At 35.5% G+C, this 144,179-nt stretch overlaps 4 protein-coding genes across 6 annotated transcripts; 2 read left to right on the top strand and 2 right to left on the bottom strand.

The window, feature by feature from the left end:
* Window positions 1-31,177: 31,177 nt before the first annotated feature.
* Window positions 31,178-123,212, top strand: LOC128229271 (uncharacterized). Of its 3 annotated transcripts, none has more exons than XM_052941101.1 (13): window positions 31,178-31,283; window positions 49,639-49,719; window positions 51,276-51,396; window positions 67,400-67,478; window positions 70,123-70,559; window positions 85,287-85,364; window positions 85,939-86,098; window positions 90,732-90,853; window positions 91,725-91,799; window positions 111,069-111,215; window positions 112,949-113,059; window positions 114,223-114,324; window positions 115,374-123,212. In XM_052941101.1, exons 3-13 carry the CDS (start codon window positions 51,277-51,279, stop codon window positions 117,750-117,752), a joined length of 3,810 nt encoding a protein of 1,269 aa, XP_052797061.1. In that variant the 5' UTR covers window positions 31,178-31,283; window positions 49,639-49,719; window position 51,276; the 3' UTR covers window positions 117,753-123,212. The 3 variants fall into 3 exon arrangements, with proteins under 3 accessions (XP_052797061.1, XP_052797078.1, XP_052797069.1); XM_052941109.1 differs by lacking the exon at window positions 31,178-31,283 and adding an exon at window positions 36,857-37,412; XM_052941118.1 differs by lacking the exon at window positions 85,287-85,364.
* LOC128229292 (piggyBac transposable element-derived protein 4-like) lies at window positions 40,613-43,426 on the bottom strand. Its single transcript, XM_052941128.1, has 2 exons — window positions 42,764-43,426; window positions 40,613-42,423 (listed from the first exon to the last, which is right to left on the bottom strand). Exons 1-2 carry the CDS (start codon window positions 43,318-43,320, stop codon window positions 41,214-41,216), a joined length of 1,767 nt encoding a protein of 588 aa, XP_052797088.1. The 5' UTR covers window positions 43,321-43,426; the 3' UTR covers window positions 40,613-41,213.
* A 5,611-nt stretch (window positions 123,213-128,823) lies between the features above and the next one.
* On the top strand, window positions 128,824-135,358 carry LOC128233388 (uncharacterized). Its single transcript, XM_052947044.1, has 3 exons — window positions 128,824-129,092; window positions 130,691-130,840; window positions 133,585-135,358. Exons 1-3 carry the CDS (start codon window positions 129,026-129,028, stop codon window positions 133,779-133,781), a joined length of 414 nt encoding a protein of 137 aa, XP_052803004.1. The 5' UTR covers window positions 128,824-129,025; the 3' UTR covers window positions 133,782-135,358.
* A 790-nt stretch (window positions 135,359-136,148) lies between these two features.
* Window positions 136,149-142,598, bottom strand: LOC128240876 (uncharacterized). The gene is made up of 3 exons (XM_052957851.1): window positions 142,472-142,598; window positions 137,930-138,085; window positions 136,149-136,670 (listed from the first exon to the last, which is right to left on the bottom strand). The coding sequence occupies exons 1-3, from the start codon at window positions 142,530-142,532 to the stop codon at window positions 136,471-136,473; spliced, it is 417 nt and encodes a 138-aa protein (XP_052813811.1). The 5' UTR covers window positions 142,533-142,598; the 3' UTR covers window positions 136,149-136,470.
* Window positions 142,599-144,179: the final 1,581 nt, after the last annotated feature.

The following is a 144,179-nucleotide window of genomic DNA, read 5'->3' as shown; positions in this document are numbered from 1 at the left end:
TCCCTTGTATACGGATATTCGACAAACCTTAATTCGTGATATGTCTAGAATCACACGTGTTGACATTGATATCATTCTCAACGGTGATCCCACCCTTAACAACGAGAGCAACTCAAAAATCTTCAGTAATTTTTTTCATAACTTCTTACAAAACTCGAAACGCTTCTGATTATGCTATATTCCCAGACTTGACCCTTTCTACCAAACGGTACAGGTACCCAACTATCATCAATCTAACTATCATCAAACTTACAGATATTCTCGCTCTGTCTGCATTTGTTTTCATACATGCTCTCTTTTCTTCTTTTTGATACCGAAATCATCATTTTTATACACTATTTCAAACGCTTTCTTTCGTTCTCTTAAGATAATATTCTTCATGTTTTCATTAACAACATATATACATGTAATTAAAATTGTCTAACCTTCTCATTACTCTGCATAACGTGCAACTTAATTCTCACGGAGAGAAACTTTATAAGCTATGCTTTCGTTTCAATCCGATTCAATATATTAATGCAAATACTTAAATTATATTTAACGTGTATTATATGTATATGTAGATGTATAGATATGTTGAATAAAATATGTTTAAACCAAATGTTCTTAGTCCAGTCTCTATTTGAACAAGGGAAGCTAGTTTACTAATGCTCTCAGTCCAGTCTCTATTTGAACAAAAGAAGTTAATTTACAAATGTTCTTAGTCCAGTCTCTATTGGAACAAAAGGAGTTAGTTTACAAATGCTCTTAGTCCAGTCTCTATTGTAACAAGAGAAGCTAGTTTACAAATGCTCTTAGTCCAGTCTCAATTGGAACAAGAGAAGTTAGTTTACTAATGTTTTAAATCCAGTCTCTATTCGAACAAGAGAAGTTAGTTAACTAATGCTCTCAGTCCAGTCTCTATTTGAACAAGAGAAGTTAGTTTACAAATGCTCTTAGTCCAGTCTCTATTTGAACAATTGAAGTTTGTTTACTAATTCTTTAAATCCAGTCTCTATTGGAACAAAAGAAGTTAGTTAACTAATGCTCTCAGTCCAGTATCTATTTGAACAAAAGAAGTTAGTTTACAAATGCTCTTAGTCCAGTCTTTATTTGAACAATTGAAGTTGGTTTACTAATGCTCTAAGTCAAGTCTCTATTGGAAAAAGAGAAGTTAATTTACAAATGTTCTTAGTCCAGTCTCTATTTGAACAAGAGAAGTTAGTTTAATAATGCTCTCAGTCCAGTCTCTATTTGAACAAGAGAAGTTAATTTACAAATGCTCTCAGTCCAGTCTCTATTTGAACAAGAGAAGTTAGTTTACAAATGCTCTTAGTCCAGTCTCAATTTGAACAAGAGAAGTTAGTTTACAAATGATCTCAGTCCAGTCTCAATTGGAACAAGAGAAGTTAGTTTATAAATGCTCTCAGTCCAGTCTCTATTGGAACAAGAGAAGTTAGTTTACAAATGCTCTCAGTCCAGTCTCTATTGGAACAAGAGAAGTTAGTTTACAAATGCTCTCAGTCCAGTCTCTATTTGAACAAGAGAAGTTAGTTTACAAATGCTCTCAGTCCAGTCTCAATTGGAACAAGAGAAGTTAGTTTATAAATGCTCTCAGTCCAGTCTCAATTGGAACAAGAGAAGTTAGTTTACAAATGCTCTTAGTCCAGTCTCTATTGGAACAAGAGAAGTTAGTTTACAAATGCTCTCAGTCCAGTCTCAATTGGAACAAGAGAAGTTAGTTTACAAATGCTCTCAGTCCAGTCTCAATTGGAACAAGAGAAGTTAGTTTACAAATGCTCTCAGTCCAGTCTCTATTGGAACAAGAGAAGTTAATTTACAAATGCTCTCAGTCCAGTCTCTATTTGAACAAGAGAAGTTAGTTTACAAATGCTCTCAGTCAAGTCCCTATTGGAACAAGAGAAGTTAGTTTATAAATGCTCTTAGTCCAGTCTCAATTGGAACAAGAGAAGTTAGTTTATAAATGCTCTCAGTCCAGTCTCAATTGGAACAAGAGAAGTTAGTTTACAAATGCTCTCAGTCCAGTCTCAATTGGAACAAGAGAAGTTAGTTTACTAATGCTCTCAGTCCAGTCTCTATTGGAACAAGAGAAGTTAGTTTATAAATGCTCTTAGTCCAGTCTCAATTGGAACAAGAGAAGTTAGTTTACAAATGCTCTCAGTCCAGTCTCAATTGGAACAAGAGAAGTTAGTTTACAAATGCTCTCAGTCCAGTCTCAATTGGAACAAGAGAAGTTAGTTTATAAATGCTCTCAGTCCAGTCTCAATTGGAACAAGAGAAGTTAGTTTACAAATGCTCTCAGTCCAGTCTCAATTGGAACAAGAGAAGTTAGTTTACTAATGCTCTCAGTCCAGTCTCTATTGGAACAAGAGAAGTTAGTTTATAAATGCTCTTAGTCCAGTCTCGATTGGAACAAGAGAAGTTAGTTTACAAATGCTCTCAGTCCAGTCTCAATTGGAACAAGAGAAGTTAGTTTATAAATGCTCTCAGTCCAGTCTCAATTGGAACAAGAGAAGTTAGTTTATAAATGCTCTCAGTCCAGTCTCAATTGGAACAAGAGAAGTTAGTTTACAAATGCTCTTAGTCCAGTCTCAATTGGAACAAGAGAAGTTAGTTTATAAATGCTCTTAGTCCAGTCCCTATTGTAACAAGAGAAGTTAGTTTACAAATGCTCTTAGTCCAGTCTCTATTCGAACAAGAGAAGTTAGTTAACTAATGCTCTTAGTCCAGTCTCAATTGGAACAAGAGAAGTTAGTTTACTAATGCTCTCAGTCCAGTCTCTATGGTAACAAGAGAAGTTAGTTTACTAATGCTCTCAGTCCAGTCTCTATGGTAACAAGAGAAGTTAGTTTACTAATGCTCTCAGTCCAGTCCCTATTGTAACAAGAGAAGTTAGTTTACAAATGCTCTCAGTCCAGTCTCTATTGCAACAAGAGGAGTTAGTTTACAAATGCTCTTAGTCCAGTCTCTATTGTAACAAGAGGAGTTAGTTTACAAATGTTTTAAATCCAGCCTCTATTCGAACAAATGTCGTAAGTTTACTAATGCTTCAAATCCAGTATCGAATTTAGCAATTATAGCTATATCGAAATGATTAAGAAAGGCTACGCTGCGCAATCCTCGGCACCCCAGCGTATAACCTATATGATACGCTGGGGCGCCGAGGATGCACAGCGCACACTCCACCCAATCTTGATAAATAGAATGGTACGTCATGTCATCTATTACTCGTATCCAATGGTTCAAAATTCATAAAATACAAGTTTGGTTTACTTACATTTAACTCGGTGTCATTTAAGTTGACTGGTCTGTATCCCTGTTTCTGAGACATGTTTTAAAAAATGCTCGAAATAATTTCACAATATAAACAGTCTTAAATTGCGTTACAATATTTCTGCAGTGCACTCATGCAGTTTAACTCTTCTCTTTAAAATCATATCCTAACGTTCAATTCATTTCATTACGTCATTTACGTAACGTAACATAGCGTAACGTCGTGAAGCGTATATTGGGGATCTGATTTTAATGAGATTGCACTTAAACCGACGTTAGACTATACAAGTTTTGATATAACGAATGTGCCCATGAACTTTGTCAATTAATTGTTACATACAATACTATTTTCATGAAATTGTCAGTGTTTGTAGCGGATACTATCCGCGTCTTGTTAATGTATATTTTCATGCATAAATATTAAACCATATTGGTTATGTGAGAACAATCCTGTTTATTTTGGATCATTCCTGCAGCATAATTCAGAACTGGAAATGCTTAAACACTGATAAAACATGCAAAACTTAAACTATCTGAAGCGGTATTATGGTTTAAGATTAGGACTTACTCAAATTAATCTGACTCATCTGACAGGGTATACAGAATATAGGTTTTTCCTAGAGTACAGTTAAGGCCCTAAATCCCCCACCTTTCCCCCAAAGAACTGTTAGTACAAAAGGCTGAGAAAGAGTCACAGTGGCTTGAAGGAAATTAACTTCTGCAATTTCCTCTTGTTTCATATGACCTGTAATATTTAGTGATATGCGACCTTTTATTTGAAATCCAAAGAAAACATGCATACTTTACGGTCACGTCTCACTAAACGGTTCGCGTCAGTAGACACTAAATGTACGTAATAGCAATTTCATAACACGCTTCCGTGATCAGCGGCTGTAATATGTATGTACCATTACGATAAATAATCTATAGCACGTGAGTCATGTATTTTTTTTTTTCTTTAGGTAAGCCATCAATATATATGTGATTGTGAAACTTAGATATTAACGTTGATATTTTTCTATGCTTAATTTTAATTCATTAAAGATGCACTCTTACTCCCAAGTAAGATTTACAACAATCAATAATATTGTTTGAAACTTCCAAAAAGGATGAATACATGTCGACAACAATGGTTCTTATGAGGGATACCGAGTTTAATTTGAAAGAAAAGAGCATAAAACATGGTATTTCTACCTTATCAGACTAAAGTAGACCACAGTAAATCTTTTAGCATACACCAATCATTTAATATGTTTGTGCTTTCTGCTATTAAATACACGGTTACGCTCTTGATATCAGTAATTACTATTTTCCATAAATGCATTATTTAGTAATAAGTTGAAGGTTCATCACTCAAAATTCATGTTTGTTATAAATGTGTATGTATTGATTTTGAATGATAGTGTCACTCTAATCATTACATTATTTCTGCACGGAACACATTTTTGACCAAAACTATTATGATCTGATATATTAAATGGAGGATATACAAAAAAACATGTTAAACACTACAATTCAATAATGCTTTTATTTAAAATTTTACAAACCACTTCTACCGATGTACCGGCAAACATCCGGGGTTGTTCTAGCACACTGGATAGGTATTTCCGGTGAATTCCCGGCCCCAAGCTAGACGAGTCACGTGCTTTGACACAATATTTTTTATTATTTTTTTCAAACACCATATGTAAGCATAATAAAGAGATTGAAATAGATGATTTCCATAAATATTAACTTTACAAATAGGACAAAACAATATAACTGAATAAAAATCCTGCGAGTCATAAAGTCAGTAAAGAACACGCGCTTGGTAAAATGTACTATCATGCGTTTTCTTAATCTTATTTTTGTTGCTACTATATGCTAGAAAAAATATCCAGTATGTGTGTCTAGTTCGGATAGAAAAATCCGAACCTCGGATACGCCGTGTAGCCGGTCTGGAGGCTTGCCGAGCAACTCAAGTGCCCTCTGGTCGGGTTTTCTATCCAGACCGGAAACACATGACCGATAGTTTTAGTTCGTACAACATCGAGGCTCCGACGTATGGTCTAAGTTTGATAACGGGAGGCGACGATGATCAAAGTCCAACGTTTTCTGGACGTCAAGTGTTCGCTAGGAACCTGCAGGAAAGTGTATAAATCTGTTCATATCTTTTGGCAAAATTTTCAAAATTTTCAAATTTAAATAATCATTATAATCATGATTAATAGTAATTATTGGGTAATTATTTTGACCGTAGTTTGAGGAAAATCCTTTAAATGGTTTTGGAGGTGTTGGCCGCAGAATAACGGTGACAAAGACGTTCAGTCGGCGAGGCTGAAAATGAGACTTTCATATTGCCCGGATGAGGTAAACACTTACCCAGTAGGGAACTTAAACCCGGTTATCATCTTAGAAGTTATGAGTCAACACAAACGGAACCATCACTACACGTTACATAAAGAATGTCCAAAAGTGCATTGTGATCTTGCTGTTGAGCATTGGTATGTTCGTGCACGCCACACGGTGTATTGATGTGGTTAACTCTTACTGTAGGTGTTGTTGTTGTTTTAAATTGTCAAAGCACCATGTAGTATTTGACTGGACAAGAACTGTGACGGACAGACAATTGAGCATTAATAAAGTTACAATAGAATAACTGATTGTAAATGTACAAAGAACAATCATGATTTTCGTCATTCAGATTTTAAGATAAGAAATGTTTAAGGATAACATGTTTCTGATCCCATATGACCTTGACCTTTGACCAAGTGACCCAAACCAACATGGGACTTCTACTATACATTTAAAATATCTGTGTCGAAAGGTTATCAAAATATTGAATGCTCAAGAACATGTTTAGTTTAAACATATTTATTTTACAACGATTGTGAAACAAGTTATTACAACATTATATTAATCACTCTCGTTGGCACGATTTTACGCGAGAGTGTGGTCTTGTGTTGTAGGGGAAACCGGAGAACCCGGAGGAAACCCACTTGTCCGGCTTGGTGACCACAAACCAAACTCACATGCACCCAGGCCGGGAATCGAACCCGTGTCGCCTAGGTGAGAAGCTAGTGCGCTAACCACTGCGCTAACAAGAACATGTTTCCCCCTGTGACTTTGGTCCAATGACCCGAAATTGTACCTGCGTCCTATACTCAAGATGTTCTAGCATCCTGTAAAATATGAGGGCTATAGCAGACATGAAAAAACACAATATGACCCCTAATTTATCTAGGTGGTAATAGACTGTGTTTTGGGATGCGTGACGTAATCGTATTTGTCATACATGTTTTTGCTTTAAATGGGGGGGGGGGTACAGGGCTGGAGAAGGGATGGGAGGGGCAATACATTGTCACAGGGGGGAGAGCGGGGGTTCTTTGGGTCTCGTTGCTGCCTGGTAGGGCGGTTCTCTGTTTAATCAATACATTTTCACTGGTTTGTTCGATCATTGACCTTCAAAGCACAGAAGAAATGAAGTTTGGCCACAATTGTTCTTTTCAAGTAAGAAGTTTTCTATCAAGTATGAGAGAAATCAAGTTCTCAGAATGTCGTCTGATCACATTTTGTTACGAAATTACAAGGTTATTTTAATAGTACAATAAAATAATAATAATAATAATAATAATAATAATAATAATAATAATAATAATAATAATAATAATACATGTAATAATAATTCGTATCATTTATTAATAAGGGTTGTGTACATGCATGATTTATTTCTTCAAAACAGTTTAAAACTTTTGTGGGTGGAAAGCATTTCATAAAATCACTGGTCCGAAAACATTTATGATTAGGTAGAAGGGCTCATATGTATAAATTATAGTCGTATCTCATGCGATTCAAAGTCTATACGTATATCTAAATTACTTCAGCATTCACAGCTTTAAAGATGTCGAAATTATTTGTATTCTTGGTGTGTTCTTGTTTTTGGATTGTTTATGCAAACTTTGAAGAAACAATTACAACAGGACAATGCAAGTATTCAGTTTCAATGGAAACAGACGATATAGTAACAACGCAGGTTTTGGCGATAAATCTTATTCTGGAACCTTCAGGAATACTGAACTTCAATGATACTTTACTCTGTGCTATAGATATCGGCAAACTTGAAAACGATATACGGAATGTTTCACAATCCTTACAAATAAAGGGATTTTTAATAATAATGTTATACATTAAGGTTAATTTCGGCAAGTACGACATACTTTTTGAGCGCAAACAAGACAGTGTCAAACTAAACGTGTTTTGGGGTTTATCACTTTCAACAGATCCTTATTCTAAAGCAGTTCTGCAGTTGGAAAATATACGTGATAAACTTGTTGGTAATATGAATCCTATAATCTTCATTGACATAGAAGGTCGCATACATTTTAAAAAAGAAGAAAACGACTATGAAAGTTGCTCTGTTATCGGATCTTTATGTGTGTGGAGAACCTTGACCACAGAAGACATCTGTAACGTCGTCGTCCCTAACCTGCTGTCGTTGGCTTATCGCGGGCTCCTGTATACAACAAAAGAAGTCGCTGCTTCTTCACTAGTCAAACGATTTCCAAAAGTACGCATGGTGCTTTTATCGGGCGTTTCGCTGACAGGAAAACTTATGTTCCCTTGGGCACAGGACGTCCTATTGACACCATTCCTTCAAAAGATATGCCTTGAGTATGATTGCCTCAAATTTACTTTTGGTTTGTTTAGGGGCAACTTTGAGTCACTTACTGTACACGGACACTTGGCTGCTGTTTCTCTAACTGATATTAGTCCAAAGAGTTTTTATGAACTTAGATATGTTAACGCAACTATAGAACGTCTGTTTATATCTGGAGTAGGGAATGTAAAACTTGATGAAAACACATTTGCAAATTTGTTTCACGTCGGGCAATTGATCTTACCTAACAATGGTATTCAGGAAATACCTTTAAATGTATTTATTTGGAAAGAGTTGAAAACCTTAGATCTTTCGAAAAATAAATTGCGATATCTGACTGCGGATGTGTTTAGGAATCTTTCAAATTTACAAGTGCTTGATTTGAGTGATAACTTGTTGCAGTATGTAGATGATGAAGTATTTCACCCTTTACAGAATATTCAACGCCTTTATTTGAGAAACAACACAGCAATTCGAGATATTCCACTACAACCCCTTTACAGTGAACATCTTAGATATTTTGATCTCAGCTACACTTCACTGACATATGTATCAATCATGATTTTTGTTTATAAACTTGATTGGATACAGTTCGACCTAGGACGAAGCAAATTTATCTTTGACAATTTGAGCAATGGTCCATATTCTAAATTAATTTTAAATGCATCCAACTGTAACATTACTTCATTCATGCAAGTGAACATGGTGAGGATAGCCAGGTTTGTACGGTACTGTGATATTGATTTCAGAGGTAATCCCATTACATGCAATTGCTTTCCTATGGAACTAAAATACACATTTGAGTGTTCTTCAAATCAACAATTTGACTATGAAAGGAATTGTAACTTTAGGCCAGTGTGCAAATATCCACTTAGTATGCGAGGAATACCAATGTTCAACATTTCTGACAACGAAATGTATTGCGAGAGTGCCATGAAATGTCCGATGTCATGTACCTGCTTCGAACGACGGACGATTGATTCAAACATAATTGATTGTTCAAATTCACGAATCCTTGCATTACCCAAACAAGTAAATACAACAGTTCCTTCCGCAACTTTAGAATTGTGGATGAAGAACTCATCTTTACAACGTCTCGATAAGCGTGACTATTTCAAAAAAGTAATAACCATGGATGTTTCTGATAACAATTTATCCGCTATTCACCCTGAAGTGATAGCTGACTTGGGTAACCTAAAAATTCTCAAACTTCATTCAAATTTTCTTAAGTATCTGCCATACAATATTCAATCTATGAACGTAACTGAAATTACGCTACGAAACAACAGTTTTAAATGTGACTGTACATCCAAATGGATGAAAGACTGGCTTATGGGTAATGAAGGAATCGTCAGTGACTGGACAGATGTGACATGCGTAGACAACCAAGGTGTCATTCGGCAACTAATCTCTGTACACGACAATGATTTCGTATGCATCAGCAGTAATTGGAGTGTTTGGCATCATGTGTATTTTCCGGCCATCGTTATTGGGTCGATCTGCGTTTTTATTGTCACAATTTGCTTGTTGATATTTTTTGGTAGAATGCATTTGAAGGTTCTACTATACATTTACTGTGGTGTTCACCCTTTTGATACCGAAAACAAAAGAGACGCAAAATATGACGCTGTTGTCCTGTGCAGTCCGGAAAATAAAAATGAAATGGAATTTAATGTCGCGGAAGTGCTGATTGCAAAAGGTTACAAAATAGCTGATTTGTTCAACAATGCAACTTTAGGTGTAACCTTCTGCAAAAACGTAACTGCATTACTGAGGCAATCAAAAAGGGCTGTTGTTTATATCAACGGTTCTGAACGCGTGGAAAATGCGTCAATACTTCAATACGCTCTGCAAGAAAGTTATGCCCAAGCAAAGAGAACAAACATGAATTTCCTTGTTTTAACTTCTTCAGAGCCAATGTCACCTCACATTCTAAGCCAATTTGATTTTATAAGAAAATTCAAAAAGACCGGACGCTTACTTTCCATTAAATCACGGATGTTCAAAGGACGTCTCGATTATGTTATGCCAAAATTGACTCCCGTCCACGATGACCACAACGGTTTAAGTTTGAGAAATAACGTCGACCAATTCAGGTTAGATGCAAAATTGACTACATCTTTCTGTCATTCTGACGAAATTTTTATCCATGAACATGTTATAGATGAACTAAAAGCAAGAGGGCATGAAATATCTGTATGTTTATTAGACGACCAAATCCCAGCTGGGGCGGATATACGCGATGAAATCGACGATGTTTTGCGCAGGTCAACACAATTACTGGCTTTTCTGTCAAATAATTCGTTAACTGACGAGAAAGAAATGTATGTTTTAACACAGGCAGTTACCCATGCCATGACAAGAAGAGACAATTTTCTTTTGTTGTGTACGCTCGGTAATCCCGACTTAGATGATATATTTACATGTCGATATCTATCTGACGATGTCCGAAACTTCATAAGAGACTATGCCACTGTCGACAGCAATGATCCAAACTTGGTAGAAAAGCTGTGTACCGCCATAGCGTACGGTAAATCTATTCGGGAAGAGGATGACATTAACATTGATTGTAATGACACAGGAATCACACACACAGACCAGGAAGTGATGATGGAAGACACAAATTCAGTACTTGGTGAAACCGGTACACTGATTTAAGTTTATATACTCTCGGCTTTGACACTCAATTAAGCGTGTCCACGTTTAACACTACCATAAACAAGTGTCGATAGCGAAAATGTCTGATTCTGTAACTTTTGTCAAGAAAAACCATGTGAAAAATAAAAAAATAAAACTTTGATAAAATCATAGACATTCGCAAAGCGAATTATTTAATTAAGTTTGAAGTTACTGTCATATTTACTTTATTTTATTTGTTCACTTATGTTTTTAAGATTCTCTGTGCTATTTTGTATGTTGAACTGCGGCATTTGTTAAATGTGTGAAAACGTTTATGTATATGTCTCAAACAATTGAAACTAATTATGAGTAATGTCAATGTAAGCTACTAATTTAACTATTTAAAGTCAGTTTTATAAAAATGAATGACATTTTCTTAGTTCCTGTAGTGACTATTTCATTTGTTATTGAGGTTTTTGTGATTTATTTATGTGTGTTTTATCATTTTTTGTTGCAATTTATTTTTGACCTTGTTAGACATATGTTTTGCCCGAAATTGAAGATTGTTTTGTTTTCTTTGTTGTCATATACGTATATGTATTTGTTGTATATTAAAATCAACATATTAATTAAGATACGTTTCCAGTTTCGGTGCTTTAGGCTAAATGAGTTTTTAAAATGACTACACTTTAATAATGATTGATAATAGCTAATCAGTCTATAAGTTTGTGATATAAAACATACATTTCATATTTACTTGTACATCTGTTTATATTGTTACTATATCCTTGTTATATCCTATGTGTATATATCTTCTTCTCTCCATTTATGAAGGATAATAAAGCATATATATAAGCATAGGCATAATAAGCATCTACATATTCCTTGTAAAACAAACAATCGTTGTAATCTTCCAGCGCACAAAGTGCACCCTATAATGTTGTGTTTAATTGGGTTAAAGTTAAGGACAATGAGAGGACTGCATTTTCTGATATGATTGAGCAGGATCGTGACTTAAACAGGCTTATTTTACAAGAGATGGATAAAGGCAGCATTGACCAAGCCTATGAACTGATAAAAATGGAATTGAATAAAATGTTGCAGTTCATGAAACTATTCACCGCATGTAGTGTGGCCGTTTTACCCGAAATTTGCCATGAAATGTTTCCCTACAGGGTGAGGGCAACCTTCAATATGAACACTTAAATTTGGTATAGACTCTTTATCTTTCATATTAGCCATATGTGTAAATATATGCTCCGGACAGGATACATCCCGGGGCCGCTAAGGCGCTGGGTCATAGAAACGCTTCATAAAGGCGGTAAAAAAAACGCACCGATAACCCAGAAAATTACCTGTAGTTCTATGATCTTCAAATTGTATGACAAAATTGTGCTACGGTTCTCTAAAGATAAAATTATTAAGAATATCAGCCCGCTGCAAGGTGGATTTCAAGAATGTCTGGGATGTTTGATGACGTCATTTGTATTACTTTAATGTTATTTTCTTTGCACGTTAGCAGGGGCCTTATATTTTTGTTGTGTTCATTTACAATTCGGTCACATCTCACTAAACGGTACGCATCACTAGACACTAAGAGAAATAGCAATTTGATTTCACGCTACTGTGAGCAGTGACTGTAATATTTCTGCACCATTACGGTTAATACTCCATTGCATTTAATTGTTTTTACTTAAGATATGCCATCAATCATAAGGATGCAAATATGTGTTTGTGCGATTTATATGTTCATATTAAGAGAATATCTATGATTTATTTATATTTATTAACCATTATATTATTTCTACACGGAATACATTTTTGAATAACACCATAATAACGCTACTATTATGATATGCTATATCACACGGAGGTAATTGAACATCATTTTACTCTTATAATATAGCAATTAGTATTAATTTGTTTCCAAAATATAATGCCTAAAAATGATCTCCTTAAAAACATATGAAATTATCAAACTAAACAAGTTTCAAAATGAAACTTAACCAATAGCATCTATTGTACAGTCGAACCGCGTTGGCTCGAATTTCGAGGGACCAGCGAAAATACCTCGAGCCTCGAAAAATTTGAGCCAAGCGGGAATGCTTTCTTCAGTATAAAAAACTCGGTTCTTTACATCCAGTTGTAGACAACGAGGAATTCGAGCCAACCGATTTCGAGCCAACGGGGTCGGACTTAATTATTGATGGGTGGATTACCTTAATTGGAATCAGGTTTCATGTAGTGTGATATTAAAACAAATGATTTCGTGTGATATGTGAAAACAAAATTCTCAAAAAAATTCTGAAAATAAAATGCTCTATTTTACCGACAAACGTTCATTCTCACGTCACGTCACATTCACTTGCTAAATATACACACTATAAACTGGGAAACCATTATGTGCTTTTTTTAAATGGATAAACTCAGCTGAGACAGCGAAATGATATTGTTTTAATCATGTGAAATGATGTATTAGTTGCCTCATACTAGCTCGTGTTGACAATTTTAGGGTTTTTTTGTGGATATAATGTATTTGCCGATTTGGGGACCATCCGGTGTCTTGCCCTTTTAATCGTGTTAGTCAAAACATTTCCCACAATCATTGGAGTAAGAAAAATTTGGCGCCGTGGTTGCTCAAAAGCTACCAACCAAATAAAGAGGGAAATGAATAGAAATACAATTGTGGGGTAACTGATACAAGGTATCTGGGCCTCTCTAAGTCGTAGACCTAGTGTTGGTTCAGAGTGCTTAGGGACACCCGTAAAGTTAAAGATGCACTCTTACTCCCAAGTAAGATTTACAACAATCAATAACAGTGTTTGAAACATTCCAAAAAGGATGAATACATGTCGACAACAATGGTTCTTATGAAGGATATCGAGGTACTTCTACCTCATGAGACTAAAGTAGACCACAGTAAATAGTTTAGCATTCACCAATCATTTAATATCTTTGCCCTTTCTGCTATTAAATACACGATTACGATCTTGTTATCAGTAATTAATATTTTCCATAAATGCATTATTCAGTAAGTAGTGAGTGGTTTATCACTCAGAAGATGATGTTTGTTATACATGTGTATGTATTCATTTTAAATAAGAGTGTCACTTAAGGGTTATTCCCCATTTGCTTTACTTTTCTTGTGGAGGTAAGGCGTAAGTGACAATGCGAGGCCTGACAGGAACATGCTGTGGAGACGAGGGAAGACCAGGGGACGAGAGAGGTCACAGCCAAAGGACTTGAGGGAACTCGAGGTCAGGAGAAGACGCAGGACCGTGGAACAAAGCTGACAGCGTGAGGAGGAGAATGAGGTGATGAAAATTGAGGCGCGGGGGAGAAGCGGTCTGTCTCTGATGAGCGGTAGTCCGGTTGGAATCCGGCTCCCTATCAGAGACGGAAGTACAGGAGCTTGGGCTTGGCCGGGTCTGGTGGCCCAACGGTGGACAGTCATTTTCTTATTGAGAATCCGCTGACCCCCACGGAGCTCACGGCCAGGGATTCGATCATGCAAGAGCCCCTGGCTTTACAGAGCTCTACTACAGAGCTAATTTTGATTTATTAACCCATCATACTCATACTGATTTAGATTATGAATTGTACAATGTTAATATGGAGAATGATTTGGATCGTAAAATGGACTTTTATTTTGAATTGTGATTCAATAATACGGTTTTGCCGGGTTTATTTATACTTAATTAGAGATAATAATTAATTAATTTCAATAAAATGTTTCCTTATTCTATAAGAAATACAATACATCGATCCGAGATGCCAAGATAAGCTCCGCCCCCTTAGATATTGTTACTACGCACTCCAAGCGTAAATTCAAAATGGCGGCTCTCGCAGCCACGAAAGTATCAGAATCCGATTCACTCGCTCAAATTCCGGACAATATATCTGTTAAATATTTACCAGATCAAGCCAAATTATCGGGAAAGATGTAGGAAAAGGATTAAATTACTTTCTACAAGGTTATATTCATGACATTAAAGTTTTGGAAGAGGCAAGTATCTGCCATGCAAACCGCGAGATGCTGGCCTTTAATGTGAAAAAACGACAAGCCTCATATGTTAAGTGTCGATGTGGAGTGCGATTCTATACGATATGCGTATTGCTCATGCGAATTACCTATCCCTTTTTCTGAAAATGTACTTTTCCTCTAGTCAAGTGATGTTTTATCATTACAATCGACTCGTATGTGGCATATAAGTGTCGTAAGATAACCTGTTAACGTTCGCGAATGGTTTCGTGTTAACCAATTAATTTTCGCGATAATTTTCTAGCTATCTAGTTAATATTTGCGTTATTTTTTTGGTTAGATACATTTCATAAGACTAAAACCAGGCTTGAAAGTGCCAAGAACTGCCATCTTTTACCTTTTTAGCTGTACAATACTAACAGGTTAACTACTTATGGTTTGCGAATTCCACTTAATAAGTAACATACTAACTAGTTAACGTAATACAATTCGTGTTACCACTTAGCTATAAATGTATTCCAGATTCAGGTGCTAGCAGGTTGTGGCAGATCCGTGGTCTAGTGGTAACACATTTTTGACTATCAATCCAGGGGTTGCAGGTTCGATTCCCCATCGCATCACTAAAATACTAATCGTCTTCCGTGTGACAGTGCTATACACTGGTGCACGTTAAAGAACCAGGGTAGCTCTAACCAGGGTTACATTCTGTATGTGCACTATGCTCCATAAAACCTAAAATGACTAACAATCTTAACGGAGCACTCGCTTTATGGGCAAGGCCCGAGTGCGAGTATAAATAAGTTTACATACGCGCTAGCAGGTTATCTAGTTATGGTTTGCGAATTCCACTTAATAAGTAACATATTAACTGGTGAACGTATTAAGAAACGTGGAATTTACTCGCCGGGCAATTTCAACTATAAATAAATGTCTGTCAACGTATTTGCATGTAGTTTAAATATAAACGGACTTCGGTCAAAATTATAACAAGCCTTTTTGAAGAGTTACATACATGATAATGATATTGATATACTTTTTATTCGGGAAACACACATTGCCAGTTTCTTTTTGGTAAGGAATATTGAACAATTGATATCCAAATCGAATACGCTTTCAAACAAATGGATTACAACAAAACATCAGGTTTAACGTCTTTATTTTATTCCAAATTTATAGAAAAACGTTTTACCATACGAAATTGGTTCTATGTGAGAATTTCAAAAGCTGTCGTATATAACATTATTATGTAAAGATAAAAATAAGGCATCAGCAATGAAATATTATAGGCCCATTTCTTTATTGAATAAAGATAGGAAACAATTGTCAAAAATATTACAAACAGATTAGGTAATGTATTGTCTAGTATAATTGAAATAAGCCAGAAATGTTCGATTATGTGCGTTTAATGAGAAATTTGGTTGATTATATGGAACAAAAAGACACTACTGCTTGTTTTATAAATATAGATCAAGAAAAGGCTTTTGATAGAATATCATGAGGATATATGTATTCAGTTCGTCAAGGATGTTCACTTTTCCGTTGCTTTATATTATTTAGGTAAAAAAGTACAAAACGACAATGATATATATCTTAGTGTAGCCACAGTCGGTAAATCTCATGTTAAAATGTCACTGTATGCTGATGATAATACTTCTGTTTTGTTTTCCTTCGTTTTGTATGCGTGTGTTCAATGTTCACTAATGTGAAATAATAAATAAGAAACTTAAGTGTGCTCGAACTATGTATTATGAACTACGCTAAGCAATGTACACCAAGAGACTGACCAAGAATACCAAGCATGCAACAAGATAAAGATATAATGTATAGTCTGTTTCCAGAATCTGCAACAGATGATAGATCTGTTAGCTTATTTTTGAACATGTTTATAACTTACAAAGACTATCGGGACCCAAACTTAATTACAATAACTCTTCAGGAATGTTTTTTGAAAAATGGAAACATAGAAGTGATCATCCCGTTGGAATTTCATGGGTAGAGAATAGTAAATTACTTTGGTATAAGTTTGGATACTTATGATGACATCTGGAGTAAATTATTTAATAATTTTAGAAATTCTTTGAACTTGTGGTCTTCTCGTCGTATGACTTTCAAAGGAAAAAGCACCATTTTAAATAGTTATGTAGTTTCTAAAATACTTTACAGTATTTTTGCTTAAGATATGCCTCTATATTATCGAAATATGTTTCAAAGATCGGCTTTTAGATATAAATGGAATTGTTATTTCGAACTCATTTCAAGGAAACCCCTATATTTACCCATGAGTAAGGGTGGTTTAAACGTTCCTTGTATTTCGTCAAAAAATAAATAACTTTATTTGTCCCATATTTGCAGATATTTAGATGATGACGATATTCCTTGAAAGCATTTTACAGCGTATTGGATTGATATACAGATGCGTAACTATGAACTTTCTCTTGCTTCAAATTTACTCCCACATAGAGATTTTGTGCCGTCCTTTTATATTAATTGTCTTACATATTTAAAATAGTTCAAAGAATTATCTTCTTTTGTGCCTAATATCTTAACTGCAAAAAAGTTATACATTTCGATTGTTCCTAGAAAAATTGAACCAAAATGTGTTAAGGAAAGTCCATAAAACCTCATTCCATAACATTTTTATAGGGCAATTGATTCGAAATGCAGAATTACTTGTTTTAAACTAGTTCACAAGGTCATATATGTTAACTAATTCTTATCAAGGTTCAATCGTTCCCTTCCAACTAAGTGTACTTTCTTTAATAAACCTGAAACTAATGATCATGTTTATAGAATTTTGTTTTGTTCTACCAATGAATAAAACATGTCTGTATTTATTTAATTTAGTCACGAATGGAAATTATTCCTTAAAGTTTAGTAAACACTGGTTTCACTATTTTGACATTAAATGTGATGAACATGTGAAATATTTGAAATATGTTCTTCTAATTATTTTATCTGAATCAAGACATATTATTTGGTGTTTCAGAAACGAGGTAAAAAAGAAAGTAAAAGTGTTGTTTCAAAAAGTTCATAGATTTTTTAATAGAATAAAACATAGAATAATGATAGATGAAGTCATATTGGTCGAATTTCTGTTTAGTGAAAAGCGATAAAGTTCATTATTTTTATTATTTTAGATGCAAATCAGTATATTTGATAGTTTACCTAAAATATATTATAATATTCGAAACGGTGGTTGTTTGTGTGCTGTTGTGTGTGTTCTTTTCTGCTTTCAGGTTGATGGTTGTAAGAGAAAGGCCTGACAGCTTGGACTGTCAGCCATCTTCCTGCGAGCTGATGTATTCATCGCTTTTTGTACATACTTGCAAATTACTGTTTGTTTTGTAACTATCTTCATTAATCATTTCAAACAAATCCTAATTTCAATCATCTTTCATATGAAATGGTGTACATTTCGTATATTTGCTCAATCCCCCCTTCATAATACCGTGTTTGATTTGGTTAAGTGAAAACAATTCAATTACTTTAAAAAATGTGACTAATTGTGAACTTTAAGTGACTTTTATCTTTCCTAAAACATAGTTTTACCTGTATTATATCTTTCAGTTTGTTCTGTTAATATATTTTCTTGATGCATGATCTACACCCTACCATCATGTTTGTTTTATATGGATATATTTTATGAAAAAAACCCAGCTTTGTTAAGTAAGTGCGTCACAGTTCCCTTTATACCATCCACATTGGTTTACAATAGGTTTTCAGTTTAAAAGTCTTTATTGTTCCTGAGATGTGAATTTTCTATGTTGATCACTTGTATAGAGTTAGAAATCAGTTACTTTAGTGTTTTGTTTTATTTTATGATACTGTACTGTTGATTGTCAATTTGTGACACTCAGCGAGATTATTTCAAACTGACAATCTAAAGTTTACGTTATAGCTTGCCTGAGCGGCTAGGGGTGGCTAAGACACTTAAAGTTTCCTATTTATATAGTAAATTGTGATACATTATTATTGCCATTTGAATTACTTAAATTTTGAATAGATTGTAATATAATGAACACATCTCAGTCTTTGTTCACTCCCAACCTCCCTGCATTTGCCCTGTGTGGAATCTGGGGGTTCATGTGGGGTTAACCCCACTCGTTAAACACGATTTCGGTTACAAGTTAACAACGATTTGTTAGTCAAGATTGTCAAGTTTATGAACGTTTTGAACAATCAGCCCATTAACAAATACATTCATAGTTGGCCAATTAAACCAAAGACTCAGCCAGCCTTAAAGTATTTCAAATTAATTATAAATGTATTGAATTACAAAGCGTAAATGCATACCAATAACGTCGAAAGCAGAAAGTTATGAACCAGAGCGTCTAGCTTTTGCCTCAATGCAATATTTTTGTCACTATTGTTAATATGTTCAAAAGAAATTTGCAAAGGTGAAGTCCCGGATATTTCCTTTGTTCACTGATTTGTGAAGTGATATTTAAAACCGACGTGTACACCGATATTGCTTTTCTATGCAAACAAAATATAATTCTCACTTGAAGAAAAAATAACTATTTTAAGAGATCACCTCAATGAAAACACCGGATGTACATACAAAATAAAATTGCATGTAGGCGCAAATATGATTAATAAAATAACTACTCTATCGTGCCTTTAAACATTGTCAGCCACTTAAATAAACAGTTTTAAGGCCACACCAAATCATTCAACTGGATTGTTGTATACATAAAACTGAACTTAACTAAATATTTTAAGTAACGTAAGCGATATACAACGCAGATAAACTTAAATCAATTTAGACATATTTGATAATACATAAGTGAACTTACTTGCTCCAAACGGTAAAAACAGAAATGACTTTTATACCAAATTATCAAATATCATATATGAAAATAGTTAAGGAGTAAAAATCATAGGAGGGGATTATACTGACACGTTAACAATTTAACGAATAAGTCACAAATTCAATACTGTTAAAAACTTATTAAAATGCATAATTATATATGTTATATTTGGAAATTACAAATCCCGAGAAACAACAATTTACTTGGAAGCGTAAAAACGATATTGAGAAAAGTAGAATAGATTTCTTGCTTATTGAGCATAACTTTGTACTTCGAATATATACCACATATATAAGACCTGCCATCACACAAACAACGGATCATATAGCTATCTCAACTAAAATTAGTCCTGGGTTTTGGAACTTTTATAACTCTCTCCTTGAAAATAATGAGTACAAAACTATTATCAGCATTGTTCTAGATACATAATGCAGAGATATTGGTCGTCATTTGTCAAGATTATCTGGACCCCCCCTTTTTATATAATAAGGAAAATAAAAGCTTTGTTTGTGGGTTAAGGATAGTTCACCTTTTACATAGCCGGTTAGTGTGTCATTAGTCACCTCCTACGATCTTAACTCCTGAACTATTTTCATGTACTTATTTGATATTTTGCAATAAAAGTTATTCCTTTGGTTTTATTATTTGAAGCATATAAATTAACTTCAGTGTATGTATTATCAAATACTTAGTCTAAAATATTAGATTGAAGCGCAATAGTTATCAATATTGAACAGCCCTTACTATTCGATTCACCACATCTATTTATTAATACCCATTTACTGAATTCATCTTTAATTTTTTGTTCAATATTGTTCGTAAAATGTGTTCCTTTTAGAAAGGCAATATCAGCTTTTTGATTTTTCAGCCATTGGATTGGTCGAGCGCGCTTACAACTATCTCTTAAACCTTGGACGTTAAGCGATATTAGTTGAATAAGGTTTTGGGATTGTTGCATTGTAATAGGCGAATTGAAATAGTTTAAATAGTTTGAGTCATCAATCAAACCATTAATGAAAAATAGCATGAGTTTGAAGAGACAATCTTTATCAAAGTGATTTTTAGTGCAGACATAATTGTTATCTGTTAACATTAATGTATGTGGAAAAAGATATGTCGCAATAGAACATAAAGACAATGAAGAAATGAAGAACAATGAAGTAAATGAAGTAAATCAATTACGTATAGAAAAGCTTTATCTAGATATCTACTAACATACAAATGAAATATTATACAGTACTTATTGTAAAAGTTTGCGCAACAAAAAAACCAATCAAATGAAGATATAACTATCTGATTGACAGTAAACCAAACAATGTATGTAGAGCATAAATGCTTTATGTCTCCTTAAAATCGATATCAAATAGTACTGCTTTTTATACTTTGTAGTAGATATTGGACGTAAATAGTCTACAACTAATTGAACAATCGGTACTTTTATTGGACACAGGTAAGGCGCATAGCATAATATATGTAAATAAAACTTGTTACCCCGTGCAACTTTTACCAAGTAGTTTACATTGTGTGATATTTCCTTAGTAGTGTTTACATTATTTATATTTTTATCAAATTGACTAGGTGTAATTAAAACAATGTTATATTTATGTAATGTGTTTAGATATGAATGCCAACAATTTGATAGTTTAATATATAACTCTGTTTCGACACCCACATGCTATAGTACAAACAAAAAGAAGATAAACATAGTATCTCGTAGATAAAGAATTCTTACAGTGTAAATGAACATGATAGTATGTAATATATACCACTGTGCAATAATTGTCTCATTTCATTTTACGAATGCATATATGTACTTATATTTATAAGCATATAAATGTCACTCAATTTATATTTTGATTTATTTTTATCTCACAAATATGACATGTTTATATGCTCGATTGAATCAAAGAGTTACCAAAAGACATAGTTCATATCCAAATATCAGTTCAGAAACCATTCAACAATCGCAGTATATTGTCTACTTCTTTTTTGTCTTTCTTTTTCTTTTTGGATGTGGCCTTTTCATGGATCACATCCACTGGGGTCGGTGGAGATCACTCAGATGCACAACCTTCTTTTTCCTTTATTTGGGGGCCTCACAATTGTTTCCCGCGGAAACCATTGACACGAATGTACTCATTGTCTGTTGGCCTCGGCTAGTGAGTAATAATTATTTTTTTTCGCTTTCCGAATTCAATGAAAATAACCATTTTTACATGTTATCTCCAAACTGCATTTCTAACTTTAATTCATCACATTAAATAGTTATTTGTATCATTTAATGTGTTGTTTTTTATTGTTCTATTGATGTTTCAATGAGTATTACTGTACGATTGTTGCTTCATAAAGACTATATTCAAAGTGTGGTACAAGTTTCAAAGTTTATTAGCGGATCGTTTTACAAACATGTCATGTCTGTGTTTTCTTAATCCCTTGATTGCCCTTGTTGTTTCTTTAATCCTCAATTATACATATCGCACTTCCTTTTCAACAGGCAATAAATCGTTTAGGATGGGTAGTAACTAATTAACTTGTCACAGTGATGTATACGGTTAGGTAATCTAGCCAGGCAAATACATTCTAAGGATAAAGATCAATAATCTTTGTCTGTGAGACTTAGTAACTGTAAAAGTCATAATCGATGTCCTTTGGGTGTCAGAAAATTAGGTAGTCACTACGCAAAATAAATTATTTTTAAAATTAATAATGGGTGTCAGAATTTTTAGAGTGTCCAAGGTGAATTACGGGTAGTTTTGTGCTTGTGTGACAGGTATATTTCAATTCTTGAACATTATTTTCTTGTCAGATACGAATGTGTCAGATACTGACTTTCGGATTGATATGTCAGACTTCAGTGTGCAATTTTGGCAATAAAACCTGCATGTTACTTGTTCTTCAAACCTGAACCCCCAGGTCCTCTTGACAGCATTGAGGTTTCCTTGGCTGATGGCTTATAAGGTAAATTTGCTGTTCCACTCTCCATGTAATTATGTAACAGGCAGGTTAGCATACTACAGCGGGTGATTGAAAGCAAAAGGTTGCATAAAGAAAAGTAAAACCGTTTCTGGAAAGTCTTTAATAATAAAAGAGTGGTGTACCATAACTTAGTTGAAATCCAACCATCATTGTCAAGGTATTTAACCAGATGTTTCCTTTGAAGCATGGAACATGTTTAAAAACTGCTGATAAACCTGAAAATCTTTGTTTTATAAACATTAATTTTAATCCCCATTTATGTGCTTACTTGTTTAAACAATTAAGTTGTAATTGTTGGCTATGAGGATCGGTAGTAAATAAGGCAATATCGTTATCAAATAATAACATATATACTCACCCAAATAAGAAACGATACCATATTAGTATTTCAAATATTTCTAAAAAAATAAGTAACTATTCTTAAAAAATAATTAAAAATTAGGTGTTTAAAAATCGTACATGTAAATCATAGGGATAAGCTAAATTCATTGAAGCATTTAAGTAAACGACATAGCTTGAGATTTTCGCGTGCTGCACGGGGTACGAGGTACATGGTACATGTTGAGTTTACGTGAATATTCATTTGTGTAAGAGTTGAAGTACAGTTGAAGAAAAACGCATTAATTATCCAGTTTCTTTCGTAACCACGTTTGTCTACTGATGAACGTAATCAGGCTATTGGTATGCTTCAGTCAGGTGCATGTCACGGTGACGTCGCTACACGTTTTGGTGTGTCGCGTGTGACAATATCTCGTCTGGCAGGTCGTTATCGAACACTTGGCACAGTTAATGATCGCCATAGATCTGGCAGGCCGCGAGTAACGACCCCTGCGCAAGACCACTATATGAGGACGTCACATCTACGTAACATAGTTTTGCCGGCAACGACCACGCAGCTAAAACACCTGGACGTACCTATGCCAGGATATGTGCTCAAATGGTGAGAAATAGCCCGTGCCTTACAGCCGAACGTCGACGTAAACGTCAGGATTGGGTACACCAACAGCACTGTCAGACTAAACAACAGTGGGGCACCGTGTTATTTAGCGACAAATCACGGTTTTGCTTAGATCACGCTGATGGACGCATGTTTTTTATACGTTGCTATAGACGACGCAACGAACGTTTTTCGGACGCATGTGTACATCGAAGAGATCGATTTGGGGGACCTAACGTTATTGTGTTGGGTGGAATATCCTTTCATTCCCAAACCAATTTATTGGAAGTGCAAGATAGGCTACCGGGACGGCGATATCAGAATGAGATATTGGAGCCAGTTGTTGCACCATTCATCAACGCCAATCCGAACGTCACTATGTTTCAACAGTACAACACTAGGTGCCACACCGCTCGAGAGTTTCAACCACCTACCTTCAGGAGAGAAATATCCAAGTTCTTCCATGGCCTCCATTTTCATCTGACCTGTCTCCAATCGAGCATTTATGAGACGTCTTGAAACGCCGTGTTCGACGGCGTAATCCTCAAAACGCTAACGAGCTTACACGTTTGGTGCACGAAGAGTGGGCAGCGATACCACGGGAGACGATTAAGACCCTGATTCGCTCAATGCGATGTCGCTGTATTGCAGTTAGAGACTCACATGGTTGACATACCAGATACTGATTTCTTGTGAATTGAGTTTTCGCATGATTGTTGTTACAGCAGCAAATAATCTGCCAGTATTGATAGTTTTCTACTCGTGTTATGAAATTTCATTTGATTGGTTGTTAAACATTAAATTTAAAAAAAAAATCAGAAAAATGTCATAGAGAGAAGAAATAAAGTGTAAACGTTTCTAGGTATCGTTTCTTTTTTGACTGAGTAACCTATCAATTCCGTAACGAGTGAGGTTGTCTAAGTCTAAACTTTCTCGAATATCATCGATAATAATAATAACTAACAGTGGGGAAGTGGTTCTCTTTGTCTCGCCCTTTATGATACATAAAGGAAAGTTGAATATGACAAGTTGTCAATAAGTTTCACACAATATTTCACATTTCGGTATATTGGTTTTAGCATATTTGACCTTGTTGCAGCTTATTCCGGACTGGACTATTTTATCCATAGAGCATTGAATGACAGTGTCAAATGCTTTTTCGTAGTCAATTAAGGCACATTAGGAGTTTTTTTGTTTACTAATACAAGGTACATTTTGTATAACAGTGTAAGGCTCCGCTGTAGGCGGATATACGTTCATAGTACGTTGATGCACTTAGTTGGTTATTCTAGTATACAAATTAGCAGAGCCCGGTCTCTGTGTGGATGGTGAATGTACTACTAGTATATATAAAATCCCTTCAGGGTTGAGCATGCTTTTCCCTGAAGGGATCTTTTGGCCTTGTTGGTCTCGAACGTTACAAATGGTGGCAGCGGTGGGGTGAAGACAACTGTCGATCCGGAGTTGCCTTTTCCACGTGCTTCCAAGGCCAAAACTCGGGCCGAGTCTTCTCGTAGGGGAAAGAAATGTGACGATCCGCTGTAGGCGGAGGTACGTTCATAGTACATTAATGTACTTGGTTGGTAATATACAAATTAGCATAACCCAGTCTCCGTGTGTATGGAGAATGTAATATATATATACGAGACCTGTCGACCCCTTCAGGGTTGAGAATGCTTTTCCCAGAAGGAATCTGTTGGCCTTCTTAGGCTCGCACGTTACAGTATGCAGAATAAATACTACAATTGTCTCTTAACCTATATTAAGAATCATCCAATTTATTTTCAATTTCGCACCACTTATTTATACGATTGCGTAACTTAAACCAGAATATTTACCATAATATTTACAATTACCAAGATAGTCAAAGGGATTATTTTATCACCTTTTTTGACGTCTCGTGGAAAAGCGACGTCAGTTTGGGATAGGTCTCAATGTTGTGCCATTGAGGATCACGTGATCAAAATGGACCAGCCAAACTATTATTGTAAAATAAAACTATACAATGTTTATGATAAAAAAATCAACGTTTACAAACAAACAATTGTATAAACTGATTAAAGAAAAAGGAAACACCAAGATACAAAAAACATATGTCTTATACCGTTATAACAAACCTTTGGGCACATTAATGTGTGTTTTAGTAACTCGCCCCCAAACTCGTAGGCTACGGTTTTTTAAAGCTTGATTCACGAACCTTGAGACCCGATTCATCAAGGCTTAGAAAAGAGTTTCGGAGGATGTTTTGCTTATTTAAAATAAACTGATTTTTTTAATAAATTGGTAAACTTGAAAAGTCAAGGACAATTCATTACATATAATAGTATCACTGATAAAATGTAGGAACTGCACGTAACCGAACAATTACATAAGCTCACACGCATTCGGAGCTCCTTGGCAATTTTTATCGAAAACAACCTGGGATGTATTTGGACGGTTTACATACTCAAAAACCGGTACGTTTAAGTCCACAATAAGTAGATCGAGCAGTAATTTTATTTAGCAGTTAAACTTTTTGACTTAACTCTTGGGGATGTTAATTATGTTTGCAATAATACACTTCACTGGCAATCAATTTAAACTTCAATAACTACAACTCTTAAACACTATATTTTATTAATGACATTATTCAAAAACGAACTACTTCAACTGATGTACCGGAATACATCCGAGGTTGTTTTCGTTAAAATGACAGAGGAGTTCAAAATGGCTCACACGATAACCAGCCAATCAAATTGCAGGAATTTAAGATACTTCCGGGGGAGTGTTAAAACCTTGGATCGATATTAGGGAAAGCCGGTATCACATTTTATGATACCGGATTATGTCGTGATGACCTTTGATCTGAAAATCCGATTTTTTTCAGTAACTAAATAATGCTTTTATCCAGTGACCTCAAACTTTGTTTGCTAGTAAACTGCATCTGCTTCCTTTTAGTCATTTTCAACAACATTCGCAACGTCTTTGATGCTTTGCGTCTTGTTATAAATTGAACAATAACACCTTTAGTCCATGCATCGTCCAACTTGAGAACGCGGAAATAGCTTGGGGACAGGGACACATCCTGGGGACAGAGACGCATCCTGGGACGCATCTTGGGGACAGGGACACATCCTGGGGACAGAGACGCATCCTGGGACGCAACATGGGTGCGGGAACGCATCTAATGAACGCAACATGGGTGCGGGAATGCAATTTATGGACGTAACATGGGTGCGGGAACGCATCTAATGGACGCAACATGGGTGCGGGAACGCATCTTATGGACGTAACATGGGTGCGGGAACGCATCTTATGGACGCAACATGTTTACGGAGACGCATCTTATGGACGCTATATTTGTACGGGGACGTATCTTATGGACGCAACATTGGTACGGGGACGCATCTTATGGACGCAACATGGGTGCGGGAACGCTTCTTTGGGACGCAACATGGGTACGGGGACGCATCTTATGGACGCAACATGGGTACGAGGACGCATCTTGGGGGCGCAACATTGGTGTGGGAACGCATCTTATGGACGTAACATGGGTGCGGTAACGCATCTAATGGACGCAACATGGGTGTGGGGACGCATCTTATGGACGCAATATGTGTACGGGGATGCATCTTATGGACGCAACATTGGTACGGGGACGCATCTTATGGACGCAACATGGGTGCGGGAACGCTTCTTTGGGACACAACATGGGTACGGGGACGCATCTTGGGGACGCAACATGGGTGCGGGAACGCATCTGATGGATGCAACATGTTTACGGGGACGCATCTTATGGACGCAACATGGGTACGGGGACGTATCTTATGGACGCAACATGGGTGCGGGAACGCTTCTTTGGGACACAACATGGGTACGGGGACCCATCTTATGGACGTAACATCGGTGCGGGAACGCATCTAATGGATGCAACATGTTTACGGGGACGCATCTTATGGACGCAATATGGGTACGGGGCCGTATCTTATGGACGCAACATTGGTACGGGGACGCATCTTATGGACGCAACATGGGTGCGGAAACGCTTCTTTGGGACACAACATGGGCACGGGGACGCATCTTGGGGACGCAACATGGGTACGAGGACGCATCTTGGGGACGCAACATGGGTACGAGGACGCATTTTGGGGACGCAACATGTTTACGAGGACGCATCTTGGGGACGCAACATGGGTGCGGGAACGCTTCATGGGGACACAACATGGGTACGGGGACGCATCTTGGGGTCAAAACATGGGTTCGAGGACGCATCTTACGCAACATGGGTACGAGGACGCTTCTTCGGGACACAACATGGGTACGGGGACGCATCTTGGGGACGCAACTTGGGTTCGGGGACGCATCTTGGGGACGCAATATGGGAACGATGGCGCATCCTTGGGTCGAAACATGGTTACGGGGGCGCAGCTTGGGAACGCAACATGGGTACGGGGTGGCAGCTTGGGGACACAACATGGGTACGGGGACGCATCTTGGGGACACAACATGGGTACGGGGGCGCAGCGCGCGGGGTCAAAACATGGATACGGGGACGCATCTTGGGGACACCACATGGATACGGGGACGCATCTTGGGGATGCAACATAGGTACAGGAACGCAACTTGGGGAGACAACATGGGAACGGGGGCGGAGCTTGGGGACACAGGATCGGTACGGGTACCCAGCTTGGGGACACAACAAGGGTACGGGCGCAGTTTGGTGACGCAAGATGGGTACGGGGACGCAACTTGTGGACACAGTTTTGGTACGGGAATGCAGCTTGGGAATGCAACGGTGACGCAGTTTCGGGACGCAACATGGGTATGTTGGCACAGCTTAAGAACGCAACATAGGTACAGGGACGCATCTTTGGGACACAACATGGGTACGGGGACGCATCTTGGGGTTGAAACATGGGTACGAAGACGCAACATGGGTACGAGGACGCTTCTTTGGGACACAATATGGGTACGGGGACGCATCTTGGAGACGCAACTTGGGTAAGGGGTCGCAGCGCGGGGTCAAAACATGGATAAGGGAACGCATCTTGGGGACGCAACATCGGTACGGGTACCCAGCTTGGGGACACAACAAGGGTACGGGCCCAGTTTGGTGACGCAACAGGGGTACGGGGACGCAACTTGTTGACACAGCTTTGGTACGGGGACGCAGCTTGGGAATGCAACATTAGAACGGGGACGCAGCTGGGGGACGCAACATGGGTACGATGGCACAGCTTAAGAACGCAACATGGGTACGGGGACGCTTCTTGGGGACGCAACTTGGGTAAGCATCTTGGGGACGCAACATGGGTAAGCATCTTGGGGATGCAACTTGGGTAAGCATCTTGGGGACGCAACTTGGGTAAGCATCTTGGGGACGCAACTAGGGTAAGCATCTTGGGGACGCAACTTGGGTAAGCATCTTGGGGACGCAACTTGGGGACGCATCTTTGGGACGCAACTTGGGTAAGCATCTTGGGGACGCAACTTGGGGACGCATCTTGGGGACGCAACATGGGTAAGCATCTTGGGGACGCAACTTGGGTAAGCATCTTGGGGACGCAACATGGGTAAGCATCTTGGGGACGCAACTTGGGTAAGCATCTTGGGGACGCAACTTGGGTAAGCATCTTGGGGACGCAACTTGGGTAAGCATCTTGGGGATGCAACTTGGGTAAGCATCTTGGGGACGCAACTTGGGTAAGCATCTTGGGGATGCAACTTGGGGACGCATCTTGGGGACGCAACTTGGGTAAGCATCTTGGGGACGCAACATGGGTAAGCATCTTGGGGATGCAACTTGGGTAAGCATCTTGGGGACGCAACTTGGGTAAGCATCTTGGGGACGCAACTAGGGTAAGCATCTTGGGGACGCAACTTGGGTAAGCATCTTGGGAACGCAACTTGGGGACGCATCTTTGGGACGCAACTTGGGTAAGCATCTTGGGGACGCAACTTGGGTAAGCATCTTGGGGACGCAACATGGGTAAGCATCTTGGGGACGCAACTTGGGTAAGCATCTTGGGGACGCAACTTGGGTAAGCATCTTGGGGACGCAACTTGGGTAAGCATCTTGGGGACGCAACTTGGGTAAGCATCTTGGGGACGCAACTTGGGTAAGCATCTTGGGGACGCAACTTGGGTAAGCATCTTGGGGATGCAACTTGGGGACGCATCTTGGGGACGCAACTCGGGTAAGCATCTTCGGGACGCAGCTTGGGGACGCATCTTGGGGACGCATCTTGGGTAAGCATCTTGGGGACGCAGCTTGGGTAAGCATCTTGGGGATGCAAATTGGGGAAGCATCTTGGGGATGCAACTTCAGACGTCCGTAAGTTCCTGAAACCGAAAAGGAACCATATTTTGCGGATTAACAATAACATGTTATTTAACTTAAAGTAACCTAAAATGGGTCATTCCACTTCATAGTATATTGATAGAAAACGCACCTGGCATGTGATACGCCCTTTCTCTGACTTAGCTAGGGAATATTGTCAAATTGCCTCAATATCATTTTGAAAATTGAAATCATATTAATCATATATGTAAGAGCAAATGTTATAGCAAGTGTTAACATAGTGGTTAGCATAGTGTTAGCATAGTGTTAGCATAGTGAGCTTGTGTACTCGAAATTAGTTTAGATCCCAGGGAAAATATATGGTCTTGACATTTAAAGGCGCCACTTACCCAAGTCTAATCATACTCACAGCCCAGACAAGTTATTCATACGAACGACTAATATTAATGTTAAACATGTGTTTCTTTGTATCGTTGTCTTTGTTTGCATGTTGGATTATTTTCTTTTTTTCCAACGCAAGTTATGATTGTAAATGGGAAAGGGACGTAGACTATCACAATAAACGACGAGGCTTCACCACTGATTATCTGCCCGCATTTTTCTTTTCTGACTTATCTCAACCTCTGGTGGGGGGCGGGTGAGGTTAAGCTTATTTACCCTCGCCATCAGGTAATACTCATTCGGCGAGTACGCCACAGTGTAAATAATTCTACTTCACAATTCAAAAAAAATATACATGTATAAACAAAAAGTATAGTATATAGGTTTGACAACAATGATCATAGCGCGGATGCTTTGGCCTAAAACATACATCAAAAGCTACACAGTAAATCTTAAGTAAAGTAGTCAATGTTTAAAAATGTCATAATTATTCAGATTATATCAGATACATAATGAAAAAACGAACATAAATATATAAGTACAAATGGATCTAAATCGTATAATAATCTATAAATTAAAAAAAAATATCTAACATTTTAGGCTCAGCCTATATGTAAAAATTCTTTAGCAATCTGGGAAATAGCTAGTTTGAAATTTATTTAAAAAGAAAAGAAAAGTAGAAAGATTCCTTACTAGCAAGTTTCCTACAGGGCCGATATGTGGCACCTGTATATAATAGTTCCCGTGTAAAACCACCTAGGTTAATTGAAGCATTATAATATATTAAAGGGTCACTCTTATTCAAAAGCAATACATACACATAAAAAACATCAATTTTGACTGATACACCTTTAACTTCTTACAAAATAATGCATTTATGAAAAATATTAATTACTAATAACAAGATTGTAAACGTGTATTTAATAGCTGAAAACGCAAATGATTGATGGATACTAAAAGATTTACTCAGTGGTCTACTATAGGCTCATAAAGTAGAAATACCGTGTTTTTTGCTCAGTTCTTTCAAATTAAACTCGGTATCCTTCATAAGAACCATTTTTTTTTTCGACAATTATTCACCCTTCTTGGTATTTACGAAATAATAGTAATATAGATATCGGCCGAAAGACACCTAAGAGACACATATAAAGGGAGATCACTACGTGGTAAAGTTAAATATAGTCTAGGGGAAGTAATCCAGACTAAGTTTTATATATCGAGTTTAAGGTGTTCTGTAACCTAAACTCAGCATCCAGCATCCGGGCACTTTTGTAAATTGGACCAGAAAGCACCTTGCGCTGTCAACCGAGGTGGAATTTGTTGGTTGGTGAATTTAAACAATAGGACGCTGTTTAAGGCTGTTAAATTAAAAAAATATATATCAAAAGGTGAGATTTAATCGATAATTAATGATGAAGTTGAAAATACTATCTGCAGTATTTCGGTCTAGGGGGCCATGAACAGGATTGGTTTCACTTTGTATTTAACTTTAAGTTTGACATTTTGGATTTTATTATGATTGTATATTATTTCTTTTAACTTTTAAAAATTCGACAATTTTTTTATCAATCGTGGATTATGCTTATATGGCTCTCTTTCTCATTAATGTGTTATGAATACAATGAGTTTTGAATCTAGTCCACCTTAAAGCTGCACTCGCACAGATTTTGACAACTTTTTTTATTTTTGGTCTTGGAACGAGCCTATTCTTGTGAAAATCCAAGGAAACCAGTTATATAAAACAGATTTAGAAAAAATTAGATCACAGATTTTTAATAAAAGTTAAAAAATTGATGCATTTTTATTAAACCTTAAGTAACGGTTTAAGCCATAAAACATTCATTTTCTAACGGAAATATGAAAATCTACGATCTGTCCTTTCCAATATAAAAGATTATCAAAATAACTAAATGGCCAATCTGTGAGAATGCAGCTTTAAAGTCTTATCCAATACCTGTGTCTTTTGACATACCAGAAAGGGCAGATACATCCCCCATGATAAATAACTCTCTTTAACTTTTTTCTAGTAATTTCCGTAGTTTTTAATCACTTCAAGATCCGTTTCTGACCTAGAACCATATAGACATTGGCCATTGGGAAATTCTCATGCAAGCAATGCCCAACATGATACAAGTATCAAAAGAGGCCCTTCTTTATTTTTCTGTGGGTGATCGAGAGCCAGAAGGGTCCAAGCAACATTTAAATATAGAATGACCTTTGGCAATGGCGGCATCAGTATTCTTTTACTGGCATTGTGTATTAAGTAGTGTTTGAAAATCGGAATTCATTTGCTATCGATAATCAAATCAAATCGGACCCAGTATTTCAATTTACTTTCGGCCAATAATCGAAACTTCATAATATCATTTAGGAATACATTCTTTATACATATATAATTATTATACATTATAGTATCATCATTATCATTTGAATGTTTTAACCTGGAATCAGTACATGTGATGCTCTAGTTATGCTTTTTGCAACATTAAGTTAATATCCATAACCTTTTTCTGTCTTTAATAACTTAACCAAAACAAATACTTAATAATCACACCGCATCAATTAAGTTATCTTAGCATTTTATCCATGTAAAAGCATATTAAATATTTGTGAACCAGTTTAACATTCAATAATCTGTAATATTGAAGATTCATAAAAATATCTTTCACAAAAAAATAAATTAGTCAATAACAAACAATACCAAAAAAGAAAAATAGACATTTACTCTACTTTTACTGCATAACAAAAAAAACATAGTTACCGGAAGTAACATTAGCGACATCGATTTTGGACAACCACTATCGATTGTCGCTGACATAGCATTGTCAGCGATGATTTATCCATTTTACTAAGCACTGATAAATGGGAGACTTTTCCCTAACTTGCATGGTGTAAAGCAACGATTCACTGGAGTCTGTTCTGTTCTTTAGTGGTGTATAGCAATGATACACAGGAGACTGTTCTATAACTTACTATGTGTAAAGCATCAATAAATGGGAGACTGTTCTTTTACTTTTGTGGTGTAAGGCACTGATACACCGGAGACAGTTCTTTAACTAACATGGTGTAAAGCACTGATACACCAGAGACAGTTCTTTAACTTACAAGGTGTTAAGCACCGATAAATGGGAGACAGTTCTTTAAACTTACATGGTATAAAGCACTGATACAGAGGTGACACATACTCGGTGTAAAGCACCAATACACAGGTGAGTTCTTTAATGTGCCAGGTGTAAATAACAGGCAATTCTTAACTGGTATTCAGTTATGTTCCCAATGGAAAAAAGTATCTTTTTTTTCCCAATTTCCCAATAAAAATTCCCAATCAGAAGTTTCGAAAATGATGATGAAAATATAAACAAAACAGTTATTTCCCTTACATGCATGCGTCTATTGAGGCAGACATACAATGCTGGTGTCATATCCAGGTCTGGGTACCATGGTAGTATAATACGTGTATCCTGATACTTTGTAGGCTGTCTTTGGCCGTTTTCTTGCCTATGTTATTGTAGCATTTTTATGTATATTTTTTATAAATAACAAACAATAATGTATTACAATGTTATTGTAGCATTTTTATGTATATTTTTTATAAATAACAAACAATAATGTATTACAATATCTGCTCTGTTCTTTAATAAAGTTTTAACCCCTAGAGTTCTCCACCAGCAAGACAGGGTGTGTTTTTTTTTTTTCGATTTAAAAAACCATTAGCCCCAAAATAAACTTTACTTTACCGCAAGATAGGGTTTATTGAATTATTGAATTAGATAACTTCCCAAAATGTCACACAATGCAAAATACTATCAGAAAAAACAGACAATACTAAGCCAATCAATATTTTCTTCAAGCAATCAGCAATTTGGATGTATTGATGAGAATTTGTATGCATAATCAAGCGCACCATTCTCTGAGCCCAGAACTTTAAGACGGCGTTACACCATCGAGATGAAAAATAATAACTCGTGAAATGATGCTTAAAGCTGAACTCTCACAGATTCAAAGTTTTGACATTTTTAAAATTGTCTCGGACCCAGCTTATTTTGGCATCAATGCCTCAATTTAGTCATGTTAGATAACTCAAGATAGAACAGATCTCAGTTGATCGGAAAACTGCTAAATAAATACTTTCTTTAAGCTGCACTCTCATAGATTGAACGTTTGACAACTTTTTTTATTTTTTGTCTTTACATGAGCAATCTTTTGCGAAAATCCATGGAAACCAGTTATATAAGACTGCTGACAAAAAATTATATCGAAGATTTTTATATTAAAGTTAAAAAAAATGATGTTTAATGCATTTTTCTTAAACCGTTAGTAACCCTTTAAGCCATAGAACATTAATTTTGGAGCGGAAATATGAAAATGTACCATGTGATTTTTTGTCAGCAATCTTATATCATTGGTTTGCAGATATTTACGCAAAAATTTGCTCTTTCCAAGATTAAATATAAAAAAGTTGTAAGAATGGTATATCTGTGAGAGTGCAGCTTTAAAGCCTTAGTAACGAATGGTTTTAGCCATAAAACATCAATTTTCAACGTAAATATGACAGTGATCTATCATTTTCTCGGCCGTCTCATCTTATTTGTTTTCTCACATTTCACTAAACATGGCTCATCCAAAGACAAATAAAAAAGGTTCAATCTGTTTGAATGCATCTTTAAATTTTGCTCTTGTCAGAAGCTTGATTGGAAGATATTTTAGAATGTATTATTTTGAGTACAAGGAAGCCAAGACACTTATAATAGGAATGCAATTTGATAATCATTTGATGTTTACTTGTGAACTGTTCATGCATTCTGATGATGTAATTCATTGATTTTAAACATAGAACTTACTATGGAAAAAGTTACATTGAGTTTATTCAAAATTCCCTTTTCCTGGCAAAATTCCCCTCAGACTTAAATTAGTCCCTGATAACAGAAATACAGCCATGCTGCTATTCAAATTTTCTTGAAAAGTTCTGTAACAAGTACATTGCAGGAGTCAAAAACAAATATGTTATATATAATTTTACCTAGATCTAATAAATTAGTGTTGCACCAACAGGGTAACGCTTGCTACTGAAATTCATAATGGCACTCAACAAGTGCAAAATGTTATGTGAATTTTTAATAATGTGACTATAAATTAATTGCTCGATTTTCATACCCACCAGCTCCCGCTTTTTTCCACCACTCGTTGTTTTTTACTTAAAGCAAAATGTGATCTATGGTCTGTATTTAGGTATCTGTCTGGTACTGCCCAGAAATTACGTTTATGACTATACCAGACTTTACCAGTTGTGTTGATGTAAAAATTGACATGAAAAAAAGGAGAAATGTCACGATCTTGTTTGAATTCTAATTCATCTAGAAAAAACATGTATTTGGTCCTTAATATGCAATGAGAAAGAGCATGAACACATATTCAATGGTATATATGTGTTACTAGACAAACCACGCACACAATCATAACATTTCTTCTTTGTTACATGTGAATGTTTTACATTGACACCTTAGGTATGAATAAAAATTAAATACTGTTTTCGGAAACACAAACGCAGACCCTAGTTTTACATTTTTATACGAGTTTAAGTGGCGGAGGCAAAAGACTCAGGAGGTGGACGGTGATGAACATAACAATTATTTTATAGTCTTCCTAAACAAAAAGAAGAAAACACTCTTCAACAGGTTACAAATACGATGAGAAGGACGACTGAAAATGACCAAGGTACTTACAATGCTAATTAAGATGTCATTAAAACACCATATGTTTCTTTCATTATTAAACTCTTTTTTTTCCGATCATCACTGATATATAGATTTATGAGAAACCCAGCTGGAGATTAATCAAAGGAAATATCTGCACAATTTCTCTGTTTGTATTGGTTAAAATAATATCAACAAACAAGATTGAGTCAATGGAGGCTTTTAAGAGCACAGAGCTAATGCAAAAGAATTGATCTGGTATTGGTAAATGTTCCATAACAGTATGAGAAATAAGCCAGTGAGTCAGCTTGATTTGTAGTTGATGGAGCTAGTGAGAGTCTGAGTTACAGATCCCTGTGGCACACTAAAACATAAGAAAAGAGTTGGAGCTGAGACTGCTAGAGATTCCTTTGACACTTGTGATTATTGTGTGAATTTGGATTTTTTGGAGTTTAGATGGACATAGAGCTACAAGTCCTGTGGAACATTTTTGAGATATCATAAATGATAAAAAAAAAAATTTGGAGTTTAGATAGACATAGAACTAGAGGTCCCTGTGGAACACTTTGAAGACCATAAATGCACATTTTGATTTTTTTTTAGTTTTGATGTACATAGAGCTAAAGGTCTCTGTGGAACATTTTGGAGATACAGTTTGTGGCTCATTATAAATGCAGATTTGGATTTTGGAGGTAATACAATTTATGTAGATGGGAGGAGAGCTAGGAATTCATGTCGCACAGTTTGGTGAAAGAACTTGTGGCTGATCATATGTTCACATTTTAAAATTCTTGTTACAAATCTTGGAGTGGCTATTTATGCAAATTTGGATTTTTGTTTAGCTTACAGATGGTTGAGCAATAAATTTTGGACTTAATACTACTTGTAGCTTGACCAAGTGTTTTCAAATTTGGATTTGAGTAAAACTGAAGTTTGACAGTGTCCAAATATCTGGAATATTGGATGAGGAACTGTTTTTAGGATGTTTGAGTGAGTGATTCTCTCAGACTGTAACAGCTGCTTCATGTTGATTGCTGTGACATATCTTGTTGCTGGAGTGTTGGCTGGAAATCTGGATTTGTTATGTTAAAGGTCGAGAATTACTAATTGGCCTGGAAAGTGTAAAATACTGCCGACCAGGAGACTTTTGTTTATTTTTTGCATGTGTTAATTACAGTTGTAATGAAACTAATGACATTAAGTGTTATGATTGGAATTACATGTAACTGGCCCTTAGATCTGGTATCAGGTTTCGGAGCCTGATGGAAACGTGTTATTGTATTAATTAAGTGCTAGGATGTTTGGTTATTTTATTATTTAAGTGCAATAATTGTTTACAGAACTTGAAACAATTACAGCAATAATTGAAATAGCAGTTTCAGCTCTCTAAGAGTTAAGACTCTTAAGTTATTCTTTATTAGATAATTTAAACAATCACTCAGTATATTTTGCCGATAAAAGCTGCGTTTTCGATGCGAATTACACCAGAGCATTTGCAAGGTTGTGTTTCAGTGTTAATATTGAAAAGGGATAAAATTGTGCAGTATGTGTGATATTGAGACTCTGTTTTCCTGTGAAAAAGTGCTTAACGGTGCTGATATTTAAGATACAGTTCTTGAAAAGTCTTGGATATAGAGTTGCAAAAAAAGTGTAGTGACATACAAATTTGGCCATAGCTTTTCATGTAAGGAAACTCCAGTGTTTGGTGGTCAGAATCTGAAAGGATTAATTAATGTTATGACAGATTTATTGTTCATTAATTATACTTGCTATAGTATTATTGAAAGAATGACTTAAGAAAACTGATCAAGTACTCTTTTGCATGTAAGTATTAATTGGTACAAGTTTCCAATTTTGTTTGTTGTTTTTTGCTTTACAAAAAATGAAGTCTCAGTACAAATATTGTCTGCATTGGATTTTTGAGTGTGTTTTTCTTTGTTTATTTGTTTATGCAATAATTCTCTTATGAAAATGGGTAACCATTTAAGCAATGTTCTTTATTACTCTGCAGTAATTAAGTGCGGATGAATCATAAATGATCATAAAATGTATGCACGCTTCATATTGCTCAGAAAGTGGCAATATGGTGCAAAATGTTGCTACACCGAATTCCACTTTGTAACTCATTCTTGTGCGTTATTTCAATAAGTGGTACTGGTATATACTGGTACAATCTGTAACTAATTTAGTATTATTATTTAACATATATTCTCAATGTTACAGTTACAAATTCGTAACTAATCGATAAATCGGCAATTATCACTAAAGGAAACCATGTCATAATGATTGTTGGAATCTGATACTATATTGGGATGGTGCTTGGCATTTCTGATGTCATTACAAAGTGCCAACTCTTGGCCATGAATCATAAACACTATATCAACATATTGCTTAATTTCGTGAGGACATTTTTTTTTCGGGAATTTTTGTTTCAGCAAATTTGGCAAGATTTTCAATTTGCGACACATTTATTTTCATCATTCTTAAGATTTGTTTAATAGTTTTTTTTCAAAATTTGAATAAATAAGTTATTTTTTTGTGAAAAGAAAATCACAAAAATTAAACCCTCACAAAGGTCAAGCCATCTACAGCAACTGACCAGTATGACAAATGGTCAGCTGAGGTTGGTCTGGGGTCAAGACTGACCACAACATAGTGTATTGGAACAGCATGACTGGACAGAGTGACTGGACTGATTGATTTCTTCCTGTAATGTCTGAGACTGCAGGCTTGGACAGTGGTCATCTTGTACTGTTGTTAATGGATATTTGTGTAGGCTAATCTTGCATTATGTGGCTGAATTAGCATTATGAATTTCTTAAGTGGGTAGTTCTCGGCTGTATTATATTCAGGATTCCATAATTCCATGACACATCAGCTAAGAAGTGTCATTCTGTCATTGTTTTTAGATTATGCTTTTGTAAGTATCTAAGGTTTGTGACATATATATATATATATTGGTGATTTTTCTATTTTTGAAACCTGCAGTTTGCTCGAAGTGCTATGACTCCAGAGAGGCAATGGTCAAATTTAGCACTTAAAGGGACTTTAAGCAGAAAATTGTCAAAAACTTACATAAAATTGACAACATTATGTGTACAATGCAATGAATCTTCCTAAGTGATATATCACTTCGCTTACAACATATGCATTTTACATAGTTTTTGCGCATTTTCAGTGTTCTCAATAAGAACCGGCTGCCGGCCAAAATGGATGGTTCAAATGGCAATTGGGCCGGTTAAAATTTTGAAAAATAAATTAATTTTAAATAGAATAAGTAGAAGCAGGTCGGTTACTTTACTCTTTGAGACGGTTCAACTGAAACTTATTGAGAACCCTGATTTTTCCAATTTGATATCTACTGGGGTTGTCTACCATGTCAATCCCAGTAAGTTTAAAAGTAGCATTGGTATATTTATCTGTACTCATAAACAGAAATTATTAAAACTTAAAAACCATTATGAGCTATTTCAAACAGAGAAATTAGGCCTCCTACTAGCTGACATTGACACTTGGCTAAAATGTTATGAGGACATAATGTATTTGCTGAATTTTGGACCATCTGGTGTCTCGTCCCTTTCAAGGCCTTCAAAGCCTGCACTGGTAAAAATATTCCAGGTTTGCTCAAATTTTGGATTTTATGTTGTAAAATTAAGGCTTATTAAATATTGCGATGCCAAACAGTTTTGGAATTGCACATGTACATTATTAGGGTTTGTTAATCCAAATGTAGGGATCAAATTGTCAATGACTGCATGGTGAGATTGCTTTACAGTTTGGTATGGTACACTGGAGGTTACTTGAGGACAAGTTGAGTGTTTGCATCTGGTTGAGACTATGTTGGAGAGGGTTAAGCTTAAGGGCAGATAACTCTCAAATAGGAAGTGACTGCTTGGGGCTACGTGCTGTAAGTAAGATAATAAAACACCAATGTTTCTCTTTAATGCCTAGCAGTTATATTATTGGTGTGAAATGACATATTTTTTTAAGTAGCAGTTGAACTTCTTAAGTGTCAAATAATCTGAGAATGGACAGTTTTTTGGACTACATTGTGTCGTTCTAGAATATTAACTTTAATGGCCTAGTTGCATGCCTGTCACCAAATGTTAGGTATTTTTTAGTCCGAAATGGTGCATTTTGGGCGTAGTTTATTACGGTTATATTTTCTCCTTTATTAAAATAAAAAAATAACTTTGATGATTTTAGAGGGGTCGTGCTGAGTGTGCCCCCCCCCCACCCTACTGGATCCGCTAGTGGATATAGTAAATCCACAATTTTAGGCATTTTGTCATTATTTTCACAAATTTATTGGCTAGGAGGCCATTATTCACAATTCACATATCGGTGGAAAAAAACATTGACAAAATATTTTTTGGTTTTCACAGTCAATCATTGCGCCGTCATGCTGAAACTTGGAAACCAAACGTGACAATGACATCATTACTATATAACTGCACAGAGTAAAGATTTTTTTAGGTCTTTGACCTTTAGCTTACATAAGCTTACATTAGCTTACATTATATGTGCGGTCTATAAGTAAGATGACATTTTAAGATGTATGTAATCACATTACGTCTATCTCCTTTCGACCATGGTAGACTGATGTATGTATTTTGGTTTGTTTGAAGAATTATATCTGTCTCTGAGTATGGCATGGCGATTCTATTCAGACACACATATTGATCAAGTAATATTATGGTTTGGATGATTTCTTCTTAGCATCTTTGGAAGGCAGACAATACCTCTGAGCAAAGTGCACATTTATGACCAAGTTCCTGGACTATTTACACAATTATAGGAGATATGTATAATGGGTTAAGAATATAAAAACAGAATATTCAGTGATTTGGGTAATAATAGAAGGTGTTTTATGGAAGCACCCTTTTTCATTTCATTTTGATGGAAAAAGTATTATCCTATCTCTCGAGTTTGCCTGAAGTAAGATGGTTTTTCGTGATGCAATTAATTATTGAATCATTGTTTTTCTGTTAACCCTTAAGCCGCTATGTAATTAATGCCTAATATGGCTTATCAGTGCTGATTAAATAACCAGGAATTCTGAGTAATTGACCATACTTGGTAATGAAGGCATAACTATTGAAGTAATAGAGACACAGTCATAAGACTTATATGTGTGTAATCACGAAAGATCACTCTTTCAAACAATGACGTTTTCGACGACACACTATGACAATTTTTACCTGTTCAGGTGAGTTAATTGGCAAGAAAGTAAGATTTTTCAAATGTTCTACAATTTTATTGAGCAATTTCTTAGATTTCATTTATTTATTTGTACATTTAAAGAAAAAAACAAAACAACATAATAATTTACACAAATAACACATAAAAAGACATAGAAATGGACATTTTACAGCACAGGTAAATGTCAGGTGTGACATTTTTTTTGAAGAAATCTAAAAGCTTATTTTTGCTGACAATTTTTGGTTTAGCTGTTTATTGTCATCACATTATGATTTGAAATAAAGAATCTTGTTAAACTAAACACTTTTATATACATTTCAAAGTTTTGAATGCTTTTATCAACACATTTTCTCTGCAATTAGATCCATCGACTCCAGCGGGAGGCATTGAAATGTACCTTACACATTTTCAGTTATTATTATTCTACTTGAAGTTCTTCTTGGTATGAAAGTCCTTGAAGCACTGGTTCACACAAAGTGCAACCTGGCACTCTGGACACCAAAATGATGTCATGACACGCTTATGTCCATCCCGATCCTTCTTCTTCGGGTTACAAACCACACAGTCGCGTAGTGGCCTTGCTCGTTTCGCACCTTCCTTGGCTGGAATATACTCCGGAAAGCACCTCGACACCATACGTGTTGGGATCTCCCCAAGGACTGGTCGCCCTCTTTTCACCTGCCTACATGCTACATCTCCAGCATCTTCCAACAAGGAACAGACTAAGGCAGATCTGAACTTGTCATGGTCCAGTTTCTTTTCGCCGACAGCAAACTTCTTGTACAATATGTAGCTGTTGACAAAAGTCATGTTGACAAGGTAGAAAAATAATTTTCTCCACCATTTCTTTGACTTTCTAGTCAGACAGTTGTAGTGTCCAAACTGATCCAAAAGATCCACACCACCCATGTGTTTGCAGTAGTCCACAATGCACCTAGGTTTCCTGACATTATCACCAGTCCGATAATCACGCTTTTCTAACACTGCCATGTTAGCCTCATGGAAACTCGTCAACATAGTGACATCCCGCTTGTCTTTGTAGCGCATGGCCAGCAGATTATCCTTTCGACGAAACACAACTTCACCTTCATTCAATTTACGCTTGCACTTGATGGCCAAGGGTGTCCCAACTCGGTTCACTCGTAATGTTCCACACGCGTATGTTTCGGAACTTTCAAGTTCCTGAAAGAGTTCAGGGGATGTGTAATAGTTGTCCATGTATACTTTATGGCCTTTATGCAGCAAACCACACCTGGACATCAAGTTCATAACAATGCATGTAGTTTTGGTCAGGTGCTGAGTCTCTCCTGTCAAGGCTTCATAGTAGGCCGGGGCATGTTGATTTTCTTGGCGTCCTGCGTAGATGTCGTAACCCAAGCAGTATCCACTACCTGCTTCACAAACAGTGTACAGCTTTACACCAAACTTGGCAGGCTTGTTCTTGTTGTACACCTTTATATTCAATCTACCCTTCCAAGGACAAGTTGCCTCATCAAAGCTGAGGTTTTCGTCAGGGGTGTACACTTCAGAGAAGCGCTGCATCGTCCGGATGATCATGGGGCGGATCCGTCTGAGCTTATCAGTCCGATCTTCATCAGTTGAAATATGGAAGTTGGACAGTATATTCAGGAATCTGTAAACAGAAAATAACATTCATTGATTGTAAGGTAATAAAATATTCTGTTATTTCATAGGTATCTTTACACTTTCTTTCAGACAGATGGATATTGCGGATGGCAGACATTCATTGCAGCTGGTGGTATCTGTGCATTTATTTGTACATTTCTTTTACAGAAATATAGTTTGTCATGTGTGTTTGTCTGATTACTTGACCCTTTGAATAATTGTTGAAACTATTTTCAATGATAAACCAACAAAAAGACTTTGATAAAACATATGACTTGTGTTTTTTCTAGCTCATCATTGTATTATCTGGAATCAAAAAGACATGTACAAAATTTTATGGCACAAACCTGTCCCTTGCCATAGATCTGGAGAAGAATGGAGTTTCTGTAACATAATCTGTAGTCCAATAATCATCTAGGTCCGACTTGTAGACTAGTCCCATGGCGATGACCAGGGCGAAGAAGACCTTCATTTCGCTAGGGGTGACGTCCTCCCATTTCCTCATTCGACTGTGGGTTGCCAGTTCCTGGTTTGCCATCCGATTTGTTGCATACGCATTGGTCTCATTACACATTACTTCGAAAAAATCGTTGTCAATGAACAATTTCATATAGTCAATGGGATTATGCGAGTCCATGTCAACGTTTATCGTCCCTCCACCATTGAATGGCATCACGGTTGGAAAGGTTTCATTTCCAGTCCACCCTTCTTCCCGGTCAGCCTCAATCTCCACGTTGTTTTCTGGTCCAAAGACCGACAATGGCGTCTCTAGAAGAATGTTGTAGTTTCTTCGTGGTCGAACAGGGTCAAATCCATCGAAAGAATCATCTGAGTCATCGTCACTATCTAATAAATTGCGAACAAATCGGTCATTGTACATGTCGTCTTCGGAGTCGGAAGCCATTTTTACGGATATAATTCACTGCGCATGTCGTTCTATTTATATCGCGGAAACTCGCGCATAACTACAATAAATGCAAATAATTATTGAATAAAGTTTTACATAAGCATACACCAAGGCCGCAACAACTTTAATATTGGGAAAATAGGTCGATTGAGTTAAAAATAGCGCATGACATAGGATGTAAACAGAGTCACTATCGAGAACGACATATGATGCGCTTAGCACTGTGAATGGGATTATCGGAGAACGACTTATGACGCGCTTAGCGGCTAAAGGGTTAACAGATTTAGATTTACAAAATAATGATGCATAATATAAAGTCCTTTTACTTGTATATTATGCAGTAGCAAAGACCACTGATGACAACTGAATTTATCAATGCAACCAACCCTGTAGATGAATACCATAAATTAATTTTACGGCAGTTGATGAGTTGGTGGCCATCATCCCTCTCAGATGTTCCTTGCAATGTGTAGTGTGTTAAACTTATCACCCAACAAAGAACTATGATGTCATTTGTGAAGTATGTTATGTTTGTTTAATAGGAGACTGATATGTTATTTGTGTAGCTAGACAGTAGCTGTTACGTACATTTGTTGCCCAACATGAGACTATCGTGTTATGACTGTGTAGTCGCTGTTACATTTGTTGCCCAACATGAGACTATCTTGTTATGACTGTGTAGTCGCTGTTACATTTGTTGCCCAACATGAGACTATCGTGTTATGACTGTGTAGTCGCTGTTACGTACATTTGTTGCCCAACATGAAACTATTGTGTTATGACTGTGTAGTTGCTGTTACATTTGTTGCCCAACATGAGACTATCGTGTTATGACTGTGTAGTCGCTGTTACATTTGTTGCCCAACATGAGACTATCGTGTTATGACTGTGTAGTCGCTGTTACGTACATTTGTTGCCCAACATGAAACTATTGTGTTATGACTGTGTAGTCGCTGTTACATTTGTTGCCCAACATGAGACTATCGTGTTATGACTGTGTAGTTGCTGTTACATTTGTTGCCCAACATGAGACTATCGTGTTATGACTGTGTAGTCGCTGTTACGTACATTTGTTGCCCAACATGAAACTATTGTGTTATGACTGTGTAGTTGCTGTTACATTTGTTGCCCAACATGAGACTATCGTGTTATGACTGTGTAGTCGCTGTTACATTTGTTGCCCAACATGAGACTATCGTGTTATGACTGTGTAGTCGCTGTTACGTACATTTGTTGCCCAACATGAAACTATTGTGTTATGACTGTGTAGTCGCTGTTACATTTGTTGCCCAACATGAGACTATCGTGTTATGACTGTGTAGTTGCTGTTACATTTGTTGCCCAACATGAGACTATCGTGTTATGACTGTGTAGTCGCTGTTACATTTGTTGCCCAACATGAGACTATTATGTTATGACTGTGTAGTCGCTGTTACATTTGTTGCCCAACATGAGACTATTGTGTTATGACTGTGTAGTCGCTGTTACATTTGTTGCCCAACATGAGACTGTCGTGTTATGACTGTGTAGTCGCTGTTACATTTGTTGCCCAACATGAGACTATCGTGTTATGACTGTGTAGTCGCTGTTACATTTGTTGCCCAACATGAGACTATCGTGTTATGACTGTGTAGTCGCTGTTACATTTGTTGCCCAACACGAGACTATGGTGTTATGACTGTGTAGTCGCTGTTACATTTGTTGCCCAACATGAGACTATCATGTTATGACTGTGTAGTCGCTGTTACATTTGTTGCCCAACACGAGACTATCATATTATGTGTGTAGTCTGTTACATTTGTTGGCCAAAAAGGGAGTGTCATGTTATTTCTGTCATCGGTTACACTTTTGATGCCCAACATGAGACTGTGATGTTTTTTGTGAAGCCTGTAAAACCTGTTGGCCAACAGGAGACTGTCATGTCAGTATTCTGTTACATATGTTGGCCAAAAAGAGACTGTGTTGTTATTTCTGTAGTCTGTTAAAATTATGTTGCCCAACATGAGACTTTGATGTTATATTTGTGTAGTCTGTTACTCGTTTTGCCCAACAAAGAGACTGTGATGTTATTTCTGTATTATGTAACAATTTTTGCGTGAGACTGTGATTCTATTTGTGTAGCCTGTTACATTGTGTTGCCCAAAAAGAGACTGTAATGATATTAGTGTAGTCTGTTACATGTGTTGCACAACAAGAGACTGTAATGATATTAGTGTAGCCTGTTACATTGTGTTGCCCAACAAGAGACTGTAATGATATAAGTGTAGTCTGTTACATTGTGTTGCCCAACAAGAGACTGTGATGATATTTGTGTAGTCTGTTACATTGTGTTGCCCAACAAGAGACTGTAATGATATTAGTGTAGTCTGTTACATTGTGTTGCCCAACAAAAGACTGTAATGATATTAGTGTAGTCTGTTACATTGTGTTGCCCAACAAGAGACTGTAATGATATTAGTGTAGTCTGTTATATTTGTTGCCCAACAAGAGACTGTAATGATATTAGTGTAGTCTGTTACATTGTGTTGCCCAACAAGAGACTGTAATGATATTAGTGTAGTCTGTTACATTGTGTTGCCCAACAAGAGACTGTAATGATATTAGTGTAGTCTGTTACATTGTGTTGCCCAACAAGAGACTGTAATGATATTAGTGTAGTCTGTTACATTGTGTTGCCCAACAAGAGACTGTAATGATATTAGTGTAGTCTGTTACATTGTGTTGCCCAACAAGAGACTGTAATGATATTAGTGTAGTCTGTTACATTGTGTTGCCCAACAAGAGACTGTAATGATATTAGTGTAGTCTGTTACATTGTGTTGCCCAACAAGAGACTGTAATGATATTAGTGTAGTCTGTTACATTGTGTTGCCCAACAAGAGACTGTAATGATATTAGTGTAGTCTGTTACATTGTGTTGCCCAACAAGAGACTGTAATGATATTAGTGTAGTCTGTTACATTGTGTTGCTCAACAAGAGACTGTAATGATATTAGTGTAGTCTGTTACATTGTGTTGCTCAACAAGAGACTGTAATGATATTAGTGTAGTCTGTTACATTGTGTTGCCCAACAAGAGACTGTAATGATATTAGTGTAGTCTGTTATATTTGTTGCCCAACAAGAGACTGTAATGATATTAGTGTAGTCTGTTACATTGTGTTGCCCAACAAGAGACTGTAATGATATTAGTGTAGTCTGTTACATTGTGTTGCCCAACAAGAGACTGTAATGATATTAGTGTAGTCTGTTACATTGTGTTGCTCAACAAGAGACTGTAATGATATTAGTGTAGTCTGTTACATTGTGTTGCTCAACAAGAGACTGTAATGATATTAGTGTAGTCTGTTACATTGTGTTGCCCAACAAGAGACTGTAATGATATTAGTGTAGTCTGTTATTTTTGTTGCCCAACAAGAGACTGTAATGATATTAGTGTAGTCTGTTATATTGTGTTGCCCAACAAGAGACTGTAATGATATTAGTGTAGTCTGTTACATTGTGTTGCCCAACAAGAGACTGTAATGATATTAGTGTAGTCTGTTATATTTGTTGCCCAACAAGAGACTGTAATGATATTAGTGTAGTACATTGTGTTGCCCAACAAGAGACTATAATGATATTAGTGTAGTCTGTTATATTTGTTGCCCAACAAGAGACTGTAATGATATTAGTGTAGTCTGTTACATTGTGTTGCCCAACAAGAGACTGTAATGATATTAGTGTAGTCTGTTATATTGTGTTGCCCAACAAGAGACTGTAATGATATTAGTGTAGTCTGTTATATTGTGTTGCCCAACAAGAGACTGTAATGATATTAGTGTAGTCTGTTATATTGTGTTGCCCAACAAGAGACTGTAATGATATTAGTGTAGTCTGTTACATTGTGTTGCCCAACAAGAGACTGTAATGATATTAGTGTAGTCTGTTACATTATGTTGCCCAACAAGAGACTGTAATGATATTAGTGTAGTCTGTTACATTGTGTTGCCCAACAAGAGACTGTAATGATATTAGTGTAGTCTGTTACATTGTGTTGCCCAACAAGAGACTGTAATGATATTAGTGTAGTCTGTTACATTGTGTTGCCCAACAAGAGACTGTAATGATATTAGTGTAGTCTGTTATATTGTGTTGCCCAACAAGAGACTGTAATGATATTAGTGTAGTCTGTTACATTGTGTTGCCCAACAAGAGACTGTAATGATATTAGTGTAGTCTGTTACATTGTGTTGCCCAACAAGAGACTGTAATGATATTAGTGTAGTCTGTTACATTGTGTTGCCCAACAAGAGAATGTGATGTTATTTGTGTAGTCTGTTACATTGTGTTGCTCAACAAGAGACTGTGAGGTTATTTGTGTAATCTGTTACATGTGTTGCCAAACAAAGACTGTGATGTTATTTGTGTAGTCTGTTACATTTGTTGGCCAACATGAGATTGTGATGTTATATGTGTAGTCTGTTACATTTGTTCCCGAATATGAGACTGTGATGTTATGACATCAATGTCATGAGTTGAAGGGTTGAATGTCATGAGTTGAGAGGTTGAATGTCATGAGTTGAAGGGTTGAATGTCATGAGTTGAAGGGGTTGAATGTCATGAGTTGAGGGGTTGAATGTCATGAGTGGGGGGGGGGGTGAATGACATGAGTTGAGAGGTTGAATGTCATGAGTGGAGGGGGGGTTGAATGTCATGAGTTGAGAGGTTGAATGTCATGAGTGGAGGGGGGGGGTTGAATGACATGAGTTGAAGGGTTGAAATGTCATGAGTTGAGGGGTTGAATGTCTCAAGGTGAGAGTTAATTGTCACAATTGTGAGGTTGAATATCAGGGTTGTTCTTTGCTGATGTAAGAAAGTCTATATATTTGAGTTCCCCATCTCTGAATAGCTCCCTAGAGCACCTGATTTGCTAGCAGGTGGCCCCAGTTTCGATCCACAGACTCAGGCACCATACTCTTCAGAGCCTGTGTCACCAATTTCCAGTGTTGTTGATGGAATAAGCATACATGTGTTGAATTCTGTGGCTACACGTATCTGTATCAAAGAGAATATTTGCCTGTATTGTTAATGTCATTGTATCACATTATATAATCATTAAGATGCCGCTTATTAACGAAGGATTAGATGACGTGAAATTGGAGAATTTGAGCTGGTTCATTTAGCTCAAATTACTATGCAATATGTGCATAGAATATGTACACAAGCTAGTACTCTATATTCATGAGTGATTAATAATGTATTGGATTGTTTAAGAATGATTGCATTAAGTAGCTTTATTGGAAGCTGGTTTATGGTGTTTATTCGGTTAATTGGAGAGGCATTGTCATTTGTTTGATGAAGTGGACGACTTGACCTGTGGTATTTTTTTCATGGCTGTACACTGTTGTTATTTATAAGCATTGTGGGGTTTTCACTGTGAGGGTTGAGGAAGAACAATTTATACTGTTATACATATAGGTTTGTTATTGTTGTATAGATATTTTTGAAGTGGATGCAATGAAGTGAAATTGTCTGTGGGATAGAGGGATGAAAACTTATTAAAATCTTATGTTAGCTGAGTGCAAAAAACATAACGCAAAAAGTGCATTGGGAGGTCTTCTCTATAAGCTAAAGCTGCACTCTCACAGATTTACCGTTATGACAAATTTAAAAAAAAAATGTCTAATAATCAGTGATATAAGACTGCTGACAAGATCAGAGCTTAGTTTTCCATAATTATGTTTGAAAATTAATGATTCTGGCCGAAAGCATTACTAAATGCTTTAAGAAAAACATATAAAACATTATTTTTTTTTATCATAAATATGAAAATCTGCGATCTGAATTTTTGTCAGCAGTCTTATATCATTGGTTTCCATGCATTGGTTTCCATGCATTATCGCGATCTGAATTTTTGTCAGCAGTCTTATATCACTGGTTTCCATGCATTTTTCGCAAAATTTGGTTCGTTCTAAGACAAAAAATAAAATAAAAATATCAAAATGTTCAATCTGTGAGAGTGCAGCTTTAAAAGGAGAAAATTTGGTAAAACTCATTATTATATTATCCAGCCACTGCAGACCCAAAGTCACTCTGAATTGGACTTTGAATTTTTATGAAAGGCCTAATTAATACTGTGGATTGGACGCAGACTTTTTTCATTTGAATTCTGGGATATAAAAGTGTGTCCTATATACAATTAAATATGGTACATTATTTTTTATGTATAGATCAAAATATATAATTGCACTATACAATATTGAAGATATGTTTAGAATAGTGAAAAGCAAAAATTAACTTTGACTTATTTTACACGTCTTGCAAATCTTTTCAGGAACAGTGAGGAGCCGTGTCTGTGATTTCATTATGGCAGGTGGCGGGAAACAGAGTGGCTGACAGAACCACAAAACTGAAGGTATGGGCTTGTTTTTAATTGACAGGGCTCTTGTTTTCTAATTAAGTAGCTCATTAATTTTCACATATTTTCATTTAGAATACAACCTACATTATAAGCCATTAAGAATTTCACCTTTCGCGGGTGTTTAAAGGTCCGCCTTACTGCCACTCATCAAATACACATTCCCTGCATCAGATTTAGTGTTGTCAATGTATCAGCCAATGAGGTTGTATTTTAAGTCAGATGACCTGAAGTAAGAATTTACTTCATGTCATCTAACTATTACATAATTACTTTACTAATGCTTTAGCCATTATGAGCCTAAAAATTATAATGAGTTGGTGTCTTTTTCACTTGATGATTTCCTGTAAAATATAATGTCCTTGGGTTGCTTTGTTTACAAAAGAACCTTGGTTTATTTTCAATTAATGTGAACAAAATTGAGCAGGTGCAGGAAATACACACTGGCAGCCTCTGCCAGTTATTTTGATGGAACAGATAAAATGGTGAATGCTTGATGGAAGAGGATAGGTATTTATAGTGCAATAAAAAGAGAAATATGGTTAACAAATGAAAAATAAAATGAAACAAAGACTTAAAAAATATAGGTGTGTCTATCCTCATAAAATATTTGTGGTCTGTTTTTGGGCATAGAAATAAAAAGTAGTTTCAGCTTCGGACAAATTAAAGACTAGATATTATGTGTGATGTTGGCAAACCGTATCATTTGCACTCTGCCATAAATATAACTCTGCCTTCACAGCATCAGTATGGGTGTTTTTGATGGTTTGTGCCCCCCCCCCCCCCCCCCCCGGGGCCCCCTTAAGTCGTCCAAGTTTACTTTTTATTTTTTTAATATAAGAGAAAAAGTAATAAAATATGCCCAAAATACATGATTTTGGACTAGTAATTGCAAAAATTTTCTTGGGGGACTACCCCACTCCCAGCACTTTAACCAAACATAATTCGATTCTGAGGGAGGGGTGCAAGTCAAAAGGTTACACCCCCTCTAACGTCGAATCCTGGATCTGCCCCTGATGGCAATGTTCAAATGGCCCTGTTCAACTCCGGATCAGAGGGTGTCTAATTTGAACCCTACTAAGGGATTCATTGATGCTTAATTCTCATGGCTATCACCCAGAAATGATAAATGGTTCTTACCAACATCCACATACTGGGCTCTTATTCACTCACACCTTGAGTCTGATTTTAAGACTCTGAGGGCTCAAAAAAGCAAATTTTAAAATGTAAAAAATAATGTTAATATAGATATTTTTTACAAAGTATCGTTTACAGAAGTATAAAACATGACATTCTGATCTGTAGAAATTGTTTTATCTTTATTGCTCTCCAAACAACAGTTTTAAAATGACATTAAGATTTGCAGCTTTTAGCCTGTAGTATCTAAAAACGGACCCAGATTTTAAATCTGTACATATGTTTCAAGCTATAAAAGCTATTTAGAGCTTTATGTTACCTGTTCATCATTGGGACGTGAATTAAATCTTGAGCTGATAAGTCTCTGCATTCTCTAGTAGTATTTTTCAACAACAAAAAATGCTCTTATTTGACAGGATGGAGTTTGAAGATGACAGTAGGTTCGGCGCGGACGTGGAACCTGATAGTGACCTTGAAGATTCAGAGTCGGACTCTCAGCTCAGCCAGTGGCTTAGCGAACTGGAAAACTATGCCAAGGTGAGTTCAGTTGTTACTTGTGTACATGACTTAAAATTATATGAGAAAATGTGCGCTCTATGTTTGGACGTCGACTGTGACCTTGAAGATTCGGATTCTTAACTCCCTTTGGGTGTAAGTTTTCCAGTTTACAGATTTCTGGTTTTTGAAAGGATCCAGGAGTCATTTTTCTGAATCCTGTAAATCTAATGAGTTTTTTTCAAGTGTCAGGTAAGGGAGGTGGGGTACATCTTGGCAGTTCTTAGGGCCGCTTGCAATTTTTTCAGTTTTATTTTTCCCAGCTTACTTTTACGCAACTCAGTCTAAATGTCTTAATTAGTGAGGACAATAACTATGCCAAATATTATTAATGGTTTGTCTATGAAAATGTAAACGCTATGTTTGGATTTAGAACTGACCATGACCTTGAAGAAATCAAAGACAGACACAGCTAAGCCAGTGGCTTATTGAATTATGAAAACTATTTTTCTGTAATGCATTAGTTTGTCTATGGAAATGTAAATGCTATGTTTGGTATGGATGTAGAACTGACCATGACCTTGAAGAAATCAAAAGTCAGATACAGTTAAGCCAGTGGCTTATTGAATTATTAAAACTATTCTAAAGTGTGATGCATTAGTTTGTCTATGAACATGTTAGCGCTATGTTTGGTGTGGCCGTAGAACTGACAGCGACCTTGAACAAAATCAAAAACAGACCAGGGCTTTTTCACCTTTGCCAGGGGCCGAAATTCGGCTACTTCACAATTGGGAAAAATGGCATATTTTCCCAATTTCCAGAATTTTTTTTCACAATTCCCAGATATTTTTCAAAAAAAGGAAGATCTTACTTCAAAAAATTCCCATTTTGAGACGTTAACGCATTTAAATTTCCCAATTCACAGAATTTCAAGTGTTTAAATTTCCCAAAATGAAAAGGCTAGGCCTCTTCACAATTTTTGGTGAAAAAGCCCTGCAGACACAGCTGAGAAAATGGATTATTGAATTTGAAAACCATGCCATGATGAGTTGTTTGAGACCAGTGTATTAAAATGCAGGTTTTATATCTTGAAACCCTTTTCTTTGTATCAGAAATGTTAGGATATATACTCAGTTGCACTGGTTAACTGCAGTACAACACCTGCTTGTAGGATATTATTTGAGTACAACTGCCTGAAAGCTCTATGTGGACATACTGTCCCAGGTCCAATTAATCCCTGACCACTTTGTACCGAAAGATGTTAAAATTTTGGTACCAGAAGCTCCCGTTCCTGGTGTCAGACATACAGTCCAGGAGTACTGGGAAAATTCTAGATTTATGTATTTGTTAAAACCCAGGCCCGTATTTGTATTTCACAATGGGCACACCTAGATGTGACTATTAAGGAATTGCAGTCACTTCTATCATGACACTTTACACACGTTTAAACACTTAAAGTTTGGGATGTGTGTGGGCAGGCCTTCATAAACACCAAGAAACAAATATAACTTGCATAACAATGGTGTGGATTCCAATCCTGGCAAACCACTTGTTGAAAACTTTAATCTGTATCTCGAAAAGTGCTCAAAATATTTACATGAAACTTTGCAGGCATGTTGTCAGGCACAATTGTGTAGCAAGGGCTATAACTCATGCTTCAAAACTTAAGAGTAATGCCCCTTTATTGACAACAGAAAAACTGGCAAAGGTTTGGTTATGTCTGCAATGGTCTTGTTAATTGACTGATAATAAAAATTGTATTAATATTTTGTGAATAAAATTTGTCCACTCCCTGTTGAACAAGTTTTAAAAGCTTTTACACTCTGACCAGCACACAATTTTATTGTAAAATGCAGTAAAATAACACGAACGTAATTGTATTTTATCACTGTGATGGTAAACAGAAGGAATGTAAATGTATTGATACCTCTTTTCCTAATTACTTAACATTACTCATTAACTTAAGAAATAAGACCAAATGAAAATAATTGTTGTGGTTACTGTTACATTTCGACAGAAAACAGACTAGATTAAGGTCGTGAAACCATTTTATTGTGGAAAATTATTTCATTTCGTGTAAAGTATGTATATATTGTTGTATAAAAGATTGAATACAAACATACACATTCTCACATTCATATTGCGTAAACCGCATCGCATGTATAATAATGGCGCTATATGGTTTATAATTCCAATAATGATAATTAATACATGTGTATATATATATATAGAGGATAATTGTTTGTTTCAGTGTAAGATTGTAATATATTTCACTGAGTGAGCACCAAATTTTATTTTTCAATTTTTATTTTTCTTATATACCTAAAATTGGAATTTAAAGTCATTTAATTACTCTTTTTAAAAAAAAACGTGCTAATTTGTATGTGCACGAAACATCATTTTGGAAATGGCATCGTTAAAATTGTGACCCAGGCCTGTGTGTACTGACGTTTTATTTTGAACTGAAGAGCAGGTTTTGAAATCGAAACAGTGAAATATCAATTTTATGTCACTAATAAATCTCTATTAACGAACATAAAGCATTTAATAATTATTTATTTTTTACCAAAACAGTCGTAATGGTCACTACTTAAAAATAGGGTTGGTCTTGTAGCTATATATTATCTCAGTACTATTTTTATTTGGCCTAATTAATTGACGGATTTCACAAATTTCACATAAAATGTAAAAAGCATTCCAGAACATATTGTGAATCATTAATTAATTGGACTTCCATTACACTTTGCGCATACTCATAGGAAGGTATAGTCACAATTTTAATTATTTAAACCAAATTTGACTGTGTGTTTTTTGGTAAAACTCTGGATTTCTGTTACATTTTTACCACATGTTGGTAAGTCATTTAAAATTCATGAACCTCATTTTCAGCTTTTTGCAATGGTTCTTCCAGATAAGTTCATGAGTAGATCTCCCACGCACCGGCTGATTATAGATTTTTTTCATTAAAATTTCTGACATAGAATATAACGTGGTATCTGGATGTCTGTTAAATTCTGCAAGTCTTAGGGGGAATCTTTAATGTTTCATAGTTTCTTTTTTACTGCTATTTGGGCAAAAATTTGAACCCATTCACAATTGGCCTCAATTGATTGAATGTTGTCATAATCAATCATCGATTGAACTGGAGAGTTCAACAGGAACCAATTCCATTTATATAATAATAAGCAACACATAATTATAGTATGCGAGAGAGTTTCTTTAAAAAAAAAAACCTGGCTAATTTAATGAAATATTCCTCTGGAATTGCTGATCTTCCCATGTCTTTGAAGTCATGATGATCTTTGTTTTGGCATTGAAAATAAATAATGCTATCCGATAATGAAAATGGTATTGCAGGGTTAAAGCTGCACTCTCACAGATTGACCGTTATGACATCTTTTTTATTTTTTGATTTGGAATGAGCCAATTTTTGCATAAATGTCTGACAATCAGTGATATAACGAAGACTGCTGACAAAAGATTGCATGTTCTCACATTAACGTTCAAAAATAGATGTTTTATGCCAAAAACCTCATTTTTATTAAAGCGTAAATAATGATTTTAGCCATAAAACTTCAATTTCCGGATGTAAACTTTAACAAGAAACGCCGCAATGCGACGAAACCAGGTTTTTAATGATTGACAGAAGAACTTCAACCTGTGTCTGTTTTTCTATTTTTAGTAACAGTGACCTTGAACCTAGGGACCCCCAATGCAATCCATTAAAAGGTATCCATAAACTCTACCTTTATACCAAGTTGTGTCAGGATATGTACACCCTAACTTAAGTTATTCAGTTTCAACCATTTTTCTATTTTTAGTAACAGTGACCTTTACCTTGAATCTAGGGACCCCAAACGCAATCCCATGAAAGTATACATAAACTTTTCCTTTATACCTGGTTCGGTCAAGATATGTAGACCCTGACTAAAATTATTCAGTTTCAACTGTTTTTCATATTTTTAGTAACAGTGACCTTGACCTTGAATCTAGGGACCCCAAAACGCAATCCCATGAAAGTATCCATAAACTCTTTCTATAGACCAAGTTTGGTCAAGAAATGTCAACCCTAACTAAAGATATTCAGTTTGAACCATTTTTCTATTTTTAGTAACATTGACCTTGACCCTAGGGACCCCAAATGCAATCCCATGAAAGGTATCCATAAACTCTACCTTTATACCAAGTTGTGTCAGGATATGTCAACCCTAACTAAAGTTATTCAGTTTCAACCGTTTTACTATTTTTAGTAACAGAGACCTTGACCTTGACCCTAGGGACCCCAAACGCAATCCCATGGAAGGTATCTATAAACTCTTCCTGTACACCAAGTTTAGTCAAGATATGTCATCCCGATCTAAAGTTATTTAGTTTGAACCGTTTTTCTATTTTAAGTAACAGTGACCTTGACCTTGAAACTAGGGACCCCAATTGCAATCCCATGAAAGGTACCCATAAACTCTTTCTATAGACCAAGTTTGGTCAAGATATGTAAACCCTTACTATAAAAGGTTATTCAGTTACAACCGTTTTTCTATTTTTAGTAACAGTCACCTTGACCTTGAACCTAGGGACCCCAAATGCAATCCCATGAAAGGTCTCCATAAACTCTTCATATGGACCAAGTTTAGTCAAGATATGTCATCCCTAACTAAAGTTATTCAGTTTCAACCATTTTTCTATTTTTAGTAACAGTGACCTTGACCCTAGGGACCCTAATCGCAATCCCATGAAAGTACCCATAAACTCTTTGTATAGACCAAGTTTGGTCAAGATATTTCAACCCTTACTAAAGTTATTCAGTTTCATAGGTGTGTTTGACGCCGCCCGAACAACGACGTTCGCCATTCTAATAACCAGGTTTCACTATGTGAAAACCTGGTTAAAAACTGGGATCTTATATCCAAGTCAGAAAATAAATAAGTCAATATAATAATATGTCAAAACGGTGAGAGTGCAGCTTTAATGCCACAAGATGTGTTGGAAAATTCTGGTATTATCACCACCAATTTGATTTGATTATAACAACCTTATTGCATGTTGTAGGTCATCTGTGATATGAATATTAACATCAAAGAGTTTTCTTGATGTTTACATGATAAATTGTTAGCTCTGATCTTTGAAGAAGAAAAAATCCAGCTTTTGTTACACCTCTGGTGTTATTGTCAGGGACTCTTTCATTGGCAACAATGTTGTTGTTGGAAATGTCTTTGATGTTGGCCATAACAGGCAATAATTTATTTTAATTTTTGTGTTACTCAAACTTTAAAAGAAATAAACCCACAGACGTAAAAAAATAAATAATAAAACAAAATCAATTTTTTAATTTGATTGGTTCAAATTTGAAATATCTTAACATCTGTGAGAAAACATTCCTCATTCTGTATAAATACCGCCGTATGTCTAATTAATGTTTAAGAATTTAAAATATAAAACGTTATCAACAATATACCAGAAAACTTTTAATTTAGGATTATCGATTGAAAACTGATTTGCAGTTGTTGATTGTGCACAGAGGAATGATGATTTTTTTTCAAAATTATGGGCCTTTTTAAGAAGTTGGCAGCCCTTTTGACGCTCCAGATACAAGTTGATGATGATGATGGTGGTGGTGGTGGTTGTGGTAGTGGTGGTTGTGGTGATGATAAAAATGCCAATGATGATGGTGGTGGTGGTGGTGTTGGCTGTTGTGTGGTTGGTGGTTGTGGTGGTGATGATGATGCCAATGATGATGATAGTGGTAGTGGTGGTGGTGGTTGTGGTGTTGTTGGTAGTGGTGGTGATGATGCCAATGATGACAATTTGATTTAGGATGACTACAACAATGATGATGATATGATGATGATGATGACCACAGCCAAAAAGACCATGACAATGATGATGATGATGATGATGATGATGATGATGATGATGATGATGATGATGATGATGATGATGATGATGATGATGACAGCTGATGATGATGGTGATGATGATGATTATGGTGGTGGTACAATGAAGATGATGATGATGATGCATGCATATAAAATGTGCATCTTATTTCTGTAGAAAAGAAAATTACCCCTGTAACATTCAATTTAGTTGACAAGAAACATCTCTGATTTTCCTCCAGGTTTGTTGATATACATATATACCTGTGTTTGAAATATTCCATGACTCACTGATTCTGGTATAACAAGTTGATGCTAATGAATGTTACATGTGAGGATATTTCAGTACAAAAACATTTGTAATATTTTCATTTTTTGTGGTGTTAATAACAGTAACATTTATTACCAGAAAACAATGATTGTGTGTAAGATACCGTATTTTAGCAGATTCCAAAGTGTGCATGTTGGTTAAGGTTATGTGAGGATATTTTCAGTACATAATAATCAATACAGCAATCAGTTATGATGTTACCTTCATTCTAATGACAGTTGGATATGTATTCATTTAGAAGTGTTAATATTACTAATTGCAGAAGCCAAAGTGATAAATTAACCTTGCGTTTTTTTGGCTGAAGTACTTAATCATTTATCTTTTTATATATATTTTTAGTGTAAAAAATACACTGAATTTTAAGTTAGTGTAAAAATTACACTTATTTGAACGAGTGTTATAATACACTTTTTTTAAGCGAGTGTAAAAAAAACACTTTTAAGCAAGTGTAAAAATACACCTTTTTTAAGCGAGTGTAAAAAATACACTTCTGAAGCGAGCGTAAAAAATACACTTTTTTAAGCCAGTTTAAATAATACACTTCTTGAAGCGAGCATAAAAAATACACTTTTTTAAGCCAGTTTAAATAATACACTTCTTGAAGCGAGCATAAAAAATACACTTTTTTAAGCCAGTTTAAATAATACACTGCATTTACTTGTCTAGCCTAACTGATTGTTGGTGACAATGTATGCCCAACTTTAAGGAACATTATGCAATTTTATTATTTTTATCAGTTGTGATGCAAAATATATCTCAGAAGTTTCTGAATGTGCAGATATTTGATGTGATGGAGATATAATGTGCAAGGAGATCTCTAAAGAAGGGTGGGGCTAGCTGATAGCATGGATGTTCCGAAGGTAGGTTGGCGTCAAATTTACTGATAAAATAACAGCAGATAGTTTTTGATGGGACTTTTATTTCATATCTGTTTTAGATTTATGTTGTTAGGAAAAAAATTGATGGGTCTTTTATTTTAGACCTGTTTTTAGATTTATGTTCATTGTCAGGGAGGAAAATGCATTATGGTTTACAGATTATCAGATAAATTGTGAGAAGGGATTTTTTTTTGGCGTTAACGTTTTTTGATGCCACTTTCAGAGATATCCAAATTTTGATAAATGTTGATACAAAATCAGACTGTTTTTTGAACTTTATTCAAATGGAAGGGAAAGTTAAAAATATACAAAAAATATTTTGGCTCATTATTATGTGGAGACAGACGTACCTATAGATTGTTTAAGATTGATTTGTTTGGCAAAACAAATTGCATTTAATCTTAAATGATATGCATATTATTTTCTTCTCTTGAAAATGCACACCAAAATAGAAAAAAAAAATAGTTTCTCAAAATGATTTATATTTCTGACATTTTTGGTAATTGTTGAACTTTTTTTGGACATCAATATCTTTTCTGAGTGCATTTTAGCACCAAATTTTCTCTGAATTTTACAAGTCATGTATATTGATATTATATCTCAGTAAATATCAGACCTCCCGCTGTAATTAACTGTTTTTTTCGAATGAGAACTTCCAAAATAGATAGCGGAGTGCCAAATTTTTGGACTGTCTGTGATAGAACAGGTTCGGAAATGTTTATAAATATATAACACACACACTCTGTTCTCATTATTTTGTAATTAAGTTGTTTGTTATAAGATAATTGAATCTAAACTAAAAATATTCTTAAGTTTTTTCCAATTTGATTTTGCTGAGGTTTGCTTATAAAATCTGCTAGTTCCTTGTGTTCATTTTAAATTAGTACGAGATTATTAAGGGTCACTAGGGGGTCATTTAGGGGAGGCTCCCAGTCTGCGCTCATCTTAAGTTTGTCCAAGCTAGTATACTTTTTTATTTCAATTTAAGAGGAAAAAAAGTAATAAATACACGAAAAAATGCAACATTTTGGACTATGAATTTTTTATCTAAATATGGAAAGCTGCGATCTGGTTTTTTGTCGGCAGTCATATATCACTGGTTTCCAGACATTCGCAAAAAATGCCTCATTCCAAGAATTTTTTTTTGGGGGGGGGGGGGGGGGGGGGCAAAACAGTCAATCTGACTGATAGTGCAGCTTTAACTGTTACTTTCATTAAAGCAATTCCTTCGACATTGATTATTCCTACCTTTTTTTGGCAAAACGGTCAATCTGACTGATACTGCAGCTTTAATTATTACTTTCATTAAAGCATTTCCATCGCAATTGATTATTCCTACCTACTGTTTCTGTTAGTGAATTTTCAGGAGAAAAACAGGGGACTCCTAATGGTTTTTTATGTCCAACAGAACACAGAGGTCAGGAGGCTTTGACTGTTTAAGTATATTAACTCTGTCAATCCAAAGATATGTTTTACACTTCTACATGTGTTAAGCATAAACATGCTGACTTTTACACAAATTCTGATGTGTGAAATGTATATCCAAAACAAGAACCATGAAATGTAAATATGGCCTCCTCAAGGGAGATTTAGAAGAAATGAAAAAAAAGAAGATAACACCGATTATGTTAAGACTTTGATCAATGTTTCCCAGAGAATTCTGTAATTCTGCTGGATTTTGAGAGAGAAAAAAACTGTCTTAAATATTTCCGAGAAAGATGTTCCTGTGACATAGAGAATAATTGGGGGGAAAGAGTTTTTTGTTTCTCAATTTCTTTTTCTGTCACTGCGGATTGGGTCTCTTATTTTTGTGAAAATGCAGAATATCGATTTATCGTGCTCTGGGAATTTTCTGCACTGGTGTTTTTGGTGATAATCGAATTTGATAGGAAGTCTTTAATCGGTAAGTGAAATGTTACTTTAAGTAGGTGGCTTTTACAGATTCAGCGTAGCATAACTAAAACTCCAGGCTCCTGGCATTTCATGAAACTTCTTAAGCTTAATTAATTACAAGGCTTAAGAAGCATACTTCAATAAGCCAAAATAAATAATTATTATATTGATTTTTGATCAATCAAATGTGGCTTATTGTGATTATTATAAATTAAAATATAATTGTTATCTTAAGTATAAAAGCTCATAAAGAAGTACGCAATTTATTGAAAAATAAAAATAGTGAGCTTAGCTTAATTCTGTTACATTAGGAAATTTAAGAAGTTTTCAGAAAATGGACCCAGTTTTTTGGTATAGTGTTGCTTTTTAGCAACAAATACTGTGTTATTTTTATTAGCTCGTCTGTTTTTCGAAGAAAAAAAGTCGAGTTATTGTGATAGCCTTGGCGTCGTCGGCGTCGTCTGCGTCTGCGTCTGCGTCGTCGTCGTCGTCCAAAAACTTTAACATTACCTCATAACTCAAAAACCGTTCAACATTTTCACATTAAACTTGCTACACGTGTTCCTATTAACACTATGCATGTTTATAGCAGGTCATATAATTTTGCCTTTAATTAATATTGAGTTATCCCCCCTTTTCGACTTGGAATTACAGACGAGCGTTGGCACCCACTCCGCGGTGCTCTTGTTTATTGTGTTGTAGCCATATGTTTAGGGATAGGGTTAGGGTTAGATCACAGATTTCTGCGGATAAGTGGGTCAAGGGGACAGTTTTAATAGATGTTTAGTTATGCCCCTTAATTGACCTAGAAAAACAGACATGTTTATGTAGATGTTGAGTACTGCCAAATGATTTACATAGAAAAGAATTTGTGTATGCCCAGCAAGGCATGTAACTCCAGTTTGATAGACATTGAGTTATGCCCCTTAATTGGCATTGAAAATCAGAAAAATCAGAAAATGTATGTATACTAAGCAAAGCCTTTAATAGATGTTGAGTTATGTTCTTATTTACATAAAAAAAGAGAATATGTTTGTGTTCCAAGTAGTGATGGGCAATCAGTTGAATTTTACAATCGATTATCGGTTACAATCGGAGACCATCAACCGATTAGACATTGGCTATAATCGGATATTATAGAGCAGTGGTTGCTAGTGATATACTTGTAGGTAATGGGTATCACTTCGTCTCTGTAAGCTGAATTTAATGTATGAACCAAATAATAGAACTTACATATTTATTTTTCAGGAAACTAACAAACATAAAAGAGAAAAAATATTTTTAAGTTAAAAATAAAAATTAAACTGAAATGTATACATCAGAAATTTCAAAGTCACCAGTATGAATCTACCAGTAAATGTTTGTTTAGAAATATTGTCTGGTCAATGAGATATGGGTTTATTCTACATCTCTTCTTGCTCATCACCTGTGATCTAGTTACCTTTTTTGCGTAAGCCTTTTTGCAAAGGCAACAATACGCCTTGCTTATGTCAAGGTTTTCTTTGGTTGGAGGTCCTGGTTTGATTTTTCTTAATGCAAAAAAAGAGCCAGACTTTGGTTTTTGCTTTTCCACCCGTATAATTGTACAGCATATCGTCATTGTCATCTGCCATTCTTACGAATTGTACCCAAAGAAAAATGAGTGGAAATGTCGGCAAGATAAAAAAAAAATCGTAAATGAATACTGAGTAACATCCCTTGATAAATTTGTTTGATGTTCCGCGATAATCAATTATGATAATTTACAATCGATAATCGCCGATTTTGAAGCTTTCCGATCAATTTTCGATTATAATCGATCATCGGCCCATCACTAGTTCCAAGGCCTACAACTCAAGCATTAATAGACATTAAGTTATGCCCTTTGACTGACAGAGAAACACAGAATGTGTTTGTGTTCCAAGGCCTACAACTCTAGTATTAATAGACATTAAGTTATGCCCCTTTACTGACAGAGAAACACAGAATGTGTTTGTGTTTCAAGGCCTTCAACTCTAGTATTAATAGACATTAAGTTATGCCCCTTTACTGACAGAGAAACACAGAATGTGTTTGTGTTCCAAGGCCTACAACTCTAGCATTAATAGACATTAAGTTATGCCCCTTTACTGACAGTGAAACACAGAATGTGTTTGTGTTTCAAGGCCTTCAACTCTAACATTAATAGACATTAAGTTGGGCCCCTTTACTGACAGAGAAACACAGAATATGTTTGTGTTCCAAGGCCTTCAACTCTAACATTAATAGACATTAAGTTATGCCCCTTTACTGACAGAGAAACACAGAATGTGTTTGTGTTCCAAGGCCTACAACTCTAGTATTAATAGACATTAAGTTATGCCCCTTTACTGACAGTGAAACACAGAATGTGTTTGTGTTCCAAGGCCTACAACTCTAGTATTAATAGACATTAAGTTAGGCCCCTTTACTGACAGAGAAACACAGAATATGTTTGTGTTTCAAGGCCTTCAACTCTAGTATTAATAGACATTAAGTTATGCCCCTTTACTGACAGAGAAACACAGAATGTGTTTGTGTTCCAAGGCCTACAACTCTAGTATTAATAGACATTAAGTTATGCCCCTTTACTGACAGTGAAACACAGAATGTGTTTGTGTTCCAAGGCCTTCAACTCTAACATTAATAGACATTAAGTTAGGCCCCTTTACTGACAGAGAAACACAGAATATGTTTGTGTTCCAAGGCCTACAACTCAAGCATTAATAGACATTAAGTTATGCCCCTTTACTGACATAGAAACACAGAATGTGTTTGTGTTCCAAGGCCTACAGCTCTAGCATTAATAGACACAAAGTTATGCCCTTTTATTGACATAGAAACAAAGAATGTGTTTTTGCAGCTAGGCCGTCAACTCTAGCATCAACAGACATTGAGTTATGCCCCTTTATTGACATAGAAACACAGAATGTGTTTGTGTTCCAAGGCCTACAACTCTAGCATTAATAGACATTAAGTTATGCCCCTTTACTGACATAGAAACACAGAATGTGTTTGTGTTCCAAGGCCTACAACTCTAGCATTAATAGACATTCAGTTATGCGCCTTTACTGACATAGAAACACAGAATGTGTTTGTGTTGAAAGGTCATCAACTCTAGCATTAATAGACATTAAGATATGCCCCTTTACTGACATAGAAACACAGAATGTGTTTGTGTTCCAAGGCCTACAACTCTAGTATAAATATACATTGAGTTATGCCTCTTAACTGACAGAGAAACACAGAATGTGTTTGTGTTCCAAGGCCTACAACTCTAGCATTAATAGACATTCAGTTATGCGCCTTTACTGACATAGAAACACAGAATGTGTTTGTGTTGAAAGGTCATCAACTCTAGCATTAATAGACATTCAGTTATGCCCCTTTATTGGTGCAGAAACATAGAATGTGTTTATGTTGAAAGGCCTATAACTAGCTTTTAATAGTTGTTGAGTTCTGCCCCTTAATTGACATAGAAACAGAGAATGTGTTTGTGTATAATGACCTATAACTCTAGCATTAATAAACATTTAGTTATGCCCCTTTATTGACATAGAAACACAAAATGTGTTTGTTTATAAAGGCATATAACTCTATCTTGAGTAGTTGTTGAGTTATGCCCATTGATTGACATTGATAAATGTGTTTGTGCAGCAAAGCCTTTGAGTTTAGCTCTAATTTATATTGAGTTATGTCCCTTTATTGACACACACAAAAAAAATGGGCCTTCAGCTCTAGCTTTAAGAGATGTTTAGTTCCGCCCCTTCAATAGTTGACTGACAAAAAAACCAGACAAGCTTTGTGATCCACATGTAGTGCTCTTGTTTAGACTTGAATGGTAGATATCTCTCTGGATTCTCTAGTTTAAATCTTTCCTGCAACCAAGAAACATTCAGCTGAAAATTGTGGCAGTGTTTATTTCATTACAAAGATGTTTTCCATGAGCAAATGGGCATAATCCCTGGGGAGTGAAGATGATTTATGTGAATTTGCTGTACTTGGAAGATTCTGCTCCAGAAATGGGTATACATTTAACAGCCCTGCTGTTTCTGAATGCCATTTTGGCTTTTTTAAGCCTGCAATTTTTGCACTGCTTATTCTGAGAACCAGAAAAGAAAAAAAATCTACTGATTTCCGAGTGCCATTTCTGTTCTTAGTTTTAAATGTTCCATTTTTGCACTGCTTCGTAGTGCCAGACTTGCGCCAGTAGCTTTTTTCGATCAATATTAGGTATTTAGACATATAAGAGGAAATTTAAGGACGGTCTCAGACAATATAATTATTCATGGTTGTTATCTGAAGTCTGTTACCATAAAAAATGAAATGTCACCTTGGTGCAATGACAGAATAAGTACAAATACAGAAATTTTAGTAATCATTTTTATGCCCCCAATGAAAATGGGGGGAGGGGCGTATAGATTTCCATACTCCATCCGTGCATCCCAATTTACGTCCGTTAAGTGTTATGCCTACTTGTCTCATTCAAAACTCCAAAACTATTTTACCTACGGTTCAGAAACATTTGTGAAATGTTATTTAGGTAATGAAGTTTTGTACCTGTTTTTTTAGGGATTTCTTTTTCCATTCAGTGTTTAACTTTTGTAGATGCTAATTATTTGAATTTAGACCAAATAAAAAAATGTGTGTATTTGGCAGATCCCCTGCCCTCCTAACTTTCTTAGAGGTTTGGGTTTTTTCGACCTTAAAACAATTAGAATTAAAATGAAATCTTAGGTATGTATTGATTCAACATGGCATCTTAAAGTTGTCAATTTAAAAAATTGTGTTCATCATAATTATATGAATATAAAGTTGTTTAGATTTAATTTACAATAAATGCAAATGTTATTATTAACTTTGGCCCTACTCTTAAAAGAAACTGTGTCCTCGATCCCCTTCAAAAAATACATAAAAGAAATTTTAAAAAAACATTGTTTCGATCCTAAAAATTATTAAAAACTTTGTCCCTACCCTAAAGAAAACAACCTCAAAGATGTGTCGCCTTTAAAACCCTATGACACAACCTGACCTATAATTTTTTAGTAGGCCCAAAGAGATGTTTGCAGCGCTTCTGGAGGATTATTTAAAACTGGCCTGAGGAATTGCTCGGAATGTGGCACATTTTGCAGACCAGTTTCAAGGTTTTGTCCTACTATGGAATTGTTCCTGGGAACTTCAGCAGATCAATATGAGATATTGTTTGGGATAGTGGTCCAAATATTTACACTGCAGTTACACCGGCCAATAAATATAAAGCACTCTGATTGCGCCTCCATTGATCGTTCCTACTTGGAAAAATAAAAAAAATATTTTCTCTGAAAAAATGAAATGCCACTTGAGCGATTGACAGGATTGTTATACAAGTTCGTATCATTTGTTCTTCGCAAAAAAATATAAAAAATAATTTCTCCGATAAAAATTTACGCCACATGAGTGATTGACACTATTGATATACAAGCTTGTTATGACGTCATTGTCTGAGATAAAATCGTAAAAAAGGTTTAAAATAGCACCAATGATTAATTTTTATGTTGCATTAGATTTCGTATATAGCTCCATTCATGTTCGAATAGTGAGAAATTTACTGGCTTTAATGTTCTATGAATAATATATGTGAACAATACCCGTGGGGTTTTAATTTCCTGTAAAACGGCATGTTTTTTTTCTTTCTTTTACGCCTGCATTTAGACACTAAATTAGAGACAGGATTTTGTGCTCTTATTCAATAATCTAAATGCACACTTTTTCCTTCAAATTCCTGGAAACTTTGAAGTAAACCAATTGCTTCACAAGGTTCTTTTAACAGTTTGAGGGCCCACAATATAAGTTTGTGAAAAATGTGTTGTTGTTTTTTCAATTTTAATGCTTTTTTGCATCATTGAACCTATATTGTGTGCCTTTAAATAGAATGATGCCTTGGAAATACTGTTATTTACCCTTTATCTAGAGCAGTGGTCACATCAAAATTGGCAATTGACATGACCTTGACATTGAATATTGTGTGTGTTTTCAGGGTGAACAGTGACCTTTACAATTTTTAATGACCTTGACTTTGAGTATTTAATGAAGTTTCTGGGTTGACAACAACTTGTACAATATTCAGTTGACCTCAACCTTGAATATTATTTGTGTTTTCAGGGTTACAAAGAGCCACTTGTACAATATTGAAATGATCTCGACCTTGAATATTTTATGTGTTTTGAAGGCTGAGAGCCACTTGTGCAATATTGCAATGACCTTGACCTTGAATATTTTATGTGTTTTGAAGGCTGAGAGCCACTTGTGCAATATTGCAATGACCTTGACCTTGAATATTTTATGTGTTTTGAAGGCTGAGAGCCACTTGTGCAATATTGTAATGACCTTGACCTTGAATATTTTATGTGTTTTGAGGGCTGGGAGCCAGTTGTACGATATTGATATGATCTTGACCTTGAATATTATTTGTGTTTTGAAGGCTGAGAGCCACTTGTACAATATTGAAATGATCTCAACCTTGAATATTTTATGTGTTTTGAAGGCTCAGAGAGCCACTTGTGCAATATTGTAATGACCTTGACCTTGAATATTTTATGTGTTTTGAAGGCTCAGAGAGCCACTTGTGCAATATTGAAATGATCTCGACCTTGAATATTTTATGTGTTTTGAAGGCTCAGAGAGCCACTTGTGTAATATTGTAATGACCTTGACCTTGAATATTTTATGTGTTTTGAAGGCTCAGAGAGCTACTTGTGCAATATTGTAATGACCTTGACCTTGAATATTTTATGTGTTTTGAAGGCTCAGAGAGCCACTTGTGTAATATTGTAATGACCTTGACCTTGAATATTTTATGTGTTTTGAAGGCTCAGAGAGCTACTTGTGCAATATTGTAATGACCTTGACCTTGAATATTTTATGGGTTTTGAAGGCTGAGAGCCACTTGTGCATTATTGTAATGACCTTGACCTTGAATATTTTCAGGGGAAAAAGCCACTTTATCGAAATGACCTTAAATATTTGATATGTTTTGGGGATTAATTTAAGAGCTACTTGTCCAGTATTGGAATGACCTTGACTTTTTGTATTTTCAGGGAAAGGAGCCACCTTTGGCCAGGACAGTGGTCACACCAAAAATGGCCATGGACAGTTTCCGGTATTCCTTCATGAGTGGTAGGTTCCAACACTTGCATTATCAGGGACGTTAGCATGTGAGCATGTTAAATTATACCAATGTATACTTTAAGTGAAGTATCTACATGGGAAGGCTTTTCATTAGTTTGATATTACGTGGGGTTGGACAAAACTTTTGTTTCAAGAATACAATATTAGAAGAACCATTTTAAAGCATTCTGAACGTCAACATGCAGTAAAATTATGCTAAATTTTAACAAGTAAGAAGTAACATGTAAAAACACACAATAGCATGAAATTTCCTTTCCTGATGTTAGCATTTCCCATTTAGGAGAAACAAAAAAAATATTTATACGCCCCCTCTGGTGTAAAGGAGAATGTCTTGATATGCCCCTGATTATGGCAGTATGAGAGAGTTCAATGGCAAGGCCTAAAAAAATTTGGTCTTTTACATCCAGTTCGAGTACAAGGGAGTCGAGCCAAGCCAGTTTGAGCAAACAGGGTTCAATTGTATTTTAAATCATGTAATTTCCTCTTATCATACAGACATTTATGTGCATCTGGCAACTTTGGTTAGTGGGTGGCTCTTTAAATTTGCTGCTAGTGGGGTTCGTTGTCAGAATGAAAATATCATTGTCCTTTAAAGGGTTTCATTAAATTGTTTGACTATAAACTATATAGCCGCAGTTGACAATTTTATCATGCATTGACATTAGAAATTAGACACACTTTCAATTAATATTGAAACTTTATACTGATCATCAGAATGCGCATTTAGATTTTGGATTATATTTCTGTATTTTCTAGTTGAAAGCTGTGAATATACAGTAGCTCATTAACTGTTGACATATCCCAAGAAAATCATAGCTTTCCCACACAATTATGAGGGCTGGAAATCATTTGATGGAAAGGTCACAGTAACATACTGTTTGTTACCATTACTGGAAGCTTGTGCTTAAAGTATATAAGCTGGTTGTTTTATTTATGAATGAGTTATGGAACTTCTGAATGTCTTATTAAGTTCTCAAATTTGTAAGTATTTTTAGAAAATTTGGTGCTGGTTTGGGCAGATAACTGATTTTAATTAGATCTCATTTTTTTGTGGAAATTAATTAGTTTTTAGTGAAGCTGGTTGTTTCGTTTATGAATCAGTTTAGAAACTTCTGAATGTCTTTATAAAAGTATTTTTAGAACTTTGATGCCAGGTTTTGCTGCTAATTGACTTTAATTGGCTCTCTTTTGTTATGGAAATTAATTAGTTATTAGTAAAGCTGGTCGTTTCATTTATGAACCAGTTAAGAAACTTCTGAATGTCTTTATAAATTTTTTAAGCATTTTTAGAAAACTAAATGCCAGTTTTGGCTGCTAATTGTCTTTATTAATTATATGCTAAGGATCTCATTTTGTATGGAAATGAATTAGTTATTAATAAAGCTGGTTGTTCCGTTTATGAATCAGTTTAGAAACTTCTGAATGTCTTTATAAAATTTGTAAGTATTTTTAGAATTTTGATGCCAGTTTTTGCTGATAATTGAATTTAATTGGCTCTCTTTTTTTGTGGAAATGAATAAGTTATAAGTAAAGCTGGTCGTTATTTATGAATCAGTTTAGAAACTTCTGAATGTCTTTATAAATTTTTTAAGCATTTTTAGAAAACTAAATGCCAGTTTTGGCTGCTAATTGTCTTTATTAATTATATACTAAGGATCTCATTTTGTATGGAAATGAATAAGTTATTAGTAAAGCTGGTTGTTTCGTTTATGAGTCAGTTTAGAAACTTCTGAATGTCTTTATAAAATTTGTAAGTATTTTTAGAAAACTTGATGCTAGTTTTGGCTGATAATTGTCTTTAATTGGATTTCATTTTGTATGGCAATGAATTAGTTATAAGTAAAGCTCATTTATGGATAAGTTATAGAACTTATCAGGAATGTCTTTAAATAAATAAGAAAAAAGTATTTTTAGAAAACTTGTAGCTAGTTTTTGCTGCTAATTGTCTTTAATTGGATCTCATTTATTCATGGAATTGAATTAGTTATATTAGTAAAGCTCATTCATGAATCAGTTATAGAACTTATCAGGAATGTCTTTTTCAATTAAAAAGAAAAGTATTTTTAGAAAACTTGATGCTCTGGTTTTAGGCTGATAATTGGCTTTACCGGTAATTGGATGTCATTTTTTCATGGAAATGAATAAGTTATTTGTTAAGCTGGTTGTTTCATTGCCTTTATAAATGTAAAAGAATATTATTATTTTTAAGAAAATTGATGATTGTTTTGGCTGATAATTCTCAAGGTGAGGTATTATGATCCGTCTTTTTCCGGCATCCGTCCGTCAGTCCGTCTGTCCGTCAACAATTGCTTAAAAATATCTCCTCTGAATCTACGTGGCCAAATTCAATGAAACTCTACAGGAAGCTTCCTTGGATAACTCTCTACAAAAATAGTCGTTCATTTCTGTAAAAATCGTTCACAGTGTGATCATCGGTGATCGTCGACCGCTTCTGTGAATTAGGGCAAAAAATATTTAGAAGGATCCACCAAAGGTGTCATGTTTTAATAGTAGGAAAAGGATTTAATCGGATTAATTAAATTCTGAATAAAAACTGTTGGGAAATAATGATATATTTTGTACAGAAACAGTTCAAAATAAATGTTGACGAAATATTGAATTTCATTTACAGAGGGGACGGAAGTAAATTTTGACGCCATTCTTGGTGAACTCTGTGAACTGGAGAGCCAACTGGTAGGGGCCGCCAGCCCCACCCACAGACGAGGGGGAGGAGCCCAATATGGCCAATCCCATAGTCACCTTGACCCCAGATCCATGGACATCCCCACCCATCTCAATAACGGCCACGCCAACCCTCATCTACGTCGACCAAACACTGAACTCGAATGTTTCCGGACTCATTACCCTGGCGATCTTGGCGGTTATTCAGATGCCATGTTGGATATTCAGGACACAGATTCAGCTTTCTCGGAATCGGCGTCCCTCCCGTCATCGGAATCGTTCACGTCAATGGTGACGGTGTCGTCATCAACTGAGGGGGCGGGGCAAGGGGACACGGCTAGCACAGGAAGTGGAAGCACTCTCACGCCAAATACTTTCCATTGTGAGGTGAGTGCATTTAATAAACACACACTAAGAGTGGTGATTCACATTGCTCTGCATCCTGAGTCCTATGCTCAAACATATTATTCTCAAACAAATGCATCAATATGAACTGTCAGAACTTTACTGCAGACCGCATGGCCCATGAGACATATCAAACATACAGTTGGAACTTGCTATGTCGAAGTCTGTTATCTTGATGTTTGGATTATGTCAAACATTTTTCGAAAAAAAAAATGGTTTAATTAGATATGTTTTGTATTTCAGTTATATTGAATGTTTGTTATATGGAAGTATTTCCGAGGTACTTTAACATAGCGAGTTTTGACTGTATTTAAAAAAAGTGCATTTTAATTTTGCTGGTACCGTTTTATGGTTATCTTTGCTACATACTTAAATTTGTACATTTCATCAAGAAGTAGCCAGGATAGCAAAGTTTATTGTTTTATTGGCAGTATATAAATGTCCATGGCCGTAACAAACCATCATTATGTCATGACGACAAATGGAACATTGACCACCAGAGCAATGAATAGCAATGTTCGTACAAAATATATTTTCTGGGATTTTAGCATGAAACTTAAAACATTCTTATATATACATGTTTCTTTCATGCTTTACGATGAAATATGGGGTTTTAACAGTGAAATAACAACAGTGAAAATATCAATTTGATATTTTCACTGCAAAATAAGGAGTGAAAATATCAATTTTCAGAACTACTTTTAAAATCCTTTGTTGTTACATGTACTTGCCTTGGTCAAAACAGAACACTGGACTTCAGTAAATTATGTCAAAAAATGTTTAAAAAAATAAAGAAATATTTTATAAATTTAAATAAATATATAATTGGAAATTAACAACTTACCGTTTATTACCGGTTATCCCGTTTATCAAACATTTTACTGATCTTTGAAGCTGAATGTTCGAACATTTGCTTTCATTCCAAACAAATTACAGACAAAAACAACTGTTCGAACATAAATAAAATTTTATAGCATCGTTCAAATGTATTTTGAACTGTTAACCGTTGTAGTACGTAAAATGAGCTTCCTGGAGAATTCACACAACAATTTACAGATAGATCCGATATTTTTTACCCCACCCACATCTCAAAATGTGTCAACAAACTAGCGTGGCATTTACTCTTCCGGAAAACAAACATTTTAAAGCGAAACAGACTGGTCTCTGACAGTAAGATGACTGAATATTAACTTACTTTAAAAACACGCGTATATGCAGTCTTAAACTAAGAAGAATGGTTAAAATCCAATGAGTATCCACATTTGTTTTGCTAACACATTTGACCTTCCAAATTTTCATTCTATAAATAGCGGCGTAGTAATTTGGTTAAAATAAAAAGTGTTTTCATTATTTTTTGGAACATTAGTGCACTAATAATACTTCATGTTTACTATTCATAAAGCTTTGCAATAAAAAACGAGCGAATATTAAGAAATAAGAATGAATAGCAGAGAACTATTTCTCAGCAAACCGAAAGTAGAAAAGTTGACAGCTATAATTATGCATGAGGGGCGCCCCACGGGTAGCGGCGTAAAGCCCACCCTTTTCAAAAAAGGGGGTAATTCAGAAATAAATAAAAAACAAATAAAACTCCGAAAATAAGCATAAAAGAAACAGAAAATTTGTTTATTTCAGTGTAAGATCGTATTTAATTTCACTCGTGATCATAAAAAAACTACATTTTCACTCGTGGCTTCGCCACTCGTGAAAATATGTTTTTCTATGACACTCGTGAAATAAAATACGATCTTACACTGAAATAAACAAATATCCTCTATATATTTGAGTTTTAAAGCCATTATTTAGTTATATTGCTTGTTGATATTTGAATTTTGTGAAGTAGATCATAAGTTAGTTTAAAAATACTTTTTTCGTTGAAATATTGTATGTCATACTAATATTATCAAAACTAATGGGCACATATCCCAGGGACTGGCCAAAATACTTAGAGCCCTGGAATATTGATCCAAGAAGGAATGCTTATTACTTAGAGTAAAACAAACTTGGTCCCTAAATTAATAACATCAAGTTCAAGCCAATGATGAAATCAGGCCAAGCGATATCGCGCCAATTGGTTTCGACTTTATAAACGTAAAAATATTGAAGCAGATTTAAACGAAAGCATATAATGTTTCTCACTGGATAGATCATCAGTTACTGAAAGATTTCTTGTAAAAAAATGAAATTTTACCTCTGCTCTGAAAGTTTATCTAAAATATACAAGGTTTTCGAAAAAAATCAAAAGAATATGTAACAAAGTTTAGACATCCTTCCCGTGAAATTGTACCAATGCTCTGTAAGAATTTCTAATATATATATATACAAGGAAGTTACTTCATCCTTTTTCAAAACAATCATGAGAAAACCAAACAAAGACTTCCCTCCCTTGAAATCGTACCTCTCCTTTGAAAGTATGTCTTGTGTACAAGGAAGAAACTCCATCTCAAAATTGTGACTAGATCAGGATGTTCTGATCCTAATTTGTTTATTTACACCAAGGGTCTCTTAACTGTGAATGATAGACTGGTTCATATCTGGTGTTTGGGTTTATTGGCATTCCAATTATTGCTTGCTTATGGCTGGATGTAATTTTATAGATTATTTGTTTTGTAGAAAGTGGAGCTGTTTTGTTATGATATTGGCATACATTGATTTATTTACAAGAAAGGATCAAGGATCTTGGACTGGTTTGTAAATATTGATGTCTGCCTTTATAACAGAAGAATTCTGCAGGAAAAATGATAAAATGGGCTATGGAAGTCTTTAACACCATAGATTGTAATGTCAATGGATCCACCTTATAATAGAGGGTATCTTATGAGCCTGAGGTCTTACCAGGAGATATTATGAGGAAAGGGTATATTATGAACAGAGGGTATATTATGAGGGGATCTTATGATGGTATTTTAAGAGGAAAGAGGATCTTATGAAGTATCTTAAGAGGGAATGTGATCTTGTGAGGGTATCTGAAGAGGAAAGGGGATCTTATGAAGAAGGGTATATTATGAGGGGATCTTAAAAGGGAATGGGATCTTATGAGGAGAGGGTATATTATGAGAGGATCTGTAATAGGGAAGGGGATCTTATGAGGAGAGGGTATATTATGAGGGGATCCAAAATAGGGAAGGGGATCTTATGAGGAGAGGGTATATTATGAGGGGATCCTTAATAAGAAAGGGGATCTTACGAGGAGAGGGTATATTGTGTGGGGATCTTGTCAGATATCTAAAGAGGGGAGGGTATATTATGAGGGGATCTTATGATGGTATTTTAAGAGAAAAGAGGATCTTATGAAGTATCTTAAGAGGGAATGTGATCTTGTGAGGGTATCTGAAGAGGAAGGGGGATCTTATGAAGAAGGGTATATTATGAGGGGATCTTAAAATGGAAGGGGATCTTATGAGGAGAGGGTATATTATGAGAGGATCCTTAATAGGGAAGTGGATCTTATGAGGAGAGGGTATATTATGAGGGGATCCAAAATAGGGAAGGGGATCTTATGAGAAGAGGGTATATTATGAGGGGATCATTAATAAGAAAGGGGATCTTACGAGGAGAGGGTATATTGTGAGGGGATCTTGTCAGATATCTAAAGAGGGGAGGGTGTATTATGATCTTATGAGGGCTCTTAAGAGGTAATAGGGTCTTATGGGGTATCTGAAAAGGGAAGGCGATCTTATGAGGAGAGGATATATTATGAAGGGATCTTAAGAGGGGAGGTGTTTTATGAGGGGAAGGGTATATTATGACAGGATCTTATGAGGGCTCATAAGAGGGACGAGGATCTTATGAGGAGAGGGTATATTGTCAGGGGACCTTATGAGGGTATCTTAAGAGTGATTATGATTTTATGAGGTATTTTTTAAAGGGAAGGGGATTTTATGAGGAGTTGGTATATTATGAAGGTTGTATGAGAGTATTTTAAGACTATGGGAAGGGGTCTTATGAGGGTATCTTGAGAGGAAAGGGGATCTTATGAGGAGTTGGTATATTATGAGGGGATCTTAAGAGGGAAGGGGATTTTATGAGGTTATCTTAAGAGGCAAGTGTATCTTATGAGCTGAGAGTATCTTAAAAGAGGATCTTATGAGAGTACCTTATGAGGGGAGAGTATCTTATGAGAGGATCTTATGAGGGTAGGGATCTTATTCATGGTTGCTAGGTGATTATCTGGAAACCTTTATTCTTGGTTGTTACGTGATACATTTAAAAACAACTTATAGGTCAGATAAAAAGGTTACTGACTAGTCTCATTTGAATTTGAAAGATTTCTGTTACCTAATTTTAATATGAATTGAATTTCTAGATCTTACAATATTTTGTGGTATGCTGTAATGGCCCAAATATTTACAATTTTGAGCTTGAAGTTAGCTTCTGCATGCGTTTTTGCTCCATTCAGTTCAAGTGTCCTGATTGTAATCAATATAAGAACATTTCAACCAAATAGTTTGAATCATTATGTTCAATCATTGTCAATTGTGCACATGTGTTTGAGATTGTTAATGCGGGGATTAAAAGAGAAAAAAGGTCAGGAATTGTGATGATAGCCTTCCAGGTGTTGTTGGTTTTGTCATCACTGTGCAAAAACTTCAACCTTGGCAATGGAAGGTGATCTAATGAAACTTGGTACACATGTTGCCAGAGACAAAATGCAGATGTTCAAAAATACCCATAACCCAGGCTTTAAAGGGACTAGACACCAGATGGTGCAAAAAAACCAAAATACAGTATTTCCTCAAAACAGGACTTATTTTTAAGAATTGTTAATACCAGCTAGTAGGAGGCCGATAATACATCACTTTACAATATAAAAAGAATATTTCTTTGCTGTCACAGCAGCTGAGTTTACGATTTAAAAAAGTGCATATTGGTTTCCCAGTTTATAGTGTATATATTTAGCATGTGATTAGTACACATGATTATGCGAACGCTATCTTTGTCGATCTATGTGGAAGAAATTAAATCCCAGTAAATTTTGAATTGGAAAAATACCCAAAAGATACATCTGTCGAAAGCAAAGTGATACATCAGTATGTAAGATTCAATGCGTTGTATACAACGATACCCAGTTTATGTAAGTTTTTGACAATTTTCTTTTTTCTTGCAATTGTATGATCTGGTGTCTATTCCCTTAAATAATTGTTGAGTTATGACCCTTTTTCAACTGTCAAATAAAACAAACAAGGGTTGATGTTAGCTTCGTGGCGCTCTTATTTACTGTCTGAGTGTAAGGGGGGACGAGGGGGTTACTCCTCTTATCAGCTGCCAAGAAAGAATGAAATGTTTGTCTGCGACTCTAGTGCATCATCATTTATGGTGAGAAATATTGACAGGGTTTCATTTTGCCTTTATTAAGGCTGTCTCGACTTGGTCTGTGATTCTGATGGCAGTCTCGACTTGGTCTGCTGAACATCAATCGCTATGCCATTTTTTTGTAAGAAGTTAAGTATGGTAGACTATTAGGCTGAAAAAAAATAAATGTACAAGGACTATCCAATGTTATAAGAACTAAATAGAATTATATTCTACTTTGACTCTTATCACTTTGTCAGCTTTTTTCAGGGAATTTTAATTCATTCAAAGGCAAAGAGTTTTAACAAATATAAAGCATTTCAACAATGAGTTTCCAAAGAAATTATGCCTTGTTAAGGTATCATTTCTAAGGTATGATGTGCTTAACAGGTTTCAATCTGACAATCTCTTACACAGTGACCTTCGACTAAGATAAAGTATTGTAAATGGAGTTAAGGCTGCCTTGAATTGGCTATGCTCCACTGAGTGAGTTGTCAATGATTTACATTCCAAGGACATTTTGACTACAAACAATAAATTCTGATATATGCAAAGGTTCAAAATCCATTGCATTTTCATGCCATGTTCTTTTCATGTTGTTCTCTATATGACTCATCATGTTGCGCTTATATTTGAATCATGTTGCTCTATTTTGTTGTCTCATGAGTAGCTCTTGTTTTTTTCAGGAGGTGCTCTTGTTTAAATCATGCTGCTATCTTTGTTTTATCATAATTTACTCTTGCTTTATCATAGGTTACTCTCTTTGTTTTATCATAAGTTACTCTTGTTTTATCATAGGTTACTCTTGTTTTATCATAAGTTACTCTTGTTTTATCATAGGTTACTCTCTTTGTTTAATGATTATTTACCCTTGCTTTATCATAGGTTACTCTCTTTGTTTTATCATAAGTTACTCTTGTTTTATCATAAGTTACTCTTGTTTTATCATAAGTAGTTACTCTTGTTTTATCATAAGTTACTCTTGTTTTATCATAGGTTACTCTCTTTGTTTAATGATTATTTACCCTTGCTTTATCATAGGTTACTCTCTTTGTTTTATCATACATAACTCTTGCTTGATCATAGGTTACTCTCTTTGTTTTATCATACCTAACTCTTGCTTTATCATAGGTTACTCTTTTTTGTTTTAAAATAAGTTACTCTTGCTTTATCATAGGTTACTCTCTTTGTTTTAAAATAAGTTACTCTTGCTTTATCGTAGGTTACTCTTTTTGTTTTATCAAACTTAACTCTTGCTTGATCATAGGTTACTCTCTTTGTTTTATCATACATAACTCTTGCTTTATCATAGGTTACTCTCTTTGTTTTATCATAAGTTACCTTGCTTGATCATAGGTTACTCTCTTTGTTTTATCATAAGTAACTCTTGCTTTATCATAGGTTACTCTCTTTGTTTTAAAATAAGTTACTCTTGCTTTATCGTAGGTTACTCTCTTTGTTTTATCGTACATAACTCTTGCTTTATCATAGGTTACTCTCTTTGTTTTATCATAAGTTACCTTGCTTGATCATAGGTTACTCTCTTTGTTTTATCATAAGTTACTCTTGCTTTATCATAGGTTACTCTTTGTTTTATCATAAAGTTACTCTTGTTTTACCATGAGGTATTCTTGTTTAAATCATGCTCTCTTTGCTTTAGCATGAGTAACTCATGTTTTATCATGAGTTTTATCATTAGTTAATCTCTTTGTTTTATTCATAAGCTACTCTCTTTGTTTTAGCATGTGCTCCTCTTTGATTCATATCATGTTATTATAACCAATATTGTCCGCAGAATGCCTGTTGCCCCTGCGTGCGCTTTGCTTACCCACCCAGCAACCTTGGTGACAAAGAAATGTGGAAGGTGGAAAATATACCAAGTACTAACCCTAACCCGCATGTAAGTTTTCGCTTTGATGACGAGAGTTGTGTAGTTGATTGGTGTCCAGCTCTCACTATAGAGGTTGCGGGTTTGACCCTTCCAGGGTAATAATTGTCTAGTTGTAAAGGTGTCCACTTCTCACCAAATAGATTGTGGGTTTGACCCCCCACCTGGTTGGGCATGGTCTATTGGCTAAGGCGACCACTTTTCACCAAAAGAGGTTGTGTGTTCGAGCTCAACAAGGGGAACTTTATCACGGCCTCGAAAAAACAACACCAGTACTGGTTTCTACCCAGAAAACAGACTCAAGAGTATAAGCTATTAGCTTTAGTCACAATCAAGCTAAAAGAAATTAGTGCAGTGTTTTTTTCATCACTTTTAAGGGAATGGTGGAAGGGCCCTTTAATAGGGGAAAAATATCGTTGTTTTTGCAAAAAGGGGAAAAATACTAACATGTTTGATAATAATGTTCAGCTTGTTCACAAACCTTAATTTTATTCAACAAACCTATATAGACATACTCATGAATGGCACTTTATTGCTGCAATTGCTAAATGTCCATGCTCCTCAAAAAAAAAAAATGGGGCAGGGGAAAATTATGTTCTTTTTCAGGAGGGAATGTGGCCAAATTTAAACCCCAAAAATGGAGAAAAAATACTGTTGTATAAACTTAGTTTATCTTTTTGGTGATATGTCTGTCTTATTTTTGCAATATTGTGGCCATACGTACTGTCTAACTGTATAATTATTTTTCCAGAATATTTAATTAATTTTGCCAGGATATTATTTTCGATAATATTCTTATCCTGTTATTTATTGAAAACTTTTCTTAATTATAAATATTATGTCTTGTATAAAGAAGTTATTTATACAAGATGGTGTTCGCAATTAATTATACTAAACCTTCCAGCCAGCTGTTGGCATTAATTAAGAGTGGTGTTGGCTAAATAATTAATGCCTAGGTGGATGAAAAAAATGACAGTTACAAATTTTCATAACTATAAAATACAAAAAACAACATTGACATCTGGTCATTTGTTTAAGTAGATTAATTTTTATTTTGCATTTTATCTTAAAGGCATGGGCCACAGATTTTCTTTTAGACATTTTAGAGGTTGTGGACCACTGCTTGTACCTGTATGTGTATGTGTAGACTACTTTTTGGGCACTACTTTTAGGGGCACGTGTACTTGTGAACTACTTTTTGTGCAATACCTCATCCCTGTTTGTGTACATTGTACATGTTTAGAATGACAACAGCAGGTCTGGAGGATAGTGACATTCATGCCTGTATCAGCTTACAGGTTAAAAAAGATAATAATTTGCAAACCGCTCTTTAACTAAACTGCATCTTTAACTCTTTAAAGATTTAGCTCATGTTTTTAAATGATGCGCTTTTTTGGTATGATGAAATTAAGTGTGGCAAATTATGAGTGTTAAAACTAAGATACCAAAAGCAGTGGAACCCTTCAGAAAATGTTGATATTTGCTCAACTATCATCTTTGAAGACCACGATTTTGATAAGTGTTAACAGCGCTAATAATCACTTAATTTCAGCTTTGTTGTTGCGAGATTGGTTGATTGACATTATCATGTGATGTTATCTATGTATTGTTTAGATGTCAAAATATATACCACTGTTGTAAAATTCCTGGTTGCCATGTTTTTTAATAGGCATCGTTTTTCTAATTTTTCGTTTACTGACTAGGGTTTGCACTAGTACCAAAATATTTTGTTATACTGCAACTGTATTTTTTCTGCAATTTCAATTGACATTGAGTGAAAAAAAGGATAAAATAAGTGTTTTCAGATGCATTACCAGGAAAACTATTTTTTGGTCCAAAAATATGTGCTAGTCCCTTTAAAGCTGCACTCTCACAGATTGAACATTTTGACAACTTTATTATTTTTTGTTTTGGGATGAGCAAATTTATGCTAAAATGCATGGAAATCAGTTATATAAGACTGCTGACATAAAATCAGACCGCACTTTTTCATAAATAAATTCATAAATTGATGTTTTATGCATTTTTCCATAAACCTGTAGTGTTATGCTTTTAGCCATAACACATTAATTTTTGAACGAAAATATGAAAATCTGTGATCTTATCTTTTGTCAGTAGTCTTATATCACTGGTTGGCAGATATTTATGCATACTTTGGCTAATTCCATGACAAAAAATGAAAAAGTTGTCAAAACGGTCAATCTGTGAGACTGTGCAGCTTTAACATGTACGCGTAGCTACAACAATCATTCACATCCTGTTCTGCAACTCTGTCTCTTACATAAGTTCTGCACCTGGCTTTCCTTGTACTTAACATAAACTAAAAGAATATTTCTTTGCTGTCTTAGCTGAGTTTACAATTTAAAAAAGTGCATATTGGTTTCCCAGTTTATAGTGTACAGACAACGCGAAAACTTTTTCTTCTTCACAGGACATTGCGACAGGTAAACACTGAAAGTTTACCTGTCGCACCAAATTTTTACCTGTCGCAATGTTACAAACAGTATTCAGTTACCTCAGCCTAAACCTTGATTTTAAGTCTCTTTTTTAAATAAGTTTTGTAATTCCCCATTATAACAGGTTTAGATCTTTTTGGTTAGATTTGTCCTACAGTACTATAAAAAATTACAAAAAAAGCTAAACATCATGTAAAAAAATCAATATTCGGATCTTATGTCATATTTTTTTTCTTCCCTTGCCTCCCCAAAAAAAACCTCATATCTGGTTCGTCTACCCATGGAACAGCTAGATCTTACTCTTTTAATTCATCTTTAAATTAAAGATACAGTACGGTTATAAAATGTAACGAATTGTACTACAAGTCAAACTCAGGCACAAGATTTATGCAAAAACGAAAGAAGAGTTCTTGTTATTGGCAATGTTAAACAGAGCGGAAAAAAGTCAGCTCGGTATATTAATCATCATATTTAAATTAACACGATAGCTGGGAACCATTTCGCCGAAAATAAATACATACGGAATTTTGTAATTTCCGAACATTTCCGTAAAATAAAAGTATTAGAGTACGAGCTGAAATCGGTACCTTACGCGTTTTATCGACTTTTACGGAAACATGTCGAAACGGGCTTTACAAATAGTGATACACGGATTAACACGCTGAATAATCATGATATAATAGTTAAAAATAACTCTGAACATTTATTTAGAAACTGAAAGTAAATTTTCCGAAAATTAAACGGTGCTGACTGTAATTTTTCACCGGACATTGTGACCGACCAAAACAAAAGTTTCGTCGGTCAAAATGAAAATATACCGGACATGTCGGACGGACATTCGCATTGTCAGAGTGTAATATATTTAGCATGTGATTAGTAGAGATACATAATTATGCAAACGCTATTTAGATCTATGTGGAAGGAAATCCCAGTCAATTTTGAATTTGAAAAATAACCCAAAGATACGTCATCTTTCGAAAGCAAAGTGATACATCAGTATGTAAGATTCAATGCGTTGTATACAACGATACCCAGTTTATGTAAGTTATTGACAATTTTCTTTTTTCTTGCAATTGTATCTTCTGGCCCCAGGAAGATCACGAAAATAATTAAGTCAGATCTCAATCTCAACTCATTTTTTATCATTACAGTATGCCATTATTAAAAATTACTAATGCTTTACTATTTTTAAAAGCACATTCTCACATGCATTATGTTGATTAACATGATTACTCAATATTTAAAAAAAAATAATTCTATAGCACAAAATGTTCTTGAGAAAAACTCAAAAATAATAAATTGGACTCAAGAAAAAATAAGCATCTCATGTAACTATGTGCCAATGTCTCTTACATAAGTTCTGCACCTGGCTTTCCTTGTACTTAACATAAACTTTGTAATTAATTTTCTAAAATAACTTCTGGGAAATGTCCTAGACACCAGTTAAATTGTACAGATGAGGATATCCGTTTTTACTGCCTTGATGACCCACACGCTTTTAAAGCTACAAAGTCTAGATAGATGAACAATGAAATGTATCAGTTTTAATGCATTATTATGTTTAATTCATTTGACTTCAATGATCAAACAAAACAAAAAAATATGTATGATTTACAGGGATGATAAAATTCCGGATTAATCCGGAATTCCGGATTTAAGGCCTCACGGATCGATTTTGAGATTAATGTAAATCCGTTGAGTTTTTTTCTAGGGGGGAGGGGTACAGGGAGCGATTCGAGCTCAGTTCGAACAATATGGGTACGAAAGGTAAGTTTTCCGGAAGTGTAAAGCCGGAAATTAACGAACCTAATTACGCCTTGGCAATCGAGTTATATGATTGGTTAAGATAGCATCCGGTGATTACGGAAATTACCGATGGGACTAGAAGACAGTATCCGGATGGTTGTATCCGGATATGACAGACGACGAAGACGAATAAACGGGTATTGGAAAATTGGAGAAAAAAAAACGACCACCACCAACTTCTAAAAACATCGATTCGTCGATTTTAAGGGTATATTTGCTATTTATTTTTAAGAGAAATTCCCGAAACGTTTCTTTTTAATTTAATAGAAATTGATCAAACTGAGAATGAATTTTGCGCATGTAGCATTATTTCGGACATCCTGATTCGGATTGTGTCATAATAATCGATTTTTATTTTACAAATTTTATTTGGCCGATTGAAGTTTACGCTGTAAACCGTTTCTTTATTATTCTCATAATGTTTGTAGCATTGTTGACCGTAATGGGAGGTTCAAATGAAAATTGGTTTGGTTCAAATTTAAAAAAAAAATGAATAAATATTTTGTAGTAGTAATATATATTAGGCAGAGGCAGTCATTTTATTTTCTATTTGAGACAGTTCAACAAAACTTCTTGAGGACCCAGTTTGAGTGAGATTTAAATTCTATTGTTGTAATTTGTATTTCCAGGTATGTTTACCTATATGGTTACAAAAGTCAGGGATGAACAGACACCTCAGCCAGTGCATCCAGTTGTTCTTGTCAATGACTGACAATTCAATCGAGAGGCCATGATACTTGGATTTATGGCTGAACATGCTCCCTGACACCACAGTAGTGTGTCTTACTTAAGACACTTGCCAAAGATACAAAAGCTCTCAGCGAATTAAAATTCAAAGGTGTACAGCATCATACAAGATGACTTACGGAGTGGCTAGCCATTTCAATGATGAACATGTGGAAGAGTTAATGGATCTCGGTTTTGTTTCAACTAAGACAAGTCAACAAACACAAACAATGAGAAAACTGTTGCAGCTATTTTTCTGGCATAGAGAAAGAAATAGTGTTGAGACATTTGGCCTCCTTAAAAATCATAAGGGCTGATTCTGAATCAATTTTCATAGAATTTGAAAGGCTGTTTGAGAGACTTGAACTGCTGTGGGACAATCTAGTTTGTGTGCTACTGGACTCATGTAACACCATGAGGGGAAAAAATCTGGCTTGGGGACCAGAATAGTCAAAGTCCACCATGTCCACAACGGCTACGCTGTCAAAGCATTTAAGTCCCGTTTGGATATTACTTGTAATAATATATATCATAATTAATAACATTAAATTATCATCAAATGTGCAGAAAATTGAATAAATAACACTTTTACAATAAAAATTTGCAAGCATGATAATTGATATGTTGTTCATTATTATAAATCAAACATCCCACAGTGTAGACTGTTCATACACAGGCATTTGAAAATAGCCAGTTGAGTTTTATGGGAAGTGGACAACTGAACCAAAATGTCAGGTACATGTCTAATGCCTGTGACTTCAGGTAAAAAAAGAGTAAATTTAACTTTGTTTAAAGACAACTGTGTTAAACTTCACTGCTAAGATTCCTGATAATTGTTCTGATTGTGGATGTCTTGTGTTGAACATAATTTTATCTACCAAACCGAAAGATGTACTCCTTGAACACTATTCTAAGGCAAAAAGGGTATTAGAATCCCTGAAATACAGAAAGCTTCGGGGGGCTTTGCCCCCCACCAGGGCTTTGCCCTGGACCCATCGGGGGCCTTGAGCGGCCCCCTGAACACCACGCAGACATTTTCAGGATTGGCAACTTGGCTCTGTTATCATCCCTGGATTTATGTACAGATAAAATAATATTAGCTGCTTTTGGGTGTGTATTTTTTAACTGGGTAATTTGTGGCCATTTGTAGCTTATAATTAAAGGAGCACCTGATGGTCCAAAATCTGCAGACAGCATTTTCCAAAACAAGCCTAGAATTGTCAATGCAACTAGTAGAAGGCTGATAATGCATCATGTTATATGATTAAAATAATAAACGCAACAATTATGTTGCTGTTGCATCTGTTTTCCCATTTAAAATAGCGCATAATTGTTTCCCAGTTTAAATGATATTTGTTTATGTTCCTAGAGCCGTATTCAATAAGCAACTTAGATTGAACTTAAAATTAAATTAAGTGTTTTGATTGGCCTGTATATTTAGCTGTCCAATTAGACTGAATCGAATCACTAAAGCATGTCAAAGGATAAGGATAAGATCAATATATATATAGCCTGGAATTACCGTAACTGGGTTTTCCCATGCCGGTACAAATAAAAGGTGAATTTCGAGCTATTGAAATTCATGTAACAGTCCAATGACTCTATTGTTTCCGAAGTAACGTGTGTATATTACAACGGTTTAATTTTGTTTGTACCAGAGGATTAGGTTGGAAAAACCAGAATATCTATAATTCCGGGCTTAAACTATTGAATACTCAGGCCCAGATTAATATACCGACACTATTTTTAAACTTACTGGGATTTATGTGGTAGATAACCCCAGTAAATTTCAAAGTGGAAAAATGTGCAGAAACTGCAAAAGATGTATGTATCATAAGCGATGTGATACAAATGATGTATTTTTTTCGTTTTGATCACTAGTGTCAAACGATTTAAGCATGATTAATGGATTAAAATTAATTTGTTTCATTGTGCCTGTATCTCGACTTTGTAACTTTAATAGCGTGTGGGATGGCAGTCCAGACAATTCTCATCTTTACAACCTAACTTGTGTCTAGGACATTTCCCAGAAGTTACATTAGTAAGTTATTTAAGTGCTGATGAGGCTATACTCATTTCTCATCAAGGTTTCCTTGGCTTCATATCCTCCTTGGCTGCATGTGTGTTGAGTTTTTTACACCAAAACAGCCATGTTAGATTTCTGCCAGGCCCTCCTCTGGTCTGCCCCACAACACAAGACTACATTCTCATGTAACAGAGTGCTAACCCTGTGATGGGGAATTCTGATGTAACAGCTTGCCAATGGTGTGATTGGTATCATGTTCACTGTTGTAATTATTTGTTTCACAAACATGAGACTGCAGTCCCATGTAACATCGTGCCAACGCAATGATTCCTATCGTGTTCATTGTTGTAATAACTTGTTTCACAAACACAAGACTGCATCCTTATGTAACTATGTGCCAACGGTGTGAATGATATCATGTTCATTGTTGTCATAACTTGTTTTACAACCATTGTAGTGTTTCAAACAAGTTAAAAAAAGAAAAATCGTTGGTATACATTATCTCCCCTTTTCAGGAGGAACTTAAAGCAAGATTGAAAGCTGAGAAGATTCGTATAGCTCTAGAGAAAATCAAAGAAGCCAAAATCAAAAAGGTTTGTTTTGATGTTAAAACACATCAAATGGTGTGAAAAGTTCAGTCACCTGAGCTGATGATCATGTACTTTTGAATATCGATTGTTGATGATTACTGGCCCTGACAATCCATGGCATAATTTGCTTTTTTAGCATTCTTAGTCTTAATTAAGTCTCAATAACACGTTTATCTCTTTCAAGGCATGTTGCATGCCCAAATAATGGCCTCGATGCCATGACGTGTACTTATTCACTGGTTGCTAAACTCTTATTGTATGGCTTGTTCTTAAATCATAATCGTAACTCTTTCTCATGTCTTAAAGTGTTTTGTTGTTGGTTTTTAAAATGGCATTAAAAACTAAAATTTAAATCTTAAACACTTCTTGTCTGATCAGCATCTTGGTTGGAAAAACAGCTAGAAAAGAAATATTAGCCAATAGAAATACAGATAACCAATAAACAACTTGTGACCTTAAGTTGACCTAGGTTAGAACCAACTAAAATTCAATTGGCCTAAAACATCGGTTACTCTGAGGAGTAATCGGAATTTTAAAAAAACTTGATTTAATTACTAAATAAGCTTGACCATTACAGCTGTTTGTGCGAGCGTTCGCCCATGACGGAAGCAGTAAGAGCATCATGGTGGACGAAAAGATGACGGTGCTGGAAGTGGTTATGGCCCTTGCTGACAAGAACCATGTCACCCTCGACACAAATATGGCTGTCATTGAACATATGCCAGAACTTTTTATGGGTAGGTATTAATTGTAGTCTGGAGTATTTTATGACTTCATGGTTGATAAAGGCCCGGTCACACCGCAAGAACTTTGCTGGAGCGTTCCTGGAGCGGTGAAAAAAAATCATCACCGCTCGTTACCGTTCACCAGAAGTTGGCCCCCGTTAAGGCAACGCCGTATACGCTCGGCCACCGCTTATGGTCCTTCCTACCGCTCCGAAAGTTTTGAGCTGCACAAAATATTGCGAGCGGTGAGGAGCGGGCAATTTTCCGCTCCGGCAAAGTTCACCACCGCTCCAACAACGCCCAGTCAAAGTTTGGCACGGCTAGACGCAAGTTCGTGGACGCTTGGGTCCGCTAGGCCAACGCAGAAATCTTGAACGCTGGACCACTGCTGCTTCGCCAGCTTTGCCCGGGCGGTGATTAAACGTTGAACAAACTTTGGTGGAGCAGTTGTAAGCGTTTTACGAGCGGACACGGGATTGCTGGAACGGTGTCGGGCGTTGAAGCAGCGATCCATTGCGGTGATGAACTTTGGTTTGGCGTTGGTATGGAGGTGTCGGAGCGGGACCAGAATAAACCAACGCTCGCTACTGCTCGCTACCGTTAAGCCAACGCTATAGCAACGCCGGCTTCAGCAGTGCACCGCTAAGGCAACGCCCTTGTTTTTGATTTTTTTCCCATTTTGTGCGTGGTGACGAGCGTTGTCGAAATTCGGTCCCCTCTCCCTACCGTTCAAGGAACACTCCAACAAAGTTCGGGCGGTGTGACCGGGCCTTAAGGAAATCAAGCAGATTAAAGCAGGTATGGCCCTTGCTGACAAGAACCATATGACTCTGGACACTAATATGGCTGTCATTGAATATATGCTGGAACTCTTCATGTGTAGGTATTAATTGTGGTCTCAAAGTATTTTATAATGCCACTGTCGATAGTAAATCAAGCAGACTGAAGAAGTTTTTGCCCGTGCTGACAAGAACCATCTGACTCTAGTCACTAATATGATTGGCTTTGAGCATATGCTGGAACATTCTATGGATTTAGTATTAATTGTAGTCTCTGAGTATTTTAAAACTTTGTGTTGATGAGGACATGAAGCTAACCTCTGTAGTAATGGCCCTTGCTAACAAAAACCATGTGACCCTGGATGCTAATAGGACTGTCATTGAACACACTGGAACACTTAATGGGTAGGTATATTGATTTTAAAATGAATTGATACTCTGTGGATGTTAGGAAATGAGAGAATGTTGATTCTGGAAGTGGTTATGGCCCTTGCTGTCAAGAAATTTATGACCCTGGACACTAATATGTCTGTCATTGAACATGGAAGCTGGAACTCTTCATGGGCAGGTTACCAACTACCAATTTTTGACAGAGTTAAGTGCCCCATTCAACTAAAAAAAACTACGGTGTCCGGACAAAAACTCCTGAAATGGTCAGCTTATTTGAGTAATTTTTGGTACACATGTTTAACGCTATAAAATGAAGGATCAAGTTCCACTAAGGGCTACAGAACACTAATTTTTGTTACATCATAACTGATATGTACAGCATGGTGATGATCTAAAGTGCAAGACAGCATGTTGATGATCGTTTTTATTGCTGTTTATTTATAGTTATTACGGTACAAATAATCATCTTCACAAGGATCAAAGCTTGAAGTCTTTGACGTCATAATGCTTAACTTTTATTACCCAGAGTAAAGATACAAATTCTGGTGCTGATCGAATAGGAGGTTCAGTTTCTCGTAAATTCATCAGACTGCAATCATATTGTACGAAGCATGTAAAACATGCATTTCTTAAGTGCAGACGTAGTACATTATATATTCATAGATAAGTTATAGCCATAATTCATTAGAATTCCTTCTCAGAACTAATAACCATGTAGATGATTCTTTTATTTCCTGTCTTCAATGTAAAAATAAACTAACTATTTGGATTAATTACAATATTTAATGCAGTTTTGCTGTAAAGTCATGTATTTGCACTTCTGCCAATCTAATTACAGCTTTATGCTGCTATTATATGACGAAGTTAGCCTAAAAGCAATGTTTTGTAGTGATGCAAGAGCATGCTTGTAAAGGTTGGTGTTATTTATCACTACACTGCGTTTTAAATGCTTGTTTTACAGGTAGTGTTTGTCTTTGATTCTGAACAAAAAGAAGGCGTTATAAAAATCAAGGTTGTTTTCATTGGAAATCAATCATGTTTGAACTCTCTGAAAAGGCTCTTGTTTACCAGGAATAAATTGTTTTGATGAAAACATTATTTGTTTAGAACAAGAGAAAAATTGTGCCCTAAATTTGTCTCGGTATTTTCACAGATTTAACTGGCCTTGAGATGCATATGAAAATAACATGGGAAACATGGTAGTATTGAAATAATTTCATATTCACATGCTCTTATTAACTAGTACTCTTGTTAACTGGTACTCTTTTTGACTGGTACTCTTGTTGACTGGTACTCTTGTTAACTGGTACTCTTGTTGACTGGTACTCTAGTTAATTGGTACTCTTGTTAACTGGTACTCATGTTAAGTCATACTCTTAATAACTTTACTCTTGTTCAATTGTACTCTGTTTACTTGTACTTTTGTTAACTGGTATTTTGTTAACTGGTACTCTTGTTAACTGGTATTCCTATTAACTGGTGCTCTTGTTAACTGGTATCTTGATATTTGGTACTCTGTCAACTGGTATATATGTGAACTTGTACTCTCATTAACTGGTTCTCATGTTAACTGGTAGTCTTGTTAACTGATACTCTGTAATTGGTACTCTTGTTAACTATTACTCTTGTTTAATAGTGCGCTTGTTAACTAGAACTGGTACTCTTGTTAACTATTACTCTTGTTTAATAGTGCGCTTGTTAACTAGAACTGATACTCTTGTTAACTGGTACTCTTGTTGACTTATACTATGTCAACTGGTTCTCTCATTAACTGGTACTCTTGTTAACTGGCACTCTTGTTACCTTATACTATGAAAAAACTGGTGCTCTCATAAACTGGTACTCTTGTTAACTGGTACTCTTGTTTACTTATACTATGTGTACTGATGCTCTCATTAACTGGTACTCTTGTTAACTGGTACTCTTGTTGACTTATACTAAGTGAACTGGTCCTCTCATTAACTGGTACTCTTGTTTACTTGAACTATGTTAACTTGTTCACTTGTTAACATGTATACTTGTTTACTAATACCTTTGTTAACTGGTCTCTTGTTAACTGGTATCTTGTGATTTGGTACTCTTTTAACTGGTATTTGTGTTAATTGATACTCTTGTTAACTTGTACTCTTGTTAACTGGTACTGATGTTAACTGGTTGTCTTTTAACTTTTACTCTTGTTTATAATGACAAAGGGCATAGGTAAAAATTCTTTACTCTGACTACAATGACTTGTGTGTTTGCCTCTAAAAAGGAAGGATGTTCATCAGCATCCATAATAAATTGTGGTGCTTTCATTTGATGTGTGGTAGATCTTTGGTAGTGAACATGACCATATTATGGAAAATATACTTCATTCAAAAGACGTTGACATTTTCTGTCTCCAAATGCATATTGCATCCCACACTTTTGAGTCTCATGGTATGTGTCTAAATGGGAATCCTTTGAGCACAACTTCTGAAGAAAAATTAAATTAAAATCTTCCCAAAGGATATTGACGATATAGTTTCCAGAAACTGGTTTTTGTCATTGAGAATTTCAATTTCAAGAGTTTCAAAATGCACTGTCAGGGATGTGGTATGTTTTCACAGAATTCTGAGGATCTGACGGCGCCAGTTACCAATTTTGAAAAAAAAAATGTTTTATTAAAAATTGTTTTTTATAGTTACTTTATTTGTATGTAGTATTGACACTCCAGTTTGCTTCAAATTTGAAGCCAGGATAGCCCTAAGAACAGGCGTCTAAAGCACCAGTCTTGCTTCTGCGGCAGAGGGCTTTGCCCCATAATCGGCCTAAGGATGCCTGAAAACCCTTCAAAGAAACAGTTTCAGCCCTTTATCGGCCAGGTTGATCACATCTCGGACTATGATATTGATTCAGTACTTCATTCCCTTGTCTGAAGGAAAACACAGAAGTTGATCACTTTTTATAATCAAGCTGATTTATTTTACTGGAGTTAAAAATATGCAAAAAGATCACATTGAAAATTACTAATTCTTTAGAAAACTTACTATCCACATATATCTAAGCGTGTACATATATTCTAGTCTACAGATGTAAAGTAAATATTTAGTTGCCTGGAGACATACTAGCTTCTCACCAAGGGTGTCCCAGGTTTGATTCCCAGCCTGGGCGCATATCAGTTAAATCAGCATTTGGAACTTGCTCATCTGATGCTGATGATTTTTATGTCCTCGGAATTGGTATATTAGATTTTGGCTGGTGTTAAATATGCCAGACGAGTCCCTTTACCCCCATAACACAAGACTATCGTGTAACATCTAACATTAATATAATGTTGTAAAAACCTGTTTAACAATCATTGTAAAATAAATGACTTTTAACTACAGATTTACATCCTCTTCAAATTAACCATTGAAAGGAAAATAATTATTTTTCAACAGTGTAGTCAGACCATCAAGATAACAGAGTTCAAAAAAGGGAGTTTTAAAATATTATTTGATTTCGATGTATTTCAGAACGGATCCTTGAGGACCACGACTCTCTGGTTGAGAACATGGTGATGTGGACGAGAGACACAAAAAACAAAGTCCTGTTTGAGCCAAGACCACAGAAGTATGACCTCTTCAAATCTCCAGAGGTGAGCTGTTCTAGCTAGATAATATCTGGGATATGGGGATTTCTGCGACCAATTCAACTACATGGTTGAAAAAGATATTGGAAAAGAATTGAGAAAAAACAACACAAAAAACTATTTTTAACTGATTAAACATTTTAACTGGTTGCTTTTTGTTATTACATAATTTTGGTACTCCTATGATATAATTATCAGTGTCACCCATTGGGTAGTGAAGCGCATCCAAAACCCATCGGCAGAATGGTTTCAGCGTTTCAGCTGTCTGGTCAGTCACGTCCCTGAGATTGTACAGACAGATTGAAGCTGATATGAATAACTCTTGATCCTGGGTAAAAACCAGTACCGGTGTCCACTTTGAGAGGTAATGAGAAAGTACATAAACTGGTTGGGGTGGAACCCACAACCTCTTGGGTGAGAGACTGACACCTGAACCACTAGACCACTTAGGACTTTAGTCATAGATGTCAACAATTTTATGCTTTATGCAGTCTAGGTTGAATGTCTTGAAAAGCTTAAATCATGAACCGTCACATTTTGGTGACTGGGCTTGTGCCAGTATAAGTTTCTGTTTTATTATGAATAGCTTTTCTATTTTTTGAAGAGGAGAAAAGTTGAGGCGTTTCATAGCCTTGGTGTCGTTTCCGGCGTTAGTGTCGCCATTGAAATGCAACCACCTTTAACTTGGCAATAACCTAAAAAAAACTTAGATATTCTCATGAAACTTGTTAAACATGTTCCCAGAGAAAATACTTATGTAAAGCAAATCCCATGTCCCTGGCTTCGATAAATGTCAAGTTATATCCTTTTTAGACTGTTAAAAGAAATAACAGATGATTTTTAATGGGTTTTTTCAACTTCTGATTTCCTATTTCAGCGTTACTTGCTGGTGTCCTCGGCGTCAGAAAGAGGGGCGTGTCTGGATCCACGAAGGAGAGAAAATTTGATACAGGTAAGGGTTGTGTGATGATAACTGTATGTAAGGCTTGTGTCAAGGATTGTTTTCATGTTGCCTGAGTAGCATGGCAGACGCAGGGATCATGTTTTCCGGCAGTGTTGTCTTCTGCTGTGTCATACTTTACTGTCAGATTTCTTTACTTAAACATTTCTTTACAAAACTTGGTAGCAGTGCTTAACAGCTTAATTGACCTCGACTGAGGTCAATTACCAGTAAGGTAGCCATTGTTACTAGAGTTATGGCCCTTGAATTGTCAGAACTATAGGCGTTCCCAACAGGTTACACATCTGATTCATGGACTTCTAGTTTCTTTACTTGCATGTGTCCGTTTTGACAGAAAGGCGGTTGTCAGGATCTATGAAGGCTATTGTCAGGGTCATGTCAATATTAATAATTTTGCCATGTAAAGTGTATTTATTACTTGGAATTGCTATCAAGGTCATAGCACTTTGTCCTTGGCAACAGAAAGAGAGGCTTGTCTAGAAATGTGAAGGTGGTAGAATTTAATACAGGTTAAGATTTTATGATTATGTAAGATTGCGAAAGTTGAATGAATTCAATTGGTTTTAAATGACATGATTGTGTGTAATACTTACGAACAAAAATGTGCTTTTATTTTAAATTGTGGATAATAATTATAGTCTAATTTCAAGCTTTTCCCAGGTAAAACATTCAAGGTTCTATCAAAGCAGAGATGTTTCGTTAACATTTGCCTTCCTGCAAAATTGTTGATATTAATTGGGGTTTGTTTTTTTCAAATTACTAAACTACACTGTCGATTTCCTTTAAAGTGCAGCAAGTCTGATCTGTCTCACTAAATTATTTGTTTCATACTGTTTTGAATGTTAACAGTATGAATTCAGGGGATGTTTGCATCAAGCAGCTTCAGATGATTTTAGAATTTGTAGAAAATTGCCTTATTTCTGAGATGGATTAAATAAAACTAACAATGTACAACATTGGACACCACAAACTTTAACAAGCCCAACTGCGTTCATACCCCGATCATGACATCAATCATGCAACTCATTACTTATATTTACACGAATAGTTCATTATTTTCTACCAGAATTGTTAAAAAAATACTTAATATTATTTAAGAAAACCTTACAGTAACACTCAATTTATTCCTTAAATATTGACATTAAAATATTTTGCAGAAAGGTGTCAGGCCTTCAGGTTCCTTGGAGGAATGGAGGTTGAGATGTTAATATATATTTAAAAAAAAAAATATGCAATTAAACTGTCTTAATCATGAATCATATTCATTAATTTGATAATAAATGGGGTGGCATTTAAAAAACAAAAAGCTCAAAAAAAAAATAGAAATGTTAATTAAGCTGAAATGAAATGAAAGCACTATGATGCTTTATAAATACACTCCAGTACATCTTTATTTTGCATAATGTAATCAGAAAGTATCTTTTGATCTGCAATTTCACTATGCAAGACTGCTTTATGTTTAACAGGAAGATGCTTTGTGCCAAATTGTATGTTGTGAAGGAGAAAAATTGATTACATCCAAGACTATACTTTGTAAGACTTTATTGCTGCAAGATCTTTCAATTTTATGGCCGTTTACTTTACATAATCAATTTTGGATATAATGGCCTGGCATTAGAGAGAACTGAGTGAATTGATTGCTGCATTTAGATTTTATTTAGCACACTTTCAGTATAAAATGTTGTTGAGGACTTTATTTTACTATTGTAAATAACTTTTATCTGACAATTTTGTAGGTTAAAATGAGCGCCATAGAGCAAACACCTACCATTTTTTTTCAAGCCCTTTTTAGGGCCGAAATTTGGCTTATTCACCTCCTGAAAAAAATAATATAGTTTTCCTCTGCTCAGGTAAAAAATCCCCTTAGAAAAATAACATTTTTTTTTAAAGAGCAGTGACCTCTTAACATTTAGCAATTGTAGCAATAAAGTGCCATTCATGAATATTAGGCCTAAAAAAAAATATGTCCGTGTTAATTTCATGTTCTACAACTCTGTTTTAAGTTAGAATACTCTTCCTTTAGAAACAACATTAGGTGACTTCATTGTGACGTCATGACGTCATGAACTTGCTAAGCAACATCAGTGTGAAATATATCTGCGTGACTACTTATTGTGAAGTCTGAATAAAGTGTAAACTATCCAGTGGTGTTGGTGTATAATATCTGGATTAAGATTAACAGTCCGTTTTGGGTAACCCGACCCTACCTATAAAAATGCGCCCACCCTAACTATTTTTTTCCGTTTCTGAGCAAAAAAAAAATTTGTTAGCGAATAGAGAGTTACGAAGGGCGGATAAATGCAGATTTTAATCAGAATTATTGTTTATATGATAAAACAAAGTCAGGCGATGACAGTAATGTAGGAAAGACTGCCATGGGCAAGAAAATACTCTGAACTAACTACAGATTTTGAAAAAAAAAATAATAAAAAAAATCTCTAACTACCCTACTAGAAATTTTAGGAAGGTTGCCCGAAACAAACAATTTTTTTTTTTTTGCCTTACCATAGGTTTGTCGAATAAAAGGTTTGAAAACAAGTTGAACATTATATGAATCATGTTATCATTATTCCCCTTTTTGTCAAAACAACACTATTTTTCACCATTCCCTTAAAAGTGGAGAAAAAAAACTTACCCTTGTCTGTTATTTTTCAGTCAAATTTGACAATGGTTAAAGCCAGAGTTATGGGCCTTGCTGTAAATTTGCTAATTGTCCCTGGCAACTTCTGTACCAAGTTTCATTTGAATAACTTGATGGTTTTCTGAGTTATGGCCAAGATTTAAAGTTTTTGCACACGGAAGACCCAGACCACACCAAGACTTTCACAATTTCCTGACTTTTTCTTTTAAAAAATAGATGAGATTTAAGTCTGCAAATCAATTCCGTTAACAAGATGCTAAACTCTATTTCCTCTTACAGTTTTATGTAATATTCAGATTTCAAGAGCAGGTAAGATTGTAAACACCAGCTTCCTAAGTGTAGACGACTTGAAAATCGGTAAAAACTTTTGGTAAAACCTTGAAGATACCAAAGAAAACAGCGTCTAAATGAAGATTTTAATACCTTTTCAAATCTATAGCAATTTTATGTTGAAGCTGAATGAAATTTATTATGCTATAAAATTGTATATAACTCTTTAATGTTTGTAAATATCAGGTATGTCATAGTGTGGGTGTTGCAAGCTTAATTCAGATTTTAATTGCATATGATTATGCTTGGAATGTTAATTAAGGGTCCTTTTTGCATTATTTCATCATCGTTAATTTTTGCTCAACTTTTTACTAATGGTAAAAGCTTTTATTCTCAGTAACTGTATTATTGAAGGTTTTGGCACTTCAGACTTTTTAATGTAGGTTGGTTTTTTTTCTCAGGGAAGGGAGAGAACTACATGAAATCCCATTATTTTGTTTAGAGTGGTCCCCCTTGCCTTCACACCTCACTGAACTCACCATCCTCACAAAGGGCCCCAGATGTGTCGCTCACGCTTAGATTGGCCTCAGGCCTTCTTATTTTAAGTTGAAAAAAGGGCTAATTTTAAATTGACTGATTACAATTAATAATATTACTCATCTCAAACTATAGGGCCTCTGTCTTGATGAACTGATCAATAATTGCATAATAATGAATTGGATGATGGTTAATTAATGTATTTTTTATTGAGATTTAGGTAACATAACATAGAAATGGCATGGTCCCAACGAAATACTGTTGATTTATGCTTGAATAACTACCAGGTTACAGTTTGGAATATTAATTAAATTGAATTAATCATTGAATAAAATTATGTGGTGAGGAAATACATCTTTCAACTGATATGAAATTTTAACTTCTTTGTATATCATGTATCATGGAATAGCTGGAAGATATTAAGTAATATCGTAATTAATGATAAACATGTGCAGAGCGAGACGAGCAAGATAAGTTCTTACAATCAAACCGTCTCAGATTATTATATATATTTTCATGAGGTGTGGAGCAAAATTATGACATCTTGGGCCTATTGTTCAAAACTTCGTTAATTGTTAACAAAGAAGTTAACAACATCATTATTCACATGTGAAATATTTGATGATCTGCTAAAAGCTTTAGATTAAACAGGAACAGCTGAAATAGTTGTCTCAAATCTTGTTACAAATACTGCATTTCACTGGTGTTTCCATTAAACCTTCAGTGCTTTTAAGATTTGAAAGTTAACAATGATGATGTTAACAATGTTGTTAACTTTAAAAAAAGTTCTGAACACCCTGCCCCTTGTCTGTTAAGTTGTTAAATTTCAATTAATAATAATTATGGGCTGCACTTAATGGTTGATTTCGTTGGTTGGTTGAAAAAATAGTTGTAATCTGATTTTTAATGGTTATTTCATGAAAAATATATATTAAAATCATGTAAACTTTTTATGTTAACTTTTTATGTAAATTTTTTAAAAAATACTGTAACAAATATGATTCAAAAACTGGTTCATGATGAATATAAAATTAATAAAAACTAACTGAAAAAAAAAAATATATATATATATATATATATAAAGTAAATAAAAAATAAATATAAAAATGATATAGATTAAATAAAAAAATAAATCATTGTGTTATATAAACAAACAAAAAATATACCACAATAACACAGATTTAAAAAACAACGACATTTTCTTAAATTGTTTGAATACAAGGAAGATATGAAATGAAATATTCAACGAATTGAAAGACATCTTAAGCCATTCTAGTTCCACAAACATACTCAAAGGACAGGAAATCGAGAACCTGCTTTGTTATAGGGCAGGCGGGTGGAGTAAAAATATTGGGCCTACACCATGTTGTGGCTGCTGTATTGTTAATGAAGTGATTTTATCAAAATATTTCTTTGTTGAATGCTGAAGTGATTCACCCGCTGGAGAGAGAGATAATTGTTGCTATGGAAACTGGATTTTACATATCATGCTTGTTGGAAATTATCTTTTTGAGCTGAAAAGTGAATTTTTGGGATTTTAAAATTTGAGATAATAAACAGGTATATCGGTTCTTATGTATTTAGATTATCTTTTTATATATATTTAAACTGATAGTGACTGTCTTCTGTCAAGTATGTGGTGATTCATTAAATTCCGGAACACGATTCATAAAAATTGTTCTTTGTCTGGTTCAACTGGTCTGTAATAAATTGTATTATATAATGAATGGTTACATGCACAAATGCTCATTCCCTATCACTGTTGTTGTTGTTTTACCAAAAATATTCTTATCATTATTCTCATCTGAAATACCTGAATTTCATTTAACAGTAACATCATCATCATCATCATCATCATCATCATCATCACCATCATCATCATCATCATCATCATCATCATCATCATCATCATCATCATCATCATCATCATCATCATATCATTATCATCATCATCATTATCATTATCATCATCATATCATTGTCATCATCAGCAGCAGCAGCAGCATCATTGATTGTAGTCATCATCATCAGCATCATTGTAGTCATCAGCATCATCATTATCATCATCAGCAGCAGCAGCATCATTGATTGTAGTCATCATCATCAGCATCATTGTAGTCATCATCATCATCATCATCATCATCATCATCATCATCATCATCATCATCATCATCACCACCACCACCTCCACCCCCACCACCACCACCTCCACCACCACCACCACCACCACCACCACCACTGCCATAATCATGATTAACATCAGCAGAGACTACATCATTATCCCACCATCATTATCACCATCATCATCATCACCATCATCATCACCATCACTATCATCATCAAAAGCAGCAGCAACATCATTATCAGCAGCTGCAGCATCACAACCACCTAATGGAGCATCAATATGTATTTGTTTTCATCATTGTAAGTACAGAATGTGTGTCATCTAAAAAAAGGGTGTGTCATTTGGCATTTGAAGTCATAATAAAAAGTTAACATATCGCCATGACCTTTACTATTATGATTCACATTTACTGTTTTTCCCCATCCCATTCTTACAGTACATGGATCATATTTCTGAAAATTTTCTCTTAGAAAGGAAAGTGATTTATTTTATGTCATATGGTAGTTATTACTCAGACTTAATAATTAGTCTATGAAAGAATTTTGTAAACCGTAGGAAGTATATGATTATTTCACTAAAAATATTTGTCTGTTAAATTTTGATAGTTTTATATAGTGTGGGTTTCATAAAGGGATTATCTGTGGTAGGGATAAGGGCCATCTTACTACTGTTTGCAAATGAAATTAGCAAAGCTGTGCTTTTCAAGTAGTTCACCATAACATTTTGCATCAAAAAAGATTTTGAAGAAACTGTTTCAAAAAGTAAGTTTTTAGCACTTGTGACTGTGTTATCCTTGTGAGCGTTATTTAAAGCAGCTACAATTTAATTGGTCAGTTTATGTTAAATCGATTCAAACTCTTTAGTGGATCCAGGCGATCCAATGCACCATTTCAGACAAGAAACTGTTCAAAAATTTGTGGGGGGAGTACTCCTAATCCCCCTGCCAACACTTTAAACAAATAAATTTTGGATCTGAGGGAGGGTCCCCTTCTATCTTTTGATCCTGGATCCACCCCTGAAACTGTACATGTATGTATGCTTCAATGCACCTGGGATGTGAGCTAGCCTGTCAGAAGTTAGTCTTTTTTTGCCTTTCACAGAAATTTTAATTTGATCACATGTATTGATTATAACATATGCCCCATCATTGTTCAGAAAAATAAACTAATGAGTTTAGTATACATGGTGAGGATTCCTATCACTGACATAAAGGGGTTCACCACCGGTCACAACCAACGTAAACAAACAAATAAAGTAGTGAATTTCTAACTTATTTGTTTGTTTACATCGGTTGTAACCCGTGGAATTGACCCATGTGAGAGCCCCTTTAAGGCATGTGATTCCTCACCCAGATATACACATTCAGAGTAATCAATGTGCTAGGTTTTACGTGATGGAAATCACATTTTCTGTTAATTACATCTTAATAGCCTTTTTATTGCAGCTAATGCTCAGTTCTGCTCATGCAGGATCTTGATCATAATTTGTTCATGCAGGCAACTTTCTTATGTTTTATGTGTAGTTTTAGTTAGGCCAAAAAAGAAATAGGTTCGTTTTGGGTTACCAGCCTGCATATGGCTGTAAGTTTTTACCTTGAACCCATATGTCTTTTATTGTGCATGATAAATATTATGGATTTATTTGGAACTTGTACAAAGATGGGAGGCATAAAAATTTAGTTGTTGCACTAGCTGTTCAACTGTCTGTCTGTCAGTCTGTTACTTTGGTGTCTCAGCTGTAACATATTCTTTTTTATTCTTTTTTATTTAAATTTCAGTGAAACTTTATTGAAATGTACACATTGACAAAGTCAAATTTAAAGGCATTCGTCACAATATAACTTAATTTCTTGCCCATTTTGGCACAAATTATTTGCTGCTTTAAGTATGGATGCAGTAAAAAACTATTTGTTGTGATATGAATCATAACCTTTAAGTATTTAATTACATATGTTTGGTAAAAAGTGAGATAAAAAGTAAAATTTTGACAAAAAGGGAGATTTTTTTTTTTAATCAGTCCTACCAAACCACCGTTTTCGACATGTAACCCTAAACACTACCTAGGCCTAAAAAAAATGTTTGTTTCGGCTAAGCCGACCCTACATAATATAAGCCGTCGATCGCAGTAATTCTTTAAAAAAAATGTCTTCCCACAATATTAAACGTATTTTGTTAAACATATTAAACATAAACTGTCATTTATGTTTGACAGAAAAAAGCTCCATGAGTTATAACAGCAATATATGACTAACATTTGCAAGAAATAGTGCTATTTGAAAGATAATGATCTCGAAACAAAGTATATTTGAAAAAAAAAATACAAAAAAACTCCCTACCTACCTAGTTATTTTGCGGATGTACCATAAACAAACATTTTTTAGGCCCTATTGTTTTAATAGGCTATAGCTAGCTAGTATAGCTACCAGTCTCATTAATTTGCGGAAAAGTTAGAGCTGTGTTTCAAAACTGGCACCAGGATTTTTTGACAGCCATGTGTTCCCAATCACTTGCATACAGTTGCCAGTAGAAAATCCCAGAAAAATGAAGTAACGCTGAGAGCCATATCTTCCACAAAGAGATCTCTCTCAATTTCTCCCTTTCCAGAAAAAATAAATCTACTGATAAAAAATTGCTTGTGAAATATGGCATCATGATTTTCTGCCTGCTATTTGTGCCCAGCATTCTGATTGTATTAGTTGTCCCATTCAGTAGAACAATCAAACAATTACCTGTACATGTTATTCGTTATTTTAGGTTCTTCGTACATTGCTTTTATAGATATGTTACATAATATTAATGTGCTTTTTAAAAGCATATCATTGAAAAAACATTGCTGAGCACATACATAAAATAATGTTAAAAGTATTCTTCAATGATAGTTATTTTGGGTAACGACGCGACAAATTCAACAATAATATAACTCATTTATAATATAACAGTGACAAATTCGCCAGTATATAAATTATTAGCGGCGATGGCCATTCAACAGTATAAAAGTAACAAAGAGCAATGGTGAATTCAACACTATTTAACTAATTAAGAGCGATAGCGAAATTCAATCTTATATAACTAAATAAGAGTGATGGCGAATTCAACCATATATAACTAATTAAGAGTGATGGCAAATTCAACAGTATAGAACTAATTAAGAGCGATGGCGAATTCAACAGTATAGAACTAATTAAGAGCGATGGCGAAATTCAATCTTATATAACTAATTAAGAGTGATGGCGAATTCAACCATATATAACTAATTAAGAGTGATGGCAAATTCAACAGTATAGAACTAATTAAGAGCGATGGCGAATTCAACAGTATAGAACTAATTAAGAGCGATGGCGAATTCAACAGACTATAGAACTAATGAAGAGCAATGGCGAATTCAACAGTATAGAACTAATTAAGAGCGATGGCGAATTCAACAGTATAGAACTATTTAAGAGAGTGATGGTGATGTAAACCTTATATAACTAATTAAGAGCGATGGCGAATTCAACCATATATAACTAATTAAGAGTGATGGCAAATTCAACAGTATAGAACTAATTAAGAGCGATGGCGAATTCAACAGTATAGAACTAATTAAGAGCGATGGCGAATTCAACAGACTATAGAACTAATTAAGAGTGATGGCGAATTCAACAGTATAGAACTAATTAAGAGTGATGGCGAATTCAACAGTATAGAACTAATTAAGAGTGATGGCAAATTCAACAGTATAGAACTAATTAAGAGCGATGGCGAATTCAACAGTATAGAACTAATTAAGAGCGATGGCGAATTCAACAGACTATAGAACTAATTAAGAGTGATGGCAAATTCAACAGTATAGAACTAATTCAGAGTGATGGCGAATTCAACAGTATAGAACTAATTAAGAGCGATGGCGAATTCAACAGACTATAGAACTAATTCAGAGCAATGGCGAATTCAACAGTATAGAACTAATTAAGAGCGATGGCGAATTCAACAGACTATAGAACTAATTCAGAGCAATGGCGAATTCAACAGTATAGAACTAATTAAGAGCGATGGCGAATTCAACAGTATAGAACTAATTCAGAGCAATGGCGAATTCAACAGTATAGAACTAATTAAGAGCGATGGCGAATTCAACAGACTATAGAACTAATTCAGAGCAATGGCGAATTCAACAGTATAGAACTAATTAAGAGCGATGGCGAATTCAACTGTATAGAACTAATTAAGAGTGATGGCAAATTCAACAGTATAGAACTAATTAAGAGCAATGGCAAATTCAACAGTATAGAACTAATTAAGAGCAATGGCGAATTCAACAGTATAGAACTAATTAAGAGTGATGGCAAATTCAACAGTATAGAACTAATTAAGAGCGATGGCAAATTCAACAGACTATAGAACTAATTAAGAGCGATGGCAAATTCAACAGACTATAGAACTAATTAAGAGCGATGGCAAATTCAACAGTATAGAACTAATTAAGAGCGATGGCAAATTCAACTGTATAGAACTAATTAAGAGTGATGGCAAATTCAACAGTATAGAACTAATTAAGAGTGATGGCGAATTCAACAGTATAGAACTAATTAAGAGCGATGGCAAATTCAACAGTATAGAACTAATTAAGAGCGATGGCGAATTCAACAGTATAGAACTAATTAAGAGCGATGGCAAATTCAACAGTACAGAACTAATTAAGAGCGATGGCGAATTCAACAGTATAGAACTAATTAAGAGTGATGGCAAATTCAACAGTATAGAACACATTAAGAGCGATGGCGAATTCAACAGTATAGAACTAATTAAGAGCGATGGCAAATTCAACAGTATAGAACTAATTAAGAGCGATGGCAAATTCAACAGACTATAGAACTAATTAAGAGCGATGGCAAATTCAACAGACTATAGAACTAATTAAGAGCGATGGCAAATTCAACAGTATAGAACTAATTAAGAGCGATGGCAAATTCAACTGTATAGAACTAATTAAGAGTGATGGCAAATTCAACAGTATAGAACTAATTAAGAGTGATGGCGAATTCAACAGTATAGAACTAATTAAGAGCGATGGCAAATTCAACAGTATAGAACTAATTAAGAGCGATGGCGAATTCAACAGTATAGAACTAATTAAGAGCGATGGCAAATTCAACAGTACAGAACTAATTAAGAGCGATGGCGAATTCAACAGTATAGAACTAATTAAGAGTGATGGCAAATTCAACAGTATAGAACACATTAAGAGCGATGGCGAATTCAACAGTATAGAACTAATTAAGAGCGATGGCGAATTCAACAGTATAGAACTAATTAAGAGCGATGGCGAATTCAACAGTATAGAACTTATTAAGAGCGATGGCGAATTCAACAGTATAGAACTAATTAAGAGCAATGGCAAATTCAACTGTATAGAACTAATTAAGAGCGATGGTGAATTCAACAGTATAGAACTAATTAAGAGCGATGGCGAAATTCAATCTTATATAACTAATTAAGAGTGATAGCGAATTCAACCATATATAACTAATTAAGAGTGATGGCGAATTCAACAGTATAGAACTAATTAAGAGTGATGGCGAATTCAACAGTATATAACTAATTAAGAGCGATGGTGAATTCAACAGTATAGAACTAATTAAGAGCGATGGTGAATTCAACAGTATAGAACTAATTAAGAGTGATGGCGAATTCAACAGTATATAACTAATTAAGAGCGATGGTGAATTCAACAGTATAGAACTAATTAAGAGCAATGGCGAATTCAACAGTATAGAACTAATTAAGAGCGATGGCGAATTCAACAGTATAGAACTAATTAAGAGCGATGGCGAATTTAACTGTATAGAACTTATTAAGAGTGATGGCAAATTCAACAGTATAGAACTAATTAAGAGTGATGGCAAATTCAACAGTATAGAACTAATTAAGAGTGATGGCAAATTCAACAGTATAGAACACATTAAGAGCGATGGCGAATTCAACAGTATAGAACTAATTAAGAGCGATGGCGAATTCAACAGTATAGAACTAATTAAGAGCGATGGCGAATTCAACAGTATAGAACTTATTAAGAGCGATGGCGAATTCAACAGTATAGAACTAATTAAGAGCAATGGCAAATTCAACTGTATAGAACTAATTAAGAGCGATGGCGAATTCAACAGTATAGAACTAATTAAGAGCGATGGCGAATTCAACAGTATATAACTAATTAAGAGCGATGGCGAATTCAACAGTATATAACTAATTAAGAGCAATGGCGAATTCAACAGTATAGAACTAATTAAGAGCAATGGCGAATTCAACAGTATAGAACTAATTAAGAGCGATGGCGAATTCAACAGTATATAACTAATTAAGAGCGATGGCGAATTCAACAGTATAGAACTTATTAAGAGCGATGGCGAATTCAACAGTATAGAACTAATTCAGAGCAATGGCGAATTCAACAGTATAGAACTAATTAAGAGCGATGGTGAATTCAACAGTATAGAACTAATTAAGAGCAATGGCGAATTCAACAGTATAGAACTTATTAAGAGCGATGGCGAATTCAACCATATATAACTAATTAAGAGCGATGGTGAATTCAACAGTATAGAACTAATTAAGAGCGATGGCGAAATTCAATCTTATATAACTAATTAAGAGTGATAGCGAATTCAACCATATATAACTAATTAAGAGTGATGGCGAATTCAACAGTATAGAACTAATTAAGAGTGATGGCGAATTCAACAGTATATAACTAATTAAGAGCGATGGTGAATTCAACAGTATAGAACTAATTAAGAGCAATGGCGAATTCAACAGTATAGAACTAATTAAGAGCGATGGCGAATTCAACAGTATATAACTAATTAAGAGCGATGGCGAATTCAACAGTATAGAACTTATTAAGAGCGATGGCGAATTCAACAGTATAGAACTAATTAAGAGCAATGGCAAATTCAACAGTATAGAACTAATTAAGAGCAATGGCGAATTCAACAGTATAGAACTAATTAAGAGCGATGGCGAATTCAACAGTATATAACTAATTAAGAGCGATGGCGAATTCAACAGTATAGAACTTATTAAGAGCGATGGCGAATTCAACAGTATAGAACTAATTCAGAGCAATGGCGAATTCAACAGTATAGAACTAATTAAGAGCAATGGCAAATTCAACTGTATAGAACTAATTAAGAGCGATGGTGAATTCAACAGTATAGAACTAATTAAGAGCGATGGCGAAATTCAATCTTATATAACTAATTAAGAGTGATAGCGAATTCAACCATATATAACTAATTAAGAGTGATGGCGAATTCAACAGTATAGAACTAATTAAGAGTGATGGCGAATTCAACAGTATATAACTAATTAAGAGCGATGGTGAATTCAACAGTATAGAACTAATTAAGAGCGATGGCGAATTCAACAGTATAGAACTAATTAAGAGCAATGGCAAATTCAACTGTATAGAACTAATTAAGAGCGATGGTGAATTCAACAGTATAGAACTAATTAAGAGCGATGGCGAAATTCAATCTTATATAACTAATTAAGAGTGATAGCGAATTCAACCATATATAACTAATTAAGAGTGATGGCGAATTCAACAGTATAGAACTAATTAAGAGTGATGGCGAATTCAACAGTATATAACTAATTAAGAGCGATGGCGAATTCAACAGTATAGAACTAATTAAGAGCGATGGCGAATTCAACAGTATAGAACTTATTAAGAGCGATGGCGAATTCAACAGTATAGAACTAATTAAGAGCAATGGCAAATTCAACTGTATAGAACTAATTAAGAGCGATGGTGAATTCAACAGTATAGAACTAATTAAGAGCGATGGCGAAATTCAATCTTATATAACTAATTAAGAGTGATAGCGAATTCAACCATATATAACTAATTAAGAGTGATGGCGAATTCAACAGTATAGAACTAATTAAGAGTGATGGCGAATTCAACAGTATATAACTAATTAAGAGCGATGGTGAATTCAACAGTATAGAACTAATTAAGAGCAATGGCGAATTCAACAGTATAGAACTAATTAAGAGCGATGGCGAATTCAACAGTATAGAACTATTTAAGAGCGATGGCGAATTCAACAGTACAGAACTAATTAAGAGCAATGGCGAATTCAACAGTATAGAACTAATTAAGAGCGATGGCGAATTTAACTGTATAGAACTTATTAAGAGTGATGGCAAATTCAACAGTATAGAACTAATTAAGAGCGATGGCGAATTCAACAGTATAGAACTAATTAAGAGCGATGGCGAATTCAACAGTACAGAACTAATTAAGAGCAATGGCGAATTCAACAGTATAGAACTAATTAAGAGCGATGGCGAATTTAACTGTATAGAACTTATTAAGAGTGATGGCAAATTCAACAGTATAGAACTAATTAAGAGCGATGGCGAATTCAACAGTATAGAACTAATTAAGAGCAATGGCAAATTCAACAGTATAGAACTAATTAAGAGCGATGGCGAATTCAACAGTATAGAACTAATTAAGAGCGATGGCGAAATTCAATCTTATATAACTAATTAAGAGTGATAGCGAATTCAACCATATATAACTAATTAAGAGTGATGGCGAATTCAACAGTATAGAACTAATTAAGAGCGATGGCGAATTCAACAGTATAGAACTAATTAAGAGCAATGGCGAATTCAACAGTATAGAACTAATTAAGAGCAATGGCGAATTCAACAGTATAGAACTAATTAAGAGCGATGGCGAATTTAACTGTATAGAACTTATTAAGAGTGATGGCAAATTCAACAGTATAGAACTAATTAAGAGCGATGGCGAATTCAACAGTATAGAACTAATTAAGAGCAATGGCAAATTCAACAGTATAGAACTAATTAAGAGCGATGGCGAATTCAACAGTATAGAACTAATTAAGAGCGATGGCGAAATTCAATCTTATATAACTAATTAAGAGTGATAGCGAATTCAACCATATATAACTAATTAAGAGTGATGGCGAATTCAACAGTATAGAACTAATTAAGAGTGATGGCGAATTCAACCATATATAACTAATTAAGAGCGATGGCGAATTCAACAGTATAGAACTAATTAAGAGCAATGGCGAATTCAACAGTATATAACTACTTAAGAGAGTGATGGTGATGTAAACCTTATATAACTAATTAAGAGCAATGGCGAATTCAACAGTATAGAACTAATTAAGAGAGTGATGGTGATGTAAACCTTATATAACTAATTAAGAGCGATGGCGAATTCAACAGTATAGAACTAATTAAGAGTGATGGCGAATTCAACAGTATATAACTAATTAAGAGCGATGGTGAATTCAACAGTATAGAACTAATTAAGAGCAATGGCAAATTCAACAGTATGGAACTAATTAAGAGCGATGGCGAATTCAACAGTATAGAACTAATTAAGAGCGATGGCGAATTCAACAGTATAGAACTAATTAAGAGCAATGGCAAATTCAACAGTATAGAACTAATTAAGAGCGATGGTGAATTCAACAGTATAGAACTAATTAAGAGCAATGGCGAATTCAACAGTATAGAACTAATTAAGAGCGATGGCGAATTCAACAGTATATAACTAATTAAGAGAGTGATGGTGATGTAAACCTTATATAACTAATTAAGAGCAATGGCGAATTCAACAGTATAGAACTAATTAAGAGAGTGATGGTGATGTAAACCTTATATAACTAATTAAGAGCGATGGCGAATTCAACAGTATAGAACTAATTAAGAGTGATGGCGAATTCAACAGTATAGAACTAATTAAGAGCGATGGCGAATTCAACAGTATAGAACTAATTAAGAGTGATGGCGAATTCAACAGTATATAACTAATTAAGAGCGATGGTGAATTCAACAGTATAGAACTAATTAAGAGCAATGGCAAATTCAACAGTATATAACTAATTAAGAGCGATGGTGAATTCAACAGTATAGAACACATTAAGAGCGATGGCGAATTCAACAGTATAGAACTAATTCAGAGCAATGGCGAATTCAACAGTATAGAACTAATTAAGAGTGATGGCAAATTCAACAGTATAGAACTAATTAAGAGCGATGGCGAATTCAACAGTATAGAACTAATTAAGAGTGATGGCAAATTCAACAGTATAGAACTAATTAAGAGCGATGGCGAATTCAACAGTATAGAACTAATTAAGAGTGATGGCAAATTCAACAGTATAGAACTAATTAAGAGCGATGGCAAATTCAACAGTATAGAACTAATTAAGAGCGATGGCGAATTCAACAGTATAGAACTAATTAAGAGCGATGGCGAATTCAACAGTATAGAACTATTTAAGAGAGTGATGGTGATGTAAACCTTATATAACTAATTAAGAGCGATGGTGAATTTAACAGTATAGAACTAATTAAGAGTGATGGCAAATTCAACAGTATAGAACTAATTAAGAGCAATGGCGAATTCAACAGTATAGAACTAATTAAGAGTGATGGCAAATTCAACAGTATAGAACTAATTAAGAGCGATGGCGAATTCAACAGTATAGAACTAATTAAGAGTGATGGCAAATTCAACAGTATAGAACTAATTAAGAGCAATGGCGAATTCAACAGTATAGAACTAATTAAGAGCAATGGCGAATTCAACAGTATAGAACTATTTAAGAGAGTGATGGTGATGTAAACCTTATATAACTAATTAAGAGCGATGGCGAATTCAACAGTATAGAACTATTTAAGAGAGTGATGGTGATGTAAACCTTATATAACTAATTAAGAGCGATGGTGATTTCAACAGTATAGAACTAATTAAGAGCGATGGCGAATTCAACAGTATAGAACTAATTCAGAGCGATGGTGAATTCAACAGTATAGAACTTATTAAGAGAGATGGCGAATTCAACCGTATAGAACTAATTAAGAGCGATGGCGAATTCAACAGTATAGAACTAATTAAGAGCGATTGCGAATTCAACTGTATAGAACTAATTCAGAGCGATGGCAAATTCAACCGTATAGAACTAATTAAGAGCGATGGCGAATTCAACAGTATATAACTAATTAAGAGCGATGGCAAATTCAACCGTATAGAACTAATTCAGAGCGATGGCGAATTCAACCGTATAGAACTAATTCAGAGCGATGGCGAATTCAACAGTATAGAACTAATTCAGAGCGATGGTGAATTCAACAGTATAGAACAAATTCAGAGCGATGGTGAATTCAACAGTATAGAACTAATTAAGAGCGATGGCGAATTCAACAGTACATAACTTATTCAAATAAATGACACATCCAACAGTATATAACCAATTTAGATCAATGGCATATTTTAAAGTATACATAACTAGTTTGGTATAAAATAACATTGTTTTGCTTCCATAATGCTATAACATTTTGCATGACATAAAATATCCGAATCAAGTGTTTGTGCACCTGTTTGTGGTTTCAGAATTGTTGCCAAAGCATATTAAATAATGTGCTTAAAGATCTGTGCAAACCGCCCTAATAGCTGATCAGGGGTGAATTGTTCACTTTGGGTGCAGAATGATGGTCAAACAAAAGGTGTTGAAATAAAGTTTCATGCAGAAGCTCCTTTGCCTTCAGCTTTAGGCATAAAAAAGAGTTGTACTTTGAAAATGGTGTACTTAGTACTGGTTAAACCCAGAAGTCCCCCCCGCAACCCCCCTCCCGCCCTCCCGGTGTATCAGTGCTTTACACAGAGAATATGGCCTCTTTTCAGAGAGCTAGAGTTTCACCGTTTGCACCTGGATCTCACTCTGGGCTTCAAGTCATTTGATAGGGTTAGCATGGTGTAGTGGTAAAGGTGTCTGCCTCTCACCCAAGATCAAGGTTATGGTTTCAATCCCCACCAGGGGTACTTTCTCACGGCCTCTCAAAAAGGACACAGTACTGGTTTCTGCCCAGCATTATGGCTTGACCCCTGTAATTCCCAGTAAAATGACTTGATTTATACTAATTTAATTTACTTCAATAGTGACTAAAGCTGATAGCTTAAAAGATCACTCTGAAGGTAAATTAAATTAGTATAAATCAAGTCATTTTACTGGGAATTACAGTGGTCAAGTCATGGTTCAAACCAATAGATGCAGGCAGAACTTGATAAACTCAAATAAACAAACAATCTATCTTTGCAGTTCAAGGTCAAATACCATTGACTCATGATCATGTCTAAACAACATTGACCTTCAATTTACTGCCTTAAGCATCAGTCCTGGGAATCTTTATATCCAGTAATGAAAGCAAAGAGGTTTTATCTGCTGTGTTATTTAATGTCGCTTAAAACGTTCTTCCTTTCATCTCGGAATAATATCTTAATTTAATGCTTTGCATGTGCAACGTTAATTACATTGGCAGCTGCACTCCACGAAATTGTTATCATTTCATTTTCTGGAATTGTTTGGGGCCTGTTGCTCTCTTTTTTGTCAGTGAAAATAGAGAGCTTTTAGAATAAAGAGGGAAGTCTTCTAGCACTAAGTGTATAATTTATAATCGTGTCAAAGAAATTAAGTAGCCAAGTTCTGAGTCTGAAGAGGAAGTTTTCTGGCATTTTAATTTATATTATCATTCTCTCATGGAATATTGGTTTGTCTGGTGTTTGTTTGTGTTTTGTAATGAAGTGTGAAAAAAAACACAAACATAATTAAGTAAGGGAGTTTCTTTCCCCACCCATGTCTAGCTATATATTTCAAAACCACAGACAAGATAAGGCCAAAAAAATAATAGGTTTGTTTTGGGTTACCCGACCAACAATGTTTTTTATCACCCACCGATTATATCTTTGAAACTGATGTATATTTTAAGATTGTACCTTTCTTCTGTCGATGAAACTGACGTATATTTTAAGATTGTACCTTTCTTCCGTTGATGAAACTGACATATATTTTAAGATTGTACATTTTTCCTGTCGATGGGATTTAAGAGTCCAAAGAGAATTGCATTGTATAAACCAAAAATGAATGTTAGTTAGACCTGAATTGAGGAGAATTAGTAAAATTTAAGGTACTGTTAACACTTAACATCGCCCATATTTAATTCAGGGTTGTATCTAGAAACAAACTTTATTTTTGGGCGTATTAGTAAGTGACTCCTTCTGTCTTTGTTTTCTACTGCTGTTTATCAGAAATAAGATCTGCGCCTTACATTAATTATTATTTTTTATATTAGCTACACAAATCAGTGTTATATATTGTAAAAAGCTTGTATCTTATTATTATAATCAGTATACAATGAGAGATATTCAAGTGTATAGTGGATGCCTTTAACAGTTACTGAATTTCCGGAGAAAACAATGGGGGGATGTGATATATATATGTAAAAAGCTGTGAATCACTTGTACTTCTAGCCTTTGTAATATCAAGAATGTTCATGAATGATTTAAGTTTCATGTATGGAACTAAAACAAAACCTTGTACATGTATTTTAAACACTGTCAAGTCTCTTGAGCAAGCTTCAAAGAAAACCAATGATATCAATTCAAAGTGTGGTATATTATCACAAGTTTGTATGATCTTCCTGTTTTTTGTACCCTGAAAATGAAAAGTTTGTCATGTGTCATAAGTGTTTGTGTTTCTACATTGAGGAATGACTTTTGAGCTATGGAAGAAAAGATGCAATCTCTTGTTTTGCGAGTCCTGAAAAATGTAAAGTTTGTCATGATTGTTTTTCTATATTTATTTATATTTTTTTAGGAGTTTTTCTCTGGTGCTGGAGGCAGAGTTCCAGAGGTTGAAGGCGTCTTGTACCTGAAAGCGGACGGCAAAAAGGCGTGGAAGAAATACTTCTTTGTGTTACGAGCCTCGGGACTGTATTATAATCCGAAGGGAAAGGTTAGCAAGGTAGGTCTCGGAATATTCTTTTGGTTTCTTTATTTTCATTGGAAAACATTTTGTTGACCCAACTGTTATTAATAATTAAATCTGTGTTTATTGTAATGTTCCATTGTGCGTCTCTCCCTGGGTGTCTATTAGGTATCTAAGCAGTGTTGACTACTGGCTTCTGGCTTTTGACTTCTGGCTACAGACTATTGATTTCTGGCTACAGACTATTGATTTCTGGCTACTGACTTCTGGCGATTGACTTCTGGCTAATGGCTTCTGACTTCTGGCTAATGGCTATCAGCCTCTGGCTATTGACTACTGACTTCTGGCTATTTAATACTGGCTTATGACTATTGACTACTGGCTTATGGCTTCTGACTACTGGATTCTGACTTCTGGCTACTGACTACTGGATTCTTACTGCTGGCTACTGACTTCCTGCTTCTGACTACTGGATTCTTACTGCTGGCTACTGACTTCTGGCTACTGACTACTGGATTCTTACTGCTGGCTACTGACTTCTGGCTTCTGACTACTGGATTCTTACTGCTGGCTACTGACTTCTGGCTACTGGATTCTTACTGCTGGCTACTGACTACTGGATTCCTACTGCTGGCTACTGACTTCTGGCTACTGACAACTGGATTCTGACTGCTGGCTACTGACTTCTGGCTACTGACAACTGGATTCTGACTGCTGGCTTCTGACTTCTGGCTACTGACTATTGACAATTGACTACTGGCTACTTAACTTCTCCCTGTAATTATATCCCCACAAACGAAGTTTGAGGAGGTATATAGGAGTGAGCTTGTCGGTCGGTCGGTCTGTCGGTTTTCATGGTTTCTGGACGATAACTCATAAAAGGCTAGACAGATTTAAAATATTTTTGGTACACAGGTGTAACATCAGAGGATACAGGTCAAGTTCGATATTGGGGCTGGTGGGGCCAAGGTCAAGTTCACTGTTACTAAAAATAGAAAAACGGTTTCCGGACGATAACTCATGAAAGGCTTGACAGATTTGAACAATTTTTGGTACACAGGTGTAACATCAGAAGATACGGGTCAAGTTCGATATTGGGGCTGGTGGGGCCAAGGTCAAGGTCACTGTTACTAAAAATAGAAAAACGGTTTCCGGAAAATAACTCATGAAAGGCTAGACAGATTTGAACAATTTATGGTACACAGGTGTAACATCAGAAGGTACAGGTCAAGTTCGATATTGGGGCTGGTGGGGCCAAGGTCAAGGTCACTGTTACTAAAACTAGAAAAACGGTTTCCGGACGATAACTCATGAAAGGCTAGTTTTGCTTGTCAGCAGTGTAACTTCTAAATTACTCAACAGATTTAAATAAAACAATACATGCATGATAAAAGAAGATGCAGTGTGCAGTAACCTTGGAGTTATGGCCTCTTTTCAAAGGAATGGTTTGCCATTCTTGTGTCCAAGCGGCATTTGGGGGTATTCGTCACTCCTGTGACAGCTCTAGTTTCCATTGCATTATTCGAATATGCTTAAATATTGCGCTTATGTTAAACAATGCAAAGGAGCAAGAAACACAAATTATGAAATAGGAGGAAAAATTTAGGTCTTGAGCTGCATGTAAGCTTTCACTCTTTGAGCTTCTCGTAAGCTTTTACCCTCTGAACTGCTTGAACGCTTTCATTCTTGGAGCGGCTCGTATATGCCTTAACCATTGAGCTGCTTAGCGCCTTTCATCCTTCTAATTCTGCTCTCAAATTTATTTTCAGTGTGCTCGAGAGCTAGTTTGTCTGGTTCAGCTGGACTATGTTGACCTGTATACGGGGCTACATTGGCGTAAAAAGTACCACGCCCCGACTGATTTCACATTTGCACTCAAGGTAATTATAAAACATGTGTTCTGTGGTAATGGAGCATTGTTAATTCTAGGGTTGAACGCATGACTGATCTTACTTTACCTTGTTTTAATGGAGTCCCTCCCATCATTTTCTACAGAGACCTGACAATTTGATGTTCAAAGTAAAAACAAATGAAGGTACAGCTATTTGTCATTAGCTGCTTAAATAAAGATATTACTCTAGGTCTTTGTTGTTATACAGTTTATGTATTTTATTTTGAGAAGTTTTAAATAATTGTACTTGTTTGTTTAACTTTATTCTTGTCTCAAAGATTCTATATTGCCAACAATTTACCTTAAACAAACACCAAGCAGCAATTGACAGATACACATACGAACGGAATACTGTAAATCAAAGTTTCTTTAATTGTTTCTGAGGGTGGGGCACAAGTTATATGGGCTACACCCCCTCTAACATCGAATCCTGGAGCTGCTCATATTTTTAACATCAGAGATCTAATTTGTGAATTTTTGATGATGTTTTATCATTGTATAAACAAGCATTTTGTGAACAAATGGCACTAAACTTTTTATTTGTTTATGTCTGACTATAAAAAACTAAAACTGGTGCCTGTAAGGAAAAGAATACTTGTGAAAAGCTGAAACACTAAGTGTTTTTTTTAGCTGACATAATGAATATTAATGTCCTCATTTTCAGCATTTGCATCAATTGACTAGTCATCAATAATTAAATTTCCTTAAACGCAATTTAATTATACTCTAAGTGGATGGCATTTTATACATGTCACATACTGTTTCACAGTTTGAAAAATAAAGAAATATTATGAAATTACATAAGCCATCTGTAAAATGATTGTATTCCAACAATAATTATTTCTGCTTGCTCATATTCAAAAGAAAACATCCAATTTTGTTGTTACATTAGGTTACTTTTTTGAAACATGTTTTAATTTTCTCATTCATTATTATCAGATCTTGCTGATTTCAGCATCCACAAATCTGAAAAAAGACTTCCAAATATATCTGCTACTTTTGCCCCGAAAATAGAACTGCTCTTCACCAACGGAATCATGACATCTCTAACATGTTTTTTTAGAACCCTTAAACCTAAACGAATACCTCTTATACCTTTCTCTTTAAAGCTTACTTGTTTGTTACTAAATATCTTTATTTTATTGATTTCAGCATCCTCAAATCCAAAAGAAGACTTCCAAATATATCCGCTACTTCTGCGCCGAAAATAGAGCTGCTCTCGACCAATGGATCATGGGAATCAGAATTGCCAAGGTTTTAGTCACAAATTTATCTCAATGTAACTTCTCTTTAAAAACACATGAGAATAGAGTTACCACGAACAGGGAAAAGTCAGGCAAAAAGGAAAAAAATCAAGGCCACAGAAAAGTCAGGGAATTTTTAATTGGTCAAAGAAATTTGGGAATAGGGCAAGAAGAAAATAATGCTAAGGTTGCCGGGTGACGCTAGTTCCAGTGCTAAAAGGCTACTGATAGTTCGGTCAGGGAAAATTGAGATTTGTTCAGGGAAAATTTTATTTTCTATTACTTGTTGAGAATGTGTGGACATATTATAATGTACATGCACTTAAGTTAAAAGATTGTGGTAACATATAAGACATTAAAGAAAGCAGATTATTTTTTAGTTCTTTTGATTTAAAGGAAGAAAATTAAGATATCGTTATAGCCCGTGGTGTCATAGTTTATGTGTTGGTTTATGCAAACACTTGAGAATGACCATATATATATTGAAAACTGTTGAAGATATACTGAGTTATCTTCATACAATTAATCACTAATCATAGGATATTCCTCCAATACAACACTACGTATGGTGCATTGTGTACCGTGGAAATGAGAAATCAAACAAGCAAGGAAACACATCTTGTGTAGATCTTGTCAGTGTAAAAATTTCTGGAAGCATGGAATTGCCATTGAACCGGGATGTGATTTGTCAGCTGATTCGCAGTTTTTGATGGATCCAATTGCTTCAGAGACCAAACATGATAAAAAAAAAACATGAAAAAAAATGTTTTTACTTTATTTAAGTATTGACAGGTTTTTTTTTTTCAAATTTTATGCCAAGAGTTTTCCTTAATATTGCCTGTAAAAAGCCAATTTTGCATCAGTGACAAATGGCTTTGTCATCTTCAACTCTATTGCATAGAGCATCACCAAACCCCCCCCCCCCCCCCCCCCAATCAGGTCCTTATAGTATTAGGTATTATAATAAATTAAAATCTGGAATGTTTGATAACTTCAGAAGATCTCTTATATGACAGAACAGTATTTTAGTCTTATCATATCTTCATTCTATCATTTCAGTATGGGAAACAACTATTGACAAACTACCAAAAGTTACAGCAGGAAATTGCATGCTGGGATACCCATGAGAGTCACGGAAATTTGACAAGCCAGGACCAACCTGTTGTGCTCCTTAACGAGCAAGGAGATCTACACGATAGTCGATTGTCCATGCCGGTTTCTCCCGCCAGACATTCAATCGTGAATGTAAAAAACTCAAGTGTTACCGAGTCAGGACACAGCCATAAAGGTGTTTCGTTACAATCAGACAAAGTGGATCACAAACATTTAGAACGAAAGTCGTCCCTTACAGGGGCGCAGATTAGCGAACCTTTGAGACTCGAAAAGGGGCCGGTTAAACGAGTTTCGTTCAGTACAACTCACAGAGTAATCGATGACCATGGGGCTGAGTTGCATCCGATTCGTCACAGGGACTCGATTACGAGTGCATCGACCGACTCCAGCGAGGATTCGAATTCTAGTGGAGAAGGGCGGATGGCTGCGCAACGGGCAAGTAAGTTGCGCCCAAAGCTTCCAGTTACCACAGGAACTACTAAACAGATCTCAGAAATGGTGCAGACATCTATGGACGGTAGTAGTATAGGCTCTATGGATAGTTCTCTCGATGATTGGAAGCCCGGAGTTACGAGCCCGGTGTTGAAAGAAATGTCAGAACGGCGCAGAAGTGCTCCGGTGTGCTTAAGTAATGAGGGTTACTCAGAAAGGAAGTCGGATTATCAGACCAGGGACCACATGTCTTATGCTAGAACATTATCTCATGAGGCCCAGTCTCCGACATGTAGTTACACTAGTGATATATATACTGGGCACACAAACGTTATGTCACCACCAGTTGTTCAGAAAGGAGTTAAATCTCATTCTAGAGGGTCGTCTTTATCTTCGGTGGATTCATCTGACTCGTACCAAGGATTTATGAGCCCCTTGTCAACAGATAACGGACCCCATGAATCTCAAAACTGGGATCAGTCACAATATGGCTTAAAACACCAAACAAGTGTTCAACCCAAACCCGGTCCCCCAGTGGCTCAAAAGCCAGCAAGTATTAGGAAAGGTCGACCCCAGTCTGGGCCTGCTTTGGGTCCGCTTGAAAAAGGTCATAAGAGAAATAGTTCAAGGTCAAGTCTAGAGTCAGTAGAAGAAAGTTTTGAGGGCCATAGAGGCCCCATTCCTGTCTCATCCCCTGTCCCCCCGAGGGCCTCACATACAAGGTCACTTTCTCAACCAAGCAATACTGTTGCATCCCATTTTCCGGGAGGAATTGAAATGTCGGGGTCAGCATCCCAGCCCAATACTCCGTCTGTTTCAATGTCATCCCCCCACCACCATTACCCTCTCCCTGGGTTTGACAATCACTCAGTTCCCAATCGAAACAATTCCAGCCCTGCTAGACTTGCTGATGAGGGACAAAACTGTTTTCCCTTTCCTGAGCATGCGACAAAGGGGCCAGTGTCGACCCCTGCTTCAAATTTCCAGCCACCCCATCCAAGCTCGCCTCTCCCTTCTATTGGCTGTATGTCCCCTAGATTATCAAGCCATAGGGTCTCAGGCCCTAAACATGTGGCCCCTCCAGTAGTTCCATGTACCCCACCAGCAGTTCCCTGTACCCCACCCACACCCCCTGTTCTTGTGCCCCCTACCCCGAGAAATCCGAGCACATCTGCCAAAACTCATAAGAAGCGACCTTCTGGTGGGAATATTGTGGTAAACGGGAGTGACGCTTCGTCCGCTCAGCACGATATCGCGTTTTCTCCAAAAAGTAACAATAATATGTGTATTGATAAGCATATAACAGATATGCATGTACAATCTGATGAAAAGGACTATGCATCACTACCCTTCATGGCTGAGTTAAATCAACATATGACTCGGAGCCATGATCATCCATACGTGAATGAAAAATCAAAAGTTCCGCCAAATGTACTTCCGAAGCCACACGATCCAAAATTGAACGGAAATTATTCCGGATTAACCATGAATCATTCGCAGGAGGTGTATGGACAATGTATGTCCCCTCCTCCTCCAAATTTGAATTCATCCAATCAGCACACAGTGTCATCCAATCAAAATGCAGGAAAGAAAATAGGTCCTCCCCCACCTCCTAGGCGAAGCGAAACAACTAAATTATCATCCTCGTGTTCATCGATGAAATCATCGCAAGACAGTGCAGCTGTGTTTGTAGATGATGTGCCAAACGACATAGATAGTGACCCAGTGTATGAAAATTATGAGGGTTTGTTGGACGTAAATGAGCTTCCCCCACCCCCTCCGGAGTTGCTAGCAGACTCTGGGGATGAAAATACCCAGGGTGAGGCTGTAGAGACCCCTAGGGTTGGACGGCCACCCCCACCCCCTCCCCCAAGACGGACAAATATAACCTAGTCTTACTTTTAGCACTGTTGTGATAAAGCTTCATAGTTTGTAGTTAACTCTTACTAAAGCAGTATGTGAAATTGAGAAAGTGTGTTTTGAATTTTTATAAATAAAGGTGACTTTATTGAGCAAAGGAGTGCTGAATGATTGCTATTTAAGGAAAATATGGATTGGTGTACAGTCGAGACCCGTTGGCTCGCTTTCCTCGTTGGCTCCAACTGAATGTTAAAGATCGATTTTGATTGAATCTTTGTTTATATTACTGCTTGGCTCTATATTCGAGAGGCTCAAAGTATTTTGGCCGGTCTCTGGGATATCATGGCAACGGGTTTCGACTGGAGCATGCGTTTTGGCTACCTAGTCTGACTAATACTGCATTGTATTTTCATGTAATTTAGAACACATTCATCCTAGCCATACACTTCTATACTTACAAGCTGTCCCAACTACTTGGGGTCCGCCATCAACATGTGCAAGACTTTATTTCAAGTGAAATATTTGGATGGGATTGGGAGAGGTTTTCCCGCTCTGTAGGACATTTTGGAAGAAATGCAGTAACGAAACAACCATATTCAGGCATTTTGTACATGGACATTCAGTGAAATTACAATAAACACAAACCATTTGGTACATTTCATGTAAATATGCATCCTCATAGCCTTCGATTTCTATTCCTGATTTCAACATACATTTAGTGAAATTACAATAAAACGTAAACCAGACAAACACACTCCATATATTTACAACTTAAACCTTTGCTTTTCAGTCCTTATTTTCAATATTTAAGCACTTGCCATTATAAGGGAAACCAAAGTTGATATAATTGTACACCCGGGCATACTGGTTTAGGTACTCCCCCGGGCTGTGATTTTAAGTACATGTAATAGTTTTGTCTTCATGTAAGGGTATCATATTACTTAAAACAATCTGAAGAATTTGCCATATTAAAGAGGGTTTCTTTTGCAATAAAAATATCTTATATTGGGCACAATAAAGGTTGATGCCAAGAATAAAGAAGTTTAAATGCATTTTCATGTTTAACTCATTTGTCTTGATGATCAAAAACAAAAAAGGCATATGATTGGTGTACAACAAATCATTTGAATTTATAACTACATGCCCACAAATTCCCCTTTTAAAAAAGCGCCAAAATATTGCTAATATTTTTTTACATGTACACAACTCATATCATGGTGTTTTGTGCGGGTATTAAACTTAATACTTAATATTTGAGTTAAACATGAGAAATGCATAAAAAAAAAAAAAAAAAAAAAAATGGCATCAGTATTTGTTTTGCGCCTGTAAGGTACCGAATCTGATATACAAACGACCTTATCATTTTATCCAACCATTGGTAATATTTACATTTGTCAACTTTTATATGCCTGGTGACCCTGTATAATTTTGGTATAAGCTGAAAGGGCATCACTTACTTATATTCAATATATGTCAAAAATAAATGACCGCAACAATGAATAGATAAGGTTATGGCAGTTTGTAATTCTGTTCTTCATTTTAACTAATATCAAACTTGAGATGAAATATTTTGCAATTTTTCAAGGCCAAAAAAGCTTGTTTTTAAAATGGAATTTGTTTTCTTTCCAATAATATCAAAATCATATAAATATGGGATTCCCCAGGCATCCGAAATTTGTGTAATTATATACATATTATACCTTCAAGGGACTCGCTCATGTTTTTGTAAAATGCACTCCTTTTTTATGACGAAATAAAGTAAGAATTGTTAAAACTAAGATACTGACGGCAAGAACCCTTCAACAAACGTTGATATTATGCTCAAATATTATCTTCAATGTCCATGATTTTGAATAATATTTTCAACTAAAAGCTTAAAGGTTAAATTATCCCTCAGTTAATGTATGTGTCCTCGTGGGCGAGCAGTTTAGTTGTCAGTTTTTCTAATTTTTTCCTGACTGTACTGGCTTGGGTTCGCTTCCCACTAAAACCAGGGATTACTTGTACTTTTTTACTGCAATTTCGGTTTCAAAGAGTAAAATTATTATCATATAAGTGTTTCAGATGCATAAACGTGGAAAAAGAATATGGTCTAAAAACATGAGCGAGTCCCTTTAAAGGAGCACACAAACATTGACCTTAAATTTTAGCGCTTAGTTGCCATTATATTTTACGTCATAATATAATTTTTGTACTCTTATTTTATACCCATACATCGAAAAACATCCAGTTTATACCATCTACATTTTGTAAGATCTTTTAGAAATATATACATGTAGTTATACATACATAAGTTTGTTAGGAACTGTTTTTAAAACTAGGTCAGTATTACATTAGAAATTAACTACATTACATCGCAAGAAGAGTATGAATCAAAACACATTGTTTATTGATACTTGTATTAAATGTAAGTGAGGTTTTTTATTAAAATGAATTAAATCCCATTTAGTAACATCATATATTTTTACACATCAGTATAGCTTTATTATTTATGGTGCCATATTGGTTGATTTTACAGCTTTTAATTGATACTGTTCATTTTCTATGTTGTTGCATACATATACCATTCTTGTACACCCGAGTGATGATGCTATGGGTTAGATTTAGCATCGTCAAACCTCGGATGAATGAGAATGTCGCATACAGGTTGAAATCTAAATTGAATACGTTTTTTTACGTCAATGAATTTTACTTTCTTTTATGTTATTTTTTATGAAAATTGCTTTTTATAAAAAATTGTAAATAAGCTGGTAAACAGAATTCAGGGTAGCTGTTTTTGAGTTGCGTTGTTTTTTATTTGAATGTAACACTCATTAATTAAACTAAAATCATTCTTAGAATTGTACAAAACTTAATGCTTGTCTTCGCTTGTTTGTATTTATGTGGCATAACATATACATGTTCGTAGAATACAATCGGTTAAATTAATTCTAGTCACACACTGATATTTCAGACATTCAGATTTTTTTTAGTCATAAATCATTTTTGAGGGCATAGACCGCTTAGTGGATGACAGACTTACTTCCATATTTAAACAGGAGCAGTTACAGTCTCCTTACACTAAGCTATTAAAATGTAATTGGATTTGTTTTGGCCACTTCTTCTTTATTTCTTGGTTTACAGGAGTTTTTGTCCAATTTGTTTTCATTTCGCGAGGGAAATTGCCATCTGCTAGAATTCCATGAGGAAAAAAAAGTTTACTTAATTTTTTGGATTATCTTGACAACAAAAAAAAGTTTTCCCCCAATTAATCAAAAGGAGGGAAAATTGCAATTCTTATCAGCATCTGGATAACAATTTTAATTCAGGCAGTAATTATTTTAATTCTTCATTGATTATTTATCATTTTCCTTCAGTATATTTTTAAAATTTGCCATTTTTTAAATCCAACTGAAAAAAATATATTCATCTGAATTGGACAATTCAATAAGAACCCCAAAAATTACTTTTTTCTCCAAATTGACACTTTTATAAACCAAGGAATAAAAAAGAAGTGGCCTGAACTACAAGCTGGGCTACAGTGACATGTGCATGGTATCTGAACATCTGTTTCTCATTTTTACCATCGATTTATAGGTTAGGTTACACTCATGATCATTTATTATTTTACAAGGGAGACCACTCCATTTATGATTTGTTTCATTTATTAACAAGATTAGTTGCCCTTGGAAAGAAAGTATATGTAGAATAAAATAAAAACCTTTTTTTAGCAGATGTATTCTGTATTACAGCATACATAATTAATTTTTTGGCTATACTGGCCATTAATTGAAGGTTGTTTTTTTTCCAAATGACTCAAAAAATACTTGCTACCCCTATTTTGTTCTTGTTATAATTTATTTTCTTCATTTTTATTACGTGATTAAGGGGATGGCTGGGAAGTTAGCAAAATAAAGAAAACACCTACCTTCTAGTGATAAAAAGATTATAGAGTACAATCATTAAAAAAAGGTTGTCTAAAATTACTGTTTCTAATGTTACTTCCGGTATTTTTTTTACGTATTTTATTTGTTATAAGGAAAAAGTCGAGTAAATGTCAAATTTTCTTTATGATAAATCATTATTGAGTGCATTTTAGCAAGAGAGGTCATCCTCTCAAATGATATTATGAACTTTTGATTATTGTCAGATAGAATATCGAATACTTGGTCTGATTCATTTCGATTATCGATAGCAAACGGAGTCCGATTTTCAAACACCACCTAAAAATTCTTGGTATAAAGTAAATTATTTATTATTTGTGGTCTATCAGGTTTAAGACTTTTAAAAATGTCTGATATTTATAAATGCAGTCAAAGTGCTTTAAGAAGAATATTTTATGTATTTTAAATTTAATTATTTGAATAAATGTAATTGAATTTCTTTTTAAATATTTGCACATTCCTATTCATTAAAGATATATTTAAAAGAATCTTTCTGTTCTTTATTATAGTAAGTACATGTACATGAAGGTAAAATCTTAAATATTAAGAAGGGTGGAGCAAGTTGAGTCATTAAGATTATATCCTAAATGTCTAAAGGTTGTTATCTGTTCTCATAAGGCAGGGAACAAAATTATGACATCATGTCTGTTAAGTTAAGTAAAAATACAAATCTTAATGATAAAGCATGGTACTTATTGAATGCTGATATGCGATTTCATTGGCTGAAAAAAATATAGGTTATAATCAAATGTATGACTTAATTGGATTGGTTTGTTGAAAAACTTAAGACAGGATTTGGGTTGAATTTTTAATTAAAGGGTAAAAGTTAATGGTGCTAGTAAGTATCTGCCTGTACAAAGTTTCATTGAAGTATAGCTATTAATAATTTTACCCTGAACTACTTTTTTGCTTTTGTTTTGGTTGTCGTTAAAGTGTATTTCATTGTTTAATGCTTTTTTGTTTCTAAAATTGTATATAAATTTTAACAACACATGTAAACCATAAATATTTTCTAGAATCGGACTTTAAAATTTAAAATAACAAATAAACCTTATAAATGTATAGTATATTTTTAAAGCTGCATTCTCACCATTTTGACAATGTTTTTAGTTTTCGTCTTGGACTGAGCCAATTTTTGCGTCGTTCATGTACCAGTGATATCAGACTGCTGACAAAAGATCAGATTGCAGTTTTTCATATTTACATTCGAAAATTGATATGAATTGATGCCATAATTAGCTGATTCTGAGACTAAAAAAAAAAAAAAAAGTCAAACTGTCAATCTGTGAGAGTACAGTTTTAAGAAATAATTCACATGATTGATGGTTGATTGATATTTATTTGAACTTATTTTGAATAACAGCATTTGCCAATGTTTTCTTTAAAAAATGCACTAAATTACCTCCCTTTATGTATCACATTCTCATCATGGTCACCATTTAATTTTGTATTCATGTTTTAAAAACAGTCACATTGCATCTTCATCATTGTTTCTGATTACATGAGGACATGGTTGCAATAAAGTCATATTTACTAGAAAATTTGATTTACTAATAAAATGCTAAAACTATACATGTGTTTGTCCAAATTCCTTTTAAATATTAAACAAACTGCATTTAAAAAAATAAAATTGGCTTCAGAAGCTGCCAAAAATGTAGGGTATAATATGAGAATATTGTTTTTATGCCCCCGAAGGTGGGCATATTAAAATCGCACCGTGCGGCCGGTAACTTTCCCTTGTATGGACAGATTTTAAAATAACTTGCCACAAACGACCTGTGGCGTGCAAGACTCGTGTCCCTACCTCAAAGGTCAAGGTCACACTTAGTGTTTATTCACAATGGAGTGCTGCATATAAGGACATAGAGTATAGGTTGTCGTGTCCGGGCTGTAACTTTCTCTTGTATGAACAGATTTTAAAATCACTTGCCACATGTGTACCACATACCAAGACGACGTGTCGCGTGCAAGACCCGTGTCCCTACCTCAAAGGTCAAGGTCACACTTAGTGTTTATTCACAATGGAGTGCTGCATATAAGGACATAGAGTATAGGTTGTCATGTCCAGGCTGTAACTTTCCCTTGTATGGACAGATTTTAAAATAAATTGCCACATGTGTTCCACATACCAAGACGACGTGTCGCGTGCAAGACCCGTGTCCCTACCTCAAAGGTCAAGGTCACACTTAGTGTTTAGTCACAATGGAGTGCTGCATATAAGGACATAGAGTATAGGTTGTCGTGTCCGGGCTGTAACTTTCCCTTGTATGGACAGATTTTAAAATCACTTGCTACATGTGTTCCACATACGAAGACGACGTGTCGCCTGCAAGACCCGTGTCCCTGCCTCAAAGGTCAAGGTCACACTTAGTGTTTAGTCACAATGGAGTGCTGCATATAAGGACATAGAGTGTAGGTTGCCGTGTCAGGGCTGTTACTTTCCCTTGTATGGACAGATTTTAAAATCACTTGCTACATGTGTTCCACATACGAAGACGACGTGTCGTGTGCAAGACCCATGTCCCTACCTGTTAAGTGTTTATCCACAAGGGAATTCTGAATATAAGGACATAACAGTGTAGGTTGTCAAGTATGGGTGGTATTTTTTTTATGTTCAGAGGCAATTTAAAATAACTTACCATATGTATTTGACACGTAAAGGCAAGATCAACTTTTCATGTACTGACCTTGTTCGTAGGTCAATATCACATTCGGGGGCATTCGTCACATACTGTGACAGCTCTTGTTTCTTCTGTTTTTAGCTCTACTGGCCAAGAGCTTATGCAATGGTGTGGACGTGTCATCCTTGCATACGTCTGTAAATACGCAAGAGTCTTCAGTTCTGATTGAATATTAATCAAACGTATATAGTAGTTAAATATAGGTATTTATGAGAGCTCGGTTCTTTGCGTAAACCAGACCGCTCTGCCCATACATGACAGGATTATAGCCCTTGAAATTATCAAAATTGCTAATATGCAGCTATTAAAAACAATTGAGCCTCCATTTCTTATCCGATATTCACCAAACTCAGGCAGTAATCTTGTAGTTAAATGCTGATGAGACCTCTGTTCAAAAACCAGCACGATCAACACATGTATGACTGGATTATGGGCCTTTAAATTGGCAACATTTCTGTAAATTGTAATCAATAAAGCGTCCATATGCACATTGCACGTTATATGTTACAAGGCTGTAATGGCGGCGCCCATAAATTAACACCGAGTCAATCGTAACAACTCGGCCATCTCCGGCAAGCTTCGAGATAGTCAATTCCTGTTGGATAGTGGCCGAAGTGTTCCGATTGACACGGAGTGTTTCCAAGTGAGCTATCAGTAGCTTGCCTATTGCCCATACCTACATGTACATGCTGTAGTTAGAAACTGACCAAATAATATCGATAATTAATGTAAGGGTCGACGGATTTAAATAAAATATTGTACACATGTTTAACACCATAACATACAGGTCATGAGGTTTGCCTTTGGTTACAAACCACTTATTTTTTAACCAATTTATGTCCCCCTTTTCAACTTTTTCAATTTGCTAAAAAGACGGAGTCCGGTCTATTACAGGTACAATTGAACATGTTTTGGTACATGTGTTTAACAATATAAAATACTGGTCAAGTACGGCATTGGTTACTGTCAACCAATGTTTGATAGAGTTATGGCCCCTTTTCAAATTAATTTACACAAACAATGCAAAACAAAATGGCGATAAAAAGGGTCAATGGATGTAGATGATTTTTGGTGCAAGGGTTTGGTTTAACACCATACATACATATGTTCATGTGATTATTTCCAAATGAAAAAAAAAACCTTTCCTGTGTACAGGTAGCGTCTTGGTGTGTTCATAACTCACGTGACAGCTCTAGTAATATTGTCAGAGAAAACAAGCTCATATCGTTTAAACTTCGATCTAAAGCCCTAGTCCCAGCGACGGCCCGGACTGTCCCGGATCGTCCCTGACTGAAATAAGTCATATCCGTGTTGGGTCCGGGCTGATCCGGATGGTCAGGGGTGGTCCGGTGTTCCGGGCTGATCCGGATGGTCCTGGGTGGTCCGGGCTGATCCGGATGGTCCTGGGTGGTCCGGGATGGTCCTGGGTGGTCCGGGATACCGACCCAGCAATTTTAGACTGTTTAAAACTGCCGTGGTGATCGTGGGCTATCCGGGATGATTTTTTAATCCGTCTCTCTCTCTCTCTCTCTCTCTCTCTCCCTCCCTCCCTCCCTCCCTCCCTCCCTCTCTCTCTCTCTCTCTCCTCTCTCTCTCTCTCTCTCTCTCTCTCTCTCTCTCTCTCTCTCTCTCTCTCTCTCTCTCAAATCTTAATAACATAAGAATGCCATTGCATTGTTAAATTTCACTGACATTCTCATGTCGACTTTACATTGTCGGTTGAACAAATCGCAACCAGTATTATATTTATCTGACATAATCTGCCTTACGTTCTAATGGGTATGTACCATTGTCGGTTGAACAAATCTATATCATTATAAAATTCCTCTAAAAAAAATGTGCTGCTCATTCTTAGGCCTAAACAAAAATATGTCTGTTTCGGGTAACCCGACCCTACCTATAAAAATGCGCCGACCCTAACTATTTTTTTTCCCGTTTCTGCGCAAAAAAAAATAAAATATTCTTTAGCGAATAGAGAGTTACGAAGGGCGGATAAATGCAGATTTTAATCAAAATTATTGTTTATATGATAAAACAAAGTCAGGCAATGACAGTAATGTAGGAAAGACTGCCATGTGCAAGAAAACACTCTGAACAGATTTTGAAAAAAAATCCCTACCTACCCTACCTAGATATTTTGGGAAGGTTACCCTAAACAAACAAAAAAAATTGGCCTTATGTGTATGTAACATTGTCGGTTGAACAAATCTTTCTAAACCATTATAAGTTTCCTCGTTCATTGTGAGGTCGATGAAACAACGCTCCTCTAATAAAGTTTCATAACAAATGATACTTTTAAAACATACTGTCGCTGTAATCCCAGTAAGGCTCTAGATTCTTACATAATATTCAAATGTCGTTTATTCTTAAGTTCCTGTTATATAGTCATTAAAAACAAGTGGTTTCTTTTCCATTATCTTTAAATTCCCTCTGCTGGCACCGTTTGACAGTTTGCTAAGGCCTGGTCAATATAGATTCCTTCTTTATTAGATGTGTCATAAATAATTGTCGTTAAAACATTTCTATTAAAACAAGGCCACTATTCAAAAGTCGATATAACATTGTCCATGAAAACAAAGCCATGTATGCTAATGTTCATTTACCATTGTCTGTTAAACAAGGGCATGTATTCCAATGTTGATTTAGCATTGTCTGTTAAAGCTGCATTCTCACAGATATACCAATTTTACAACTTTTTTATTTTTTATCTTGGAAAAAGCATTTTTTTGCGTAAATATCTGCAAACCAATGATATAAAATTGCTGACAAAAATTCAGATCGTAGATTTTTATATTTCCGTTTGAAAAGTAATGTTTTATGGCATAAACCGTTACTATTTTAAACGGTTTAAGAAAAATGCATTAAACATCATTTTTTAACTTAAATATAAAAATCTGCGATCTAATTTTTTGTCAGCAGTCTTATATATCTGGTTTCCATGGATTTTCGCAAAAATTGGCTAGTTCGAAGACAAAAAATAAAAAAGTTGTCAAAACGTTCATTTTGTGAGAGTGCAGCTTTAAAACAAGGGCAAGTATCCTAATGTTGATTTAACATTGTCTGATAAAACAAGGGCATGTATCCAAATGTTGATTTAACATTGTCTGATAAAACAAGGGCATGTATCCTAATGTTGATTTAACATTGTCTGATAAAACAAGGGCAAGTATCCTAATGTTGATTTAACATTGTCTGATAAAACAAGGGCAAGTATCCTAATGTTGATTTAACATTGTCTGATAAAACAAGGGCATGTATCCAAATGTTGATTTAGCATTGTCTGTTAAAACAAGGGCATGTATCCAAGTGTTGATATAACATTGTCTGTTAAAACAAGGGCATGGATTCCAATGTTGATTAAAATTGTCTGATAAAACAAGGTCATATATTCCAATGTCGATTTAACATTGTCTGTTATAACAAGGCCATATACTCCAATGTCGATTTAACATTGTCTGTTAAAACAAGAGCATGTATTCCAATGTTGATTTAACATTGTCTGATAAAACAAGGTCGATTCAAAAACACGGCCATATATTCAAATGTCGATTTAACAGCGTCTTTTAAAACAAAGCCATATACATGGTCATGTATTCCAATGTCGATGTTAAAACAAGGACATCTATTACAATGTCGATTGAACTTGGTCTGTATAATATTATGTCGATTTTACAGTGTTTTAAGAAAAGGCCATATACTCCAATGTCGACCTAACAATGTCTGTGAAAAACAAGGCCATATACTCCAATGTCGACCTAACAATGCCTGTGAAAAACAAGGCCATATACTCCAATGTCGACCTAACAATGTCTGTGAAAGACAAGGCCATATACTCCAATGTCGACCTAACAATGTCTGTGAAAAACAAGGCCATATACTCCAATGTCGATTTGACGACATTCGTTAAAGGGATCAGACACCAGAAGATACAATTGCAAGAAAAAATGTCAAAAACTTACATTAAATTGATATCGTTGTGTCCAATTCATTGATTCTTATTTACTGATGTATCACATCGCTTACGACACATGTATTGTTCGCAGTTTTTTCGTATATTTCCAGTTCGAAATTTACTGGGTTTGTCTACCACGTAAATCCCGGTTGATTTAAAAATAGCGTCGGTATATGTGTCAGTACTAATTACGTGACTTTCATATTCTTAAAATACACACAATAAACTTGGAAACCATAATATGCGCTATTTTTAAACGGGTAAACAGAGCTGAAACAGCGACGAATTGTTCTTTTAATCATGTAAAATGATGTACTATCGGCCTCATACTAGCTCGTATTGACAATTCTAGGCTTTTTTGAGAAAATACTGTGTTTGCCGATTTTGGGACCATCTGGTGTCTAGTCCCTTTAAGGCTAATAAAATCGTAAATCTAAACTGGGACCAATTCAATCCTACTCCAGATCTTAACCATAATTTGTAGATAGTAGTTTATTTATGCATGCTCTGTCTAGTTTAATACAGATCGAGATCTCGAGGGACCATTAGTGCATACTATTATTTGCCATTTTGTTCGTATCCAATATTTATAATTGGTACACTCGACTGCGTCAGAATCAGTTGTTGTCGCTCTAGTGGTAACATCATTTAAAGGTGACCTCTAGCTGTCTACGGTTGTGCTGCAAACTGTGTTAACTTCGATCTCTCCGACTTCTTTTGCTACATACATTTTTACAGGAATTAACGAAAATGTTTAAGGTTAATTGTATCTCAATTTTGGCCGCGGTGGTAATGGTACAGATATTGATTCGACAAGGTGAGTTTAAGATGGTGTTAAAAGGTAAAGCTTTATACATGTACAATCAAACAACATCTGTAGCCATGTGCGTAAGGTAAAAACTTGAGCTTTTGTCATTTTTTACAGGTGAATACATTGTTGTAAGAAAAAAAATGTGCGCGTTGGTTTTTCGTTTATTTGTATTTTTTATCTTTCAAAATATTGATGTGTTCGCATTTAAAATGCGTTAAGAAACGTTAATTGTCAATAGACGTCATTTCATTTTTTTTCATGATTTGTATCCGAATTTTAAGCATGCACGAGTGACTTTATGTTAAAATTAACAGCATTTCACTGTTTTATTGCGAAAAAACACACACTGAAAAGTACAGACATGATGCTTGATATCACTTTAAAATTTAGGAGCACAGTTTCTTTTTTGAATGCGGCACACTTATCGATGTCTTTGTTGATTTGTGTTCTTGAATGCTGTATTTTATTGTCATCAAAAAAGAATAGGCCACACGGTTTCAGATACGGGTTTGCTTCTGCGGTAATGCTATGTTTTTGCTTAGCTATACACAACAGCTATGTATATATATTATAACTGGTCAATATCACATAACATGGCTGACAAGCGCTTTGATCTGCTGAACATGCTGAAAGCCATATGTCTTTGACGAATATGCAAAATGATTTTTCAGCGTCAACATAAAATATGTTAAATGCATTTCTGGATATGCAAAAGATAAATAGGCACAAATTGTGTTGATGTGCTTCAGAAAAACCATAGTTATCTTACATAACTGACTACGTAAACCTGATTGGTAAATAATTCACTGATAAGCCCATCAAGTTATTAGTTATTATACAAAACTAAGGTTCATGTGTAGTACGGTGTGTGCCTAATTTAGACTTGGTCCGTTGCCTTATTATCTATGGTCAAACTAGGCCTGTTGTCCAGTTCGGCCAGATTCAACTCGGAGCATTGCCTAGACTTCTATAGTCAAACTCGGCCCGCTTGTTCGGCCAGGTTCATCTCGGAGCATTGCCTAAAGTTATGTCTGGTCTGGTCAAACTCGGCCCGTTGGCCAATTCGGCTAGATTCAACTCGGAGCTTTGCCTAGTTATGTCTGGTCAAACCCAGCAGGTTTACTAGTTCGGCCTGCAACAAAAGTTAATGATCGCTTCTATATTTAGGCTTTCGATGCAAAAATGAGGCTTATTCGTCTGCTTCTGCGTACTTGTCGGGAGTGGCTTACTAAGGGGTCACGCGACACTGAATGCGTAGCCATATCGCATTAGGCGTGGTGTCAATTGCACGGGAAAGTTATCACTGTTAACCACGTTCATCTAACAGTTCCGACACGGGAGTAAATATATAGATACAAATAAAGCGAACAGTCTTTGGTTGTCAACATTTCCTTTTGTCCAATGAGAAGGCAATACTTCTCTTTTTTCTAGTTTTAGTAAATCAGCAGTTAGCGGTTATTGATTTAAAGCGTGAAAAGCGAAGGTATTCACAGTGGCTGGTCGTTTAAGGTCGTTTACACGAGAAAATGTAGACCACTAAAATCCAAACCATGTACAAACAACCTTTAATCATTTCTTAACATGGTACAACATTTATATTGCAGGCGATGCTATCAAGTGCTACTCCTGTAACAGCCTATTAAATAAGGAGTGTGGGGATCCTTTCAACGCAGAGAAAGCTGGAGACTTCCTTGTGCCTTGCGGTTCAAATGATACAGTCTGCCGGAAGTCCACCACTGAAGACACGCACAAAAGTACGTTGCTTATTTCCGCTTACATGTAACAGTTAGATGACGTGAAGTAAAATCTTAATGATTAAGAAAAGGCGGAGTGAGCGGAGCGAATTTTGAATTAGAATACATCCTACATTTTCAGCTAAGGAAATTGCACATAGGCAATCATTATGCACTAGGCTTAAAGGCATTAAGTGTTTCATGTTTCGCGGTTGATTAAAGGTCTGCCTATACTCCCACTCATCCGGTACACACCCCTTGTCAGTTTTTGCATTAAAATGTGCCAGCAAATAAAGTCGTATCTTAAGTCGCTACGCTCACTCTGCTCATTCTTAATCATTAAGATTTTACTTCATGTCATCTTACTATTACTTAAATTGGCTTAATTGTTGTAAAGTTCATGTAGTCACTCATATGCCAAACAAAATATGTTGCTGATGTTTTTGTTTGTAATACGAACGGACGTAGCATAAAAATGTAATTTACACTATAATAGCGAGAGGCCACTGTTATATCAAATGCAGTGTAATAAACGGTATTCCATCACGCTTGGTGACATTGACACCAACTTTAATTTACTTTCTTGGCATTAGGTTCAGTTCGACAAACCTTACAGCCTTCCAAAGTAATGGCTAGAGTTAGTAAATTTAAGGTATAGCATCTATAATGTTGAATTCCATGTAAACTTCAGATTTAATACTTAAGCTGCACTCGCACAGACTTACAGTTTTGACCTTTTTTTCTTTTCTTTTTTTTTTTGTCTTTGAATGAGCCAGTTTTTGCGTAAATATCCGAAAATCAGTGATATAAGACTGCTGACAAAAGATCAGATCACAGTTGTTCATATTTACGTTCGAAAGTAAATGAGGCTAAAACCGTTACTAACGCTTTAAGAAAAATGCATGAAACATCAATTGTGTTATCATAACTATTAAAACCTGCGATCTGATCTTTTGTCAGCAGTCTTAAATCATTGGTTTCCATGCATTTTGTAAAACTGGCTCGTCACAAGACAAAAATAAAAAAGTTATCAAAACGTTTTATCTGTGAGAGCGAAGCTATAAGGAATCCGGCATACACATACACGTATATGAATTTTGGATGCCATTTAAGGAATGAATTGCGGGGTTGATGTCATTATCAGGATATGAACGCAATTGGGTTGGTCAATGTGTGTGGAGTCCGAAGGACTCCACGCGTACTTTGATCAACCCAATTCCGTTCATATCCCCGAAGGACTCCACACACATTGACCAACCCAATTGCGTTCATATCCTGATAATGACATCAACCCCGCAATTCATTCCTTATATTTACACCAATAGTTCATTATTTCATCCAAGAATTGTTAAAAAAATACTTCATTTCATTTAAGAAAACCTTTCAGTAATCCGTTCTTACTCATTCTGTAAATAGAACGACCCGACTATAACCGGAAACATTTTTTTTTTCAAATGACGTCACAATAACGCGAGAAAAGATCAACCACTTGAAATCACTTTAAAACGTAAAATTGAAACACTTCTGGTACCAATATATTTAAAATATAATAAACTATCACTTTTAAAAATGTTGAGCTATATTTTACGGGACCTGCAGACACAATACAACCAATAACAAGATCAATAGCTTTCATGTATATTGTTATGCAATGAATTACGCATTCGGAACTCCTCGGCCATTTTTTCAAAAACAACCTCGGATGTATATGGACGGTTTACATACTTAAAAAGTGGTATGTTTAAGTCCGCTGCAAATAGATCGCGTAGTAATCTTATTTAGTAGTTAAAAATTATGACTTAATTCTTAGGAATCGTAATTATGTTTGCAATAATACGCTTCACTGGCAATCAATTTAAACTGAGAGCAATGAATACAACACTTAAACACTACATTTAATTAATGCTTTTATTCAAAAAAATACGGACTACTTCGACAGATGTACCGGCATACATCCGAGGTTGTTTTTGAAAAAAAATGGCCGAGGAGTTCCGAATGTGAATTACGATCCGAACATATCCGAAGATGTTGCGTTCATCGATTGATGAACGCAATTGCCGAAATGACGTTCATTTAAGAAATGGAAGTTGAGGTGTAAATATATAGTATTGGTGTCATTTGAAAGAGTTTTGTATGCCGAAATAGAAAAGGTAAAACTTTTACCGACAAAATATAACAAAGGCGTTTTTAGCCACCAAAGATGCAAAACATTTATGCCCGACTTCAGTTGAACTAAAGAACACATATGTACTAAGCTTAATAACTTTATGAATAATGGAGTTCCGCTTATTTGTTTTACATGTGACTAAATGATTTAAGTATTCAGCGAATGAATACCTTTCCAGGGGCGGGTCCAGGAATTGATGTTTGAGGGGACATAACTTAGGGGCACAACCATTTGACATTCGTCTCTCCCTCAGAAACGGAATTAAGATGGTTTAAAATTCTGACAGGGGGTTCGGGGTACTCGTCTAAGAATAGTTTAACAATTTCTAGTTCGAAATGGTGCATTTTGAGTGTTTTCATAACTTTTCTCCAATATTGACATAAAGAATAAACATGGACAATTTCGAGTGCCCCCCCCCCCCCCCCCACCCTTCCTGAATCCGCTAGTGCTTTAAAAAGATACCAACATTATATAGGGTTTTCAGGAATAAACATGTTACATTATGGTAAATAAAGATATCAGATAACTTGCTTATTTGTGGGTTGGATTTATCGCGAGTTAAGTCGTCATTTTCAAATCAAATGTCTAACAAATTCAGATCAAGTCTCCATAGAGCGTGGGTGTTTCGAGGCAGCCGAAAAGAAGGAGTGTCAGGATATCATGAAGATAGGAGACGTCTGTTACTGCGAGGGAGATGAGTGCAACGGACAACTTCCAGTCGCCACTTCCGGTTGGCTACTTCCGGTGACGTTGGCGGCGCTGGTTGTGGTGGTGTTCAACGGAAGAAGAAATTAACGCTTAGGTGAACATGAAACGTGTATGAATTGTCTTGCAAAGATATTGTATAAGTATATTTAAGTCACAAAATAACAACCAAAGTTTTAATTAAGTCTACAAAGTGTTGTGTCATACAATAACACAGTTAACACTTCGCATATTATTACCACAAAAGTGAGTAATGAAGCTTACAGAAGCTGTTAATGAAAGGCGGAAACGTCTCTGTCATGAATGATATACGAATAATTGTTGGTCAGCATTTCTTGTTTCAACAAGTATTTTCTTTGTTGATTTTTTTTTCTTTCTAACAGGTTGCATTCATCATTTCCTTTTAAATATCTACTTTTCTTCAATTTAAAGCTGCACTTTCACAGATTTACCGTTCTTACAACTTTTTTTAATTTTATTGTCTTGGAATGGGCATTTTTTTGCGTTAATATCTGCAAACCAGTGATAAAGGACTGCTGACAAAAAATCAGATCTCAGATTTTCATATTTCCTTTCGAAAATTCATGTTTTATGACGAAAAGCGTTACTAACGGTTTAAGAAAAATGCATAAAACATCATTATTTGAACTTATGTATAAAAATCTACGATCTATTTTTGTTAGCAATCTTTTTTGACTGGTTTATATGCATTTTCGCATAAATTCGCTCGTTCAAAGGCAAAATATAAGAAGGTTGCCAAAACGTTAAATCTGTGAGAGTGCAGCTTTAAATAAGACATTATGTGTGCCAAACGTGCACGCAGTGTAACTAGGTAGAGTCTCATCATCATCCTTACGTAACATGTTTTTTCCGTCTTTACTGGCATGATATATTGCAGCATTGTCTCGCATTCTCGATTGTTTAAGTGCAGCTGTTTTCATTTACCTTTGTTCTTAAGATCTCTTGATGTTAATTTACAGTCTTGACAAGTTGACACCAATCGGAACATCTCCGCCAATATCCGACATGACGAAGCTTGCCGGAGATGGCCGAGTTGTTACGATTGGAGTTGACACCTTTATGGCTTGAACATATTGACGGACAAAAACCTCTCTGGGAGATATCGGGACCATCTTATAAACAGTTCGATCGCTTTTTTTTTTAAACAAATCGCCAATCGGAACACCTCTGCCGCTATCAAACATCCATCCCGAAGCTTGCCGGAAATGGCCGAGTTGTTACGATTGACAAATTGTTCGGCTAATTACAAGTTAAAATTTACATTATATTTGCTCTTCTCATTACATGTATTTAATCTCAAGATATTTCGTCGAACGTTTGTTGAATAAATTCCCCCGATATTTATACGGACATTACTTCTTTTATCGGTTAATTTTAATGAGATGTTCAAAAGTGTATATTATGTAATTATACTGGTACTGTTTCTTTTTAATTTTAAATGCTTTGTCAGCAATTTATATGTTTGTCTATGCACACACGTTTAAACCATATTTCGATGAAAAGACTGTATTTTATAGACTGGGGGTTAAAACGGTTAAATAGTTTTTCATTCATAAATTGTATCTATGCAGAAACAGGTTTCGATCTTTTTATCGTGATTTTTATAAGCTGAAATTAGAACTAAAAATAAACTTGTTTTATTTTTATTTATTATGCTTTATCTTTATTGCGAATAGATGACACGTCCTTAAGATAATCCAATTGCCCTGAACGTTTAAATCTGTAAATATCAATTGCAAATGAAAATAGATTTGAATCGTAAATTTCTTTCAATTGAAATAAAAATAGATTTTTATTGCATATTTATATCAAAATAAGAAAAGTTTTTTTATTGTTTCAAAATTACTGAAGTTAATACCTGGACTAAACGTACAGTTTGTAAGAGAAAACGAAGAAAATGCGAATTTAAGAAAACTGAATGATTATAAAAATTAAAATTAACTAAAAATTATAGATTTGAAAGCTGTTTGCTCGGCACATCACAAATGCTGAAAAACATTATAAGAAATCAATTTAGCACAGAATGATTTTAGCACTAGCAAATATTTTTCTTAAATCTGTTTACGCTGTTTATTAAAAGCAGGTTATATTGACGTGTGGTAAATACGGAACTTGTACGGGAAATAGCAGGTAGGGACTCGGGTATTTAAGCATTCGGAACACCTCGGCCATTTTTTTATCCGAATGGATATTTAAGGTAGACTGGTACCCTACCCTAAGTTACGAGAGAAACTAGTCTACATGTAAGATTTACTCCAATGTTGGTGACCATACATAATTGGGGTATCATTTAACGGTAACGTTTGTTGAAATTATTTGCGCATACAAGTGACCGATGTATTAAGTTATTCCAGCTTGTATTTGAGGCCTTCTATCAACGTTAATCGGCAGGGATTTGGTCTATATTATAAGGCCAAAATATTTCTATTTGTTTATTTTTTTTATAATCACAACATATCAAAATAATGTTGGGTCAAATGGCATCTTATATTTACATACATGAGTACGAGTTTTGTTATTAATATCATACTCGACTTGCAAGCGCCTATGCAAAAGTAATTAAATTACCCAGCTAAAACAAATCCACCGTTGAAACATTTAGGTTAAGTCAAATGCATCGACTCATTTCGACCAATTTTATACTACTGATATCACGCGACTCGTCTACGAACAGAAATGGATGATGCGAATCTTGTCTAACTAAAATCTATCTAAGAATTACTATTATAGACATTCACTATAAATACTAAGTCTTTTATCATAAAACCAGCAACCGGACGACGACTCCCAGAACCGCTAACGGAAGTAAGAGTGTGGCACTCGCGGCGTCGTTGCATCGGCTTGTCTTGCAAAAACATGAAGTCCCTGCCTTCATCATGTCAGAGCACTCGAAGAAAGATGCCTCCAAACTGTCGTTTTCGGAAGTCGACCAACAGCCGCGAGTAACCATTAATTGTTCTGCAAAAATGTAGCAAGGTCAATTTAAGCTGCCTTGTGTTACCTTCATTATTTCATTCGCAATTTGTAAGTTGAGAAGGGGCTATAACTCTCTATAAGGGGCTATAACTCTCTATAAGATAAAGGGGTTGTAAGTCGAATTTAACCTGTATTAATTTTTATGGTTTTAACATCATACTAATAGTAAACACATGTATCAACTATTATTTAAATCTGTTGACAATTTCAATGATTGTTTTTTGTATAAGATTTTGAAAAGGGCCATTACTCCGTCAAACATTGGTTATTTGTAACTAAATTCGCACTTGGCCTGTATTGTATAGTGTCAAACCCCTGTATCAAAATCTATTTATGTCTATGTCATCCAGTGTTTTTTACCACTTTTAAGGGAATTTTGGCGGGGCCCTATGATAGGGGAAAAATAGCGTCGTTTTCGCAAAAAAGGAGAATAAAACTTACGTTGTTAATGTTTTCAAACCATTAATTCAACAAACCCATGGTAATATATATACATTTTCACGAGGGGAATTGGGCCGAAAAACATTGACATCATTTGTACCTGTCTTAAGTTATCATTCGAATTCTATTTTGAAAAGAAGACCTTAATCTTTAAAAGTAGTGGTTTGTAAGTTGAACTTGACCTGTATTATATGGTGTTTAAATGCATGTATACCAGAATATTTAAATTCCGAGGTCAAACCTTACAGAGTTATTGACAAAATATCTAGATGCAAGGGACAATAACTCCGTGAAGACACATTCATAATTACAGTTGCATTTCAAATATACTCTTTAAGATATAGTTTAATCTTGAACCAAAATAGTGACCTTGACCTAGAACGACCATTCTTACTTTGTGTGGCAAACCTTTGCAAAGCCATTTTAACTTTTAATCGCTCAATATGGCCTTGACCTTTTGACCTTTATCCATGAACGTTTGTCATGACGACTACATCTACGCACGTACATATGGCGAATGTTTGTACAAATTTAGTTGACGATAAATCGTTATAAAGAGTGTGTAAACAACGGTATTCTGACATTTAACCTCTTACTGTGACCTTGATCAGAGTTTGTTTAAAAAGGCAAACCGCTTCTTGTCTATACATAGTGCTATTTAACGTAAAGGTCAAGGTCACAGTTATAGGTATGTTGAATCAATTCCTTTCTTTTTATATATAACCTTGACCTTGAAATTCTGTAGAGGGGACGTGGGGCCTACATGCAATCATATGTATGTTTAACTAAATTTAACTTACGTTTGAGCGTGTCTTTGTTCAGCCTTTTGAAACAGGCGTTTTTCTCGCCTTGACATTCCGTAAGCATTTTGCTTCGTTCGTCGGCTTCGGCGGTAAACGTTTCCCCACATGAGGGCGACACATTGCTGTCACACACGTAGCACTCGAGCCCGTTGGCTGAAAAAGGTCACCCAAAAATAAGACAAAACTGTAAAAGGCTACATGCATAGCATAAATAATAATCTTGACCGACGCATGAAAGAGATCGCGCAACGACCAACTACCCTCTTATAAGTGTCCAAGCGAACGTTTCGATAATGTAACTATAGTAAATAAAATATACATACAATATACCATTATGCACTTACGTATACTAAAAGTCAGCAACAACAACAATTACAACAAAAACAACAACAACAGCATGTTTTTGTATCTATCTGAAGGTTCAAATCCTACCCACCAGATGACGTTGAGTATTAGGGCCATGTGGGGCTCGGCCAAATCCCGAAAAATCGAGAAAAAAAGATGATAACGACTGTTGCATTTAAACATATTATTCGGAACACCTCGGCCATTTTCCATCTTACACAACCTCGGATGTAAACGGACTGTTTACAATGTCAGAAATCTTTACTACGCTGCAAGTAGATCGCGTAGTCATTTCAATTTACAAGTTAACTTTAATGACTCTACTCTTCGGAATCTTAAGTATTTATGCAATAAAACAATTTACTTGCTATTAATTGAAACTAAGTGATACAAAAACACGTTAAAACACTACAATGTATTAATACTCATTCAAAATTTTACGAACTACTTCTATCGATGTACCGGCATACATCCGAGGTTGTTGTCGATGGAAAATGGTCGAGGTGTTCCGAATGTTTAATTTATACGACACACAAACATCAGGTGAGGGCATGTCCCCAAAACGGCAGAATCTCTGGCTTTGCTCGAATTCCTCGTTGGCTCGAACTGAATGAAGGACCGATTTCTTTATACTGAACGAAAGCATTCCCGCTTGGCTCGAGTTTTCCGAGTTCGAGCCAACGGGGTTCGACTGTTTCAGAAATAGTATTTTACAAAGAAACTTTTCTTTCCTTAACAATTTATTATTTCGCCACAAGCTGGATGAAGCGTTCAGCTGTTTTTTATACACCGGATGCCTTGGGCGAACAAAATGAACAAGAAAACCGCAATGTTCTTATGAATGAAATTACATTTTATCATTTCTTCCTAGAAAGGCAACAATGGTGACAGTATATGCTATTAATTATGCCTTTCAACTTGCATCCGTCATACACCGTTAATATAACTCTAATAAAGTTTGCGGTGTTATACATTTGAAATGTCGAAAGGTAATAAATCAGCCACCGGTTTTATCCGGTTCGAGCAACCTCATGACACACATACTCATGTTACAATTACGGGACACCTTCATTAAGAAAGAGTTCCGAAATGTTTGTATCAGGTAAACCATAAAATCAGTGGCGTAGCTTGACACCGGTCTGTAATGTATACCATATCTCATTTCTATGGTGGCATGGGGGTGACATACGTGTAATTTACGGATAAAACGACGTATCCCGTTTAAACTTATATATCGCGTTTAAAATACTAAGTAACTTGTTAAAAGGACTAAATATCTCGTTATAACGAAAACCGTATTTCAAGTCATCGACTTACGTATCATGTTCAAACGAATTAGTAACTTGTTAAAACGCATACACATGGATGAAAAAAAGGCTGATCCAAGATACGTTCGAAAAAAAATTAATATTCGATTCTGATTGGCTAATATGTCATTTTAACGAGATACATAATTCGTTATAACGAGATAAAAAGATAACACATATGCCACCCTTATGCCACCGTACATTCCCGTATTCAGGTGCGGATCCAGGATTCGACGTTTAAAGATTGGACACTGGTGTGCACAGCTTTGGGCAATTCCCCCCCCCCCCCCCCCGATCCCGCCGCCCCCCCCCCTTCAAGAACACTGACAATCATGAAATATACTACATAGATGAATGTATCAGCCAGTGTCTCAGAGATGGTGCTTTTTGTTGTTGGGACAAATCCAGGGGCGGTCCATGAATTAACGTTAGAGGGGGCGTTACTGAATTGGCATAACCTTTTGACATTGGCCCCTCCCTCAGAACCCCACACCCTTATTAATCCGCTAGTGGATGATATGTTTCCTAGACTGTTTATTCACCTCTTGTCCAATAAATCTGCAATTTTTAAGACATAAAACAAAATGAATTGGCACATACCTCCAACCAGCTTAAAGAGCGTAGATGAACAAACAGTTTCGCGAAAACCGTGTCTAAAACAATTGCACGGTTTTTCATTTTTATCTTATTTTTATCGTGATAATTATTAATTTTGGTGAATTTTAATATTTCTTCCAAAATATTATAAAATAAAAAGTTCTGTGTTTAGGGGTCTCGCACCCACTGGCACCGGATATTCATTTTATTTTAGATAAAAAAAATCTTAAAATTCCAAACTAAAAATTACGAGGCCAAAATGTGAAAAAAATATTGAAAAATAATTTGAGTTTGAAAATTCGGTGCCAAAAGTCGCGCCAGGAACGCTATCCTGCAAGGACATGAGTACTGGTATGTCCACCCCTTACGATTGTATCACAGTTTATTGTCTTCAGAGGCTACGAACGTTACCACATAGCTATGGACACTACATGAAAGCCTATTACATGACGACCATGTACAACAACTAGCCGAATAAGTCATGGTATAGTTAAGCGTAACACACTTTCTAGTCCTTTAAAATTACTCTGACTTGCTTGACCCTACCACACTCGGCGTGAGCCCCCTTAAATCGTCCAAGTTATTTTTTATGTCAATATCGCAGAGAAAAAAGTATTAAAATACGTTCAATACGCACCGATTCGGACTTAAATCGTTTAAAAAAAATAAAAAATTGGGAGAGCACCCCCAACACCCCTGCCAACAATTTTAACCATAACCATAAGCTTTTGAGTGAGAGTCGCATGTCAAAGGGTGCGTCCTTAAGTTACGCCTCCTCTATCCTCTATCAATTCCCAGGCCCGTCGGTGCCTACGACCTCATGGCTGAGAATTGAATCCGCTATGGTCATTTCGAAAAACCGTAAATATATATCCGTTGTTAAAGCTATCATGTGGTTCCCCCCCCACCCCTCCCCTAACCCGATTGGTACGCACGATCCGGGAGCATTTAAGGTCGGAGTACTCAAGACTCAAGAGGATTGTTCGCGGTACGCAGAAACATTGTCTACACCATAAATCAGTAAAAGCTAAAGTAAAGGAACAGTTATCATAAAACTAAATATGGTAACATTCGACTTCGTACAATTGTGTTAAAAATAATACGACATTTTGGCGCATGCAGTGATTTGACTCATCGCAAAATACATCTAAATGTTGAATCTGCTTTTGGCAAAATAGTTTTTTGTTTCCATAGCATCGCCTAAAAAGGGTAGGCAGAACTTGTTTTCTATTTTTTTTTAGAACCCGCATTTTGTTCCAAGCCGACCTATACCAGGGTGTTTCCATTTTAGAGAACGCAATAATTATAAAATGGTCAAAGTCTAACATGTTAACTCGAAAAAACAACACATTGTTCAGTTAGGAAATTACGGAGAAAATGCCTTCTTCGCCCAAAACATTGTAGGTCCGGTTCTTCGGTTTAGCGAAAACGAACATTGTTTACGCTTGATCTTCAAAACCTTTCCCTTTATCATTGTCGTCAAACTTCCTTAAATTAGTTTGATTCGACATAAAGCTTTACCGCAAACAGACGAGAATTAACTCGTTCTAAGTTCTTATTTCAGTGCGATTGTGTTTTAATGTAAAATGAAAATATTCATGAGTGTTTTAACAAGAAAATAGTGAAAAACAAAACAAACATAAAAACGAAACGAAAAACATATATATTATCTTAATTCAAGGGCAATAGATAACAACGCCAATCTAAAGAAAAAAACGTCCTAGAGGATTAATGAAATATATTGCCTGCGCTATTTTTAAATTTCTTGTATGATTTGTGATAGCTCGCGCCGATTTTTTTCGGCCCCGTAATTTCAAAGGAAATGGTTTTGTTAAAATATCTTTTTTTTGTTCTAAAGCTATTTTATTTTCTTTGATGTTTTTTTGCTGTTTTATCTAAGCGTCTAAAAGATTTACTTAGCTTTTATAGACACCGCTTACACATCCCCAGAACATTATATATATTTATATTTATAATTATTTTATATGAAATATTAAATTGTATAAATTGTATTATGAAATGTTGTGTATTATTATTAAATTCAAAACCCCTATTTGATTTCTTTTTGACAATAGCTGACCATTTAAGCCATAGTCTTAATTATTTTAAAACAAATTTATAAAAATGAAAGTCACCAAAGCTCTCTTAATTATATAATTTTACCAAATCGTGATGAAACTGATTGGACTTCTTCAAAAAACGAATGCTCACTTCAATTATAAAATTATAAATATCGAAGCTTGATCAAAGCGATTTGTCTTTTTCAAATTTAAGCCACACATATTCTTACCTGTGCCAGCAAGAAACACCAACAAAGAAACGAGAATCGACAAAGTCACCAACCAGCACATCTTGTCCGTTCTGTTGAGCCACCCAAACTGAGTTCACCTTCATCTGCGAGGAGTTCGAGCGCTCACTATGATACGCGATGATTCGTTGGCAAAAAGCGGTATATTCAGGATGCCAATCGTAACAACTCGGCCATCTCCGGCAAACTTCGGGATAGACATATCATAGTTGTCGGACAATGACCGAGGAGTTCCGAATGTAAACAGCGTCCTCCCGTGTACTCTCACGAAGCGGTATATCTTTCCGAATCGTCACACAGTACACATCTTCCGTGAACGTCATGAAAATCACAAGTCAATGTTTTGGTCGTCGCAGTTGAGTTATGGCTGTTTTATTTTCGGAGATGTAATTTACAATTGGCTGGGTTTGAATGACATTAGATTGCATGTGTTTTGTACCAGTTCTGACACCGAAATTCATGTTTAAACAAGGGCGCAAGTATTCTAATACCAAATTTTATTTAAAGAAACACTTGAATATATATTTACTTTGAGGTTGGTAAACTTGAAAAAAATATAAGGAATATGCTCTGTTAAATTAATTATCTATTGGGATCTGATTCTATTCAAGAAACAAGACGAAAAATATAAAATTGCCCATCATTCCAGAGTGGGTTTATACCATGTTTTTTGACCTAAGACGATTCAAACTCGTGTTGACTAAACAGTCATAAAAACGAGCATTTTGACCGAGTTTCAAATGCTGTTTGTTGAGTCTTGTGCTGTTGTTCCATGTTTTTGTTTGTGATATTTTGTTTTTGTGTTCTGTGTCTTTGGCGTTTTAACTTGTGTCATTAAACGGGATTTATGTTTAAACTGTTGGCTAATGAGCTTGTTTCTGTAGTTTTTCACATTTTTTTAATTGCCATTGGCAAGCATATTTTGACACAGTGACATTCTTTCCAACATGACCCATACCAGAAATTAACCTAGATTTCATAAAGTCAGACAACCTGTCCAAGTTCCCTGAATATTGTGCAGATTTCTGGTGTATTATCAAGTTATGACCTAGTGACATTTTAGACCAAATATAGCCCATATCCAAAGAACTTTTTAGGGCCTCTAGAAACACACTCTTTGGGTATGTATGTTTACTTTACTCACGGACCTTTCCATGGACGGACGGTCCAATTGAAATCCATTACTACTACAGGGGCGGATCCGGGGACCGGCGTATTCATGTAGCCTCAAATGTGGACTCAGACCCAGACTCGGGGTTGTAAAAACGGTTTTTACTAATGTGTCGCAGTCCAAAGTTTTAGTCCAAAGTCTAGTTTGAGTTTTAAATATTGAATCTATAATTTAGAAGCCTTTCAACCGTCAAAGATGGCGGCTGGCAGTAGAGCAGTCGTGTGAAGTTTGATTATTCAGAGTTGACGTTAAAGGGGTCGTAAATCAGGGGCACAACCTTTGACATTTGCCCCTCCCTCAAAAACATTATTGAAATGGATTAAAAGGTTGGCACAGGGGTTGTGGGGTCTTACTCTCCCAAAACAAATTTATCGTCGGATATGGTGTATTTTTTGTGTATTTTGAGCGTATTTCCTTACTTTTGACGCCGATATTGACAAAAAGAGTAATTTTGGACGATTTCAGTGCGAAGGGGGCGCGGGCGCAAGCAGTGTGGATGTCGGGCAGACTGCCCAGACA

Source organism: Mya arenaria, chromosome 1 (assembly GCF_026914265.1).
Source record: "Mya arenaria isolate MELC-2E11 chromosome 1, ASM2691426v1".
In the NCBI taxonomy this organism is placed as follows: domain Eukaryota; kingdom Metazoa; phylum Mollusca; class Bivalvia; order Myida; family Myidae; genus Mya; species Mya arenaria.
The sequence above is the reverse complement of the archived record's forward strand: the minus strand, read 5'-3'. Positions and strand labels throughout refer to the sequence as shown.

Coding starts and splice junctions, on each gene's coding strand:
- LOC128229292 (XM_052941128.1), bottom strand. CDS start 43,320: ATGGCTTCCGACTCCGAAGACGACATGTACAATGACCGATTTGTTCGC. Junction 42,424..42,763: donor AGATCTATGGCAAGGGACAG/GTTTGTGCCATA, acceptor TTCTGTTTACAG/ATTCCTGAATATACTGTCCA.
- LOC128229271 (XM_052941101.1), top strand. CDS start 51,277: ATGGAGTTTGAAGATGACAGTAGGTTCGGCGCGGACGTGGAACCTGAT. Junction 51,397..67,399: donor AACTGGAAAACTATGCCAAG/GTGAGTTCAGTT, acceptor TTGTATTTTCAG/GGAAAGGAGCCACCTTTGGC. Junction 67,479..70,122: donor CCGGTATTCCTTCATGAGTG/GTAGGTTCCAAC, acceptor TTTCATTTACAG/AGGGGACGGAAGTAAATTTT.
- LOC128233388 (XM_052947044.1), top strand. CDS start 129,026: ATGTTTAAGGTTAATTGTATCTCAATTTTGGCCGCGGTGGTAATGGTA. Junction 129,093..130,690: donor ACAGATATTGATTCGACAAG/GTGAGTTTAAGA, acceptor TTTATATTGCAG/GCGATGCTATCAAGTGCTAC. Junction 130,841..133,584: donor CACTGAAGACACGCACAAAA/GTACGTTGCTTA, acceptor TAACAAATTCAG/ATCAAGTCTCCATAGAGCGT.
- LOC128240876 (XM_052957851.1), bottom strand. CDS start 142,532: ATGTGCTGGTTGGTGACTTTGTCGATTCTCGTTTCTTTGTTGGTGTTT. Junction 138,086..142,471: donor GGTGTTTCTTGCTGGCACAG/GTAAGAATATGT, acceptor GACCTTTTTCAG/CCAACGGGCTCGAGTGCTAC. Junction 136,671..137,929: donor GAACAAAGACACGCTCAAAC/GTAAGTTAAATT, acceptor ACATTTTTGCAG/AACAATTAATGGTTACTCGC.